Genomic DNA, 125,903 nt, shown 5'->3' with positions numbered 1-125,903 from the left:
GGTCATATACAATATGTACAACAACCAAGAGGGAATAATAAGAGTGGACGATCAAGAACGAAGTGCTCGTATTAAGAAGGGTGTAAGACAAGGCTGTAGCCTTTCGCCCCTACTCTTCAATCTGTACATCGAGGAAGCAATGATGGAAATAAAAGAAAGGTTCAGGAGTGGAATTAAAATACAAGGTGAAAGGATATCAATGATACGATTCGCTGATGACATTGCTATCCTGAGTGAAAGTGAAGAAGAATTAAATGATCTGCTGAACGGAATGAACAGTCTAATGAGTACACAGTATGGTTTGAGAGTAAATCGGAGAAAGACGAAAGTAATGACAAGTAGTAGAAATGAGAACAGCGAGAAACTTAACATCAGGATTGATGGTCACGAAGTCAATGAAGTTAAGGAATTCTGCTACCTAGGCAGTAAAATAACCAATGACGGACGGAGCAAGGAGGACATCAAAAGCAGACTCGCTCTGGCAAAAAAGGCATTTCTGGCCAAGAGAAGTCTACTAATATCAAATACCGGCCTTAATTTGAGGAAGAAATTTCTGAGGATGTACGTCTGGAGTACAGCATTGTATGGTAGTGAAACATGGACTGTGGGAAAACCGGAACAGACGAGAGTCGAAGCATTTGATATGTGGTGCTATAGACTAATGTTGAAAATTAGGTGGACTGATAAGGTAAGGAATGAGGAGGTTCTATGCAGAATCGGAGAGGAAAGGAATATGTGGAAAACACTGATAAGGAGAAGGGACAGGATGATAGGACATCTGCTAAGACATGAGGGAATGACTTCCATGGTACTAGAGGGAGCTGTAGAGGGCAAAAACTGTAGAGGAAGACAGAGATTGGAATACGTCAAGCAAATACTTGAGGACGTAGGTTGCAAGTGCTACTCTGAGACGAAGAGGTTAGCACAGGAAAGGAATTCGTGGCGGGCCGCATCAAACCAGTCAGTAGACTGATGACCAAAAAAAAAAAAAAAACTAGGGTCGAATGAACTTGTCATTTATCTGTTTCAGAACCTCTGGGGTCAAGCGTAATGAAATATCTCGAACAGAATACCGTCATCCATGCCAAGCGTCGTGGTTTCCGAAAACGTCTGTCTTGTGAAACCCAACACATGATTTGCTGAAAGCCATGGATCAAAGCAGTCAGGTAGACACAGTATTTCTTGAATTTCGAGAAGCGTTTTAACGCATACTCTTATTATAGAAAGTGGGACTGTATGGGACAACAAGCGACATTTGGGCAGGATTGAGGATTTATTCGTAGGGGGAATGCAGCGTGTTATCTCGATTGGAGAAGGAAGGGAGTAAGATTGGGGTTTAACGTACTGTCGACAGCGAGGTCATCAGCGACGGAGTCCAAGCTCAAGAGTGTTTCAAGGTTAGAGAAGCAAATCAGCCGTTCCCTGGCAAAGGAAGACTCTCAGCATTTGCCTGATGAGATTTAGGGAAATCAGGTAAAAGCTCTATCTGGATTACCAGACTGGGATTTGAACCGTCGCCCTTCTGAATGCGAGCCCAGTCTGCTGACCAATGCGCGACCTCGCTTGGTTTGAATGGAGGGTCATAAGCATACGTAGAAATTGTATACGAATGCGTGGTGTCTGTTCTTTCGGACATCTCAGAAATATCAGACACCTCGGATTCATATATAAGTGATTTGCCTCAATGGGCAATCAACCGACCACCTTCAGTTACGATGCACAATTAAGTTCGACCGCCTGCCAGCATGGAGAAAATAGACAGGACTGCGGATAGACGGTACTAGATGGGAATGTGGGTTGGCCAGGAGAGGTGCTGAGACAGATGTCCTGATGGCGCAGTACTTAACGCAACTCCCTAATCAGCAGGATACACTGGGTTCAAATCCCGGTTTGGCACACATTTTCATCGTCGCCACTGAGTTCGCATGAAGTCTCGATGCAGCTGACATCAATAGTTCCTCTACAAAATGTGTAGAAATAACTTCGGGAGAACACCAGGGACGTGTGTTGTTGATCGAGCTGTATATTAATGGCTAGCAGAAAATATCAATAGTACCCTCAAGCATTTCGCAGATAATGCTGTTATCTATAATAAAGTACTGTATGAAAACAGCCACACAAATATTCAGTCAGATCTTGATAGTGTTTCAAAGTGGTGTAAAGATTGGAATTTTGCTTCAAATGTTCAGCAATGAGTATTAGGGTGCCTCACGAAACGAGAAATACGTAATATCCTATGACGACAATATCAGTCAGTCACTACCAAAATATGTGAACTGATACAAATACCTGGGTGTAACAATTTCTTTTTGGTTCAAAATGGTTCAAATGGCTGTGAGTGTTGTGTTGGCAAAAGAGCCAACACCGTGTTATGATTGGAAGCCGAAATGCACGCGTTTTAGCTCACGCAGGCTGGCGTGAGGAGGGAAGAACTATACTGACGTGAGGTCTGAAACATGACAAGGAATTAGAAGTCAGAAAGCGCACGGAATTAGTTTAATACTTAACTTTAATCCATTAATGATGAACGTCGCTCTTGACGGTACATGATTCACAATATTATCTGTTCAGAAAGCATTCTTGAAGAATATGGCGCCTTGCTAGGTCGTAGCAAATGACGTAGCTGAAAGCTATGCTTAACTGTCGTCTCTGCAAATGAGAGCGCATGTAGTCAGAGAACCATCGCTAGCAAAGTCGGCTGTACAACTGGGGCGAGTGCTAGGGAGTCTCTCTAGACTAGACCTGGCGTGTGGCGGCGCTCGGTCTACAATCACTGATAGTGGCGACACGCGGGTCCGACGTATAGTAACGGACCGCGGCCGATTTAAAGGCTACCACCTAGCAAGTGTGGTGTCTGGCGGTGACACCACACTGAGCACTATGGGACTTAACATCTAAGGTCATCAGTCCCCTAGAACTTAGAACTACTTGAACCTAACTAACTTAAGGACATCACAAACATCCATGACAGAGGCAGGATTCGAACCTGCGACCGTAGCGGTCGCGGGGTTCCAGACTGAAGCGCCTCGGCTACGGCTACGGCGGCCAGCAATTTGGTTTTAAGACTGTGAAATGGAACGACCTCATATGCCGTCTCATAAGAAAGGCAGACTGCAGAAATCAGTTCTTTTGTAGGATAGTAGGCAAATTCGGTCTACAATCTACAAAGGAGATTGTTTACAAAACACTTCTTGCGATCCATCCCGTCATGTGTGGGAATCGTACAAAATAGGATTAACAAGGGGTATGAAACTTATACAAAGAAGGACATCACGAATGGTGACAGTTTTACTCTACCAATGGGATAGCCTAACGGAACTGACTGGGAAACGCTTGATGATAGACGCTAACTTTGCCGTGTAAACCTACTTGTAAGATTTCATGATACAGCTGTAACTGAGGAATCTAGAAATGTACCACAATCCCCTACGTAATTCTCTCGTACCCATAACGAAAATAAGATCAGACTAATTAGAGAGAGCACAGAAGTGTTTAAGCAATCATTCTTTCCACACTCCATTAATGAATGCTACGGGAACAAGCCCTAATTACTGGTACAATGGAAAGTACCCACTGGCATGCACCTCACAGAGGCTTTCAGATGCTGATGTGGATGTATGATATAATCATTGCAGCAATAGTAAAGTCATCCGTTGGTTAATCTTGTAACTACTTTTTCTACGTAATATTCAAGTGCAAAACGCGGGAAGAAATGTCACTATTGTATAAATACGCTTTATTCAAATTGTTTGTCATCAAATCAGCAATAAATTGTGTACATCATAGGCAAAATTTTTTTCTCAAATATGATAGCTTAATTTGAGCGGACAGGTACGCATTTTCGTTGTGAAACTTCAACACTGCGCTGTCAATAAGGTTAGGCCACCATACATTGCACAGTACAGTCCTCTTCCAGCTTTTAAAACTTTGGTGGGGTGCTGGATAGCAATAAATGTTTTAAAACTAAATTTATCCAGACAACGAACAGCGCTTCAATAAGCACGAAGCACTGTGCAAATTACATGTTGTTTTGCTCGTGTAAAGGCACGAGGGGACGAATACTGCAGCTGTGACAGCGCATATTATATCACATCGATTTAGCTACCAGCATATCTAGGATAGCTTTCAAGTTGACCATATCTGCGGTAATCTCCGATGTGACGTTCCATTTCATTCATTGACAAGCAACTAACCTTTGTTTATTTGAACTGATATGTTAATGAACCATGAACTCAGACACTATAGTATGAAGCACGTTAATTAGAAGATAGCACCACCTAGAAATTTATATTACTGGAAAAGTGTTACATTCAGGTTTATATAACGACGTCATGATCTGACATAATGGTGGCATCCTCTATATGTTAATGAACCATGAACTCAGACACTATAGTATGAAGCACGTTAATTAGAAGATAGCACCACCTAGAAATTTATATTACTGGAAAAGTGTTACATTCAGGTTTATATAACGACGTCATGATCTGACATAATGGTGGCATCCTCTAGCGGTGGCATTGTGTACTAAGTCAGTTGGAGTCCAGACCTAGTGGTGAATACACTGAGTGTCGCCGTCTTGGATTATGTCACAGATGAGAGCGCCCTCTGGTGGTGGCAATGTGTACTAAGTCAGTTGGAGTCCTGACCTTGTGGTGAACAGCCCTCCAAGGAATTGTTTAAATATAGTGTTGTGTCCAAGTCCTTTTCCCATGATTCCTTAGGAGGTAGGGGCAGTCTGGTGACAGGTTAGTTTAAGTGTCTCTTCTTTCCTGCAATTTTGTTAGCTTAGTAGAGATATGGGAATTGAATTTTGTTTACCTTAAAATTAAAAGTTGGTGCCAGTTCGTAGGGAGTGGTGGCCGTCGGGTGACATAGGTTAGTGTAGGTAGGCCAAGTGAGCTATTTTAATGCTATTTTCTTTACTTAGTAGAGATAAGAGCAGTGTGATGCATTATCCTGTTGGAATTCAAACTTGGCGCTAGTTTGTAGGAGGAAGTGGGGGTCGGGTGAGTTAGTGGAGGTAGCCCAATTGACCATCTTCCCGCGATTTTCTTAGGATAACAGCGAAACATCAAGTGACTTATCTTCCAGCGATTTTCTTATGAGTGACACATTATCCTGTTGGAAATTGAACTTCCCGCCATTATCTAGGGGGTCGGTGGTTAGGTTAGTGGAGGTAGCACAATTGGCCTTCTTCCCGCCAAAATTCAAACTGCCCGCCAAAATCCGCCATCTTGGATGATGTCACAGTGGTGCTCTCTGGTGGTGACGATATCTACTAAGCCATTTGGACTCGTGGAGAGCACACATACTTGAATCTGGTTAAATAATATAGACAAGTCCCTTTTCCCACCATTTTTCTAAGGGTCACGCATTATCCTGTTGGAATTTGAACTTCCAGCCATTTTTTCTGGGGGAGGGGGGGCGTGGCAATTTCCCGCCAAAATCCGCCTTCTTGACTGACGTCATCGCCGCCATCTTGGATAACGGTACTTTGTGTTAGATCGCAGGTAGTCCCAATACTGATGCATTTCGTTACGGCATAAAGTCAGTGCCGGCAGGCCAGTCTGGAATGACAGAGAAGAGAAGGCCGTGAGAAGAGGTCAGCCAGTCGCTCTCTGAACGACCTCCATACAGGACGACAACGCGACAGTAGTGGCCCCTAGGTGAAGACGACATGAGCGCCGCGTCCGACTGGTGGCAGCCCTCTTCGATAGCAGCTTCAACGTTATCCACTTCATTAGCCGACGCATCATGGCCTCTTCATTAGCAATCCCTACGTAGCATAGTAAGAGATCAGCAGTCACTGTAGTTCAGTTGACAGACCGTTGTTAGAAGCGGTCGCTAGGACCAGAAGTGTTTCTTGTGTTTGTCTATTCAGAAGAATACTGATAATTTTGTATGTTGCCCTTTGCTGTGTAGTTGCACTTGTGGATGATCATGTGTAAAGGACTACAAGAATTCTCAGATTAAAGTTAAGTATTTGTACTTGTCTTGTTGTAATAAAACTCATTAACACGAGTTGCTTGATTATTTGTCTAGCGAACCGGGTATGCAGGATTCCTAGACACAACACAGTTAATTTAGTCTTTCTGTCTCCACTTGTGTGAAATCTAAATGGCGTTTTATGATACGCTAGCGTTGTGATAGCGCCGTAATCGCAGTGCTCTGTTTTTGTGCCTGTTCCTCTGTTGATGATTACCTGACACTCTCAGTTATGTTGGAGGCAATCTCTGAATCTAAACACGCTTGTTCTTCTTATTATAGACGTTTATTCGCCCAGATCGCATAAAATACACAATAATTAATAGTTTCAGCGATATTAAATCACCGTCTTCAGATCATTTGTAGAGAAATTGTTACCAGGGTTAATCCCTTTCGTCGTCTGCTTATAGACGACAGCTTATAGAGATGATATTCCGTAGTACGGTCTCTCATCATAGAGTGACAGAGTAGCTAAGTGAACAAACTTCTCTAATAAGAAGAACAAAGAAGAACAACCACCTTTTGTACCTATGTTGTTTCGTCAGTGTTTGTACACTTTTACATGCAATTCTGAGAACAAAAATTGTAACCTTTAGAAAATTGCAAGGTGGCAATGGTCTTGCCCCTTACATGAGTCCATTTAACGTGACTATAATCAAGAATGAAATTTTCACTCTACAGCGGAGTGTGCGCTGATATGAAACTTCCTGGCAGAATAAAACTGTGTGCCGGACGGAGACTCGAACTCGTGATCTTGCCTTTCGCGTGCAAGTGCTCTACCAACTGAGCTACCCAAGCACGACTCAGGCCCACTCCTCGCACCTTCACTTGCGCCAGTCCCGAGTTCGAGTCTCGGTCCGGCACACAGTTTTAATCTGCCAGGAAGTTTCGTGACTATAATCACTTTGCGAGCACTTTAAGTCAATAAAAGAGACTGACAGCGGCGCATTCGCTTTGTAGATAATTAGTTGTTGTTTGCTGGAGTAATAATCTCGATCACGGTGTATGAAATGTCTGTGGAAACGCATCGGCACGCTGGCTATGCAATACAGGGAGAATTAAGCGATTTTGTAATTATCAGATTTTGCGTCAATGCATTATATGAGAGGTACTGGGGACAGCGCTCGGCCAGCAACCTGACAGCGCATCTACAGGTGTGTAACCTCAAGTGTTTACAAAACAGAGCAGTGGCTTGCTGGGTGTGCTCTCGCCTACGTTCCACTAATTTTACGCCTTCGAGTAATTCAAGTGGGGCAGGCCAGTAGTCCCATAGGAAGTAAAAATTCTAGAAAAATTGTTGTTGCTCACAGCTGTGGATGTTCTCAGGTTCCTTGGGCGGGGTTTACTCGTGACACTTGGTAGAAAGGGAAGAATTGTGGAAAATACACTACTGGCCATTATAATTGCTACACCAAGAAGAAATGCAGATGATAAACGAGAATTCACTGGACAAATATATTATACTAAAACTGACATGTGACTACATTTTCACACAATTTTGATACATAGATCCTGAGATATCAGTACCCAGAACAACCACCTCTGGCCGTAATAACGGCCTTGATACGCCTGGGCATTGAGTCAAACAGAGCTTGGATGGCGTGTACAGGTACAGCTGCCCATGCAGCTTCAACACGATACCACAGTTCATCAAGAGTAGTGACTGGCGTATTGTGACGAGCCAGTTGCTCGGCCACCATCGACCAGACGTTTTCAATTGGTGAGAGATCTGGAGAATGTGCTGGCCAGGGCAGCAGTCGAACACTTTCTGTATGCTATCAGTAATTGGATCTCGACCAACGCGAGCAGCAATGTCGCGATACGATACACCGCAATCGCGATATGCTACAATCCGACCTTTATCAAAGACGGAAACGTGATGGTACGCATTTCTCCTCCGTACACGAGACATCACAACAACGTTTCACCAGGCAACGCCGGTCAACTGCTGTTTGTGAATGAGAAAGCTGTTGGAAACTTTCCTCATGTCAGCACGTTGTAGGTGTCGCCACCGGCGTCAACCTTGTGTGAATGCTCTGGAAAACTAATCATTTGCATATCACAGCATCTTCTTCTGTCGGTTAAATTTCGCATCTGTAGCACGTCATCTTCGTGGTGTAGCAATTTTAATGGCCAATAGTGTAGTTAGATTCCCAGGCCGTACATTGGTCGGTACTGAGAAACTGGGTATTTTGAGCGAGCGTTTCTAGGGATGTGATTCACTCGGTAAATTTTTGATGGGGAAAACAGAGGCGAAGAGCTATCTTGCTCGACTCTCTGTCTACGTCTTCCGTCTTGGGCTTTCGTTCTGAGAGGACGTGAGCCGTGTCAGCACTTTGCTGATGGGAAGACTGTCGCAATTTTCAGAAGTTTACGGACAGCGTTTGTTGTTCAATTATTGTAGGGGTGTAATTTCCGAGGCGCCACACCCGTGTTCTCACAGCCGCGCCGTCGGCTGCCGGAGACCGCAGCCACAGCAGCAGCAGTACGGTGAGATGGCTCCCACTTCGGCCTGAGTTAGGAGAAGCGTTAAATAGCTGGATCACGTGCAATTGCTTTTTCCACTGAGGTTTCACGATACTTTGGGGTGTAATGATTCTTCTTATTTTTTGTTTTGTGTCGATGTCTGTCGGTCAGCCAATTTATAAGAGATCACGTTTTGTACCGATTTTGGCACGGTTCACTGCGAATCCCTACTAGGAAGTTAATTTGTTAATGGTTCATTTGTGTTTTTATTCAGCATTGGTCTGAAGTTGATAATAAATTTATTGATTCAGTAGAGCTTTTACTTTCAGTAACTTGATCCTGAGTTCACCCCTTGCTTTATTTTATTTCTGTGTAATTGTCTGATTTCATTCAATCCCCTAAGTGTTCGTTATGGTTCATGTTTGGAATTAAAAATGAGTGTGATTTATCGTCAACACTACCACTGCAGTTTAATTAGGGGTGACAGGGCGACATTTAAATCTAGCGTTATCCATTCTTGCATACATTTCCACTCCCAATTTCTCTGTAAGTTGTTTGACAGGGACGAACACATGCAAAATCCAGACAAACAACGGGTGGGGTGTTACAAAATATCCTTCCCACAAGAACATAGCGATCTTAGTCGCACTTTGTCTGAAGGTACAAGTATCTTTTAATAGACCTAATAAACAGTGGGATCAAAAATGTGTGTCGTTGGTGTGTAGTGACAGTGGCTTCCACGGGCCTACAGTTTAGTTGCAGGAGGCAGCAAATACATTTTCTTGTCATAAACTACATGCTGTTATTTGCTGTGTTCCGCTTTTACGTGAATATTTGCGGAAGGATAACTAAACAGGTAGGCCACCGTCACCGCATCCTTCGGTAGGATAGCAGAGCTGTTGTCTGCTCTCTTCATAGTCAACAAATATAATTGATTTGGCTTACCTGCCCACGCTATTATCTCCATTGTAATTGGTATTTTCCTGGTAAATACGTTTCGAAGTGGCTTCAGTATGACATCGCCAGGTACCAACACTGTGGTTAAAATTCAAGTTTTAAACCAACATTTCTTCATCTGTGACATCGGATATGTAAATATAGAGTATTAAATGTTTGGTGACGGCACAGTAGAATCAGAACTGTTGAAATGTTAGTTGTTGTATAACTCAGAACATAATGAAGTGCTCATCTGCATTATTCGATGAAATTCGTGCTCCTCATTCCGAAAGTTCTTATGGGAGCAATTATTCTCCAAGTCCAGATTTTGGATGTTTTCATAAAGCTATAAATGTGTTCAAAATAAATTGCCATTGTATATTTGCCACTTCACCATAGTCATGCGTCTCCTTCTCATTATTGACATACAGTAAGTTGTAGATCGCATATAAAACGTCCCTTTCAAAATAAACACTAGCTTCGTGACTGAATTTGTACTTCCTCTCAAAAATGATATGTACAGGATGGGCGGTTGGGAAGGCGGTGGGCGTTATGGAATGAATAGGATAATATTTAGACAAAGGCCATCTATTGGCGAAAGCATGTTAAAAAGGGGTCACATAGCCAGGCCTATGGAGGCGAGGGTGAGCCAGTTCGCGAAGCTAACGAAAGTTAGCATCTGCCAATTGGACCAGTCCGAGCAGCATGCCGGCTGCGAAAGCTAAGTCCCTGACGCCGCAGCACCGGGAGAAGCGGGAGATGTCCACTGCTACAGGGCGCGCGTCCAAGAGAGCGAGAAGACAAGTGAGCAGGCAAGGCGACGGGCGGCTGGGTATATTCGAGGCACCATGCGGCTTCCTTCGCCCTGATTGGTCAGGACTGAGAAACACGTGGGGGCGTCAATGGAACTTTCCAGAGCGTTGCCTGCTAAGCGATGCCTAGGGCGGCGTTACCTCGTCAGCACATTAGGGAGGTGCATGACCAAGGTCCCCTTCCTCGATGCTGACTTCCTGTTACTAGACCGTGGGACTAAAGAATTTACAGGCAGCTACCACTACCGGCCGTGGATTGGCTGCAATGCAAAAATGAAGTTACCTTTTGGAAGGTTATATAATAAAGTGAAAACCCCTACTGTCTGGCTCATCCTTTACAGATATTTGCAAAAGTTGACTTCAGCGTTACATACGATCTTCATAACAGTCGGTACACAAGATAGATTTACTTTGTCTTACATAAAGGCATATCCCAGACCCTCCTTCCCACGTCCGTTCACAGCGATTCTACAAGGACTGCCTCTAACCAAGTAAAACAACATGCCTGAGTTGTCATTTACCAAGAAAGCTTACAAATATAAAATTCATATGTAACAAACTCAGGGCACATATTCCTTACTGTCAGGCAACAATCACTATTGTAGTTCAGGAGATATCATGTCATAAACAATGAGATGCATGGAAAACTGCCGCAGCATCGACGACGTTTAAATGAATTACTTCTGTGCCACTAATAGCATTCGCAGTAAAATTTGCAGGCAGTGTCCACATATGACGCTAAATGCACCTACAGATCATGGTACCACACATACTTCAGATGTATGATGTCATAAACACTGAGATGAGTGAAAAAGTTCCATATTGTGCCTTATGTTCAAATTTAAAACTTAGTTTCCACTAACTAATTTCGCCACACATTTTCGAAACCGTATCCACACATACTGCCGAATGTACTTACAAAATTATAGCACTGTACGACACATAGTTAAAGAGGTAGGGCGTAATAAACACTGAGATACACGAAAACACCATATCATCTTTACTACTAACAGACGCCTTCAGTCGAGTCAAGGAAATCCTGGACATCTGGCACCGCTTTTGACAGCTTCCACTGCGAAGTGAAAACGGGTGTAGGCGGAAAAAATAGGCGTCTACAGAGCTATGAATAAGCACTGTAGAGAAGTTTACAAACTTGCGTTGTAAACATGCGAAGCAGCTGCGCTGAGTGTACAGGGACTGTACAGGACCATGTTTCTTAATTTGGATGCTGCGCTTATACATTTATATATTATGCATATTTCTTTGTACGGATGATTCATAATTTCATATATGTTTTCACGAATACATGGAATTGACTTTTTTCGATACTACACTACAAACACAGTTAATTTTTTGTTTTCATTTTTAATACAAAATGGGAAAAATGAACACCTGAAGAATACCGGGTTTGTCAGCTAGTAATTAAATGTTCATTCTTGAACATAATTTTGTTGTGAAGTTTTGGTCTCTAAATAATGTTAACTGTTTAAATATCTGCCAGTTACTGACGTCCGAAAATGTTGAAAAATTATAGGATAATTAACGGTATTAAAAGTTGAAAAAATGAAAGAAATTATTCTTCAGAATATAATAGAACAAATGTAAAAAGAAGAGAATAAATTTCATCTAAATGTTTCCAGACAACAAATAGATCCTGAAAGCACCCTTCAGGAACGTAAGTACGCTAATTTCGAAGAAACACTTAAAAAGAAAAAAAGAGCACCGTTTGGTATCGGAGGGTTCATTAATCTGGAGATGTATCCTTATCTGCAACAGAACAGAATTCCCTTTGGTACAGATCCATTATACAGGTCAGGCGAATGTGCAGGTTGAAATACGGCGTATGGAGGTGCACTATCTTGGGGTTTATAACCTCTACGTCAGAACGTAAGTGAGAGTTGCTTGGAGTAACTCTAACATTTTTTATGAAGAGTGAAATCCACATCAAGATTGGTACCGAAATCTCCTGGCGGTGTTATGATGGATGGAATATTACTGTAACGAAAGTTATTTAATGAATTCTGTGACATGCAGACAACGCTGACATTAGCAGAATGTTGACGAGGTGATGTAGAGCAGCCGTCCTCCTAGTAAGGGGGCGGGGGCCCCCCACCCCTGGTGAGGGGAGGGGAGGGAGAGAACGCATAGAATAGTATAGAGGTGCGTCGACTTTCATTGAAAATCTTATATTTCATTTTACGCAAGAAAATGACATCCGGTGAATAAATATTGCAAGCGTCAGAGTCTCATTCCCATGAACCAAGTTAGAGAGGTCCTCTATCGTTCATCTGTGATTTCACAAAAACCAAAAGCCTTGCCGCAGTGGGAACAGCGGTGTCCACTGCATCACCGAACTAAGCGCCATCGGGTGTGGCTAGCACTGGGATGGGTGACCGTCCGGTATGCCGAGCAAGAGAGGTGCACTCAGCCCTTGTGAGGCCGATTGAAGAGTTACTTGATGGGGATGTAGCGGCTCCGCTCGCGAAAACTGACAACGGCCGGGTGAGCGGTGTGCCGACCACACGCCCCTCCATATCCGCATCCAGTGACGCCTGTGGCCTGAGGATGACACGGCGTTCGGTCGGTACGTTGGGCCTCCAAGGCCTGTTCGGAAGGAGTTAAGTTTATTTCACAAGAACTGACGAGTAGGTCTTGTCAGTAAGAATGCTGAGAAAAGTCGCGAAAAATATTTCATCAGCTCCTGTCACCAGTCACCCACAGGATTAGCTACATACCAAATACTTAACAACTACATATCACAACAAGCCGCTTGGCAATGTTACTGCCATTTCCTTGCAACACTTACTACAAGAATAGGTTGTTAATCATAACCACTGTGACTGTTTCAGCCAGGTTTCCGGAGTCAGCTGCCGGCCGGAGTGGCCGTGCTGTTGTAGGCGCTACAGTCTGGAGCCGAGCGACCGCTATGGTCGCAGGTTCGAATTCTGCCTTGGGCATGGATGTGTGTGATGTCCTTAGGTTAGTTAGGTTTAATTAGTTCTAAGTTCTAGGCGACAGATGACCTCAGAAGTTAAGTCACATAGTGCTCAGAGCCATTTGAACCATTTTTGAACCGGAGTCAGATCAAAGGTAGTGAGTTACTTAGATTTTGAATTCTACTAGATATTCACTGGGAGCAATTTACCACATTTAAAATAACGTGACAGAAGTTCACCACTCCCATGAGTAAGTGATTGATTCGTGGTGGTAATAAGAGATCCCATGGAAGTGATTCACCGATTATTCCTTCTCCTTCGAAAGTATGCTTCCCCTTCGAAAGTATACAGCTGACATTAGGCTTTATCACCGATCTTTTGAATAACTGTTCTTTGTCTGCATATATGAGCGAACTTTATCTTGAAGCCTATAAAAGAAATGAGATTCCCGCAGAAGAACATCCAGACCATGTAAGTAACCCCATCCTATATTTTAAGCGTCTTGAGCAACAACTAATAGGATATGTCAGTTTCCTCAAAAGAGAGGTATCTGTTTCTAAGAGAGCCTTAGAACATCCATAGACAAATCACATTTAATTGCAAAATTCATATTACCACACATTATGGGTGAGAAACAAGTTTTTCACGCAGCTATCAAAATTGCGAAATCATGCATGGAGAAATGTTTGGCGAGAGTCAGTTGTCGATATTGCTCTCAAATGATACCGTAACTCGTCGTGCTGAATAACCACTGACACGATCAATCAGTTGCTGCCACGTCTTCACTGTAGCTCAAAATTCACCATGCATCTGATGAAAATACTGATAATACTGTCAATAAAGTGCTGAACGATGAAGTCAGTGTAAATTTTGTGAAAGCACGAGCTTTAAACAGAAGGCTATTTTGAATTCTTAGCGAGGAGATGAGTTCACTCATGATTCGTTTCTAGTGCACACGGAACTACGTTAGTTGTCCCGCGATAAAGTTCTTCGTCCTGTTGTGGATATGAAGGATGAACTTCATTCTTTTCCTACAGCCCTACACTCGTGGCTTCTAATACTGTGCTACTTGACTGACGTTTCTAAGAAACTGAACGATCTTAGCGATTCACTTCAAGGTCAAAATAGTGATATCATCTTTCCAAGTGCTTTCGTTTAAGAGAAAGATTAGTTGAATATAAGTAAAATTAGTAGAATGCATTTAGTACATCTCTAAACACATCGTCAGAAATTTGAGGATAAATTTCCAGAAGCTTCATCTGAATATGACTGGACCGACTACCCATTCGATACCATCGTAACAGACGGCTTGTCATCAGCAGAACAGGAGGAGTTAATAGAATGAATTTAAATCGTAGTCTCTTGGAACGTTTTGGTTGCATACGCGAAATTTATATCGCGTTTTAGAGAAAATGTGGACCTATTATTACATATCGTATCGTTTTCCGCAATAGTATTAACCAAGTCAAGCGACTTCAGTTGAAAGGAGGCCTTTGAGTTGCTGTTACAATGGGCCGACCAAGAATGGATCTGCTTTCTTCAAAAATTCGAGCATACACGACACACTAAATAGTCAAATGCCAGAACATTTTCGAATTTTAAACTATGTGCATTTTCCTCTAGCTTACTTCCTTTTTTGATTATCAGTTTGGATATATGCGTTTTCAAACTGCCATTTAAATGCTGACTGTTGTTCTGTTGTCATTTTCAAGTCGTGATCTATCAAATCCTAAAACATCTTTTATAAACTAAAAGCAGTATGGATGGAAAAAGTTAAACCTGAGCTAACCATTTTGTGAACTAATTTGTGAAAATATATGTAATGAAATACACATATTTTACAAATTACAGTAACGGCAGACGCTGCCGTGGTTATTTATGAGCTAGTTATAAATTACTAATTTTAACCACCTTTGAATAATAAAATTGTACGACAATTTAAAAAAATAACTCTGATGTGCTCTAAGGACACTCATTATTATTGTTATTGTAAATTATACCTGCAGTAAATAGACAGAAGTAAATAGATATCGTGAGCAATTTTTGTGTCAAGAAAGAGAAGTGCTAACAAAGAAAAGAAAAATATGGTGGAGGGGGCGGGGGCAAAATAATTTATGTTTCAGAAGGGGGACACTACGGAAAAACTTTATGAATTCCTACTCCATGACGTAGAGAACGTCTAACCCCGTTAATTTCGTGATCGCCATTTGATCCTATCGGCAGTTAAAACTGTATGCCTACCCTTTGTAATTTACCTGCCTTCTTCTGACGTTTAGTGCAGTCAAGTCGTACAACCCCCATCGACAACGAATTCAGCTTTTTTTGTGTTAACTATACTACACTGCCTGGCCGCCTCTACTCACTAAGATATTGAAATATAATTTGTGCTACGATAGCGCAGAAATACTTCTTTTATTTTACTTTTTGGGTAATTCCATTCAGAGGGTATGCATCCTGTAGCATCACTTCAACAAATACCGCTAATCGACACAAAGCATCATGTGACGTACACAGGAACAACTGACTTTTTTTTAATTAGAAAAAAATCGAAAAAAGACGTTGCGCTATTTCATTCTTTACAAGATACATCTGAAAAGAAGTCTGATTGGAAACATGATAGCACACTTAAAGGGTTAAAGGTGGACATTACGTGAAATACTCTATAAGAGGATGGAGCGAATGCAGTCAATGAAGAAACACTTATTGAGTAGGTGGATATACGTAATTGGCAATACCAAGGAGGAAGCGTTAATCCACTAGGAAAACAAGGAAAGACGAGATTCTCTGTTCTCGAACCAAATATCAGCGACAACATCTGCAGGAAGCCTATGATGGTCGGCAACTACCAGATCGTGACAAGAAATGTTATGATGCAAGATACAGCAGCTGTAAGGTACCACAAAAATAAACAGTAAGCATACTAATATCTTCTATAAACGATTTTTCATCATAGTTTTCTAAGTGTGAATTAAGTTACACCCTCCAAAGCAGTAATTTATGTGGCAATGAGATAGCCAGCGAGTGTTTCAGCTACAGATGATCAGAACGAAATAGAAAATTAGTGACTTTAAGGTACCACAGGGCTGTTCCGTCTATTGGGCTTTACCGGCTTACCTTATGGAGCTTCTTGGGAGCTTAGGGAGCGTTTTGGAAGCAAGGCCTGCCCTGAAAATCGGTTTAAAAGTCAGGGTTCATTGCAGAAGGTCTGACTGAGGCTATCAAATGAAACAAGTTCTTGTCGAAAACGTCTGTGCTATATTAGTTTTAACGTTAAACGATGCCAAAGTCGGCCATTCCACAAGATTCTTGGCGTAAAAAGCGTATACTTGCTCGTGGTTTGTATCATCAATGTCATATAGACAGCACATTTTGTCCACAGTAGACAAGGTAAGTACAGAACTTGCGGTCAGTTGTTCAAACAACCGCAACGTTTTCCAGTCAGTAAACGGTTGGAAAGTTCGGACAATGTCAGTTTTGTATGCACGCTCAATAATACACTGCTCACCAAGGTTCAGTAATCGTAAATTTCGGAACTGCGACAGCACAGAATGCCACACGGAATTATTTAGCCTGTGTGAAGGAAATCTAAAATTGTCTGAACTACACAGATCTCATCATTTTCCGAACCTCTCAGATTCTTAACGAAAACTCATTGGAATGGTACTTGAACTGAATTACGAACCAATAAGACGAGTGCAGGAAAATCTATCTGTTTTCAAAACACGCCATCGTTCCCTGATCTGATTGGCAGGAACACACTGTAGCAAATAAGCTCAATAGCTTTTCGTAGACATAATGGTGATTTTCCTCCTTGGGCGACCTCAGTTCCAAATTTATTATAATAATTTTTCGAATTTAGTAATTTCCGAAAAGAACATAAACTGAAATAACTCCACCTTCACTTTTCTTAAAGGCAGAAATAAAGTTTTAGCTTCCAGAATCCTTAAACCGGCTACTTTAAATTAAGTATAGTGGACCATACATGTGAGTCACACAGTGTCATTCACGGGCTCATTCATTATTAATCGGTAATAAATTTCAAGATCCATACGTCACATACATACGGAATTCGCCCCTAACTCTTTCTGACAGCATAACAAATAGTAATAATGTCAGGCAAATGAATACAATGATTATTTACGAACTTTCAGCATGCTGCAGGTGAAAAACGGGTCCGCAACTTGTCTTATAATTGAAATAAATGGTTGTAGCTCCGTCATAAGCTGCACTGAGGATATTTTTTTGTTTCTTGATGGTAAATTCGGACACCTGCGTCCATTTTCAAACCATCCATATCGCAAGTGTGACAAATACAGGGATAGCCAATGTACGAAAAGTGCCCCTGCAGTGATGATCAAAGCGGCACTACGGCCGACTCAACAACAGTAAATACACTATATGGGACGGATATTAGAGAACTCAGGGGCAGTTTTTGTACATACGCTATATCTGTATTTATCACGCTTACGATAAGAATGGTTTGGAAATGGACACATATGTCCGAAACTAGTCGGCGTCTAGAGAAAAAAGTCGATACTTCTCAGTGAAATTCATGACGGAGCTACAACAGTGATTATTGCTTCAAAAGTAAAAAGTTACGTAAATTTTACTGTTATACACAAAACACTAGTTAAGTATGCATTAATAGCAACGAAGTGTTTAGTTTAAGCCATCCCCTGATGTATTTACAAAAATATATTAATGTTTCACGAAGTTTTCCATGAGAACTTTAAATATTTAGGTATCAGGTAATTTTGAATGTCTACGAAAATATTTCAAGTACAGAACTGAAACGTGTACAGTAGTTAAGTATTGTTACTCTGCAACATTATATAACATTTCATTTCGATTGCACTACGGTAAATGACCTTATTAAATCACAGGTCTGTGTGTGATTTAAACGATCTGTAAGTGTACCAGCTCGTGGCTGGGCCTGCTAGTAACGGACACAGATACGACAGATTGCAACTTCACAGCGTGGGAACTCATTCTGTACGGGAACTGGTCACTGAACAGCAGCAAGAGTCTTACACATTCCTAACGGTCAGTTATATCGCTTCGCCACAATGTGTTGCAGACAAACTCTCCTTCTCCTTCTTCTTCTTCTTCTGCTTTCCTCTTTTGCCTTTCCCCACATCATCCACGGGACCGGCCGTGTTATATGAGTTGATGCAGTGTTGTGGTTGGTGGCCGGATGCCCATCCTAACACCAAAGAGAAAAAAACTCTACTTGAAAGGCAGTAATTCGATTTAACAGAGGTTTGACGTCGCAGTTTTTTGGACTACCTCAGCTCAGTGATTAGGTGTCCTCTGGTTTCTTGTCATCACTTCTTCATAGAAAATATCGCAAACATGCCTTAGTGTTGCATAATGGTCTATTTTACGTAGTCCAACAGTAACTTGAACGGAAATGACGCGATTATCTGTCGGTTGACCTTTTGACGGATCAGCCTGTAATTTACGATTTACGATATCAGTACATGGCGTAACGCATCATAATGGAAGATAAAATGCCCCGAGAGACATCCATAACAATGAATGAGCCATTTAATTACTAATAAAGCGTATAAGTCCCAGCCAAATAATCAAATTTTGCAAAATGAATTCTGTTTATAAGAACTGAGAACCACGATTAGAGAATTTCTTTGCCCCTGGTATGAAATATCAGATAGAAAAAAAAGACATATAAATTTTGGAAATATGAAGTTATAGGGAAAATTTTCATGAACGTCACAACGGAATCGAGACAACTCCACAGTTTAAGAATCATTCAACGACAAGAGACTCAAAGAAATTTATGACGCGAGAGCTACGGAACAGTTGTCACTCAGTAGGTTTTACCATGATCTAGCATATGCAATGATAACTCATAAAACCATCTTATTTTCCTGAGACAAAAATTAAATGTCGATTAATGGTTTGCTTTAGGAGGTTCAGTCGAGTTTTTGATCCCATATTTTGGCACCATATTTCCACCAAGGACCTACCGCTCTGTTTCGGGTGCGGAAAGCTGCTGTCTTATGCGTTCTCCCTGCCTGTGATCCAATAGCTTTTGTTTTCCTTTTCAAGGTTCCATACCTAAATCGCTAAAAATAGAACTCTTCCAGAATCACTTTGTTGTTCATTCGTCTGTCTTTCTGTCTATCAGAATGTCAAAAATCATTTTCATATTCACAAACTGACAAATAAAAACCTTTAAGGTGCTTCCCGTTGAAGTAGAATGGTGAAATTTGGCAAGAAGCAAGTTTTCACAGCACAACTACAAGGAAAAAAATCAGACAATTTTTAGTTTCTGATTATATCACACGAAAAAAAAATTGTCATTTGTTATCTTTCTGTTAAGATACCTTTAGTCAGGAACGATATCAAGTTGAAATTTGTGTCGCATCCTGAATTTATTGCCCTTTACCAATGTAATGAATTTAAACTTCTCAGTCAATGTTATCCAAAGACACGGCCATTTGTGTCACATATTTCCATACTCGCAAACTGAGTCACTGAAGCCCATAGGATACTTACTGACGCCCTATAAAGATGAAATTTGGTAAGAAGCAAGGATTCACAATACAGTGAAGGAAAATATCCGAAATTTGTTAATTTGTAACAATGTCAGACGATCTTTTTATCAGAATGTCCGTTTGTTCTTACGAGGGTTAAAAGCTTTTTTTCTCCCGAACGGCTAGATGTATCGAGTTGAAATTTATGTGAGAAACTAAGGTCAACCGTTCCTTAGCGGTGTAAAGAAGTTAAGCTTCTAAGTAAATGAAATCATAAATTAAAGCAATTTATGTCACATGTTATGATACTTGAAAACTGACTCATTGGAAGCTACAGAATACTTCCTGTTGACCTAAAATCATGAAATTTGGCAGGAAGCAAGATTTCAAAGTAAAAAACAGAAAATTGTTAATTTGTAATTCTAGTACATGAAAAAAATGTTTATTCTGTTCTTTGCTGTCAGAGTTGAAACAAACTTCTCGAAAGTCTTGGAATTTCCGGGACCGATATCTTTCCAGCATCAATAACAAGCAAAAATCGTAAAAATTCCCGATCCCTGGGATGGATGAACTGTCTGTATACGTATTACGTTTTTATGGAACCGTCACACCGTGAGTCCTGTTTGCACATGGCCAATCTTTTAATTTATGCCCAGTTAATTATTTAATTTTTGTTTTTCGTCCCCTACTCATAGAGAACTTGGCGGACTGTTCTAGAATATTATTATTTTCAGCCAAATAACACAGTAGGTCAAATACATAGCTTGTCGTTACACAGAGAATGTTCATATTATTTCTCGGGACGTTTCGTCATCTCAGGTGTGTATTCCAGGAACACTTTCTTACTTTATGTTTTTCAGAGATTTGCTTCACTCACTGGGGTTGATACCTATCGCGTATCCCCATAAGTTATTTTTGTCTCTCTTTTCTTTTCCCCAAACCAACTGCATTGAGATGTTGTCTAATATACCGTAAACAATGAGTACGATGCAACTTTTTTGTTATTGTGTCTGCAGTACAGTAAGCTAACAGCCCTGCTACTGTAATGTAGACGCAGAATGAACCTTTGTTGCAATTTTACAACACGTAGTTCGGATACTGCCTTACAGTGCTTTTGCAAACTGAAAAAAGTTAAAACTGCATCTTTATGGCTGGCGTAATTGATGATTTTTCTCATGTAAACATGGACATGATCCTTTATTGAAAATCAGATAAATACAGAAACTGTGTGTTGGTTTGCCATAAGCAGCTTATGAAACGAGGAGTCTGCTCTGTTCCAAACGTCTGCGAAGATAATATCATGAATGTAGGATAGGGTAAGCACACTATCCGATCAAAAGTATCTGGACACATACCAGTGGGCATTGCGAGTATACGGGATGGGTCTACGCTTGGTCTTAATGATTTCTTGAACCCTTCTGCCAACACTTCCTATGTGGCGTCAGAATGTCTGCGGAGGAATTACAGCCCCGTCCCCATAAGCTGAAACCAGAGATGATAGTTATGTGAACGCTGGGATCTGGAGCGAAGTCATGTTCTAACTCAACTGAAAGGTGTTATATATATATATATATATATATATATATATATGTGTGTGTGTGTGTGTGTGTGTGTGTGGGTCTGTGGGTGGGTGGGTGGGTTTGTGTAGTCTAATGTTTGTGTTGCATGATGACGATGATGATGAGAGAAGGGAGAGAGTGAAACCCAGTGCCAGCACATAGCCTACTCCTCACAAACAGCAGCGAGAGGGGCCTTGAAGCCTAATGTCCCCATCCAACAGACAGATTACCATCAACAGTGTCACATGCCCTTACTTGATGAGACACTGTGAGAGTTATGGTATTTAAACCAGGACATTGGCGTAACTTCTGGTGATCAAGAACTTGACCCCACCACTTCTCCTCCCCTTGCCAGCCAAATACAGGCAGTGAAAATCTTTTGCACCACTAGGATTTGAATTTGCTTACCCTGGCTTGAGTGCCACGCCACAAGCATGCGTTAGTGACCTCGTCCATGGAGGCAGGTAGATTTAGGGGTCATTTGAAGGTAGTTTGGTTGGTAGTATAGATGCACTGACTGCTTAACTCTATGAACTAATACTTCATGTGTCTTAGTTTGGTGGGCCTTCTCCCACAGAGAATCCACAGTTATGGTAGGGCGAAAGTACTTTCGTCTCATCACACAAACTACGACCTAAAGAGACTGAAGTTTTACACCTCTGGTTTTGTATAGATTTCCCAGTGACTCACAACTGAATGTTGGAGGAATCAAACTTTTTCCAACATACAACAATTCCATTATCAGTCTCGAGTGTATTGAGAAGAACAAAATATTTTTAATATATTGTCTAGGAAGAAATGCAATAAAATCAAGTTTTAGTCATACAGATATACACTTCTGCTGCTTATGGCTTCTAAAAACCTGAATAATTTTACTTGTTTTTGTTTTATGAACGAGTACCAAGTAAGGAATTTTCTGTTTTTATGTAAATGTAAACTAATAAACTTTTTCAAGTTTGTGTTATATCTTTTATAAACCAGTGATACAACCTTTCACCTAATCTTTTTCAACTGGCATAATTTCATGTTCTATTTGTATAGCAGAGAAATCTCATTCATTGTTATCACTTTGTCTGAAAGTTATTCTTGTGTTTTATTGTGTTAAAAAATTCTTGCTCACAGACTTCATGATATTCATACAATTAACAAAGTTTGAAACTCCTTACCTTCAGTTTGGAACCTGGAAAATAATCATATTTTCTACAACAGAAAATTTTAATGTTGAATCATATATCTGCAGGATGCTGTCTAGTGTAGTTTGTATGGTGTATTTCGGTTGTCTGTCGGTACTTCTTTTTAAAGAACTCTTTCCTATAAGTGGATCTGTCCACAAATCCATTGCCAACCCGTCTGTTCCTATTCCACAATAGTATTCCACATTACGGTTATCGGTCAACATCAACAAATTGCTGCGGAGTAATGATGATCAAAAATCCATAAATAAACAAACTAAATAAAAGTATAGTTGTGAAGCAAGTAAGGAATCAGGAATGATGGCAGTTTTGATCTTTTACAGATCTTCCACTGTTAGGAGCATGCAGTATCATTTAGACGTCATAATATCATTTTAATTCAAGTTTGACTCGAATATTTAAGTAATCAGTCAATGATATAATTTACTATACACATCCTGAGATTCAAAGAGGATATAATCAGCATTAAGACTGCTGCTGCGTAATATTTTTAAATTGTTTCTCAATGAACATAAACAGGCTTGTATTGAAACACAGAATAAAATAAAAATCCACACACACACACACATATTATGCAAATGAACTAAAATGGCTGCCAGAGGTATTATGAATGATTACGTTAGTACAGTAGGTAGTTTCTGGTAATGCATCTTTTCATAGCGAAATAACTATTAAATAATAGTGAAACTTAATTTTTTATGTTTATTTTTTCTGTTGGATCTCATTGGGGCAAGAACAGTATTTTTATTGCTCTACAATGCAAGTAACTTACACATAATTTCTTGCAATACTTCTTCCCTGTGGAGAAGAACCATTAGAGGAGGTTAAATGAACATCATTGTTTTACAGTACAAGTAATTCATATACAATTTTTCGTAATATTTCTCGGCTGTGGAGAAGAACTGTTACATGTGGGCAAATAAAATTTATAACTTATGCAAAGTCAATCCGTCCTGAAGTATCTGTTCATACAATGTCGTTGAGACTTAAACTTCCTGGCAGATTAAAACTGTGTGACGGACCGAGACTCGAACTCGGGACCTTTGCCTTTTGTGGGCAAGTGCTTTACCATCAGAACTAGCACCCCTGGAAGAAAGGATACTGCTGAGACATGGCTTAGCCAGAGTCTAGGGGATGTTTCCAAAATGAGATTTTCACTCTGCAGCGGAATGTACGCTAATATGAAACTTGCCCATGAAAGGCAAAGGACCCGATTTCGACTCTCGGTCCGGCACACAGTTTTAATCTGCCAGGAAGTCTCATATCAGCTCACATTCGGCTGCAGAGTGAAAATCTCATGCTGGAAACGTTATTGAGACTTAAAATAATAATTGCTTCTCACAGATAATAGATCAAACAGAGAATATTAGCTTGAAAGTCAAGTATCTCCGTTTAAATGTTATACTGTGAGGCACAACCAGTGTTTTAGCTTGATGGATTGCACCAATCACACATTCGAATTATATTCAATAAGACGTTTTCATGGTCTAAAATAAAATAAAATCGGCTAGCATGAATGTAACTGTGCAGTTTGCTGTGAGACAGCTAATCAATTGTTATAGAGAAGTGCCATTTGCTTTAGCAATTATGCATTCCTCTAACTATGTGGATTTCAGCCAATTTCCTTTACTTCTTCTCTGTCCAAAGAAAGGGATCTTAGTTCTTCCAGCGACCTTGCTATGTTCACTTCACTTCAAAACTTTTAATCTTTTTGTTGATTTTTGAGTTGTACACCCATTAACATTACTGGTATATTTTGTACAAAAAGTTGTTACATGTTTGTATCACTGAAACTTTAGTAATGTTTTGACTTATAAGCACTTATTCAGGATGTTTTACAGTAGTTTTTAAAGTGTTCTGCTTTCTTTAAAGTAATATAGGAACGACAGAATAGAGTGGAATGAAGATATCTTTTTATGTTGTGTGTATTCGCCAGCACATCTCACTATATACACACTGAAGAAGGAAATCCTCACACAGCTAACTACTTCAGTTGCTAACACTCTTTTTAGCTGCAGAAATCATGTCTTTTACCAGATATTCCACAGATTGTGGATGGGTGTGACCCCAACAACAATTAATAAATATCTGACTGTAAGTTTGCAATAAGCTGCCTTGTAATCGTAAATAATAGTAATCTGAGTTGATGTCGCAGCATGGTTTTTTGTATTCTAGTTACCAACTAAGAATTCTATATTAGAAAACTGCCATAATGATGTATCATTTGATCTCTTACCTCATGTCATTAAAATGCAGCAAAAAATATGACAAAACGTTACTAGATTTAGTGAATAACAAAAGTACATTAACAAAGGAAAGTATTATTAAACTTAATAAAAGTTAAATTCTTACAGAATTTGTTTCTCCATGCAATAAAACAAATCAAATTGTTAGACAGATGTACATATGTTTTCACATATGTCCAAATAAAGGGATATTAGTTCTTACTACTAGCCTGCTATGTCAACTTCAGCTCGAAACTTGTTATATTTTTGTTGATTTTTGTGTTTTACGCCCAGTAGTGTTTGTCAGTACTGACACCCATATCTCCAGTTCAACAGCTTGCTTGTGTACTGACATATGTGGTAGGTAACAGGTGTAGTGGACTGTGCCACAAGTGCTTAGTCAGAACGAGAGCCATAATCATGTAAACGATTTTAGGGAATACGTCCCACCCAATGATATATGTACACGTCCTTGATTCTCAGTACCAGTGTATGTGGACAACAAGGTCACCTTAAAGTGTACTTCTCGCTGCATGTGAGTACACATTAATGTTTCTTCTGCTTCATCTTACTGCTTCTCAGCGTGACAAATAATCGGCGAACCAGATACAAGATGGCGCCACCAGTCACAATCACTACGAGCAGTATGAAGGCTATGACGTCGAGCAGCAGCTGCTGCCACCAGTGCAGATCGAGGGCTGCACTGCGCATGTGCGGGGCCCCCTTGTGACGTATCACGTACTCCACCCACCACACGGCGCGCTCCACAGAGTCCGCTTGGTGCTCGCAAAATATCGATGACAAAGTCTTCATGTTCTCTCTGTACCTGTGACAGAAATAAGAATACCAGTATGGCGCGCTGATGCAAAAGTCTCTTGAATTGAAATTTGAACTACATGACAATAAGAAACAAACAAGTAAGGTAAAGTGTCTAAAATCCGTCCCCTTTCCCAAAATCGCCTTCCACTTTGATTTCTACACATGATGCAGCTGTCTTGTAGGTAGTGTACAGAGCTCTTGAGCACAATTCAGTTGACCCTTGACAGTGATGCAATAGATTTACACACTGTGACTTTCAAAACCAGTATTCATGGTAGATGCTGTAGTGTGTACTCAGTATTAAAGAGTTCTATTGATACGTATGGCATGTTTTTCATTGGTTAACTAGTGATAATTAAAGACTAGCATTTGAATATTGCATTTTAATTGTGGCAGCGATTCGGCTGCATTCGTTTCGTTTGGAGTAGGCACAACTAGAGCTCTAAATCCAACACCTTACAGATCCTTCAGTCCATCCCAGGTACGAATTTATGACAACCTATGTACAGTGCATTTTGTACAATGCATACCTTACAGCTAAAAATAAGATCAGATCTCTCTAAGAGTATCCAAGAAAATGGAAGAATGCCAAACAACGACAGAAGGAGAAAGAATAGCGTCATTAGTGAAGGTCAGCTAGGGCTGACAAACTGAAGATACAGGGACATAACTCAAGTTCAGATGCAATCAGATATGAAATATAAGCTCCACTGATGGCGAGGATAATACAGTTGACGAAGATCCACTATTTAGTGAAAGTTTTTCTCCCAAAATAAGATAGGGAAAAATGAACAGTGTTCGAAATGCTTCAAGTGGTCTTATGGAATGTTATTCAAAAGAAAAGCAAAAATCTTTGTTTCCAAATTTTGAATATCTGCATAAATTGATGTAATTAGTGTAAAATCACGTGTAAACAGGTTTTCATCTCAATAAATTTATCCTAAGAGGCCTTAGCATTGTTTTGCTAGTGTTCCTATCAAAATAAATGAGGTGTTAATAGCTGGAAAGGGTGACAGAAGTGACAGAATTACCACATTTTTATTGAAGAATGAAGATCTGCAGTTCTATTAAATCTTTTTTTTGTTTATATAAGCCTTTATAGTAGAATAACACTAGCTGCACTGCCAAGTATGGAGTTCATTTGTTGAAATCAGTTAATTTACGTTATATACTGTTAACCATAATCAAAATATCAGATTTCGAGATTTTACAGTGTGGGGAAATATATTTACACTTGACCTTATAGTTTTCCTAATAAGTCTGGAAATTCTGGGTACAGTTCACAGGCAATGAGAAGCATTTTTATTGCATATGGAATGTTCTAGACTCATAATGATCTGAAAAGCCAACGTAATGAAATGTTTATTGGCATTCTGCAAGGAAAAAAGGACTTTTGTAGCGTTTATTTGTGTACATATTTCAGTTTTTTTCTGATATTACTTTTTGAAACCCCTATTTATTTTGTATTGATGGCATCCGTATTTCATTCCGCACAGCGCTAGCACCTCTGTTGAAACATACACCGATGGTCATTTAAACTGCAACATAAGGGAAGATATCATACAATATAGTTTTATTTACTGAGTGTTTACGGTTTAGTCGGTAGAATACATGACTGATCTCCGTGGGGTGATTCCATTCCGTGTTAGTCAATCGTAATCGCTGGATGCCAATCTTTGGCAACTCATGACCAGATGATTTAAATGGTGAAAGATCTACAGAACGCTCTGTCCAGTGTAGCAGTTGAATACCCTCCAGATCGAGGTAGGACAGCACAGAGCGGGTAACACGTGGTCTTACATTATACTGTTGTAAGACATCATCACGAAAACCTAGAAGACAGGGCACAGCCATCGGCCTCAACATGGAAGAAATACAAATCCTACTGTCAAAGGCAACGCTCCCCAGTTCGAAGCTCTGTCTGGCACACAGTTTTAATCTGCTAAGAAGTTTCATATCACCGCGCACTCTGTTAAAGCGCGAAACTTTCATTCTCTCAACATATGCAGATGTGAGCATTTGAGAGAGAACGTGTAGTTGGACTCAAAATAAGCCGTTTGGAGCAGTCGACGAATCGCTCGATATTTGAATAGGAGAGATGCTACTTTCCGGCGATTTGGCAGCAGTGGGTAGACCACGACCGAACACAGCGTCAGGATTTCCGTCCCATTTGATGAAATATGTATTAGAATGCGTATATTTGGTCGTGCAGGGTCGTACAGCCAGTTCATGTATCTAGGCTCAGAAAATTCTCTTCCGTGCAACAGCTGTATCGACAGTGCAACCAGTTTTGCGGCTTACTTGACGCTGTATTAGAGAGAGACGCGTCGACATCGGAGCCCCCAATAACAACACCGATCGGAATAGTGCCCCATAGCGTCTTTTCAGTCGAATCGCGTTGCTGCGTATAAAATCACTGTGGATGTATATGCGTGTAGGGCCAGGGCTGATTTTAGTCCCAGTGACACAAGCCGCCGCTACGGGTGGCCATCTGTGAGGGATTCCAGAAGCGCCACAATTGTAAGATTTCTTTACAGGACGTATCACAATTAGTAGCGGCAACTTGAGGCGACAGGTTGTGAGGGATGCCAGGAGCATACAAATGCAAGATCTGACACAGCGTATCACAACTGAGAGTGTAAATTGACTCTGGTGAAATTGTAGGAGAGAAAATGGGGGAGGGAGGGGGCGGTAATGATAAGACTCTTGTAGGGAAGTTTGTTCTCGAACCAGCCCTGTGTGGAGGCATCGAGCAGAACAAACGTCGTCGGACTGCACTCATTAATCTTACGGGCCCATCACCTAGCGTACTGATATGTTGTATCATTGAGTACACAATGTAAGCACTACTGGATCAGGTAACCGCTGTCTCGGGCAAGTGCTCTAGCGATTGAGTTACCCTCGCACGTCCCGCGACATGTCCGCAACAGCCTTACACCCGCCAGTACCTCGTCTCCTTCATCCTGAAAACGTCTCCCAGGCTGTGGCTAAGCCAAGTCTCCGCAATATCCTTTCTTCCAGGACTGCTAGTTTTGTAACTTTCGCAGAAGAGCTTCTGTGAATGTTGGAATGTAGAAGATTAGATAGTGGTGGAAGTAAAGTTGTGAGTAAGGGTCGTGAGTCGTGTTTGGGTAGCTCAGTCGGTAGAGGACCAGCCCGGGGAAGGCAGAGTTCCCAAGTTCGAACCGAGCGAAGTGGCGCAGCGGTTAGCACACTAGACTCGCACTCTGGTTGAAACACGGGCCCGGCCAACCATATTTAGGATTTGCGTGATATCACTAAATTCCTCTAGGCGGTTCCTCTGAAATGGCACGATCGATTTCCTTCCACATGCTTGACACATTCCGAGCGTATGCTCCAACGCGACGTTAAACCCAATCTTCTTTCCTTCCGAGTTCGAGTCTCGGTCCGGCACACAGTTTTAATCTGTCAGGAAGTTCCATCTGTATATATTGTTCACCCGCCTGTCTGTGAGGCATAGTAATGTCCAACTCAGTAGACGGAGTGAAAGTCACCTAATGCCCTGGTATCGACATGTCCTGCATTTTTATCCGTGCCAGCTGCACAGTGAAACTGCATTCCAGCGTCACACATTCGTCCATCGGCCGCCTAAGTTTACAGTTCTGCATTTTCCGTCGGTACTTGCATGAATATCAATTTGTGACCAATTTGCATAGCTCCTTCGTGGTGTGTCAAATTTTGTTTCCCTAGATTGTAGGGCGCTAATAGCGTGGGGCCGTTGGGGTCCTGCACTGCGTTGAGCGGTGTCCTCCTGAACCCATCATTTCCATTGCTGGCAACGTGAGCAGCAGTATCGCGGAACGAGAAACCGCTGTCTCGATAGACCACGATCCTGCCGCTGTCGACTTTCTACACGTGCTGGTAGGAGATTCTCCTTCTTATGCGAGGCATAACACAATTTTCGCACAAATAATCAACATTGAAACATGCCAGAATGAGATCTGCAGCGGAGTGTGCGCTAATATGAAACTTCCTGGCAGATTAAAACTGTGTGCCTGACCGAGATTCGAACTCGGGACCTTTGCCTTTCGCGGGCAAATGTTCTACCAACTGAGCTACCAAAGCACGACTCACGCCCCGTCCTCACAGCTTTACTTCTGCCAGTACCTCGTCTCCTACCTTCCAAACTTTACAGAAGCTCTCCTGCGAAACTTGCAGAACTAGCACTCCGGAAAGAAAGGATACTGCGGAGACGTGGCTTAGCCACAGACTGGGGGATGTTTCCAGAATGAGAATTTCACTCTGCAGCGGAGTGTGCGCTGATATGAAATTTCCTGGCAGATTAAAACTGTGTGCCGGACTGAGACTCGAACTCGGGACCTTTTCCTGCGAAAGGCAAAGGTCCCGAGTTCGAGTCTCGGTCCGGCACACAGTTTTAATCTGCCAGGAAGTTTCATTGAAAATTGATTTCTGAATTAGAAACTTGTTGCGAAATCTTTCCTTACATAAAAAATTTGGATTGGCTTACTCCTACTCTGTGTCGCCACCCTGGAAAGCTCATCACTTACATAAGCAAAGACGTAGTACACTTGGTGCCGATTTGACGTTTATTCTTGCCCCCTACATGGTGCTGCAATTTTAGTAGCCTGCACTGTAATTCTAGTATCAACGCTGTCAATAACCTGTCCTTGTGTGTACACTCAAACTGCGACGTTCTTCAAATAACACTCGTGTGGCCACTGTAAGTCAAATAATTCGGCGTGTCACAGGATGGGATGTCACCAGCCATTTTACTGGCCGTCGGGGGCACAGACGCGGCCAAGACGTGCCATACATTCTGCTGATTTGATTGAAGCAGAAGCAAGGGTGCCCAACGAAGTGAGCAATCCACCTCCGACTGATACATACAGATCATCCTTCTGAAATGACAGGTGTAAATAAATCACCTACTACTCAACTGCTACCGCAACACCAAAGAGCAGGCCAAAATCTGTGAAGACAATCGTCAGACTAAGAATTCCCCTACCCGTAAGCGTGACAAACCATACCCTAAAGCCAAAAATCTTATGTCCAAATCGCATGATATTTTCAAAAGACAATGTAAGCTGCCACTGGCGTTGTGGGAGGGAATACGCGTCCGTATTAAGTCAGTGATCTGTATGAAGCATCCCCTATCGATATGCAGATTCCGCCACTACAATACAGACGTATGATGATGAGGTATGCAGAAGGAAACGGGTAAGGTGGGTGGCACTGACAAATGGACATTAGCTGTGCATCTTGTATTAAATTAATAACTGTAGGTGTGGGGGGGGGGGGGGGGGGAGGGGGAGGTACGTCTGTCTACTGAAATTAAAGAGGAGTCATTGAAATCATGATTTATTGACGAAGTCTGACTATATGTAAAACGACACGAGACGTGAAATTACAAATCTGATTATCTCACAAATTATAGATGAGTAAAGGACATAATCTAAATCCGTACGAATTAGTTCCTTACGATATATTCAAGGGAAGAATGGGAGAATCTCTGGTAATAAAACTGCGACCAACCTGACTAAACAGCAAATAGAGTTTCCTTTAATTTACGTCTATGGTCACAAACTTTTTGTTAACAGATTACCGTTTTCGGTCTTTAATGACCATCATCAGATCTGTTTCATAAAAACAAAGTCCTAATGTACTGCAGCCATAATGGCATCGTCAAATGTTAAATGCGGAATCAGCACCAGCATCGTCAAATACATAGAAATAACATCACATGCACGAGTCATGTTGTCAGTAGTACTACTGTTTAAGACAAACTGCCGTAAAGTAGCCACAAGACGTTTGTGTTGTAAGTTCACCAGATGTCGCTAATGTCGGCATACACTAGCTTTCAATAATTAATTGAAACAGCGAAAATAAAGGGGGATACAAAAAGTTGAAGTCTGTAATAAGCTTATACGTATAAAAGGCATCACAGTAATGAAAACCAATAAAAAGAAGAACACGACAAAAGTAATATTGTTAAAAAGAGGAAGAGTTAAACAGTGGTTGACATGTGCTCTAGTGCCAATATTCTAGATATGACATAAATATTAAACACCGTTGATCACGTACCGGGTAATATTAAACAACCATAAAACAAATCGCTAAAGGAGCCACAAATGAAAGAAAACATAGTGCTGCACATAATCAGCGCCCTCTGTTGGCGCTAACTCTAGAATTCCGCACAGGCGGGAAGTGGTTGGAGGAACGTGACCAGCAGAGGGCCCCTCGTACTCTGCGGTACTCAGTTGCAAGAAAACAATGATAAAATTCCATAACAGTGGATGAACCGCATTATCTGATTAATGTAGGCTATGAAATGAATACAGAAGAAACAAGAACATACTAGAGTCATGCGTAAAACGTATGAAAGCGAAGTAAACATGTGATGCACTCAGTACGATGTCGCAGCTTGTGAAGCAAATAGAGTATCGCATTGGTCATAATGATTGCGTCTATTCGAAAAATGTGAAGAGGTCAAGCATGTATGAAGACCAAATACGTAGGTTGGAACTTAAATAGTGGCAACTATTTATACACAACCGATACAAAAGAGTCACATGTTTGCACCTGTTACTGTCCTTCAAGGTAGTCACCAGTGTAGAGCTCGTTGCCAACGATGTGAAAGGCATAGTATACCGTTAGCAGAGCCTGTTCTGTTGATGGTGCGAATGGAGCGGTCTACTGCCTGTCGAATCTCTGGAACAGTTCATCTTCGGAATCAAATCGAAGTCACAAGGATTTGAGTCCGGGGAGTATGGTGGATGGTACAGTACTTCCCAGTCACATCGACCGAACTGAGCAGCTACAGCTTGCGCCGTATGCGCCCGAGCATTGTCGTGCAAAATTATGGGTGGGATGCGCAGAAAGTGTCGCCGCTTCTTTCGCAAAGCTGGTCGTTTTTGGAGCATCACCTGCAACCAGCTTTGCGAAAGAACGAAATGTTCGAAACTAGTAACTAATAAATTATTTGCAACTCTGAAGGCAACTTTAATTAACAAATAACGAATATGTAAGTTGTAAACATATTAAATAACAATGCAGCTAGCTAAATCCCCCTGCCTGCTAGAAGGCGAATAAATACAATTAAAAACTCACTTATGCTGGTGGAAACTGGGACAAAGTGCGCAGTTTTATATATCTCTATGTAATCTGATTGCTACTCGTGTCAGTCACAGTACCTATTGACGTACTAAGCAGATTAACGCCGTATTTAAGAAAAGCAATAGCACGGTTGCGCAGAGCTATAGAGATTATTCTAATCTGAATCATAATGCGTATTCTAAAGAGAAAAGCTTGAGTCCATAAATCAGCAGGACTTAGGAAATAGTCCGTCGTAAGAAATGCTGGCCGACTTATCATACACAATGTCCAGCGAACAATGCGTGTAGTCTCATTCATGTTCTGTATTTCAGTAGTTTCGTGAAGCATTCGACGCTACACCACTGTACCAGACTGTTAACATGATATTTCCGAGCATATAGAACAGATTTTGAATGTGTGATGCTGTAAGGCAGCCTTTTGCTATAAAGGTTTTATATTGTTTCTGTCTGTTAAAATTCTGGGACGGAAAGTCTAGTACAACGTGTCTGCTACTGGATTTTTACTGTTTTCGAGCTTTTAAGTGGTAGTTTTTAACAGTGTATTGTGGAACGGATGTTTATATCCGTTCATAAGACGTAATTTGACTGCTGTACAATGTTCGTGAAAGAACCTGCAACACGTAAATTTTAATCTGGATCACTGAAATTCCCGAGTCCTTATTTTAAAACTGTGTTTTTCTATACATGCCCATGATCTACTTTTTGTCACCGTTAAGGTGATTGCAATCTCAGATTGAGGGTGTCGATCTTTTCTAGATACGTGATTAAATGAAATAATAGACATACAGTTATTCCTTTTGAGTTATTACTTATTATTCCCAGTTCGTTTTCGACGCCGCTTGTTATCGTATAACCTTACTAGAGATTGCACCACATTTTTTCGCTCTGTTCGTCACTTTTTAAAAAATAAAACTTCTTCGATAATTTTGCTGTTCAGGTGTCACAACTATCTTGTGTCCTCAGTACTCTGTTTCCATTACAGGGTGTCCCATAATTGTGTATATGATGTTTCAAGCACTGCGGCAAGGAAACTAGCAACATAAATTGAAAATAAACACGGTACCTCACATGCAGCATGTAATCAAATTGTGTGCCTGTGGAATACCGTCTCAGTTACGTGACTGGATTTGGGATTTCCTGTCAGAGAGGTCACAGTTCGTAGTAACTGACGGAAAGTCATCGAGTAAAACAGAGTGATTTCTGGCGTTCCCCAAGGTAATGTTATAGCCCCTCTGCTGTTCCTTATCTACATAAAAGATTTAGAAGACAATCTGAGCAGTCGTCTTAGGCTGTTTGCTGTCGTTCATCGTCTAGTAATCATAAGCTCAAAACAAATTGCAAAACGATTTAGAGAAGATATCTGTATGGTGCGAAATTTGGTAATTGATCTTAAATAATGAACAGTGTGAGGTCATTCACATGAGTGCTAAAAGGAATCCGTTAAACTTCGGTTACACGATAAAGCAATCAAATCTGAAGGCCGTGAATCCAACTAAATTCCTAAGAATCATAATTAAGAGCAACATAAATTGGAAAGAACACATAGCAAATGTTGTAGGAAGGTGATCTAAAGACTGGGTTTTATTGGCAGAAAACTTAGACGTTGCAGCAGGTCTACTAAAGAAACCGCCTGCACTATACTTGCCTGTCTTCTTACGGAATATTGCACTGTGTGGGATTCTTACCAGATAGGATTAACTGAGTACATCGAGAAAGTTCAAAGAAGAGCAGCGCGTTTTGTATTATTGAGAAATAATGGAGAGAGTGTCATGGATATGATACCCATGATACGGGATTTGGGGTGGAGATCATTAAAACAAAGGGACCTTCTATCACCAACTGTTTCCTCCGCATGCGATTATCATAATAAAATAAGGGAAATCAAATGTCACACGGAAAAATTAGGTGTTCGTTTTTTCTCGTGCTGTTCGAGAGTGGAATAATAAAGATTTATTGTGAAGCTGGTTCGCTGAACCCTTTGCCATGCACTGAAGTGTGATATGCAGAGTATCGATGTAGATGTAGGTTCTTTTCCTTACAAGTATTTTAATCTAATACGTTCTGCTCTCCGTGGTGTAGTCCACCAGAGCACCATCCAAATCGATCCATGTCTGGAGAAGGAGAGGAACGTTGACACGAGCACCTTGCATGGACCGGTACCCAGTGGACTCTACTGTCAAAACATCCCGTAGTTTGGCCAAATTGTGTATTTGACGTCGATACACTTTGTCATTTCAAACACCTCGATGCCTTCTTCCAAACCTCGATTAACCTTCATAATTCCCAACCATTTCTCTGTACACTCCAAGTTCTATCCTATCATTTATCAGACGAGTGTGAAATGGCTTTATTTCAGATCCTTCATTATTCCGTACAATGTTGTGCGTGAAATGCTCAGATCACTGGATGTAGACCATTGAGATTTAACGGCTTCTAACAAGCGACTGTACTATCATCCCTTCTCAACCCCTCGCTTGCAAAACACTACCGCCGGCCGCGGTGGTCTAGCGGTTCTAGGCGCTCAGTCCGGAACCGCGCGACTGCTACGGTCGCGGGTTCGAATCCTGCCTCGGCCATGGGTGTGTGTGTGATGTCCTTAGGTTAGTTAGGTTTAAGTAGTTCTAAGTTCTAGGGGACTGATGCCCACAGATGTTCAGTCCCATAGTGCTCAGAGCCATTTGAACCTTTTGAAAACACTACCAGTAGCGTCAGATTTATTGTTTATTTTGGCGATTGTTAACCCAGAGACACCATTTCCTTCAAATTCGACTGGCGTCCCCTGTCTCATCCCCCCTTAAATGTTTTTTGTAGAGTACAAACGCACGCAACACACGCGCTGTCCCAGAGACAACGTTTCGTCATATTTTCTGTCGTACACTAATCATTTTTAAGTCCAGTGGCCGTTATCGCCACTCTCAGGCTGCATCGTAACTCTTCTCCAAAATTAAAAATACTACAGTAAATCAAACAGTTGATACATAACTGTGGGCCACCCTGTTAACTACATGACTCCCACATCTTTCGCCCTCGTCACTCTTACGTCGAACGCTCTGGACGCCCTAAGTCTCTCCTTTCTGTTCTGGCGCTCCTGATGCTGCTCTCGTGTCTCCTTTCCGTGGTTTAGCGTCCTGGTGTCACATGATACACGTTTCAGAGACTTTGATGACTAGGCTTTATATGATTTACTGATGCTGCAATGTTGTAACAAACGATTTGTTTCCCTTACAAGTGTTTTATCTTATTAAACTTCTACATACACTACTGGCCATTAAAATTGCTACACCAATAAGAAATGCAGATGATAAACGGATATTCATTGGACAAATGTATTATACTAGAACTGACATGTGATTACATTTTCACGCAATTTGGGTGCATAGATCCTGAAAAATCAGCACGCAGAACAACCACCCGTGGCCGTAATAACGGCCTTGATACGCCTGGGCATCGAGTCAAACAGAGCTTGGATGGAGTGTACAGGTACAGCGGCCCATGCAGCTTCAACACGATACCGCAGTTCATCAAGAGTAGTGACTGGCGTATTGTGACGAGCCAGTTGCTCGGCCACCATTGACCAGACGTTTTCAATTGGTGAGAGATCTGTAGAATGTGCTGGCCAGGGCAGCAGTCGAACATTTTCTGTATCCAGAAAGGCCCGTACAGGACCTGCAACATGCGATCGTACATTATCCTGCTGAAATGAAGGGTTTCGCAGGGATCGAATGAAGGGTAGAGGCACGGGTCGTAACAAATCTCAAATGTAACGTCCACTGTTCAAAGTGCCGTCAATGCGAAGAAGAGGTGACCGAGACGTGTAACCAATGGCACCGCATACCATCATGCCAGGTGATACACCAGTATGGCGATGACGAATACACGCTTCCAATGTGCGTTCAACAGCGATGACGCCAAACACGGATGCGACCATCATGATGCTGTAAACAGAACCTGGATTCATCCGAAAAAATGACGTTTTGCCATTCGTGCACCCAAGTTTGTCTTCCAGTACACCATCACAGGCGCTTCTGTCTGCGATGCAGCGTCAAGAGTAACCGCAGCTGATAGTCCATGCTGCTGCAAACGTCGTAGAACTGTTCGTGCAGGTGGTTGTTCTCTTGCAAACGTCCCCATCTGTTGACTCAAGGATCGAGACGTGGCTGCACGATCCGTTACAGCCATGCGGATAAGATGCCTGTCATCTCGACTGCTAGTGATACGAGGCCCTTGGGACCCAGTACGGCGTTCCGTATTACCCTCCTGAACCCACCGATTCCATATTCTGCTAACAGTCATTGGATCTCGACCAACGCGAGCAGCAATGTCGCGATACGATAAACCGCAATCGTGACAGGCTACAATCCGACCTTTATCAAAGTCTTAAACCTCATGGTACGCATTTCTGCACCTTACACGAGGCATCACAACAACGTTTCACCAGGTAACGCTGGTCAACTGCTGTTTGTGTATGAGAAATCGGCTGAAGAAGTGAGCAGGTGCGATCTGGTCACGTAGGCACACAGCGTAACAACAGCCGGTCCAGAGACGGTGCTTTGGTGTGCGAAACGCAGAAAACAAGTCGTCTTAGAAATAAAACGCCCGCAGCAAATAAGATCGAAATGTGCAGTGAGAACCATTCAGGCTACCTGTGTGAGTGTGAGAACTGCTAGGACCCAAGCTCTGCGGAAAACCGAATGTTCAACACAATGTAAGTGATGCCAGGTCTGGCAAACGCAAATATCTTAGCAGTTACAAACAGACGGTTACGCTGTCGAGGACGATCTCATTCGCTGTAGAAAAAGATAGAAAGAGCAGGGCGCTATTTTTCAGCACCAAATACTAGGAAACGCTTTACTAGTCAACCACCTGAAATCAGAGACAGACCAGTTTCCTGAAAGGCACCTTTTGGATGGTCAGTGCTGAGAATATCGGTAGCTCAGCCAACTAAAACGACGTAAAGAACGAAAACGTGAAACTCAGAGACGTCCTTTCCGGCAGTAGACGAACAAAATCACTTCATCGCCAGGGCCCTACGCTGCCAGACTACTTCTCCGCCCCTCATCAGCCAAGCACATGAGCGCCTGTTCGAGCAGATAAGCTGGCGACCTAGAAATGCTTCTGGCTGAGTTTCTCAGCAGAATTGTTGGTGCGAAACCAATAACTGATTTTTTTAGCCGCTTCAGCATCCGCCGGCATTTCTAGCCGCTACAGCAAGGCGAATCGTAGGGACAAATTATTTCCACTAAGTAATTTTCAAGCTTAACTCTGAAGATTTAATTGCGGATTTTTATGCTTTCCGTTCTGGCCACAGACGGAAATGCCTATCCATCTATTGCTTTATTTATTACTATTTCAGGAATCACGGTACGACCTATCGAACATTATTGTTTTATACTGGAACACGCCTGTTAGAACCTGAGCGCCGACACTTTATCCAAATATGCTAACGTAATAGTTCGATATTTCCAATGTTTGTAAGATGTTTTATTGCACATCTTAATGTAATAAACTCAGTTAATTACCATTCTTGTTTAGCATCGTAAGTTACTAATTGGCTGTTCATAATTTTGGAGGGGCTACGATATGCTTTTGTCAGATGACAAGGCCAATTTATATGGGATATTAGGGGCATTGGTACAGATATTATATCTTACTATGTACCAACTTCAGTGAGTATTGCTTTTTGTATTTTTTATTTTTATTTATTTATTTATTTATTCTTTTGAATTCAACAGTCCTCCCGCCAACACGTCGCTTGATTTACTGTCTGATGTTGTCCGTGCGGTCGCAACTTCATGGCAATGCGGACTACGACTGCCTCCATGCATCCATACTTCAGTACCTGCCCTGCAACTCAGGGTAAAATAAACTTTAATGGCTTAGGCCCACATACGAATCAACCTAAAACGCGCTACTAGTAACAGCCGTAATTATTAGTCTGCGCCGGCCAGTGTGGCCGTGCGGTTGTAGGCACTTCAGTCTGAAACCGCGCGACTGCTACGGTCGCAGGTTCGAATCCTGCCTCGGGCATGGATGTGTGTGATGTCCTTAGGTTAGTTAGGTTTAAGTAGTTCTGAGTTCTAGGGAACTGATAACCTCAGCTGTTAAGTACCATAGTGCTCAGAACCATTTGAATCATTTTATTGGTCTGCAAACGAACTAAATACTGATGTAGTGTTGTTCAGTACACTGTCCTCAGTCATCACTAGAAATATCTCGACTAAGACCCCTAAAACCATTTGTGGTATACAAGCTCTATGATAGCACTTCTGTATACAAATATTTTAGCACAAGTATACTCATTTGTAAAAGAAGAAAGAGCAGAAAGTAGTTCACGAAATAACTTTATCTGACTTATGTTAGAGCATAAAATTTTCGTTGATATGAAGCTTTGTTACTGTAACTGTTATACTATGACGAAAATATATTCTCATTTAACACGCCTTTTTTGTCTGTTAAAGACTTACTTTGAATCCTGCAAAACAGCACGTATACTGCGTAACACAGTATCCTTTGTGACGTCATGGAACTCCAACCTGAGGCCAAGCTCCGCCTGCTGTATCTTGGCGGCATTGTGCGCCTGGTCAGAGAAGAATGGGATCACGAGGAACGGGACACCGTGGTAAGTGGCCTCGTTCATACTCTGGAGCCCTCCCTGCATGACGAACAGGACCACCTTAGGGTGAGCTAAGGACAGAACAAGTAACATTCACAACATTTTTTCCACAGCATTTCCAACAATTCCTACCAATATTAATCAAATAGAAATGTTTATTTGTGAATAATTCTGTATGGAGGAAAATTATATGAAATAGGTTACACAGCTGGTCATTAAAATTTCAACACTGGGCTGGACAGCAAATATTGAAACTTGCAAATTATGGGGGAAAAATACAAAATTTAAGTGTTTAGTTGATTTTAGGTATTTGGGTTATTACACAGAAGTGAAAATGGTTCTGATGGGCCTAAGCATCCAACTGAACTTGGATCACCGGTATGGAAATATTGTTCCATGTTGCTTCAGCTCTATGATACAGTTCTTAAATCGTAATGCATGGAAGTCCCACCCTATGTCTTGGGTTTTAGCCAGCACAGTAGATCAACGTTTCCAATCAGAGTGCTGGCTGCCCTCTGTAATATTATGAATTGAAAAATTCCTTGTGATACTGTGAGAGATTGGAGGGCACTATCACTTCTGACTTGCTGTCATGCCACTTCATGTTCTTAGGGAAAATGATCTTTACTGCAATCTGTCTTCACAAATCACAATGAAATGGTGGGCAGTAGTTAACGCTCTTGCTTGTGTACTCTAGTGAAGGAGTAGCGGTAAGCTTTAAATGCATTCGAAGGAATAGGGCGCCAATTTAAATGACTCCAGTAAAGGCATACGACGACTGAGGGCCGAGGGGAGCGATTTTTCTGCGGAACCTGGATGAAAACATTTCAGGACGGCCGAGTTCTGCATCCTCATTGTGCAGACACGTTGGATGGCACCAATCAGTCAGGGGCCACATCCAGGTAGGCTGACCAGCGCTGAGGAGACGCCACTGCAATGGGCAAAGCATTTAAGACCAGCAATATGGCAGAGCATGGGCCCTTGTTAGGCAGGAAGCCGACGAGAAAACTGTGACCTTTCTGCGAATTTCTGTGGCACAGGTCACAGACGTCCAGACTCTGTTACAAAACATATTTGTGAAGGTACGAGGCTTTTAGCGAGTTTATGGCCGTGCTTTGGAAACTTCGAAATGGACGCAACATGGGAGATAACGATCTTTTTATAGAGGGCTGTGGTTCCATCCTGGTCATGTCGTTAGCAAAGGACGTGTCATGAACACATGGGAAAGAGGCTGCAAAGCTGAATCTTTTCTCCCAATTATCTTTAAAGTGTCTGATTGGTCAAATCTGTGAATGCAGAGCAAGGGGCAGTCTCCCATCTTCGAATGTGGCACTAGAGCTCATGATTGGCATGTGCTAAAGTGGGAGTGGTCTAAGATGTAAATGGGCTTTGCTACCAAACTGGTGAGCAAAGCAGAGAGAAAGAGAAGTGGTGTCTTGTACTGACACTTCACTAGTAAAGAACTGAAGGTCTCTACCTAAATGGTGAGACTTGTGCCCTTGCTAGTTTGCCACTTATAGCCTGTGCCAGTCACCTTCTGAACCATGCTTCTAGCATAAAGCACACAACAAATAATGCGTGGGTGTATTTATTTGTCTTGAGTCAGCCGTCTAAACATTTGACTTATTCCGTCATGCATAGTCGAGGGACGGAGTGAGGTTGGTTTGGCAGACCATTAAACAGGTCCACCTGCACACTGGAATCCACCGGGCTTTCAGAGGCTCGTAGGGAAGTACCTTCATTCCGAATTAGCCGAACACGAGACCGCGTACTTCCATTTTTCGGGCACGTGCCATTAATAACAGATTGCTGCCGTGAATGACTTCAGTCGCCGAACGCATCGTGGTGTCCCGCCTGGACCAGGAGAAGGGTAAAGTATTCGCTGCTATGGCGTAGGGCTCCTGTATGTGTTTCTCAGCACCCTGTTCTTTCGAACCATATTTTTCTTTTTGGAGTAGTATAGATGCTTGATGATGGTGTTGTTTTTGTGCCATACCCCGGATTCACGTGTATGAAGTCAGATAAACCGATTATTGTTCTGGTTAGTGTCGTGTATCTATCCCCAGCTGATCACTTTGTCCACCATAGACCCCATATTAGTGAAAGCGTTTGTCAAAAATGTTTGTGTCACGTTTCATTAACTTTTCTTTTGTCTTGTGATGTTAAGAGTGAATAAATCTATTTTTATTTAGATCACTACTCCTCCCTGTGTTCTGATTAACAATACCTTTGGCATTTTTAATAAAGTCCTGATTACAAAAGTAAGTAGGAAGTTTGCAACTGAACAGCATCTTCATTAGTGACTATAGTATCGATTGATTGGTATTCCATATGTTGTTCTATTACGTTTTCCTAAATTCCCTGCTATTGTACTTAAACTGACTTTTATCCTACTAAATCACATGCCTTTGTACGGTTTTTTAACTAGTACACTCGTTCATATATGAAGTGTTACAGAACTTAATTTTACTTGCTGCCTATAGTGAGTAAATGTTCACGTACGACTAAATTCCATAGTTTAAACTTGCACATAAAAATGGCCCTCGATAGGCACAAAAAGGTCACCACACTTGATACTCGATGCTGGGTTCTACATTTTTCTTTAACACCACTTACAACACATCTGATTTTAACTAACACTGAGTACTTTATTGGAGAAACAGAAAGGTACCCATCACAATTGTCCTGAAGCTTTTTCCTCTGACTCATTCTCTGCTAGCACAACAATGATCATTGGCTACTGAAACATTGTTTTTTTTTTTCTTCTATTTCCTGATCTATGTCACTGTCATCTTTCTCCATCCACCGAATACTAACTTCTTCAAATTTGGGAACGTTCCTGTGACACATTTTGTGCTATACGGAAGAGAATAGGTAAACAGTTCAAGAGGTGCGGTCTAGGAGATCACAACACATGTTAGTAACGCGTGTTAGCGAGAAACAAAGAAGGCGATAACGCAACCGACGACAAAACTTTGTACGGTTGATGGTTTAAGGAGGTTAGGAGGTACTGTACAAGCATTCCGCTGGTACAGACCTTGGAGGGCAAGTTCCAAAATTTTCGCGCGGCCTGAGAGACCACATCTTGTTACGTTAAGAGTTTATTAAAGTAAATTGTAAGAATTTGAAGTCAATCGGCCAAGGACTTTTTAAGTGTTTTGATAATAACGTGTTCCCCTTATATACTAGTACAGACAATGCTGCAAACTCAATTTGTATATAACTGCGCTAACGTGTATAAAAGTCATTAGTGCTATGATTAATGTCAATAATTTACCTTTATTTCAGAAAGTCCTATTTCCGGCGTTATTACCCATTTGCTTAGCCGTACATCAGTGTGACTGAGATTGTTCTGTTAGCGTCTATGTTTTAGTTCTTTTTAGGAGTTGGAAATTCATCACAACATCCAGTTCGTTTGCTGAATTGTACAACGTGCATTACTTGTTTGTTTTGCATCGTCTAGTGGTCTCAACATGCAAATGGAAACATGTTTCGTTGTTTTACCTGTTTCAATTTTATGTACCGCATATTACATTGCCTAACACGTCCAGAGAAGATAAGATTATGGAGATGAGTTGCTTAAAACTTTCCACAGTACAATTACTGACTTATCTGTTGATAGGCATCTGCTTTGGATTTAATACATTCTACGCTTTACTCCCTGATAGCTATTTGGTCAGTTTTCTGTTTCGCCGGGGCACGAGAAGATAATCAAAATCATCGGGCCAGTTACATTTAAATAATTCTGGCAGTTTAAACCAAGAATCATCTTCTTATGGTCACTGTCTGAAATGATCGTAACGGAGATTTTATAACTGTTTATGTTATTTAATCTGACTGTTTTAGATTAAATCTGACTCATTTTCTGATCTGAATTTAACTGTAAATGAGAGGTACGTATAGCTTCTGCGCCGTACAAACAATATTGATATAATCAAAGATTGTGGGGTTGTGGTAACTCCTCTAAAATTACAGTCCGTTCATTAGTTACTTTTCACTGGGAGCTGTGATACGTTGCGTGAATTGTGTCTGTAAATTTCTTGTAAAAAGATTTCATTGAAATAAGAAATCTCTTCTATTTATTATTCTCATTCACATTTCACTGTTGTAGTGACGCTAATTAATTAGCAAACACCCCTTTCCTGATTGCACCATGTTTCGTCATGCAGACAAAATAACCTTGTTCACGCAATTGTAATCAGACATCAGTTCTTTATTATGTTCATCTTGTGCTGCCTCCCCTCCATTAACTAAAGCATTTGTACAAATCAGCCTACCCACTATTAATCCGCTGCTACAGTCTCTGCTAGTGTCTGCCGCCGTCCATCACTTTTACATACCCTGTCGAGTCTGCGAAACCTTCTGTCCGTGACTGCTAGTATCCGGACACCTTTTCGTCGTCCCTGGGTGTCTACAGCATCTATCGAATGACGCAGCTGGGTACCGTCCTGACGCTAGCCATGCCGCTTACGAGGTTTTTCACAATACTTGTTACGTGTTGTAACGACATTTTCAGTCCCCAACAATTGTCCTTTCAAATTCGTACATTATTATAGATCAACTTTTACCTGGTCTGGGGTTTGATTTCAAATTGTTTCACATCGAACTATGCATAAGCAAATTTCTATTGGTTTTCAGTGAGTAAAAGTGTAACGAGACATCGGAGTTGAGCATAGAATCGTTGCACAATTGAGACAAAGGACAGATACAAAGTTTTGGAAAAAAAGTCTGAAAATCATATTTGTTGGCAAAACACTACTGTCATACGTTTGCCTAACTTTTTAACCAAGTCTCAACATCTTACATTTCCTATGAAAGAATCATGCACCCACCTTGTGCCATGAAATTTTATTTAATGTTTAGCGTAATTAGTGTTAATGTCAATCTACAAATCACACTTTTGTAGGTTAGTGGCAATACTGTCTCTTTCAGCGTTAAGTCCTTTTTAATTAACGTGAAGCTAAAGTCAGAATATAAAGAACAGATACTAAACGCAGTACACAAACTGCTATTATCTATTCCACCATATTCATTAAGGATACTCTCTGGCTTGAGATTCACATAAAAGTATTCTTTTTAAGTACAAAATATAGCAGTTTTGTTAAGTCTATGTGTTTTGAGTTTGATACAGTAGTTTTCTTAAGTCTTTGTGTTTCAAGGTCGATGTTTGCTTTCCATCTGCTTGTTTGGGCACTAGACTGTGCAAGACATCCACACACTGTGGGAAAATAGCAAGCTGTGGTCGCCCATTATTCCACTTGAAGAAACTGGTGATCTGCCATGACTCCAACGAAGAATGTGTTACTTTAAACATCAGTTCACGGCAATCTGTAGAAAACACCGTCATCGTAATATTTTTGAAGTGTACTCTTACATTGTTACCACGAACATCAACTTTTAGTTTTGTAGTGAGGTCAGTAACACTCTTAAGTTTCCTGAAATCCTCAGCGTCCATTTTAGAGACTAGAATGCTGAAGCCGTGGAATGTGAGGTGATGGTGGGGCAATATTTCAAGAACTTTTAGCTTTAATGAAGAAATGGGCGTCATTGTAGCCAATGAGCGTTCCTAGAGCAGTGAAAATTTGTGCTTTGGGTGCTTATGGATGTGAACATCAGAGAAATCGGCGAGAGAGCTTTTCGCAAATGTTCATGTATAAAATGCTGGTTAACCGTAAGATCAGCAGATGTCAGCAACATACAAACGTGCTTCAGTATCAAAATCTACGAAGGTGTGTTTTAGGCCCTTGTGGCTCTCAGCACCTCATTTACTTACGTCTGAGTAGAATTGTGGATCAAACGTGGTACGCAGAGGTTAACACACTGGACACTACTTCTGGAGGATACCGCGTCAAATCCCATTTAGGTCATCCCGATAACCGTTATTCGTGGCTTCCCTAGATCACTTATGGAAAGTAACTGACCAGTTGCTTTGAAAAGGGTACGGCCGATTTCGTTTCTCTTCGTTTCTCAGTATGGCCTGTGCCTTTTCTGTAATGGCCTCATCACTGACGGGACATTAACTTCTAATTTTTGTTCCTTCTACTCAGGAGATAAGTCTTCGACTTGAAACGGTACAGTAGTTTCCGCTCCATAAGCAGCAGGTTTCACTGCTCGCTCGTACCGGGAAATACAAACAGAGGCAGCTCCACCGCCAATTTTATTGCACGACGCGGCTGGCCGCGGGTGCAACAGAACCCATGTGGACGGGTGGAAAGAAATGTGTCAGGCTTCATAATACGTATTTATATGTGACGCGTATTATGCATTTCTTGTACGTGAATGTGAATCTGCACCTGAACTTTCTTAATCCTCCTCACACCTTTCCGTAATGCGTGGCCAAATCTTAGTTGGGAAGTAGTTCTGTAGAATAGTATTGCCAACCTCACTCCTGGGTAGCGGATCAGAGAGACATCACAGGCAGGTAAAAGTCAAAGACGTCCCAGTGTCACAAGATTTTGAGTGGAGAGTTTGGTCACGGTCAAGCGGTTCGACCATCTCCTCCACCGGGGCCCAGGAAGACCTCTGGGTGCCCGCGATATTCTGGGAGTGTTACAGAAGACAGGTAAGTGAACAGACGTGCCCTCTGTGCGTCTGTCTCAATGTTCACGCATGGATAGAGGTATTTGAATATTTGTACTAATTCTTTTATTTCCAGCTTTGGATTGTGTAAGGAAATGATGTTCTCGTTTAATTTCGGAAATTTGACCCCCCTGTGTTAATGTATCTAGTCCCCAGTTTGCGCGTTATACTCCTCACATGGTGGATGTCCTATGTAAAATATTGGGAGACTTTGGTGGTATACATTTGGCCAACGCAATACCGTCTTGCCCGTAGAAATGTGCGTGCAGATTAGTATATAATATACCCGAGCTATAAGTTGCAAAATTGTAATATCTGGAAACTGGAACAATTGCTGCAATCGCTGTAAAATCGAGTGATAATGTTTAAAATAAATAGGTAATCAGTTGTCATCAATCTTTAACATACCTTAAAAATCACAAAGAAGTCAAGTTAAAGGAATTCATGTAAATAAAATATATAGAATGCAGGGACCCACACATCAGCGTGTGAGCCCTCCAGCCCCTTGCCTAGTATCGTACAGAAATGGCACGCTCTCTAGGTAGCGCTCTCAAGCTCCCCTCCCCAGTTATCCGTTGCGCAATTTTCATTCAGGGCTTGACGACATCAACTTTCATCTGGCGTCCCTAGGCAAGGAGGTTAGACGGGAATCTTTCAGACTGTACCAGCCATATTGAATTCTAGGATGTTAAACAATCATCGGCCTGAGATAAGCTCCATTAACGTAACTTCAAGAAGCCTCCACGAAAGTGTCAGATACTCGTATTGCATAAGAGGGACTTGTTTGCCTGTAATACATGGTACTTACTGAGACGTGATAAATTCTTTATGTGGAAAAAGAAGAAATGCGGTGGTTGGGAGCTTACCGAGAACATCCTGCTGCGGCAGCCACTTGCTGACCATCACGTTATCTGGCTGTCCAGGCAGCGATTCATTCTCCCACTTCCAGAGGACTCGCTGTGGCAGCTGACGAAAGACATCCAGGAAGGCCTTGGCCTTCTCCCACGGCAAAGCGCTGCTTTTGACATTGGAGCCGAGACTGAAGTAGATCACTCCATGTTCTGCCCCGTCCATAAACTCCCGGATGCGCTGCAACAATGGACGTAGTGAAAACCAGATTTTATTTGTGGAAGATTTTTTTCAGTATCCTCCCTGTTATCCGAATTTTGCATCAAGCTACTTCTATCCTGTGCCAGTATTAAGGCCTGCTTGGCTATTAACGATCGACAATCAGATTAAGGGTGCTGTCAACAACTGGCTAAGGCGTCTGGAGGCACCACTATTTGATGAAGCGTTAAAGAAGCTCATGTCGCCATATGTTAAATGTTTAAATTTGTACGGCAACTATGTGAAGAAATAAAACAAACATGTAAGTACAGATGGTATGTAATAAAAATATCTGCTTTTGTAATAGCCAATTACAGGTTAATGTATGAATAGGACTTGCATGGCCGGCCGGAGTGGCCGAGAGGTTCTAGGCGCTACAGTCTGGAACCGCGTGACCGCTACGGTCACAGGTTCGAATCCTGCCGCGGGTATGGATGTGTGTGATGTCCTTAGGTTAGTTAGGTTTAAGTAGTTCTAACTTCTAGGGGACTAATGACCACAGAAGTTAAGTCCCGTAGTGCTGAGAGCCATTTGAGCCAAGGACTTGCATGAATACGTCAGTATCAGTCACTTGAGTCTGTATTTTATAAAGAGATTACTGTTCTATCACACCCTATGAATGGAAAACCTTCCTCAAATCTAAGAATTCAATGTATGTTTCCTTGTTTTTCATAAACCGCCCTCTGTTATTAACTGTTATAATAAAATAGTTTCTCGAATACCTCTGGTCCTCTCAAGTTCCAACTGTTCCCCTTCTAATCTGCTTTCGATACTCCCCACCCTCTTTTCAGTTCCTTCACAAAGTGCTCTCGTGAATGTTTTCGATGTATGTAATATTAGATTGCTTACGCAGTAACCTATCTGCTTTTGTTTTCTTCGGAAAAGCAGTAAAGTACAACATTTCAAAAATCTGTGTAGTTCCAACAGTTACATACATTTCATCCACGAGCCTATACAAAGTGTCCCATGCTCTGTAACTTAAAAAATACGAGTTACATGTGAAAGGAATATTTATTAAGACTCCCGCCGGACAACATCCCTTTGTACAGTGTGGTGTCACTGGTTGCATAGTCAGCAGGTGTGGTCGTTGGAAAAGGCTGGCAGCGACGGCTGCCTACAAAAATACTTTGGAATTCGTTCTGCAGACGCCAATCAGCTGCCGTGTAACATCACGTTACTTGGAGAGCCAACGTGTAAACAGCTCGTCATCCTGGCCGACGGCAGCCAATAACGCGGACTGAGTGCTGTGGCCTTCTCCACCAGACATCACGGCGCCTAGAGTATCAGCAACCAAACTGACAGCCTGCAGCCGACAGGCAATATTGATGAACGGCCACAACAGCAACAACAACAACAACACTGCAAAGACACCAGCGGCCACCAGGGGCCACTACCGGCCTACATAAACATAAGGAAGAGGTCGCTGCAGATCCCGGAACTATTTTCACACGTCAAACCACGTGATGGAAAATAGTTTCTAGGTACTCATCCGCCGAAGCGCTATAAAGGCCGGCGCACATAGGTAGTTCATCGACCGCCAGCAGACGTGGATAGCTGCTCCCCCGGCAGCCCGGCTTGGATCTTCTTGCTGATTTCTGGATTAGGCTTGGTATATCGGAGACGTCTCTGGCGGAGACTAGTAGGAAATTATTTCTGTTGTTTTCTGTGTTATTCATGTATGTAGTTGTGATTCGAAGACGGATCTCTATTTTGCGTTGGTGTTATACTTAGAGAATTTGTTTTGGTTAATTGAACAGTCCAATAAATTGTTTTCGGACTTTGATCGTTAGTTTCTTCTGCTTACACAGACATAGCACTGAGTGCATTCATTTACATAATAACATAAGCAACTCTGCGTAGCCTCTACAGTCAATTCACAGTAGCTCACGGCACAGTCAGACCACTATTGGTGTCCATCCTAAGAGGCCAGCTACGGCAATATTCAGTCAGCGGTATCGCCGCCAATACAGTGGACCCACAGGAAGTCATCTTGGAAGATAACTTTGTAGATATGGACTTGCTAGAGAAACTACCAGACTTTTGTATGTCAAGTTGCGGTCTCCGTTATTGGAAGTTACCTTTCTCACAAGGTGCTGCTCTATAAAGTTATACGTAGGTTCTACATTCCTTTTCAGTGTTCTAACTGCAGTTATTGTAACTGGATTACTTATTTGTGTAAATGTCTCTGACATTATAGTAGTGCAGTCGTTAACAGACGTTCCTAATCAACGTAAGCGTGCCGAGAATAAGACTGGCGGGTTATATCGGTGCCATTGTCAAGGAACATAGAGCTGTGGCACAGTAGACACATACAGAAAATCTGACTGAAGTTTCGTAAAACGAGATATGAGAGAGAACGATTTGTATGTACTTTAAAGAAATTTTATTAGCCAAGATCGTGTTCAAAATTACTTTACCCGTGTATATTTTACGTGTGATAAGTTGACCAACCTCTGTGGAAATATACAGTATACTCTCCACTAAGATGTTAACGTAGCATGAGTAACGAACGCACATTAGAGCATGACTTCCACAAAAAAAGATTTGAAGATCTGAAGATACCAGTCTTAGCTGTTGAAACTGGTCAATAAAAAATTATTTTGAACGCGATGTTGGCTATAAAAATTTTCTTCTAAGTACGTACAGAACAACAGAAAAACGTAACAAAGGTTACACTTTCTTCGTAATTATATTTTATTTATATTCCAGGGAGTTACAGCAACGAGTTGTAATTTTTTTAAATACAACTTCGCTTTTTATCATGCAGCTCATGTATATAATCCAACTGTGTAAAAATGTATTTAAATCACATTTTTATGAATTTTAGTTAGGGAACTAGAATTGGTGAATCGTTTAGAGATCGATGCAACATGCTGTACATAATTATCTATTTTCAGATGGCGGCAGATCACGGTCCAGCTCAGTGTGGTCGGTCAGGGGATGGCCCCCCTCCGTCATAAAAAAACTGAGTGAAGTTCTCATCGATGGAAGTGAGAGATGTCAAGTGGCGATTGCACAGAACTGCAGAAGAAAATCGACGAGGAAACAGACAGACAAAAAGAATAATAAAAAAATAGTGGTAAGCGTCGCAATCTCTAGATCGCGAGGTCTGCGGTTCGATTCCCGATCGGGTCGGAGATTTTCTGCGCTCTGGGACTGGGTGATTGTGCTGCCCCAATCGTTTTCTCTCATCTTCATCGATTCGCTGAGGTGGCGTCAAATAGAAAGATTTGCACGAGCTTCAACGATGCACAGTTTGAATCATGTTCAGTTAAATTGTAGAATGCACCCTTACACATCCTTGCACAAGTTAGTTCGGAATGCTCAGTCACACGAGGTTTAGTCTGCGACGGATGTTGACGTGGAATAAACATGACATACGTATCCAACGAGTAAGTTGAAAAATCTCTGACGCTCGGCGTCTGCCGTAGATCGTGGCGTGAGATATTCTGGTCGAAAAAGGTCTGTCAGGCATTACGTTCTGAACATCGACTTCAAGGAGCAAGCAGTTTGAGAAGGAGCGGCGGTAAAAGACGGAGTCTAGCAAGAACTGAGGATGTGGAAGTTTCTGTCGTAGCAACAGTACACCACGATCCTTACGTCAGCTTACGAGACACTGCCCCTCTCACTAGTATCAAGTTAACATCTGTGAAGCCAATAGTACACTGTTACAGTTTTCACCTTTACCAGCTGTCTTTGACACAGCAGCTCCATGGGAACAATTAGAATCGGAGAGTTACTTCCTGCGAATAAGCACTGAATAACCTCACTCTGGACGCTTTAAAAAGTGTAACGTTCTCTGACGAATAAACGTTTACAGATCATGGTGCAATTAATGAGTCACTGAGCCACAGAAAATCCTACACGGATACGCGACGTTTGTTGTTAAAGTAGTTAGTCCTTTAATGTGTGGTGCGGAATCCTTGGAGCTGAAACCATGGGTCCACACTACATCGCACGTACTCTCACAGCTGAGATGTATCGAACTTTTATCGTCAACAACTTAGATGAAAAAGTCACTCTAGACTCTAAACGGCGTATGTGCACGATGGACACGCAAAACATTCTGCTCCTGGTGTACAACAACATGTTTTTTAGAAGATGGTTCAAAATGGCTCTGAGCACTGAGACTTAACCTGAGGTCATCAGTCCCCTAGAACTTAGAACTACTTAAACCTAACTAACCTGTGGGCATCACACACATCCATGCCCGAAGCAGGATTCGAACCTGTGACTGTAGCGGTCACGCGGTTCCAGACTGTAGCGCCTAGAACCGCTCGGCCATCCCGGCCGGCTTAGAAGATGGTTAGAATACCGTGGTTCTCAGCAATGGCCCGCACAGTCGTTCGACTAAGCCTTGTAGATTTCTCTTTCTAGGGGTACGGATGATGATGAGGTTTGTTTTCTGGTGCGCTCAACTGCGCGGTTATCAGCCTCCCTACAAATTACCAGTCTTTACACAGTCCAATCTCGCTACTTTCATGAATGATGATAAAATGGTGAAAATACAAATACCCAGTCCCCTAGCCGGGAATCGAACCCGGGACCCCGTGAGCCAGAGGCAGCAACGCTAGCCACTAGATCACAAGCTGCGGATTAGGGGTACGGGGTGTTTAGAATCTGAGCCTGGCGACATCAGACTTCCCAAAAAATATCATCCACACAATTCTAAAGATAGTATGGGCAGATAGGTGTGAAAACTATTGCACAGTCAACTTAATATCTTACGCAGCCAAGCTGTTGACAAAAACAATACACAAAAGATTCGAAAAGGAAATTGAGGGTTCGTTAGATGACGATCAGTTTGGTTTTAGGAAAGGGAAAGGCACCAGAGACGCAGTTCTGACTTCGCTCTTGGTAACAGAAGCCGGACTGGAAACATATGTAGATATGCTCATACGATTTGTCGTTGTAGGAAAAGTACTCGACAATTTAAAATGATTCAAAATGTTCGAAATTCTCAGAAAAACTGCAGTAAGCTGTAGAGAAAAACGGGTAATATACAATATGAGCAAGAACCAAGTGGTAATAGTAAGACTGGAAGACAAAGAACGAAGTTCTCGGACTAAGAAGGTTGTAAGACATGGTTATAGTCTTTGGCCCCTACTGTTCAATCTACACATCGAAGAAGCCACGACAGAAATAAATGAAATGTTCAAGAGTGGGATTAAAATTCAAGGTGAAGGATACCAACGATAAGATTCGCTAATGACAGTGCTATCCTCAGTGAAAGTGAAGCAGGACTACAGGATCTGTTGAATGGAATGAACAATCTAATGAGAACAGAACATGGAGTGAGAGTAAACCGGAAAAAGACGAAAGTAACGAGATGTAGCACAAACGACAGTAGCGAGAAACTTATCAAAAATTGCCGTCACGAAATAGTCGAAGGAATGAAGAAATCGTACTACCTTCGAAACAAAACAACCAATGACGAACGACCCGAGGACGACACGTCTAGTACAGGCAAAGAGGGCACTCCAGGAAAAGAGAAGTCTACCGCTACCTTAGGCCGTCATTTGAGGAAGAAATTTCTGAGAATGTTCGTTCGAAGTACAACACTGTATGGTACTGAATCTTGAATAGTTTAAAAATCGGAACAGAGGAGAATCGAAGCGTTGGAGATACGGTGTTGCACAAATACAGGGTGGCGCATGAAATGTTTTTGAATATAAACTTTGTCAATACAATCTGAAAGGAACATATACTACAATGAAGAGCTGTCCATGGAGATTTGTTGTAACTCAGCACATGCTCAATATGTCCGTTTCGTTTCCTAGCTTCCTTCAAACGAACACTGAAGTTAGTGATTACCCTACGGAACATGTCTTCCGTAATTTCACTGCAAGATTGAAGAATAAATCTTCTGTGCTCCATTAAATCACGTGGACGTTTCGGGAAAATGTTTTCCTTTAGGTACCCCCAAAGAAAAAGTGACGTGGGTTGAGGTCTGGACTATTGGGGGGGGGGGGGGGGAGGGGGAGATTTTGTCCGTCATTCAAGCGACCATCTTGCATGAACCACTGCGTGTTGAAGGGCAAGGCAGTAGCAAGAAGCCGTGGAATGAAGGTATTGCGAAGCATGTTCAACTAACGGTCGCTGTTCAGTCAGTTCAGTTTCACAGGGTGCAACAAGTCCGTGACTGGAAACTGCTGCCCACGCTGTAATCCTCGGAGCATGATGTTGTCGTTTATGAAGCACTTGTGGGTTTTCAGTGACCCAAAAGCGTAAATTTTGTTTGTTAACCACACCGTATAAATGAAAATGCACCTCGTCTGAAAACCAAACGTTGTTGAGAGTTTCTTCCCTATCCTCCACCCGCTGAGTAAACAGTGGTCTCTGCTGCTTGTGTTCTTCGCTTCGGTGAGCTTCTGTGCACACATCATCTTGTATGTGCACATGTGGAGGTCACTTTTAAGAATGCGTTGAACGGAGCCTCTGGATCTTCCCAGTTGCACTGCTGCCTTTCTACACAATTTCCCGGGACTTCTCTGTACAGCAACTCGTACCGCTTCAATATTCTCCGGCGAACAAACAGGCTTAGGCCGAGGTCGCTTCGCTTCCAATACTGTTCCTTCCTGTACAAATTTATCGTACAACCAGTGGATGGTCTTCTTGCAAGGCACCCATCGTGTGTTAAACTGTTGTCGAAAACGCCTCTGAGTCACAACAAGACTTTTCGTTTCATGAAAAAGTAACACAATTGCCGATCGTTGCTGTGTCGTCAGTCTTCCATTGTCAGCCATTACTGCTTACTAGTCTCCTAGCTGCAGTATCGTGAATTACACGTCATTTCGTGACTCATTTGTGTTTCCAAACTCGGCTGGTACTACTGTAGAGATCCCAGCGGGATATCTAATGTGCGTCGTAAATTGTGAAAGAAACAATTGTTAACATTTCGTGCGCCGCCTTGTAGATGTCTGAATTTCTAAGGGACCAAACTGCTAAGGTCATCGGTCCCTAGACTTACACACTACTTAACTAACTGTTGCTAAGAACGATAAACACACCCATGCCCGAGGGAGGACTCGAACTTACGGCGGAAGGGGACACGCAGTCCGCGACATGGCGCCTAAAACCGCGCGGCCACTCCGCGCGGCGGACTGATAAGGTAAGAAATGAGGTTCTTCCCAGAATCGGCGAAGAAATGGGCGTATGGGAAACAACGACAAGAAGTGACAGAATGATAAGACACGTGTTCAGATATCAGGGAGCAACCTTCATGGGTCTAGAGGGTACTGCAGACCAAAAGAAAAATTGGACCACATCTAGTAAATAATTTAGGCCGTAGGGTCGTGTGCCTGCTCGCCGTCCGGTGTAAGTCGTTTTACGTGATGCCATTTAGGGAACTTTCACGTCGATGATAATGAAACGATGATGAAGACAACACAACACCCAGTCCCCGATCGGAGAACACCTCCGACCCGGCCGGGAATCAAACGCGGACCCCTTCGGTTGGCATTCGACCACGCTGCTCAGAAAGCTACTGGGGCGACAGCACGTGTGGTGCCAACCGCTACTCTGATATGAAGAAATAGGCACAGGAGAGGAATTCGTTTGCCGGCTGGTGTGGCCGAGCGCTTCTAGGCGCTTCAGTCTGTAACCGCGCGACAGCTAAGGTCGCAGGTTCGAATTCTGCCTCGGGTATGGATGTGCGTGATAGCCTTAGGTTAGTTAGGTTTAAGTTCTAGGGGACTGATGACCTCAGATGTTAAGTCTCATAGAGCTCAGAGCCTTTTGAACCATTTGAGGAATTCGTTTATTTTTATTTTATTTACACGTCAAGTTCCGTAGGACCAAATTGAGGAGCAAATCTCCAAGGTCATGGAACGTGTGAGTACATGAAATTACAACATCAAAGTAATAACAGATAAATATAAATGTTCATGAACCTGAAAAAAGTCAGTCCATAAGTTTAAGTAAACGCTATCAGCAATACAATAAGAATCAGCTTAATTTTTCAAGGAACTCCTCGACAGAATAAACCATGAGGAAACTCTTCAGTTTTGATTTGAAAGCGCGTGGATTACTGCTCAGATTTGTGAACTCAAGTGGCAGCTTATTGAAAATGGATACAGCAGTATACTGCACACCTTTTTGCACGAGAGTTAAGGAACTCCGATCCAAATGCAGGTTTGATTTCTGCCGAGTATTAACCGAGTGAAAGCTGCTTATTCTTGGGAATAAACTAATATTGGTAACAAGAAATGACAATAAGGAATATACATATTGAGAGACCAATGTCAAAATACCCAGACTGGTGAACAGAGGTCGACAAGAGGTTCGTGAACTCAAACCACCTATTGACCGAACCGCCCGTTTCTGAGCCAAAAATGCCCTTGTAGAATGGGAAGAGTTCCCCCAAAATACCATTCGACATAAGAGAATGAAAATAAGCCAAGTAGACTAATTTTCGTGTCAAAGTATCACTCACTTTTGATACCGTTCGAATAGTAAAAATGGCAGTATTAAGTCTTTGAACAAGATCTTGAACGTGGGCTTTCCACTACAGCTTACTATCTATCTGGACACCTAGAGATTTGAACTGTTCGGATTCACTAATCATATGCCCGTTCTGTGAAATTAAAACATCAGGGTTTGTTGAATTGTGTGTTAGAAACTGTAAAAACTGAGTCTTACTGTGATTAGTTTATTTTCTATGAGCCATGAACTGAGGTCATGTACAGCACTGTTTGAAACCGAGGCAATGTTGCACACAACATCCTTTACCACCAAGCTAGTGTCATCAGCAAACATAAATATTTTGGAGCTGCCCGTAATACTAGAGGGTATATCATTCATATAAATAAGGAACGGGAGCGGCCCCAACACTGATCGCTGGGGCACTCCCCACTTGACATTACCCCACTCAGATCCCACTTCACAGCCGTTATCAATATTATGAATAATGACCTTTTGCTGTCTGTTGCTAAAGTAAGAGGTGAACCAATTGTGAGCTACTCCCCGTATTCCGCAATGGTCCAACATCTGGAGCAGTATTTTGTGATCAACACAATGAAATGCCTTAGTTAAATCAAAAAATACGCCAACCGTTCAAAACTTTGACTGTTCAGAGATGCCACTAAACCCGTCCAAAGATATAAACCATGCATGAGCAGCGCCTATTAGACGGAGGGGGTCCGACAGCCGATCAGTTCCAGTCATTCCACCAGGAAGGAGGTACACAGCTCGTGTTGTCTGTAGTTCAACCATGCCTAGACGGTCAATACCGCGGTTCGATCGCGACCGCATTGTTACTTTGTGCCAGGAAGGGCTCTCAACAAGGGAAGTGTCCAGGCATCTCCGACTGAACCAAAGCGATGTTGTTCAGACATGGAGGAGATACAGAGAGACAGGAACTGTCGATGATATGCCTCGCTATGGTCACCCAAGGACTACTACTGCAGTAGATGACCTACCTACCTACGGATGATGGCTCGGAGGAACCCCGACAGCAACGCCGTGTTGGATAATGCTTTTCGTGCAGCCACAGGACATCCTGTTAAGACTCCAACTGAGCGATGGGCACATCATACGCAACTTCACTCACGACGTCCATGCCTAGGTTCATCTTTGCAACCACGACACCATGCAGCGCGGTAAAATTGGGCCCAGCAACATGCCGAATGGACCGCTCAGGACTGGCATCATATTCCCTTCACCGATGAGCGTCGCATATGCCTTTAAGCAGACAATCGTCGGTGACAGGTTTGGAGGCAACCTGGTCAGGCTGAACGCCTTAGACACACTGCCCAGAGAGTGCAGCAAGATGGAGGTTCCCTTGCTGTTTTCAGGTGGCATTATGTGGGGCCGACGTACGCCGCTGGTGGTCATGGAAGGCGCTGTAAGGGCTGTACGATATGTGAATACCACCCTCCGACCCGTAGTGCAGCCATATCCGCAACATATTGGCGAGCCATTCGTCTTCATGGACGACAATTCGCGCCCCCATCGTGCACATCTTCTGAATGACTTCCTTCAGGATAACTGCATCGCTCGACTAACCAGCATGTTCTCCAGACATGAACCCTATCTGACATACCTGGGATAGATTCAAAAGGGCTGTTTATGGACGACCTGACCCACCAACTACTCTGAGGGATCTTCGCCGTTGAGGAGTGGGACAATGTGGACCAACAGCGCCTTGATGAACTTGTGGATAGTAAGCCACGACGAATACAGAAATGCATCAATGCAAGAGGACGTGCTTCTGGGTATTAGAGGTACCGGTGTGTGCAGCAATCTCGAACACCAGCTCTGAAGGCCTCTCTGTATGGTGGCACAACATGCAATGTGTGGTTTCCATGAGCATTAAAAAGGGTGTAAATGATGTTTATGATGATATTTATTCCAGTTTTCTGTACAGGTTCCGGAACTCTCGGAACTGAGGTGATGCAATTTTTTTTTTCATTTGTGTATAAAAATACGCAACTGAGGCTGGGAAATAAACGATGGAAAAATGATCCAGGAATATTGAAATTAGTCATAGTATAAAAACGTGCAACAGAGACTAGAAATTAAACAATAGACATATTTTTAAGCATCAGTTTAGTTGCTAAAATATCTCACGATCATATGTCAGCTGGAATGAATACCTATCTGCAGCTCGCTGAGTGTGAGGACGTATTTTACCTCCAGAATATTTTATACAGGAAGGAATCACGAAACTTTTAGCAGACAACTACCTCTACTATGGAGGGGTAATACGGTGGTTTCGTGGTGCCTACCACGACGCAATAATGAATCCGCTTAAGTCTTCCTCACACGTTTGCAAGTTGTATCACAGTTGCAATATCAATCTCCTGAAATTCCTGGAACAATTGCTGTCTTCCTGCTTCCTCCATGTATCACCTGCAACAGAGAGATCTTTCTTCTAGATAAAGGGCCTCGCGAGGCACTACTAGTTGGGTCAGTTAGACCAAGGTTTTTCAAGGAGATGTTACTTCATCACCACTCCCACTTTATAGCGGCTTATGACAGGAAGAGCCCAGCATCCCAAGGAGGAGGTCAGGATGACAGGTTTAGGAATGAATACAAGTTTCTCTACACATACATGGTGTTAGGGGTACAAGTGCGGATATTGTGGTCATTGGTACCCATTTCAGTGTATTAATTTTTCCCTCTCCACGTTTAGCAGTCTTCTCCCAAACGGATAATTACCACCTGATGTTTTCTGCACACACCTAACTGCACTACTAACAATGGACAACTTTGACCTCGAACACTCGGAACAGCACGAAACCATGCTTACACTAACACTTGATCATAGAAACAACAGTGATGTGTCATTTCCATCAAAAACTTCGCACTTGTTTGCAAGCGCCATCGAACGGTGGCATGTTGTAGCAGCACTAACAAGTGCCCGAGTTCCGGTGAATGGTACACATGCAGTGTGAATGTATCTCTTGGAAGGTTCGCTTGTGGACTACTGTGTACAGTGGTATCATTAAAAGAATTACTCCTACGAATGTGGTCCAGATATTAGGGACGAAGTAGTGACGTGTTGAATATGGAAATGAAATCGGGGTCGACATAACAGAGTTCGCAAATATATTATATAATAATTCAGAAATATATTGGGGATGACACAGAAATACTTGATGCTACGTTGAATAGATACACTGGTTTTGAAGGACAGGAAAAACCTGAACCTGAAGATGGCTGTTCAAGCAGTACACGACGTCCATCTCCAGACCAACAGCAACACTCTAGACAAAGTGACTATGAGCTGTCTCCACCCAAACAGTCGAGGGCCAGTGCATTAGCAGATACTAACCGTACTAGAGGACTTTTTTTTTGTCATCAGTCTACTAACTGGTTTGATGCGGCCCGCCACGAATTCCTTTCCTGTGCTAAACTCATCATCTCAGAGTAGCACTTGCAACCTACGTCCTCAATTATTTGCTTGACGTATTCCAATGTCTGTCTTCCTCTACAGTTTTTGCCCTCTGCAGCTCCGTCTAGTACCATGGAAGTCATTCCCTCATGTCTTAGCAGATGTCATATCATACTGTCCCTTCGCCTTATCAGTGTTTTCCACATATTCCGTAGGGCTGTAGTCTCCAGTTTACATAATTCTGTATTTCAATACGTATGCCAATACCAGATTCTTTTGCTCTTCAGTGTAATATGGCAATTTGATGAAGAAAGGTCGTTTGGATCTACAGTTCACTATCTACATGTGCAAATATTAGCACTAGAAGTATCTAAAATGGTTGGCTTAGACAATTTCAGAGCTTCGATTTTTTTATCGAGAATCTTAAGGCTGAACATGGCATTTCATTCAGGCATATTACTGCATAAATCACACATAAGGCATAGAAGACAATAAAGTTCAAGCCATTAGTCAGGAAGAATCACTACGCAAGGAAGTGGGATACGGAAGTACTAAGGAATGACGAGATACGTTTGAAGTTCTCTAACGCTGTAGATACAGCAATAAGGAATAGCGAAGTAGGCAGTACAGTTGAAGAGGAGTAGACATCTCTAAAAAGGGTCATCACAGAAGTTGGGAAGGAAAAATAGGTACAAAGAAGGTAGCTGCGAAGAAACCATGGGTAACAGAAGAAATACTTCAGTTGATTGATGAACGGAGGAAGTACAAACATGTTCCGGGAAAATCAGGAATACAGAAATACAAGTCGCTGAGGAATGAAATAAATAGGAAGTGCAGTGAAGCTAAGACGACATGGCTGCATGAAAAATGTGAAGACATCGAAAAAGATATGATTGTCGGAAGGACAGACTCAGCATACAGGAAAGTCAAAACATCCTTTGGTGACATTAAAAGCAACGGTGGTAACTTTAAGAGTGCAACGGGAATTCCACTGTTAAATGCAGAGGAGAGAGCAGATAGGTGGAAAGAATACATTGAAAGCCTCTATGAGGGTGAAGATTTGTCTGATGTGATAGAAGAAGAAACAGGAGTCGATTTAGAAGAGAGAGGGGATCCAGTATTAGAATCGGAATTTAAAAGAGCTTTGGAGGACTTACGGTCAAATAAGGCAGAAGGGATAGATAACATTCCATCAGAATTTCTAAAATCATTGGGGGAAGTGGAACCAAAACGACTATTCACGTTGGTGTGTAGAATATATGAGTCTGGTGGTATACCATCTGACATTCGGAAAAGCATCATCCACACAATTCCGAAGACGGCAAGAGCTGACAAGTGCGAGAATTATCGCACAATCAGCTTAACAGCTCATGCATCGAAGCTGCTTACAAGAATAATATACAGAAGAATGGAAAAGAAAATTGAGAATGCGCAAGGTGACGATCAGTTTGGGTTTAGGAAAAGTAAAGGGACGAGAGAGGCAATTCTGACGTTACGGCTAATAATGGAAGCAAGGCCATAGAAAAATCAAGACACTTTCATAGGATTTGTCGACCTGGAAAAAGCTTTCGACAATATAAAATGGTGCAAGCTGTTCGAGATTCTGAAAAAAGTAGGGGTAAGCTACAGGGAGAGACAGGGCATATACAATATGTACAACAACCAAGAGGGAATAATAAGAGTGGACGATCAAGAACGAAGTGCTGATATTAAGAAGGGTGTAAGACAAGGCTGTAGCCTTTCGCCCCTACTCTTCAATCTGTACATCGAGGAAGCAATTATGGAAATAAAAGAAAGGTTCAGGAGTGGAATTAAAATACAAGGTGAAAGGATATCAATGATACGGTTCGCTGATGACATTGCTATCCTGAGTGAAAGTGAAGAAGAATTAAATGATCTGCTGAACGGAATGAACAGTCTAATGAGTACACAGTATGGTTTGAGAGTAAATCGGAGAACGACGAAGGTAGTGAGAAGTAGTATAAATGAGAACAGCGAGAATCTTAACATCAGTATTGATGGTCACGAAGTCAATGAAGTTAAGGAATTCTGCTACCTAGGGAGTAAAATAACCAATGGCGCACGGAGCAAGGAGGGCATCAAAAGCAGACTCGCTATGGCAAAAGAGGCATTTCTGGCCAAGAGAAGTCTACTAATATTAAATACCGGCCTTAATTTGAGGAAGAAATTTCTGAGGATGTACGTCTGGAGTACAGCATTGTATGGTAGTGAAACATGGACTGTGGGAAAACCGGAACAGAAGAGAATCGAAGCATTTGAGATGTAGTGCTACAGACGAATGTTTAAAATTAGGTGGACTGATAAGTTAAGGAATGAGGAGGTTCTACGCAGAATCGGAGAGGAAAGGAATATGTGGAAAACACTGATAAGGAGAAGGGACAGTATGATAGGACATCTGCTAAGACATGAGGGAATGACTTCCATGGTACTAGAGGGAGCTGTAGAGGGCAAAAACTGTAGAGGAAGACAGAGATTGGAATACGTCAAGCAAATAATTGAGGACGTAGGTTGCAAGTGCTACTCTGAGATGAAGAGGTTAGCACAGGAAAGGAATTCGTGGTGGGCCGCATCAAACCAGTCAGTAGACTGATGACAAAAAAAATAAATAAATAAAAACGTATTCGGCAGAAGCACAACAGTTTGTGGAGAAAGTGAACAAGTTTATGATGGAACAGGGTGTGGATAAAGAAAATGTTTGGAACTGTGATCAGAGTCAAGTCCTTATTATCAACATTGTCTCACAGAGGAAAGAAGACTACAGCTAGTGAGTTGCAGTCTGAATACAGATCTACCTAAAGCTGCACAATTGATATGACTTTATCAATGACAAATAGATTAGCAAACAAGTTGTACATCTGTTTTCGAGAGGCGAAAGGCACTTTCAGTCCACAAATTTCAAAGGATCTTACAAAACAACCTGCCTACGAAACATTTATATAAAGGCAAACAAAAATGGAAAAATGACTAAAGAACAGATCAAACGTTTTCTGACTTCAGTCTTTCGCAAACTTGTAACAGGTGGAAAGAGCCTACTACTATGTGACTCATGGTCAGGTCATGGAGATCGTACCCTTCTAGACGTAAGTTTTCCAAACAAAGATGTTATGCTGAAGATACTGCCATTGAAAACAATAAAATATTTCCAACCCCTTGATGTTTGCTTCTTTCGGCAATGTAAGCTCTATATCAGAATGACTGTTGCTTTTATACGACTACGATGTGCCAAACCACAAGTGATCATTAGTTCACCATCAGACTTCACTCTGTGATTTAAAATCAATTTTCTGCACCAAAGTATGCGCCTATGTTGCAATACGCTAGGCGAAAAGTAGATTATGTTATTCACATACCCACATCACGATTTGAACATATGATTAGCGTGGCTTTTGGTATTGGATTATTTGAATGCGAAAGTGATTTTGAATGTAAAAACGTAGCTCTAGTGAGGTGTGCACATTGTTCTCGTCCACTTTGTTTTAACCACTTTATCGAAATCCCGCGTCTGCAATATCAAGACTAAAATACGCACTATAAGGTATGTAGGAGATGTGTGTTTTGCGCTATTTGAATTATTTTAGGCAGAGGATTTTTGGCACTGTTGTTTGAATATGTAATGATACACTGACGTCCTTGAATTACTGTTTATTTCCCTACTATCTTATTATCTTGTTTCTTTCTATTAAGATGTAGCTTGTGGTAGAATGCAGCGTTTTGTATAAAAATGACACAGACCTTTGTTTCCTTATGATCATTATTCCACAAGTATGCATGATTTTGTGTAGTTCCGAGCTTCTGAAGTCAAACGTGTACCTTCTAAGTGGACTACGCCTGTCAGTATACACGCATTCCACGCAGTCATACGTCAACAGTTGAACTGCTGCCCAGGGGAAATTAAGCATTGTTAAATTCCAGTTGCTACATTTAATAGCTGTAATTATTAGATTGAAAACGAAGTACACTACAGGCCATTAAAATTGGTACACCACGAAGATGACGTGCTACAGACGCGCAATTTAACCGGCGGGAAGAAGATGCTGTGATATGCAAATGATTAGCTTTTTAGAGCATTCTCACAAGGTTGGCGTCGGTGGCGACACCTACAACGTGCTGACATGAGGAAAGTTCCTAACCGATTTCTCATACACAAACAGCAGTTGACCGGCGTTGCCTGATGAAACGTTGTTGTGATGGCTCGTGGAAGGAGGAGAAATGCGTACCATCACGTTTACGACTTTGATAAAGGTCGGATTGCAGCCTATCGCGATTGCGGTTTATCGTATCGCGACATTGCTGCTCGCGTTGGTCGAGATCCAATGACTGTTAGCAGAATATGGAATCGGTGGCTTCAGGAGGGTAATACGGAACGCGGTGCTGGATCCCAGCTGCCTCGTATCACTAGCAGTCGAGATGACAGGCATCTTATCCGCATGGCTGTAACGGATCGTGCAGCCACGTCTCGATCCCTAAGTCACCACATGGGGACGTTTGCAAGACAACAACCATCTGCACCAACAGTTGGACGACGTTTGCAGCAGCATGGACTATCAGTTCGGAGACCATGGCTGCGGTTACTCTTGAGGCTGCATCACAGACAGGAGTGCCTGCGATGGTGTACTCAACGACGAACCTGGGTGCACGAATGGCAAAACGTCATTTTTTCGGATGAATCCAGGTTCTGTTTACAGCATCATGATGGTCGCATCCGTGTTTGGCGACATCGCGGTGAACGCACATTGGAAGCCTGTATTCGTCATCGCCACATTGGCGTGTCACCCGGCGTGATGGTATGGGGTGCCATTGGTTACACGTCTTGGTCACCTCTTGTTCGCATTGACGGCACTTTGAACAGTGGGCGCTACATTTCAGATGTGTCACAACCCTTGGCTCTACCCTTCATTCGATCCCTGCGAAACCCCACATTTCAGCAGGATAATGCACGACCGCATGTTGCAAGTCCTGTACGGGCCTTTCTAGATACAGAAAATGTTCGACTGCTGCCCTGACCAGCACATTCTCCAGATCTCTCTTCAATTGAAAACGTCTGGTCAATGGTGGCTGAGCAACTGGCTCGTCACAATACGCCTGTCACTACTCTTGATGGACTGTGGTATCGTGTTAATCTGTATGGGCAGCTGTACCTGTACACGCCATCCAAGCTCTGTTTGACTCAATGCCCAGACGTATCAATGCCATTATTACGGCCAGAGGAGGGTTGTTGTGGGTACTAATTTCTCAGGATCTATACACCCAAAATGCGTGAAAATGTAATCACATGACAGTTCTAGTATAATATATTAGTCCAATGAATACATATTATCATCTGCATTTATTCTTGGTGTAGCAATTTTAATGGCCAGTAGTGTAAATACTGTTGTAATGTTGTTAAGTACACTGTCCTTAGTCACTAAAAAAATATCTTTACTTATGCAACTAACACCTTGTATAGGGTGTTGGGTCAGTGTATACATTCCGATTAAAGCGGAACTACTTGTTGTGTGCATGAAGAACTGTAATTTCTGACTCACCTTTGGCAGTGGCTTGGTCTGCGTCTCTACGTGAACACCGGTGATCTCTATGACGTTGGGCAAGTGCGGACGAGGGTACTCCATAGTGAAGTGGTTGTTGATAATGAGGAGGCTGAAGTTGCGTTCCGTCTCGTACACCGGAGGTGGTTCGGGACCGAAGTATTGTCTCATGAAGACCTCCTGCTCTGGAAAGTTTTCCCAGTACCACAGGAAATAGCATCTGAGGTAGAAGAGCGCGTTGTAAGCGCGTTCCCAGAAGGTCATGTGGTCCGAGAATCCCACCCATACATCGGGTATGTATGCAGGGTTCATGGGATTTCCCATTGAGTAGTACACAGGCGAAAACGCCGACAGTGTGATCATGCCTATGAGAGGTGGGGAACCGACTCTGTGTACCAGTCCGTAGTAGCCTTGGTAAGTTATCCATTCCATGATGACCACGTCGAAGGTGTGGTTCCTCCTGCAACAGGTTATCATAGTTCAGTGTACACGGTCACCAATTGTACCCTACGAATGTGTGTAGTGTACGCATCGTATTACAGAAACATAAAACTGTTGTATGTATGCACAAGTTTTCCCCTGGAGTGGTAACTTACTTCAGCATCTCTGACGTACCTCCTTTTTTGACATTCATGAAAACAAGCCCTTATGTGATCCTTGTTGTTGGCTTCGTCTGTAAATGCATTGACTTAGCCAATCAAGTGCGAGTCATACGAATCAGAAACATGTTCTCTCCTACTCAGATATGCGGTTTATTTACAGTGCGGCTGGTACGTGAGAAAGAAATTAATTTATGTGGCCACAATAGACATTGGGTAACATACGGAGGATTGTCATAGTCTTAATTATCACCTAAAAATATAAAAAATAGAAATGCAAAATAAATATATTGCTTGTTTGAATGTACGACCACAGTTCGAATATTTCTTTTTCTGAAGTTTTAATTTACTTGTGCACTCCCTTAGAGCCCATTTTCAGAGTAATGAGGCGTCACTTGGCACGATAATCAAGAGGCTGCAATAATAGCAAGACGAATTCAACAGGCGTGGCTTGCTGCTAATCAAATTTTCGTGCAAGAAGTGGACGTTATCAAAATTTAATTGACGGATAGAGGTGATTAATCTAGCGAGTGTTAACCCTTTTGAATGTAACTTTAGGGAATTTATTGCTAATATGTGGTGCAGCAAAATCTTAAATAATTGAGCAGTTTAAGGATTTAAATGTAATTGTAAATGACTGACAGTGTATTTGTTATGTACACATTCTTTAATGAATAGACACTGGTACACAAAACTACTTTTGGATATGGTATTGTCAGGGCGCTATTTAGAATTTTTTGCGCTAGAAGCATTTTCAATTCCTGTAAAATGATTGACGGGGAAAAGATGTCGACAGTTTTCAATACGTATTTGAGAAAGAAAGAAGAAGAGAAACAAGAAAAGTACGCGCGAAACGAAAAGGAGGAACAAGAGGGGAGAGAAATACTCAAAGAATTATTGGAAGATATGAAAAGCAGACTGTAAGGAAAAATCTCACGGAAACTCGGAGGGAGAATTTGAAGAAGAGCCCAAAACCTTTAAGCATGTCCCTCGGAATAGTCAGCTGCTATCAGCAATAATATAAGGCGTTTACACGGACCTGTTTTGAAATTAGATGTCAAAGAAAGTGACACTGAAGAAGCTGCGAGTTGTGCATCTCCAGCAGGCGCTAGATTCCGTCAAGGAGAGCGAAAAGACATTAGATGCTAAAGTGAAAAGTGAAACTGGTGAAGCGATCAACTGAGCGATCGGGAAACTTAGATATTATGAACCACCTCTGGAAAAAGTGAGTTTACAAATTTTGAATTTTTTTTTGACGGAGCCATATAATGTAAAACGACGTCGTTTGAGGCTGTTGAAATATCACTACTACGAAGTGAAACAGAGGAAAAATATCGACTCCTGGAAGAAGTAATGTAGAGATCTAGGGGGTTGTACTATAGAAAACACAGAATAGAGTTCACGGCGCTTAAACTGTCTTAGAGAGATGCGTTGCACAACCGTAATAAGTATTGGCATTAGAGACCAACCGTGAGAGGAGACGAGGGACGCACCAAGCAGTGACAAATGCTCAGTATGCAAAAGTTTGAAACCTGCGGTTATTTTATAAAGGAACTTAAAGCAAAGAATTGATCAGAGGGAGCACAGAAAATGTCGTGGCTACAATTCCTAGGACCTGCAATGGGTACCGAAATTTTGTGACCTGCCACATAAACGAAGCAAAGTATTTAGACGAAGACATGAATGAAGCCCATTCGATAGAGGTAATTCTTAGTAAATGCCGGCCAGAACTACAGAGTAACTCGAAGGTCAAACGCGAGAAGTTTCCCAGTAACTGCTTGAGTGTCAACACCAGTTGTTATATTTGATTACAGTGTAATAAATGATAATCGAGCTAGGAGAGGTCAGCTGTTCTATCCCAGACGCATAGCAGAGAGAGACAGTGTTAGTAAGATCCACCAAGTGGACTATGGATGCGTTGACAAAATCTTACCCAACTAGAGGCATAAAGTTGCGGGATGCAAAGAAAGATACAGAGCCATGTCAAGCTTGTAAGAAACTTGATAGTAAGAGTTCTTCATAGAGGCGGCAGTAAACTTTGCAGAACAATAGTGAAATAAACAGGACATATAGAACACAAATGCTACAACTGATCTCGTGAGAAGACCGAACAGGAACTCCATCTACATTTACACTACCCGTAGTTTCCCACAGCTGCTCCAGGTGTATTATGGAATTATTCACTTGTAAAAACACCGGGGCACCGCTGCCCTTTCCGTCATAGCCCAGTCCGAGCTTGTGCTTTGGCCAGCCGCTGTGGCCGTGCGGTTCTAGGCGTTTCAGTCTGGAACCGCGCTGCTGTTGCGGTGAGAGGTTCGAATCCTGCCTCGGGCATGGATGTGTGTGATGTCCTTAGGTTACTTAGGTTTAAGTAGTTCTAAGTCTAGAGGACTGATGACCTCAGATGTTAAGTCCCATAGTGCTTAGAGCCTTGTGCTTTGTCTCGTCGACGGTACCCGAACTGTTCCTCCTATTTTTAATACACAACACTATACACTTAAATGTAATCTTTAGCTGAGAGAAAAACACTCACCTGATGAAGTCCTGTACTGCGGGATCGCTGAGCTGCGCTGGAACTATTGTTTTTGCGTAATGTCGAACGAATGGAATATTCTCCAGAGGTGATTGTGACGCCATTGAAACGAAGTCGAACTCGCCATGTGTTTTGTATCCCACAGACACGTCGACTTCCGTAAGGTTCTCGTGAGAAATCTGAAGGTCAAACAAGAATAGGAGATTTAATCGCCGGTTAATGTACGTGCAACGCAACCAGCACCTTACTGGATAAGTGGCACAGGTCGTTATGAAGAAAAAGAGCATATAATATTGTCGATTGGCTTCTATCCTGGTGCAAGTCTTCTAATTTGGCGCCGCTTAAAGAACCTGCATTTCCGTCACAGAATTCCTGGTTTCGATTGCCGGTGCGCCGTGCACCAGCTGTAGCAATGTCTGTGGAGGTGGAGGTTAGTATCGATTTAGAGGCAGCCTGTAACATTTGTGGCGGATGGTCGGAAGCGAGAGGCCAGGACAGTTGGCGGAGAAAGGACCGTTCTGCCATTAATGTAAGTAACTACTATGTACTGGTACGCGTCTATTGTACTGATTGCCTGAAGTGACTTGCGTCACTTTAAAGCTCAGTCCTGTTCAGATTTACACTACATAAGTGAATTCAAGATTAGTCTTAACGATGTTTAGTAATCCTGGAAGATCTTTCTTCTGGTTCTAAAGGGGCCTCTGGCAGTTACAACAGTTAATCATTACTTGAGAGACATGTCTAGAACTTCACATTTTTCTTATTTCATTGTTTTGATACCTTTGATGTGACTACATTGTTTCTGAATATGATTAACTATCTTGATATTGCACTTAAAACTTTTTAAAGGTCAATCAGTATAGAGAGAGAGTTGAATGCTCGTGAGAGCTGGAGAAAAATTATTTCTTGAATTTGTACCTTAACACTGTAATTGAACTTTGGCTTAATGAGTTATGTAATCATTGCTTCCTATATTTCAATGTTGAGACAGGTTAGATAGTAATTTTTTTAAATCTTCCATTTTGATTAATACTTTATTGTTCTGGGTGAAGCGGACTTCAATTAATGTTTTAATAAAGGATGTTAAATGAGGTCTTTTTTGCATTTAATGTGCCCAGCGCCTTACCATTCACCTCACCCACTCTGTATCGCATTAACCAAGGATCGTTATACGGAATAAAGGTCTGGAATTATTCTAAGAGTTGGTGACATTTAACGAAATATTAAAATAAAACTGTTACTGAATTGTATCTACTTTTCAGGCTGCACCCTAATAACTTTTTTATATAGAGGGATTTGCGAATACAAAAATAGCCATGTTAAAGATGTTGTGTTGTTGTTACAATACTTTTCTCCTTCTCGTTAAAATATCAATACTTTAAAATAAATCACTACCATTCGTTTCTTGTCACTGTAACAGGCAGCCTCAGCGTTCCATTTCGCGACCTAGTACGGACAGAGAGCTCCATGCTGGCAGGATATTATTCCTCCTCTCCCGTGCAACGTATTCTTTCCTTGGGTAGCAAATCCTTGTTGTAGCTCGAATAAAATAATGACTTTGTGATTGACAGAGCAGGTCAGTGGCGGAAAGAATCAGTAGGAACCTACAAAATAGCAGACACAGTGAGCATGTGACACACGACAAAGATCTGCGATTGGTTGACGCCTGCCCCCTACCACTCTACTCACTGACACACCAATCACAGGACAGGAAATGAGCTCTGTTACAGCTAATGCAAAAGGAAGGTGATGTGACAAAACCGTCCAATGATGAGGACATATGTCTTTTTCCAGGAGCATACAAAATTGTTTCAAAAGCTCTCTTACGTCGTTTGGAACAACAGGCTGACCACCTGGTTGATAACTACGAAGTAAGTTTCACTAAGGGTCAGCTGTACGCAGAACAGTGTGTCGTGTGAAAATGTTAAGGATCTGCCGATGAGCAAGCAAAGTGTACACCTTTTTGGACTTCAGTGACTTTGACTCTGTCAACAGATAGTGTTTTACGCTCTAGGCGAGCATAGAGTGAACAGAAAGAACAAAGAACCAGTCTGACAGACTTCTATGAAAGCAACATCGTAAGAAAAATTCTCTAGTTCAAGAACGAGACGGTGCCTTTCTCTCTCTCCCCCTCCCCCCCCCTCCCTCTCTCATCCACTGTCGTTCAACTTAGTTCTGTACCAAGTCATAACAAACTGGAAAATATTGCAAAGTTATAAATGTCGGAAGTTTTGGATGAGAAATCAGTGTTAAATGTTTATTCCTTGCTGACGATTTATCAGTGATCACAAAGAATAATAAGAAACAAAACATGCCACAGGAAAGGTACGCGCGATAACAGCAAAGGCACACCTTCAGATATCTTACGAAGAAATCCGTTCCACGAAAAATCTGCATCAAAATAATAGGGAAGTTCCACTAAAAATCGGATGCGGAACGTTTATTTACATATCCTCCCTCAGCTACCTTGGAGACATCCTACTGCCATCAGGGTTGGACAGCAATGCAAACATAGAAAGAGACATGTAATTATAAAGACAATCAAAATCAATTGAAACCATAATAACAAAAAGGTGATATCGTGCAATGCGTAAATGCGACATTACAAGACAGTTCTTTTACCGGTAACACTGTATGCACCAGAAATAATAATAGTTGGAGGAGACTTAACTTGCAGAAGTTAAAAAAAAAAAAAAAAACAGGCGCAGAAATTAATACGAAAATATGTGGACTCACACAAAAAATGGAATTTGGTTGATGAGAGGAACATCTGACGTCCGCGCGCAAATAGAAAAGTTCACAAATATAATGCCCAAGTTCGATGGCCATATTTATAGAATGGACAATAGCATATTCACCAAAAGAGTATTTAATATTAGTAATTGAAATAAGATCAAAATTAGTCGATTATAAGACTCTATGGAACATTTACATCACAGAGGAAACCACAGTAAAAATGAGAAAACTATCAGTAGGAAAAGAAGAAGGGCGAGAAGAACACGAGGAAAATCATTACGAATTCATTAAGAGATTTTGGAAGGATAAGAAGGCAGAAACTATGAAATAAACTATCAGGTTGAAACGCACTCCTAAACTGGGAAACCGACGGAAGAAGGTAATTCGAACTACACCCTGTCAGTCTAAAAGGCTTCGAGACTGGATTTATCCAAAATAGAGAGAAACTGAGATGGTGGTTTTAAGCTTCAGATGTTTTACATAGTCTGCCTCCACTTGAGTACAGCGCACAGAAACTTCTTACTAAGTAAAACTGACAGAGAAGTCGTTTTGAATGTTATTCAAATTGCAAGTCACATTCGCACCTTCTTCAGTCTTGGCGAACCATCAGAGACACATTCTTCACTTCGTCGTAATGTGGTAGGTTCGTATTAATAACACGAACTCTCATTACTCGTGATGAGTTTTTTCAGGAAAGAATTGTCCCCGTTTCTCAAGTTGCGGCAGGCGTTCATGCATCGCCGATTTTTGTTCAGGGATCAAGGTTTCCGGGGCAGGCTTTGCACACACTCCCTTCCTCAAAACATTCTGGAGAGTGAATTAAGCACTTCATTTGGAGATATTCGGTTCGTTGCTCCATTGTGAATTGTGACACGACAACGTTGACACACAACTATCACACGTCCACTACTTAACACTGCCTACTCACAACTGACTAGTCAAATTCACATCTGCTGTTTACAATTGTTACTCCAAGCTACTGCGCTGACGTCGCTTATACGCCAGCAATAAAAGAAGACTCGTAACTTTTGGATTGGTCAGTGTACATCTCATCATTTACGCAGTGCAGCTAAGTCTCCGAAATGCACAAAAAGTCACTTTCGCGAAGCTTGTAATTGTGTCCCATTGCGAAACATAAGTTCAAAATTCGCCTCAAAAGACGTCTATAACGTTCACACTCACATGTGCGCGAATAAAACGCCACAGGGACGCTCTAGGAACCTCCAGTTCAGCAACACCGTCTATCCATCAGAGACTTCGACACCCATTCAAGTGAGTGGTGGTCTGTAGCTGCAGTAGCGCCTGAGGACTGGCAACCCCACCTAATGGGATCTGAAGGAGTTCCCTGCCCTCAGGTGTCGGAGCAGCCACAAGGCACCATTCAGCTGAATGAAGTTTCTGACTGGTACATTTTTAACGTGCTCAAGAAAAACGCATATGTGGTACTGGAGGTGAACTGGGAGGCGTTAGAGGAATCCGTTTCTGACCTCCGTAACAGCGGTATCAAAATAAGAAGTGAAATGTGGGTAAGAGGAGATGTGATGACCTTCCAATCTTGTGACACGTCCACGACGGCTTTGGGCAGAACGGCGGTACAATTCAGTGCCAATGTGACATCGTTAACCAACCTTACAGCTCTCATGAACTTTTGAACTGTGGTCTTCTTTTCGTATGTTTGGACACCATGCTGTTTGAAGTGTCGCCTAGACTGAGGATGACATCCCAGGGCGCCACGCTTCTGCACCATTACAGAGAAGGGTTGTAGGCAGCTTTCAGGTAAGTTTCAAACATATGCTTCGCAATGGGAGGCCATTACAGAATTTTACAAAGGCGTGACTTTTTTTTTTTTATTAGTGTTGTGCGCCTCTGGTCCGAATCCGTTTCTTTGAACTACAAAGTTCATTTTCAAGCCAGGTCTATTAAAGCTTCACTAACAGCGCTATGTTAGATGACAGTCAATATACACATAGGTAATATGCGCATAACACATAGTCATTATTTTGAACGATTAGTTCATGAGCCCACTCGAAGCGTAAATGGTTGCGAAAGCATACTTGACCTTTTAGCAACAAATAATCCTGGACAAATAGTGAGTATTGTGACGAATACGGGGATTAGCGACCACAAGGCAGTTACTGCTAGGCTGAATACCGTAACACCTACAACCATTAAAAAGAAACGCGAAGTATATCTATTTAAAAAAGCTGATGAAAATGCTCTTAACGCCTTTTTACGAGACAGTCTTCACTCCTTCCGATCTGATCATGTAAGTGTAGAAAAGTTGTGGAATGTTTTCAAAGAGATAGTATAGACAGTAATTGAGAGATATATACCACATAAGTTAATAAGTGATGGTACTGATCCCCCATGGTACACAAAACGGGTCAGGTCGTTGTTGCAGAAGCAACGAAAAAAGCATGCAAATTTAAAAGAACGCAAAATCCTCAAGATTGGCAAAGTTATACAGAAGTTCGAAATATAGCGTGTACTGCATTGCGAGATGCTTTTAATGATTTCCACAACGAAATTCTGTCTCGAAATCTGGCAGAAAACCCAAAGAGATTCTGGTCATACATAAAGCACACCAGTGGCAAGACGCAATCAATACCTTCACTGCGCGATAACAACGGTGAAGTCACTGAAGACAGTGCCACTAAAGCAGAGTTATTAAACACGGTTTTCCGAAACTCCTTAACCAAAGAAGACGAAGTAAATATTCCTGAATTCCAATCAAGAACAACTGCCAAGATGAGAAACATAGAAGTAGATATCCTGGGTGTAACAAAGCAGCTTAAATCACTTCATAAAGGCAAGGCCACCGGTCCAGATTGTATACCAGTCAGGTTCCTCTTAGAGTATGCTGATAAAATAGCTCCATTTTTAGCAATTATATACAACCACTCGCTCACAGAAAGATCCGTACCTAAAGACTGAAAAATTGCTCAAGTCACACCAATTCCCAAATAGGGAAGTAGGAGTAATCCGCTGAATTACAGGCCTATATCACAAACGTCGATTTTCAGTAGGGTTTTGGAACATATACTGTATTCGAACATTATGAAAGAAAACGATTTATTGACATATAGCACGGATTCAGAAAATATCGTTCTTGTGAAACACAACTAGCTCTTTATACCCATGAAGTAATAATTGCTATCGACAGGGAATGTCAAATTGATTCCATATTTTTAGATTTCCAGAAAGCTTTCGACACCGTTCCTCACAAGCGTCTTCTAACCAAACTGCGTGCATATGGAATATCGCCTCAGTTGTGCGACTGGATTCGTGATTTCCTGTCAGAAAGGTAACAGTTCGTAGTAATAGATGGAAAGTCATCGAGTAAAACAGAATTAATATCCGGCGTTCCCCAGGGAAGTGTTATAGGCCCTCTATTGTTCCTTACCTATATTAACGACATGGGAGACAATCTGAGTAGCCGTCGTAGATTGTTTGCAGATGATGCTGTCATTTACCGTCTTTTAAAGGCATCAGATGATCAAAAGACTTGCAAAATGATTTAGATAACATATCTGTATGGTCGAGGGGCATGAAAGGGAAGCAGTGATTGGGAAGGGAGTGAGACAGGGTTGTAGCCTATCCCCGATGTTATTCGATCTGTATATTGAGCAAGCAGTAAAGGAAACAAAAGAAAAATTCGGAGTAGGTATTAAAATACATGGAGAAGAAATAAAAACTTCGAGGTTCGCCGATGACATTGTAATTCTGTTAGAGAGAGCAAGGGACCTGCAAGAGCAGCTGAACGGAATGGACAGTGTCTTGAAAGGAGAATGTAAGACGAACATCGACAAAAGCAAAATGAGGACACTGGAATGTAGTCGAATTAAATCGGGTGATGCTGCGGGAATTAAATTAGGAAATGAGACGCTTAAAGTAGTAAATGAGTATTGCTATTTGGGGAGCAAAATAACTGATGATGGTCGAAGTAGAGAGGATATAAAATGTAGACTGGCAATGGCAAGGAAAGCGTTTCTGCAGAAGAGAAATATGTTAACATCGAGTATAGATTTAAGTGTCAGGAAGTCGTTTCTGAAAGTATTTGTATGGAGTGTAGCGATGTCTGGAAGTGAAATGCGGACGATAAATAGTTTAGACACGAAGAGAGTAGAAGCTTTCGAAATGTGGTGCTACAGAAGAATGCTGAAGATTAGATGGGTAGATCACATAACTAATGAGGATGTATTGAATAGAATTGTGGCACAACTAGACTAGAAGAAGGGATCGGTTGGTAGGGCATATTCTGAGGCATCAAGGGATCACCAGTTTGGTATTGGAGGGCAGCGTGGAGGGTAACAATCGTAGAGGGAGACAAAGAGATGAATACACTAAGCGGATTCAGAAGGATGTAGGTTGCAGTAAATACTGGGAGATGAAGAAGCTTGCACAGGATAGAGTAGCATAGAGAGCTGCATCAAACCAGCCTCTGGACTAAACACCACAACAACAACAAGTCTAAAATAAAGATTAATCAATATACAGGTATGACAATAATTGTCTAACAGAGAGTCCAATAATTCGTATATAAATTCCCCGTTTCAACAGACGCCCAATCATAGACGCTCATTATAATATGTAAAAAGCCTACGGTGCTTCTATGAGCTATTGTGTCGTTATGTAGAATGCACTGACAAGAGGAAAAGTGCCACACAATCATTACAGTGTGCCGAGTACTTAATACAAGAAGGTATTTCCCATTCATGAATAACTCACCACATTTTGTCTCGAGTCAAAGTTGAGTATGAGAGTTGCCAAAGTTTACTTGTTGCAGTGGATTCATGCAAAGACCTTGTGCGGACACGAGATTTTGTTTGCTGCAGTGCCGCTGATGCAGGTAATAGTTTATGGGCCTCGATAGCCAACTTAAATTGTATATAATACTTCCAACAACTTCACGTAGTTTCCCTACCGTTGAACGGGAACTTCTTACTCTGAAAGTTAGAATATATGCCAAGCGTGTATGGGTATGTACATTAGCAGCAATTATAAACTACTGCCGTTATTTTCATCATTAGTATCTGTGTGTTAATGGACATCCCCCCCCTACGAGCTATGGACCTTGTCGTTGGCAGGTGGTTCGCGTGCCTCACCGATGCAAATAGGCGTATTGTAGGTGCAGTCACTACGGAGAGATAACTGTTAAGAGGGCAGACAAACGTGTGGTTCCTGAAGAGGGCAGCAGCCTTTTCAGTAGTCGCAGGGGCAACAGTCTAGATGATTCACTGATTTGGCCTTGTAAAATCAACCAAAAATGCCTTGCTGTGTCTGAAAGCCAGGGGAAACTACAGCCGTAATTTTTCCCGAGGGCAACAACAAGCTCTGCTACATAGTTAAATGATGATGACATCCTCTTGGGTAAAATATTCCGGAGGCAAAATAGCCCCCACTCGAATTTCCGGCCGGGCTACGAAGGAGGTTGTTATCAGGAGAAAAAAATCTTGCATTGTACGGATCGGAGCGTGGAAAGCTAGATATCATCAGTCGGGTAGGTAGGACAGAAATTCTAAAAAGGCAACTGGATAGGTTGAAGTTAGTTATAGTGAGAATTAGTGAATTTCGGTGGCGGAAGGAGCAGGACTTCTGCTCAGATCAATACAGGGTTGTAAATACAAAATCAAATAGTGGTAATGCAGAAGTAGATTCAATAATGAATAAGAAAATAGAAATGCCGATAAGATGGTATGAACAGCATAGTGAAAGCATTATCCTAGTAAAAATAGACATGAAGCCCACACCCACCACAGTGGAACCAGTTTATGAGCCAACTAGCCTCACAGATGAGTAAGAGTGAAAAAATACAGTATATAAAGAGATATTTTTCTTTTTCTTTTTGGGTCATCAGTCTTCTGACTGGTTTGATGCAGACCGCTACTAATTCCTCTCCTGTGGCAAACTCTTCATCTTAGAGTAGTATTTGCAACCTACGTCCTCAATTATTTGCAGGATATATCCCAATCTCTGTTTTTGCCCTCTACAGCTCCCTCTAGTATCATAGGAGTCATTCCCTCATGTCTTAACAGAAGTCTTATCATCCTGTCCCTTTTCTTGTCAGTGTTTTTCACATATTCCTTTCCTCTCCGATTCGCTCAGAACCTCCTCTTTCCTTGCCTTATCAGTCCCCTAATATTCATCAATCGCTTGTAGCACCATATCTTGAAAGCTTCGGTTTTCGTCTGTTGGCGTTTGCCTACAATCCATGTTTGATTACCAAACAATGTACTTCAGACGTACATTATCAGAACTTTCTTCCTCAAATTAAGGCCTATGTTTAATACAAGTAGACTTCTCTTGGCCAGGAATGCTCAATTTACCATTGCTAGTCTGTTTGTGATGCCTTCCTTGCTTCGTCCGTCATGGTTATTTTACTGCCTAAGTTGCAGAATTCCTTAGCTTTATCTGCTTCGTGATCACCAATCCCTTTTTTAAGTTTCTAGCTGTTCTCATTTCTTCTACTTCTCATTGCTTTCGTCTTGCCATAATTTACCCTCAATCCATATTCTGTACTGATTAGATTGTTCATTCCATTCAGCAGATCATGTAATTCTTCTTCACTTTCACTCAGGATAGCAATGTCATCAGCAAATCGTACCATTGATATCCTTTCACCTTGAATTTTAATTCCACTCGTGAACCTTTCTTCTATTTTCATCATTGCTTCTTCGATGTACAGATTGCACAGAAGGGGTGACAGACTACAACCCTGTCTTACATACTTTTTAATCCGAGTCCACTCTTATTATTGCCTCTTGACTCTCATACACATTGTATATTACCCGACTCTCCCTATAGCTTTCCCAAACTTTCTCAGAATTTCGAACGTCTTGCACCATTTCACATTGTAGAACGCTTTTTCAGGTCGACAAATCCTATGAACGTGTCTTGATATTTCTTTAGCGTTGCTTCCATTATCAACCGCAACGTCAGAATTGCCTCTCTTGTGCCTTTACCTTTTCTAAAGCCAAACTGATCGTCATCTAGCACCTCCTCAATTTTCTTTCTCATTCTTCTGTGTTCTTGTCAGCAATTTGGATACATGAGCCATTAAACTGATTGTACGATAATTCTCCCACTTGTCAGCTTTTGCAGTCTGCAGAATTATGTGGATGATTTTTTCTGAAAGTCAGATGTCACCAGTCTCATACAATCTACACATCAACGTGAATATTCGTTTAGTTGCCTCTTCTCTCAACGATTTTAGAAATTCTGATGGATGTTATCTATTCCTTCTGTCTTATTTGATCTTAAGTCCTCCAAAGCGCTCTTAAATTCTGATTCTACTATTGGATCCTCTATCTCGTTTAAATCGTCTCCTCTTTCTTCTTCTATCGTATCAGACAAATCTTTCCCCTCATAGAGGCTTTCAATATATTTTTTTCCACTTATCCACTTTCTCCTCTGCATTAAACAATGTAATTGCCATTGCACTCTTAATGTTACCACCCGTGCTTCTAATGTCACCGATGGTTCTTTTTTTTTCCCCTGTACGCTGAGTCTGTCCTTCCAACAATCATTTCTTTTTCGATTTCTTCACATTTTTCTTGCAGCCATTTCGTCTTCAGTTCCCTATTTCCTACTTATTTCATTTCTTAGTGAGTTGTATTTCTCTTTTCCTGAGTTCCCCGAACGCTTTTGTACTTCCTACTTTCATCGATCCACTGAAGTATTTCTGCTGTACCTATGGTTTCTTCGTAGTTATGTTCTTTGTACCTATATTTTTCTTTCAAACTTCTGTGATAGCTCTTTTTAGAGACGTCCATTCCTCTTCAACTGTGGTGCCTACTGAGCTATTTATTATTGGTGTATATATAGCCTTAGAGAACTTCAAGCATATCTCATCATTCCTCAGTATTTCCGTATTCCAGTTCTTTGCGTATTGGTTCTTCCTGACATGTCTTAAACTTCACCCTACTCTTCATCACTACTATATTGTGATGTGAGTCTCTATCTGCTCCTGGGTACGCCTTACAATCCAGTATCTGAGTCCGGTGTCCCTGTCTGACCATGATGTAATCTAACTGAAATCTTCCCGCATCACCCGGCCTTTTCCAAGTATACCTCCTCCCTTTGTGATACTTGAACAGAGTATTCGCTATTATTAGCTGAAATTTATTACAGAACTCAATTATGCTTTCTTCTCTCTCATTCCTTGTCCCAAGCCCATATTCTCCTTCATATCCTCATGTACTTTCTCTGCCTCTTCATCTTCAGCTTGCAACGTCGGCATTTATACCTGAACTATCGTTGTCGGTGTTGATTGGTATTTGATTCTGATAAGAAAAACCCTGTCACTGAACTTATCACAGTAACACACTTCTGCCCTACCTTCCTATTCATAACGAATCCTACTCCCGTTATACGATTTTCTGCTGTTGTTGATATTATCCTGTACTCATCTGACCTTGTCCTCTTTCCATTTCACTTCACTGACCCCTACTATACCTATATTGAGCCTTTGCATTTTCCTTTCCAGGTTTTCTAGTCTCCCTACCACATCCAAGTTTGTGACATTCCACGCCCAGACTCGTATATCGTTATCCATTCGTTGTTTATCCGAATGGAGGACTATTACAGAATCTTTTGCCAAAGGGGATCATCATGGCACTTTCTCAATTACAGGCCACACGTCCTGTGGATACACGTCATGTGTCTTTAATTCAGTGATTTCCCTTGCCTTTTGCATTCCCATGCCGTTGGTCATTGCTGATCCTTCCGCCTTTAGGGGCAGTTTCCCACCACTAGGACAAGAGTGTGCCCTGATCCTCTCTGTCGACTCCTTCGCCCTCTTTGACAAGGCCGTTGGCAGAATGAGAGTGAGATACATAATTCAGATAGTGCAGTGAGACGAAAAATTAATTGCGCTGGGGGACTGGAATTTAGTATTAGGGAAAGGAAGACAAGTAAAAGTAGCAGGTGACTTTGGACTGGCCGGGAGGGGGGGGGGGGGGGGAAGAATTAAACAGGAGGTTGCCTAGTAGACTTTTGAACAGAATGTAATTTAATCATCGCTGAAGCTTGGTTTAAGGATCATGAAAAAAGGGTGCATACATGGAAGAGACCTGGAGTCGCCGAAAGGTTTCATATTGATTATATAATGGTAAGACAGAGACTTCTGAACTACATATTAAATTGAAAGACATTTCCAGTGGCCAATATGGACTCTGACCACAAATTATTCTTCATAAAATGTCGATTAAACTGAAGAAATCGCAAAAATTGGAGTTCTGAAGAAATCGCAAAAAATTGGAGTTTAAGGAGATGGGTCCTGGATGAGATGAAAGAGTCAGACGTAGTTGAGACTCTCAGAGAGAAAATTAGGCAACAATTGACAAGAAAAGAGGAAAGGAATACAATATAAGACGCATGGGTGTCTTTGAGAGACGAAATAGTGAAGGCAGCAGAGGATCAGATAGATAAAAATACAAAGCCTAGTAGATAACCTTGGATAACGTAATAGATATTGAATTTAGTAGATGCAAGGAGAAAATATGAAAATGGAGCAAATGAAACAGGCGAAAGGGATTACAAACGTCTAAAAATGAGATTGACAAGAAGTGCAAAATGGCTAAGCAGGAATGGCTAGAGAACAAATGTGAGGATTTAGAAGCGTATATCGATAGGAGACAGATAGATACTGCCTACAAGAAAATTAAAGAGACCTTTTGAGAAAAGAGAACCTCTTGTATGAACAACAAGAGGTGTTTGGGGAGAAGACAAGCAGATGTATGAACAGAAAACAAAGCTTAAGCGAAAAATGGAAAGCTGAAAGATGTAAGGAATAATACAGAGTCTATGCAAGGGAGATGAATTTGAAGGCAATAGTGTAGAAATGGAAGAGGACGTAGATGAACATGAGCTGGGAGATATGACACTGCGAGAAGAATTTGACAGAACACTGAAAGATCTAAGTCGAAACAATGCCCCGTAAGTAGACGACATTCCATCAGTTCTACTGATACTCTTGGGAGAGCCGGCCATGACAAAACTCTTGCATCAGGTGAGTAAGGCCGCAGACTTAAAGAAGAATACAATAATTCCAATTCCAGAGACAGCCCGTATTGACAACTGTGAATATTACCGAACTATGTGTTTCATAAGTCGTGGTTACAAATTACTGACAAGAATTTCTTAAAGAAGAGTAGAGAAACTGGTAGAAGCCGCCTTCTGGGAAGATCAGTTTGGATTCCGGAGAAATGTAGAAACACATGAGGCAATTCTGACCTACTACTTACCTTAGAAGATAGGTTATGGAAGGGGAAACCTGCCTTAGTAGCATTTTTAGCCTTAGAGAAAGCTTTTAACGATATTGACTGTAATACTCTATTTGATATTCTAAAGGTAGCTGGGGTAAAATATAAGAAGCAAAGGGCTATTCACAACTTGTACTGAAACCAAACGGCAGTTACGAGAGTCGAAGGCCATGAAAGGGAAGCAGTGATAGAAAAGGGGGTGACACTGAGTTGTAGCTTATCCCAGATGTTATTCGTTCTGTACATTGAACAAAGAAAAATTTGGAGTGGTGATGAAGGTTCAGGGAGAATAAATAAAAACATTGAGTTTTCCCGATGGCGTTGTAATTCTGCCAGAGGCAGCAAAGAACTTGGAAGGGCAGTTGAACAGAATGGACAGAGTCTTCAAAGGAGAATATAAGATGAATATTGACAAAATCAAAGCGAGGATAACGGAATGTAGTCTAATTAAATCAGATGATAGAGTGAATTAGGTCGGGAAATGAGGCACTGAAAGTACTATATGAGTTTTTCTATTTGGAGAGCAAAATAACGGACGGTGGTCGAAGCAGGGAGGGTGTAATAAATAGAATGGCAATACCAACTAAAGCATTTCTGAAGAAGAGACATTTTTTAAGACTGACTCCTAAGTGTTAGAAAGTCTTTTCTGAAAGTACTTGTATGGAGTGTAGCTATGTGTGAAACTTGATCAGCAAACAGCTTAAGCAAGAAGAGAATAGAAGCTTTTGAAATATGGTGCTACAGAAGAATGCTGAACATTAGATTGGTAGATCATATAACTAATGACGACGTACTGATTCAAAAAGTAAGGACATCGCTTCCAGCTATTCTCGTACGTTCTGCGTTGTGTCTGTGCGTCATCCACAAAGTGTTCTTGGGGCTTCATTTACTCGGCGAGTATCTGAGTACACAGTATAATATAGTGTTTGGATATGACTCAGTTCAATAGGAAACAATTACAATCTTGCAGCATCTGCCACAGGAGTTCGCTGATTATCTCCGTGACTTAACGCTTACCAAATGAAACTGTCATGAAACGCGCTACTCTGGATCTTCTCTATTTGCTATACATATCCTTTCTAATACTGATCCCTTACTACGGAGCATTATTCAAGTATTGGTGGAATGATGGTTTTGTAAGCTACCACTTTTGTTGACGGACTACATTTCCTGAGGATTTCTCCACTGAATCTCAGTTTGGCATCTGCCTTACCCAAGATTAATTTGATGTGATGGTTCCACATTAGATTGCTCCGTACGCATACTTCTGAATATTTTATGGAAGCAACTGCTTCCACTTAGTATTCTACAAGTTTGTAATCGTAAAGTAATGGGTTTTGTGACTGTGGATAGGAAATACGTTACATTTGCTTATGTTGAGGGTGAACTGCCAATCCCTGCACAAGAGTAGATATGCTGCAGCTTTTCCTTCAATAAATACAACACATCGATAGAAGTCAGCAACCAGAGTAGAGCATACTAAATTTTTGGTTGTACATATAGATGAGAATCTTAGTTGAAAAATTCATATTTTGGATCTCCTAAAGCGACTAGGTTCAGAAACTTCGCAATCAGAATAATTGCCAATTTTGAGGATACAGAAATTAGCAAACTAACATACCTTGCATTTGGAATAATATTTTGGGGCAACTCAGCACTTAGTCAAAAAGTATTCACTGTTCAAAAGAAAGTGATTAGAGTAATGTGTGAGGCTCATAGTCGCACATATAGTAGGCATCTCTTTAAAAGGTTAAGAATTCTTACAAAGCCTCACAGTACACTTAGTCAATAACGAAATTTGCTCTCAACAACATGGACTAGTTTAAAAACAACCTTGGCATTCATGATTATTATACCAGAAGAAAGAAGGATTTACACTATCCTCCACTTAACCCATCTTTGGCACAGAAGGGGGCAAAATATACTGCTGTAAAACTTTTAGAATAAATTACCAGATGAAATAAAATGTCTGACAGACAGCAGTAATAGTTTCAAAAATATATTTATAGGTATAATGCATGCATTTGTGCCATTTAAAGGAATGGGATAGATTATAAAAACCTTAAGGTAAAAAAAACCTCGATTCATGGGTGCATTTTTATGCACTTGACACATTCCTCATCATAACGGTTACCGTGAGATTGATCAATGGAACACTTATCTAACTAAATTCCGACGTTTCTCTATAATTCTCTACCATTGCGACGTCTCTGTGTACAAGGTCATCAACCTCGAAAAGCCTCGTGGGATTTCTTAATGATCCTATGACACTACCTTGAGTACATCCGAAGTTACTTTAACGCCTGAAGATTTCTCCCCGTTGACAATGACATGCTGTATTCTGTTTCCTATAACTTATTCAATCTCATCAGACAGCTGTATTCCCTCCATCAGGCGGCAGTGCGGAACCGTGTCGAAACCCATAGAACTGTACCAAACGCCTCCCGGATGTCAAGGAACACAGCATCTACCTGGGCGCCTGTATCCAATGCTTTCTGGGCCTCGTGGACGAACATCACGAGCTGTGTTTCACGTGATAGTTGTTTTCGGAACCCATGATGATTCCTGCAGAGGACATTTTCGATCTTAAGAAATGTCATAATTCGCGAGCATATGTTCCAGATATCTACAACAGACAAATGTCAAAGATATAGGCGTATAGTTTTGTGCGTCTATTCGATGACCCCTCTCGAAAACGGGTATCACCTGTGCTATCTTCTAAAGACTTGGAAACGTTCAACCGTCCATGGACCTACAGCACATTGTACTAGAAGAGGAGCAAGTTTTTTCGTATAATCTGTGTAGAGACGTAATGGTACACCACCACGTCCGTTGAGTGATTTTAGTTGTTTTCTATCACATGACCACTTATTTCGGTTTGTCGTTTTGTCTTTCGTTCGACGATTTAACAAACAGTGTGATCTTCTCCTGTGGAACAATTCTGGAAAAAGACGTTTAGCTTTAGTAAATCCATTTGTAGGACGAAATAAAGCGCTCAAAATGTAGACGATATAACGTAATAAACATATGTGACATATATAAACCGAACAGTACAGTGGAAGAATTCAAAATAAAGAAATTCAGTGAAATGCTCACAATGGACGTCTCTCGGCTCCAACGGCAATTTTTATTTAAACGTTCGTACACAGACCCATCCCACATTTCTAAGCACCCCTGCGACAGCATGTCATTGTGTTGCTCTTGGTTTATACACATCAGCGCTTGGGGGAGGGAAGTTAATACGCCACTCAATCGGTTACCTCAGCAAGCAGTTAACGTTTTCGAATACGTGTGTCAGCATTGTCCTGCATATAAAGCAAAACCATTAATGTCTGGAATGTTTTAAATATTGTGGCATCCAAGTTAAGAAGGCGTTATCCGACGGAAAATGATGTACGACGGGATGATGACACTTTCGCAAAGTTTTTGGGGGTTCTGATTATTCAGAAACATGAATATTCTTTCGACTGCTCAACTGAAGTTACACTGGATAGAATAGTGGGTGAAGAAAACGACTTTATAAACGATAAAACAATTAATAGTGTTCGAGATTGCAGTGTTGCAGTGGTGGAAACAGTACTCCTTAAAGAGAAGCTAACAGTTCTGTGATTATGAATCTTCACCAGAAAAGAAACTCGTACTGTCAGCGTTAAAAAAATTCTGAAAAACGCCTTGAACGTATTTATTATCATTATAACAATCACATCAAAGCAATACTGGATTATGCGGAGAAACGAAGACGTGCTGAACATTCATTTCGAGATAAAACAACACATTCTATCCCAGTCTGTCATAGCAAGGAGTGAAGGAAGATATGTCCATTACTGGCACCTGAAATTTTGGGTACTGCGTAAAGTAAGGGAAATTGGGCACATAAAGTTTGTTTCCAGCTTTCATAGCTCTTCTCAAGAAAGAATACAGAATGTGCCGTAGACACTTTTTGTGCTTCTTGGTGTCCTCAAAAGGACGTAACAATAGTAAATGATTCAATGATTCATTTGAGGGTAAAGACACTGAATGCGTGATCATTCCGCCAAAAACAACAAAATATGTACAGCCTTTGGATGTATATCTCTTTCAACAATATAAAATATATCAAGAAGGATAACAGGCTCTATAAGGTCACTCGGCAGTGCCTTCGACACTAAATTAGGAAACAGAATTTTGATCAAGAAAATTTGTTCTGTTATTCATAACCACCTGTCTGATGCAGTGTATCACCCTGTGCTTCAATATTCCTGGCAAGTGGCTGAGCTAAACACCCCCGCAGGTTTTGTTGAAAGCAAAACGTGATTCAAGTGGCGTTTAATTTTTGCACCTCAAGATTGTGATTCTGAGGATTGTGCACATACTGCGTTCACTAAATGTGCATTATGTGTTTTTGCATGTTGTTTTATTCATTTTGTTGAGGAACCTCATGTACATTTTTAAAGTTCGATCGTGGGCAAACTAAGAGTAGCACAAACAAATGTTTTCACCATCGTAATCACAGTGACACGTAAAGCTTATAAATCACAGTTGAAACACTGAATTCCTGCCCCTTGCAGTAACATAAAAAATTGTTATACAAGTTCACTCTCCCACACTTTAAATATTTGGAGTGTGATACGAAATCCGAAAGTGAAACATACATTATCGGAAAAGTGAGTCCATTCCTGAACAATAAAAAAATAGGTAAAACACACAGAAAACGACTTAAATTTAATGAAAATGTTATAATTTCTACATAGCTGTAGAATTTTGAAAAGTGTATCATTCGTCAAATTGATGAAAGCAAAATAGAGGCTGCAGGAACGAGAATATTAACAATTCTCCAAAATGCGTTACTCACATCCCAAACAATGACATAATCTAAGTAGTAAATAAGAAAGCAATATCAAACCATACCACAGCAAATATGTCGTGCTAGCTAAAAAAATATGTTAAGGGTGGAGGCAGGCAGGCTTAAGTACCAAGAACATATCGACCTAATGGATGTTACCGAGATGAAATCTACAGACGTAAAAGTAAATTCAAGAGTACCCCAACGGATTTAGGGTTTTTAATATTTGTTGTTGTTTATTCTGCTGCTGCTGTCGTCGCTATCGTCAGTCCGAAGACTGGTTTGATTCAACTCTCGATGCTACTTTATTCTGTAAAAACCTCTTCATCTCCGAATAACTTCTACAACCTACATCCTTCTGAATCTGCTTTATTCGTTCTTGCTGTACCTCTATTATTTTCACCCCGCCCTACCCCTCCCCCACCCCAGATATCACTCCAGTACTAAACTGGTGATCCCATGATGCTTCAGAATGCGTCCTAACAACCGATCCCCTCTTTTGCTCAAGTTCCGCCACAAATTTGTTTTCTACCCAATTCTCTTCATTACCTCCTCCTTAGTTACATGATACATCTAACGTTCAGCATTCTTCCCTAGCACCACATTTCAAAAGCCTTTATTCCCTTCTTGTCTAAATTGTTTATCGTCCACGTTTCACTTCCATACGTGGCAACACTCCAGACAAATACCTTCAGGGAACACTTCCTAACACTTAAATCTATATTCTATGTTAACAAATTTCTCTTCTTTACTTGCCATTGCTAGTCTACATTTTATATCCTCTCTACATCGGCCAACATCAGTTAAGTTGCTACCCAGATAGCAAAAATCATCTACTATTTTCAGAGTCTTGTTTCCTAATCTGGTTCCCTCAGCGTCACCTGATTTAACTCGAATACATTCTGTCATCCTTGTTTCGCTTTTGTTGATGTTCGACTTATATCCTCGTTTCAAACGCTGCCCATTCTGTTCAATTGCTCTTCCAAGCACTTTGCTGTCTCTGACGGAATTACAATGTCATCGGCAAACCTCAAAGTTTTTATTTTTTTATTGTTTAGAATAGATGTAAACTACGGACTGCACATTGCAGGATGTTGTTTTTATTCTCTGCATGAAAAATACAACGTCAGAAAACCGCACTGAAATGCTAAAAGGTCTGCATTATATCGACACATGCTGCAAGCACTGACAATGTAACCTTAGCCGGCCGCGGTGGCCGTGCGGTGCTAGGCGCTGCAGTCCGGAACCGCGGGACTGCTACGGTCGCAGGTTCGAATCCTGCCTCGGACATGGATGTGTGTGATGTCCTTAGGTTAGATAGGTTTAAGTAGTTCTAAGTTCTAGGGGACTGATGACCTAAGATGTTAAGTCCCATAGTGCTCAGAGCCATTTTGTAACCTTATGATATACCGGTCTCCTAAATAAAAGCAACAAACGGTACTTTGCAAGACAGCGTTTATTTTGCCACAAAACAAGAGAAACAGATGATGGTGAAGTAGAAACAATATATAGAACACAGAACGTAAACAACTGCAACATGCATAACGGTAGACTAAAATGTTCTTCGTTTTTTCCAACTTGACGGATTTGCACACACATTCCAACAATTGGTTAATGTGCTCAGCATGGGGTGTTACCAACAGTGGCAGCAGCAGTGGCCTGTCAACGACGGGGCGTGCTGTGAATGACGTCATCAGTCTCATGTTGAGGCAATAAAGCCCATTCTTCCTGCAGACCTGCTCGCAAGTCTTGGAGAGCGGTTGATGGATGCTGACATGATGCAGCCTGTCTCCCTAGCGCATCCCATACCTTCTCTATGGGATTCAAAACAGAAGAGCGAGTAGCCCAAGCCATGCATGCAGTATGTTCTGTTTCCAAGAAAACGTCAACCACCCGCGTTCTATGAGGTCGAGCGTTATCGTCCATCAATACGAAGTCTGGGCCCACACCACCTCGAAACAACCGCACACGTTGGTCCAAGATCTCGCCCCGATACCTGACAGCAGTTAAACCTTGCCGGTTCACCCTTACAGTTTCATGAAGAGGTCTTCAAGTGGTCAACATAACCCTGCACACATCACTAAGGATACTCCTTGATACCGGTCTCTTCCCTCAGTGTTTGAATTCCGAAATTCACGTTCCCTTCAAATGCAAATGAGACGAGAATCACTCTCTCCACAAAATCGGGACTCTTCTGCGAAAAGAACATTGGGCCACTACTCGACCGTCCAGTTGGCGTGTTGATAACTCCACTCTACTCGTTATCTTCTGTGAAGACGCATCAGAGATACACATACAAAAGGTCTCCGACAATAAAGGCTACTCTGCCGAAGCCTTCTGTACACCGTCTGACTCGATACAACGCGTCCAGTGGAAACTGCGAGGTCAGATACCAGTTGACGTGAAATACCAAAGGGTATGGTCGTGGCCTTACGGCCAAATAACGATCCTCTCTTTTTGATGTCACACGTGATCGGCCGTGCCCTGGTCTTCGTGATACTGTTTTGGTCTCTGCCGGCCGGAGTGGCCGTGCGGTTCTAGGCGCTACAGTCTGGAGCCGAGCGACCGCTACGGTCGCAGGTTCGAATTCTGCATCGGGCATGGATGTGTGTGATGTCCTTAGGTTAGTTAGGTTTAATTAGTTCTAGGCGACCGATGACCTCAGAAGTTAAGTCGCATAGTGCTGAGAGCCATTTGAACCATTTTTGGTCTCTATAAACTGTCTGCACATCCGAGAAACAACGGAACGATTCACATTAAGCCTTCGGGTGAAACCAGTTTGCTTCCAATCTTCTTATGGCCATCCACCGCAGAGAATCTGGTAGGACTCTTCTTTGTGCCATATTGCACCGTCTGTGACTGTATACACAGCGTTCGTGGATGTGGGGCTACCCGGCAAACACCAACCCGTTTGATAAGTTTGATAGTGCTTGTCCATTCACCGGAATGCCATCTTCCCTGCAAAACACGACTGTACGGCCATCTGTTGACATTTTATATGATTATACCGTGAATTAGACACATCACGGGGAAATAGTGGTTTGTCGCTTTCATTTTGGACGCCTGTGTAAATGTGTGTAACGTATTGTAAATAAACAGGGGGACAGATTATCTACTGTGTGATTACACTGTAGGTAATAAATCACAGGGAACAGTAGCAACTGCACAATACCCTACGACTAACAGTTCTAGAGGTACCAAATGTAATCAGTAATATGTAAGGATGAAACCAGACCAAGACGTTTTAGTTCAGATGAATTCTAAGGAAATGCAACCTCTCCACAAATGAAGTGGCTTACAAAACACTCGTTCAGTTGATTTTTGAGTATTTCCCGTCTGTGTGGGATCTCTGCCGTCTACGTCTACATCTACATCTAACATCTATATCTACATCATACTCCGCAAGCCACATAATGGTGTATGGCGGAGGGTACCTTTTGTACCGCTAACTGAGCCCTCCAACCCTGTTCAACTCGCGAATAGCGCGCGGGAAGAATGGTCGTCGGTAAGCCTCATCATTGGCTCTAATTTCTCTAATTTTCTCCTAGTGATCATTACGCGAGACGTATCTAGGGGGAGAGTGCTCTATCGAAATTTCAGTACTAAATCTTCCCATAACGCCTCTCTTGTAACGTCTGCCAATGGCATTTGTTGAGCATCTCCATAACGCTCTCGTGCCGACTAATCGATCCCGTGGTGAAACATGCCGCCCTTCGATGGATCTTCTCTATCTCTTCTGTCAGTCCTATCTGGTGGGGATCCCAGACAGATGAACAATATTCTAGAATATGTCGAACAAGGCCCTTATAAGCCACTTCCTTCGTGGATGAGTTCCATTTCCTTAAGACTCTTCCTATGAATCTGAGTCTGGCATCTGCTTTTCCCACTGTTTGTTTTACGTGGTCATTCCATCGCTTCGGAAAGTTACTCCTAGATATTTTACGGCAGATAGTGTTTCCAGCGGTTTGTCATCAATACTATAGCTATGCAGTTCAAAAATGGTTCAAATGGCTCTACGCACTATGGGACTTAACATCTCAGGTCATCAGTCCCCTAGACTTAGAACTACTTAAACCTAACTAACCTGAGGACATCACACACATCCGTGCCCGAGGCAGAATTCGAACCAGCGGCCGGCAGCTCTTTAGTAATGGATTTCTTTTCCTGTGTATGCGCAATATGTTACATTTATTTACGTTCAGGGTCAACTACAGAGCATGTACCATTAATCAATTCTCTGGAGGTCGTTCTGCAAATTCGTACTATCTTCTGGCATTGCTACTTTGTTATAAACAACCGCATCATCTGTGAACAGCTTTAGAGAACACCCGTCGCTTTCTACTAGACTATTATATGTATTATAAACAGTACCGGTCCTATCACACTTGCTTGGGTTTCGCTGGGAATTACCCTTACATCTGTCAATTAATAGAAGAGATTGAGAAGATCCAAAAAAGTATGGTGCGTTTAGTCACAGAACCGTTTAGGAAGCTAGAAAACGTTACGCAGATACTAGTCAAAGTCCAGTGGCACGCGCTAGAAGAGGGCTGTTGTGCAACACGGAGAGATTTAATGTTACCATTTAGAGAGAGTACGACCCAAGAAGGGCCGGGAAACATATTATTTGCATTTACATACATCTCGTGAAATAAGCACCAGAGAAATTAAAGTTCATTGGAAGGGCTACCGGCAGTCGCTCGTTCCACGGACCATTGGCGCATGGTGCGAGGAGAGAGTGAAGTGATAGTGGCACCGAAAGTGCCTTCCGACAAACACGAAAGGTGGAGATGTAGATGTGGACGCAGACCAGGCAGGTGGTGCTGCGCCTCGGGATGCCATAACAGGCTAAAAGCCTAATACTGGTCGATGATGTTGATGTACAGTTTCCTATGAAGAGGTTTTCAGCTTCATAAGACCAGAAGGAAGTTGTGTGATTACAAGGTGTGACGGTGCGCTCTTATGCTGAGTGCCCGTGATAAATTCTCAATGGTTTTGTTCTCAGTCATCGTTGTGTTTCCTGTTATGACGGTCTGCAGAGTCCAAGTTATCAGGTAGGTGGAAGTTTGATCGGAAAAGTTTTGTAACAAAGGGTGTGACAATAATTAATATACAGCAGTATTCTAAAGATAAATCAATAAATAAAGAACTGCAATAATGAAACTTCCTGGCAGATTTAAACTGTGTGCCGGAACGAAATTGGAACTCGGGACCTTTGCCTTTCGCGGGCAAGTGCTCTACCAACTCCGCTGCAGAGTGAAAATCTCACTCTGGAAACATCCCCTAGGCTGTGGCCATGTATCCGCAATATCCTTTCTTTCAGGAGTGGTAGTTCTGCATGGTTCGCAGGAGAGCTTCTGTAAAGTTTGGAAGGTAGGAGACGAGGTACTGGCAGAAGTAAAGCTGTGAGGACAGGGCGTGAGTCGTGCTTGGGTAACTCAATTGGTAGAGCACTGGCCCGCGAAAGGCAAAGGTCCAGAGTTCGAGTCTCGGTCCGACACACAGTTTTAATCCGCCAGGAAGTTTCATATCAGCGCACACTCCGCTGCAGAGTGAAAATCTCATTCTGTGAACTACAATAATGTAGCAAATTTTATCGTATTGACGCTGTTGCAGTATGGAATGAGTTTCGGAAATGTCAACAGTGTATTCTAGAACGATGCAAACTGTGTTAACTATCACTTTCAGATCAAGCCCAGATTTTGTTTTGTTAGTACCTCCTCATACGAGCGACTTATAGCTGGCGATACTGCTAACGACATCGCTGCACTCAGTCGCTAGCTTCGATCCCAATACACACAAGTGGTTCGTCGCAGTATTTTCCATCAGTATTCCGAACACCGCTGAGTCACAAATTAGTATACTGCTATGGAAATGAGCTGCTATATTCAGCGGCAGTTGAACTCCGTATGGCAACTAAGACTTGCGAAAAATGTAAAAATAATAATTAACGGATTTGGCACCAACTAAAACTTTTTTGGAAGGCCTTTCTCAGGAACTGTAGGTTACCTAGCAGAATGCATCTTCTAATTCCGTATTCCGCAATTTTAAAGTCTTCAATTCCTTTTTCATTAATTTGTCTTGCAAGTACACAGTGCCTTCGCAACATCTAATCGTCTATAGAAATGTTATCAGTAACAGTACTGCTGGTTTCCACAACTCTTGTAATTTGTGTGAGGGTGAGTTAGATTACTTGAATTGATAAGGGGCTTGAGAATAGCAATATAGCAGATTTGCCCTAAATGTTTAAATAAAAATGTCCACTTACTATTACCTCATACCATTATAAAATTTAGATCTTTAACAATGAGTTTAGTCGTTTCATAAATAATTCAGAATCACCAGATGGAGCCCAGGAGTACCTCAATTATGGCATGGTCCCTAGTGGTCCCAGTATGTATACCAGAGCAAAAATTGTGGTCGCACTCCACTCCATCCCACTAATATAACGTTCAGTGGCGTCGCAGCCCCACGACGCCCATACAGTAGAGTCGAAACGCCCAGGGAGCGGTAGCAGTGTCAAATATTGTCAACAACATCGTCCTGTTGGTAACTGCGTTTCTAAACATCGTTTCGATTGCGAAATGTGTGGGAATCTACGCTCCAAGGGTAGGGGTTATCCTCATTGAGTTCCTCTATGCCACCTCCTGGGGCTCTTTTCGTATCGATTCTGAGCGTCGGTCTGTCTGAAATGTTTTCCTTGGCCACACATAAAAAAGAAGTGTAATTTCGATGCTGGTTACATTCTAGACCTCCTTCACAGGGAAGTTTGGCAGAACTGTATTGAAATTTGGTGCCAATGTGTCATCATTAAGCCACCTTCAATGCTACCCTGGAGTGTAATGTGATATACTGTTAGCAAACGGTAAGTTTACGTGTGATGGCTGTCAATATTATGTTCGCAATGGAGTGGTCATGCCTAAAAGTCAATTAAATTAGCACTGACATCGACATCCTGTAACTGGGGGTAACATATGTTTAGTTCCCCAAGTTGTGATGATACTCTAACTTAATCAGGATCAGTATTGGGCATCCAAACGTAGGAAAAGTGGAACAACTGGGTACTCACGAGATATTTATTGTAAAAACAACACTCAAAGAAAACTGTGCAACAAGTACTGACCTATAACGTTAATTCCTGTACATTAACCTAAATTTGAGATCGGCAAAACATCTGTGACTCGAACCGAAATCGTGTCCCGTTTATTCGATGGTAATGGTTGAAACTAATTAGCATCGAAGTTACGCAAAGCCTCCACCCTGACTGGCACTGACAGTAGAGAGCTCCGTAATCAAATCGATGGAACGTAACACACTTACTGTTAAATATTCCCTATTTATCGAACCGTGGTGCATGTATCACTGGATTCACTGCTGGGATAGGCAATTATGCGCCGGCTGTCGTCCAGGCGAGGTGCTATCTGTAGCTGTGAATTCTGACTACACAGAGGACGTCCAATGGCGTCCGCAAACTCCTAGGGGCGAAACTATTTCGGTACATTGCTGTACATGAATCAAGAATTATGTTTGCTCATAAGCCAGGAGTAGAAACTTGACTCAAGTCTGCTATCATACAAAAAGCACTTTGCAATGCCTTAGTCTCCACAAAGAAGTAAAGATTCGTTTCTCAGGTGACAGAAACGATTGATGCCGTTCCTAGTGGCGATATCAGAACTTTATCTACTCTAATAGTGAGACTGTTCACTGGGGCCTTGCTAGCAATGTCTCGCAGCGCTATCCAGGGATTTGTGACCTCTCGATACCCGCCACGGAGTGCACAGTTTAGAGCGAACCTCACCGCGTTATCATGTACTCTATATGCAGCTGATCACCGCGCCCATTACAAGCGAAATACCTCCCACTCTACGAGTGAAGAAACTGACAGCCAACCGCCTTCATCTCTTACCCAGTTCGATAAAAACTTCCGGAACAAGTTGTAACTGTTCCTTTGTCTACAGATTCACCCAACCAAATTCGTTTGTCTGTCTTGTAGCGGGAATTCCGCTAGGCGTCTGGCGCGAGAACTTTTTAGCTTGCATCTGCAGCAGGCATTCCTCGCATCTACATCTACATCTACATGGATACTCTGCAAAACACATTCAAGTGCCTGTCAGAGGGTTCATCGAACCACCTTCACAATTCTCTATTATTCCAATCTCGTATAGCGCGCGGAAAGAATGAACACCTATATCTTTCCGTACGAGCTCTGATTTCCCTTATTTTATCGTAGTGATCGTTCCTCCCTATGTAGGTCGGTGTCAACAAAGTACTTTCGCATTCGCAGGAGAAAGTTGGTGATTGAAATTTCTTGAGAAGATTTCTTCGCAACGAAAAACGCCTTTCTTTTAATGATTTCCAGCCCAAATTCTGTACCATTTTTGTGACACTCTCTCCCATATTTCGCGATAATACAAAACGTGCTGCCTTTCTTTGAACTTTTTCGGTGTACTCCATCAGTCCTATCTGGTAAGGATCCCACACCGCGCAGCAGTATTCTAAAAGAGGACGGTCAAGCGTACTGTAAGCAGTCTCCTTAGTAGGTCTGTTACATTTTCTGTGTCCTGCCAATAAAACGCCGTCTTTGGTTAGCCTTCCCCACAACATTTTCTGTGTGTTCCTTCCAATTTAAGTTGTTCGTAATTTAATACCTAGGTATTTAGTTGAATTTACGGCTTTTAGATTAGACTGATTTATCGTGTAACCGAAGTTTAACAAATTCCTTTTAGCACTCATGTGGATGACCTCACACTTTTCGTTATTTGGGGTCAATTGCCACTTTACGTACCATTCATATACCTTTTCTAAATCGTTTTGCAGTTTGTTTTGATCTTCTGATCTCGCACATACCTACCTGCTAAAAACGTTGGTGCTGACGCTTCTAAGCTGCTGTCTCTACGATCTTAAGCTTTCAGCATCACATCGTCCTTGACCCTTTCTTAGCAACTGCACCGCCACCGCGAGGTGTCCATTCCACTGCCTTCTCGATGAGACGGCAATACTAGGCAGTAAACGTCCCCGTCGTCCCATTCTTTCCGGAGCCACAAGAACTGCCCTGCCGCCAGCCCTCGTCCTTTGTTGCTTTTGAATACCGCGGAAGCCCTCGTTCTCCCTGACGCCAGAGCGAGCGATAACTTATCGTCAAAGATGCAACTCTACAGAAATGTTATTAAGAAACTATCCAGTGTCAGTGAACAAATGAGTACTAATTCGATAACATCACCTAAAAACCCGATCCCATACAAGCAATCATAGAATATGAAACGTCACAATTTTTCATGTTTGGTGGCAAAATCTCACCACCATACACAGCCTAAAATTCATACGAAATTCTGAGCTGTGGCCTCTTTTCTCGCATGTGTCGACACGTTGCTGTCTGAAGCGTAGCCGAGCCCAAGGGTGACGTCGTAGCGTGTCACGCTTTATCACCGTTATAGAGGAACGTTGTGCGTGCCTTTGAGCCAAATCACAGTGGGAAACAATAACCTAGTATCTAAAAAGTGACCCTTCAACACAACTGATGTGAAGCCATCATACAACTGTTATTCAAGCAATGTTGAGGATATTCAGCGCGACTGTCAATCGTGTAGTTATTGCCACAAAATGTTTCAGGAGAACATTTTCCCATTTTCAAGTGTTAATGATGTTGCGCAGTATAGTTTAGATGCAAGAAAACCCTATGACCGAATTTCAAATGGACTTCGTTGGACTACAGAAGGGGCTATCAGTAACATCCCTAGGTACGTGAGGCTCTGTAACCAAAGTTTCGGCTTGATGGCATCAGTCATTCATTCATTAATTGAAATCCACAAGAAGGCTGCTAATTAGATGCAGCCATTGCTCGTTTGAACGTGGCTGTCTCGTTGAGGGTTCTTTCTCCCACGCGCAGTAGGTACCAATCAGATTTTGTTCCAATAGTCCCTTCTCGCTCGGGAGGGTGACTGCAGATGCTGGCGTCGTCGATGCTAGAAAGTTGGCAGCATGATGACTTGGGCAGTCTCCTGTGTTTAGAAAACCTAGCTAATAAAACTCTGCGTGCAGCCAGCCTCACCCTGACTCCGTGCCTGTGCTTCAAATTAGAACTTCTTAGAGATGTGTCGTGCTGTAAACGACAAAGAAGATTGACTTTTAGTAGAAAAGCTGTCAGTCTAGGGTGTCTGTCTTGGTCTGTTTTCCTGTCGATACTGAGGCGCACGTTTAACAAGTGTTGGCGAGCAGAGAAAGCCATGTTTTATGGAACATTGATTTTACCAACTGTTTCACAAAACTCTTTCTATTTCAACATCGCAGTAGCTACCGCAAACTCAGATGCTACCGCCTACTCTCCATACTTCGCAGACAAACCAATCCAAGGAAAGAACGTATGCCGGGAGTTCAGTTCTCCAGGATAGTTTTCATCCTCACTATGTATACCCTTGCTCTTTACAACTAGTTATCAACAACTCGGCCACCAAAATTACTGTTACAGAATGTCGAAGTGTTCAAGTCAGAGGTAGACTTTAGTCTGAAACGATGATTGCTGTGCAAACTATCTTACTAGACGCTATTTTCAATTTATGATTAAACTTTCAATTACACTACTGGCCATTAAAATTGCTACGCCACGAATATGACGTACTACAGACGCGAAATTTAATCGACAGGAAGAAGATGCTGTGATATGCAAATGATTAGCTTTTCAGTGCATTCACACAAGATTGGCGCCGGTGGCGACACCTACAACGTGCTGACATGAGGAGAGTTTCCAACCGATTTCTCATACACAAACAGCAGTTGACCGGCGTTGCCTGAGGAAACATTATTGTGATGCCTCGTGTAAGGAGCAGAAATGCGTACAATCACGTTTACGAGTTTGATAAAGGTCGGATTGTTGCCTATCGCGATTGCGGTTAATCGTATCGTGACATTGCTGCTCGCGTTGGTCGAGATCCAATGACTCTTAGCACAATATGGAATCGGTGGGTTCAGGAGGGTAATACGGAACGCCATGTTAGATCCCAACGGCCTCGTATCACTAGCAGTCGAGATGACAGGCATTTTATCAGCATGGCTGTACCGGATCGTGCAGCCACGTGTCGATCCCGGAGTCAACAGATGGGGACGTTTGCAAGACAACAAGCATCTGCACGAACAGTTCGACGACGTTTGTAACAGCATGGACTATCAGCTCGGAGACTATGGCTGCGGTTACCGTTGACGCTGCATCACAGACAGGAGCGCCTGCGATGGTGTACTCAACGACGAACCTGGGTGCACGAATGGCGAAACATCATTTTTTCGGATGAATGCAGGTTCTGTTTACAGCATCATGATGGTCGCATCCGTGTTTGGCGACATCGCGGTGAACGCACATTGGAAGCGTATATTCGTCATCGCCATACTGGCATATCACGCGGCATGATGGTATGCGGTGCCATTGGTTACACGTCTCGGCCACCTCTTTTTCGCATTGACGGCACTTTGAACAATGGACGTTACGTTTCTGGTGTGATACGACCCGTGGCTCTATCCTTCATTCGATCCCTGCGAAACCCTACATTTCAGCAGGATAATGCACGACCATGCTGCAGGTCCTGTTCGACTGCTGCTTTGGCCAGTACATTCTCCAGCTCTCACCAATTGAAAACGTGTGGTCAATGGTGGCCGAGCAACTGGCTCGTCACAATACGCCAGTCACTACTCTTGATGAACTGTGGTATCGTGTTGAAGCTGCATGGGCAGCTGTACCTGTACACGCCATCCAAGCTGTGTTTGACTCAATGCCCAGGCGTATCAAGGCCGTTATTACGGCCAGAGGTGGTTGTTGTGGGTACTGTTTTCTCAGGGTCCGCAGCTCGTGGTCGTGCGGTAGCGTTCCCGCTTCCCACGCCCGGGTTCCCGGGTTCGATTCCCGGCGGGGTCAGGGATTTTCTCTGCCTCGTGATGACTGGGTGTTTGTGTGCTGTCCTTAGGTTAGTTAGGTTTAAGTAGTTCTAAGTTCTAGGGGACTGATGACCATAGATGTTAAGTCCCATAGTGCTCAGAGCCATTTGAACCATTTTTTCTCAGGATCTATGCACCCAAATTGCGTGAAAATGGAATCACATGTCAGTTCTAGTATAATATATTTGTCCAATGAATACCCGTTTATCATCTGCATTTCTTCTTGGTGTAGCAGTTTTAGTGGCCAGTAGGGTATGATTCGCTTGCATTAGTAAGCTGCAGTATTCAGTGAACGCTACTTTTGCTGTATGTCCCTTTCAGGATCAGTCTATTTTTTTATTGAAGAATACAGCCATCCTCTCTATAGGTCTGGCATCTTATTGTGCGTGTGTGTGTGTGTGTGTGTGTGTGTGTGTGTGTGTGAGAGAGAGAGAGAGAGAGAGAGAGAGAGAGAGTTTAGTCAACACGCTATCCTCATGCTTCTTTATTTCCTGCTGTACATTTATCCCATCTAAACCTCCATGCCTGTAACTGATGGTTCTGGTTGCAATTTCCAGCGGTTTTAGGAAATAGCCAGTTTTTTTTTCATTTGCACTTTTTCTAGTTGGCGTTGGTGAACAGAAAGATAACGGGAGCATTTCGCTTGGCTGACATGGTGAGAGTGACCACCTGCTCACCTTCCTTTCCTGGGGCGCAGACCAAGTACATATACAGTGTTTTAGGGGTGTAAGTGCAGATATTGTCATCATTAGGAACACAACATGTGTTAGTTGTTTTTTCTCTACAGTTAACAGTGTTCCCAAAAACACAACCCATAGTTTACTACCAGATGTTTTCTGTATGGTCGTAACTGCACCAGAAAGTGGATTACGCCTGTCAGTATAGACTAATCGTTTTACGTCCAAGTGTCCACACGTCAACATTTGACCTGCTGCCCAAGGTAAACTAAACATTAATGGCTTGCTCTTGCCACATTTCATGTAATAACCAACCTAAAAACATACTACTCTAAATAACTAATATTCTGCAAAAGATGTAAATACGAAAGCAATGTTGGTCAGAACGTTGTCCTCCATTATCAAGAAAAATATTTACACTTACACGCCTAATATACCGTATATTTATACGTAATCATTCATTTCATAATACAGCAGCAAGTTCCCTGCAATTGCTGTAGAAGGGCTACACCAAGGAAATTTTTATACCACGCTAGTAACTAATTTTATATTTTTAAAGAGAGTACTGCACCAAAACAAAATCTGTGTCAGTTTGTAACCTTAGGCTTGACAATAAACACGCTCAGATAATTCATAACAAAAATACTGTTCAGGCAGTTTACGATTGGGAGCTGGGCTCTCTCACCCAGAGTGGACGTGCGCTGCACGTAGTAAACATTAGAATTTCACATAGTAAATTGACCGCATATGTTAACTACAACATGGAAAGCGTAACTCTCAGTAAACATGGCACAAAAACAAAAAAATTATTGGAACAAACATCCTCTAATTGTAATCTTCACGTGTTTAAGCCAAGTATTATGCATATTTATGCGATCGGGAATGCTCAGTAGCAGCCAGACTACATGTGCATTTAACAATTAAGCGTCAGCAAGAAGCATTAGAAATGAAATCATAGGAGGCAATATTGTGCAACCTTAGTAGGGACAAGATCCGACTATTCAGAAGTAGGATCTCACAATCTGAGACAGTGTTCCGAGACAAACTTCCGTCACAATGTCCGCAAACGTGACGTCAGATCCGCCTAGCAACAGCGACCTGAACGCCCATTGGCTGAAAGTTTGTATATATATATATATATATATATATATATATATATATATATATATATGTAGGAAACGCACGGTCGAGTAACCGGGATGGCTCTAAAAGAACGGTCGCGAGGACATATTTCAGCTGTTAAACAAGCTATAAAGCGAAGTTATTAGTTATCAGAACGCCACGTGTCGTGGGCAGTGTCTATCATTATGTAAAGTCAGAAAATTGTGTTAATGTGTTGTAAAGGGTCGAATATAACGGCGTAGCCCAGAGCCGCCATATTGCAAATTCTGATTCTGTGACGTGTGTGACAAAGGAATTTCTGAACTAAAACAAGTATAGTACAAACGTTGTTGGCAATTAACAACTGGCATCCCTATACACTCCACTTCAGCAGGATCACCACCTACATAGAACCTGGCGACTAAGCGCTACTACTGTGCTACGAGGGACTTAACGAAGCAACAAGACAGCAGGTTAGTGATACCGCCCAGAGAAGCACTTCCTTCTCTCTACAACGTCACTGAGGGCGTTGTATAATCTCAGAGAGGATGTCAATCCCACCATTTTCTGAGCTCTGAACAACTATTTTGTTAAAAATTTGATAATATTAAATAAAAGAACTATAAACATTCAAAGTTCGTAATTTTTTGTTATGCATATTTCAAATAATAATTTTGATATACTTGGCTGGGGCGGATATACAGTGTGGTTATAATTAAACTTTCGCTGCTTGAGTCAGTGTAGATGTAAAACTATTTACAATATGGGACACAACTTTATAGGAATGATGTTCGGACTGTGTTCTGCTGGATTTGTTGTTAGTAGTGTTAGAGTCATGACTTGCTAAGGGCGCTAGTACCGGTATGGCGACACAGGCTACAAACACAAGCATCTGTGTGCATTACGGTTGCAGACAGTCAACATGAATGCATACATGGTGAGCAGGGCTTTTGCTCGAAAAGCTCTGTTGTCAAAACGACAACAACGGTGCTGCTGCCTTCACGTGTATCGACGCATTAAATGAATACTGTGAGGTCCTCTTCCCAGACCGAAGTTGAAGAACATGTTTCGGAAGTACGAATTAACCGATGAGTTGAGAACTGCTCCTGGGAGAGACCGACGGCCAACTGGGCCACAAATTGTTGAATAAGTTACTGTTTTCATGGCTGAGAATGCTGGACTCAATGTGCAATCTTCAACCAGTGCATAATTGGTGTCACGGCAGCTAAACGTTCCACGGTTCATCATTCGAAAAGTGCTGAGAACAAAATTGTGAAACGGTATCCAGGCTGTAGTGGATGCACATGGTCATCACGCTGAACATCGTTTGTAACCTGGAACGAAAGCATGGTATGCAATTAAGGGGGGTAGGACGTCAAACGGGCCGACTTGGAGCAGGAGAGGCACCACAGGACATTTTAATTTGCACTGTCTATAATTTTACAAATAAATTCATAAAACTTTGTCAGCATGACCGCGAAGGATTCAGAATTCACACTTACAGCAGTGGAAGTTCGAAAACATAAGGAAGTAATTTTTTTTACATCTGCAATTTCATCATTTTTTTCACTTACTAATGGCAGCATTTGTTGCTATAGGTACACGTTTCTTCATAAGTAAGATACATTCTCCGATGAATTTTGCACAGCATACAAACCATAATTAAAGGTGTATGAAACTCTAGAATTTTCCAAATCTATTAAAAACTGTGGTAAAAATTGAGGTAACTAACTATAAAATTTGTGTTTTTCCTAAACATGAAGTTTAAAATATAACAGCTCATTCGTTTTTTCATAAATTAAATAAATTCTAGAGTTTCATACACCTGTAAGTATGCTATGTATTCTGTGCAAAATTCATCGAAGAATCTCTCTAACTTATGAAGAAAAGTGTACCTATAGTAACAAATGCAGCCATTAGTAAGTGAAAAAATAATGAAATTACGCACGTAAAGAAGAAAATTATTTTGTTATGTTTTCGAACTTCCACTTCAATGAGTGTGAATCATTAATCCTTCCTAGCGATGCTGACAAAGTTATATGAACTTATTTGTGAAAGTATAGACACTGGAAATTAAAATGTCGTGTGATGCCTCTCCCGCTCCAAGTCAGCCCGTTTGACGTCCTACCCCCCTTAACAAACATTGCGCTCTCATGTGGAAATTAAAATGTGTTTCGTCCAGCGGTTTATTCATTATTTCTCTTCTGCGTGATCTTGCAAATATTTCTACGAGGTTTCATTGTCCTACGGTGACTCGTTGTTCGAGGAGGACCTCTCAATTGGCGAAAATTTAATTCTAAGTCCTGTACATGCATCAAACCTTTTGACAGATTTTTATAAATTGAAAGTGGAGACGTAACTAGAGCTAGACAGCTTTGTTCTGACCCAAGGAACCCAATGCAGTTTGACAACTTAAATAAATTCAGGTTAGGTTACTCCAGTCACTGTTTATGGAACACTGAACAGCTGAAAGCAAGTGTTTTTCGCTTTTCCTCACCTAATTAATTGTCTTTATTGGTCCGCTAGTTGTGCAGTGGATGAAGTCGTCAACAGCTAGTCTCTTAAATGCAGCTGGCCTCGGTCTGCCACAAGCCCAACCCTTCAGGCTTTAGCACGTCTTTTCAAATGCCATACCGTGAGTGCGTCTCCACCAAACAGCTGGTGTGGATTTTTCGAGTAAAGAACGATAACGGTCGCGTTTAAGCTCGTTCTGCACACCAGATGTCATTCATTTTCCACCAGCCAGTGAGCGTTCAGGTGTCTTTTTGAACGCTCTGCTACGGAAGTCGTAGCCAGTGCGAGCATTAACCTGATCGTCAGTGAATTATTTACTGAATCCTCATTGCCATGTTCTATAAGCTGTCATGGCTCATGATAGAAGTAAACGAAAATCTGCATAAGCAAGAGAGAGACATAATTCTGAGGATACACGCTTTCTTCACGCACAAAGCCCCTCTATGTAGGTACCGCAAGTGTCGCCTGGCACCGGCAACACCGCAGCCCCCATCTGTGCCTCTAAGTGCGCGGACTGTCACCGTTCGTGAATCAGATTACAATGTTTTGCGTCTCCACTATCAATTGATAAAGAGCAAACCTGCCATTCGGTTTGATGCATGTACAGGATTTAGAATTAAACTTTAACCACTTGAGAGGACCTCCTCGAAAAACGAGTGACCGTAGGGCAATGAAACTTCATAGAAACATTTGCAAGATCTGTAGAAGAGAAATAACGAATAAATCACTGGAAGAAACACATTTTAATTTCCGCATGAGAGGGCAACGGTTTTTGATTGCATACATTGTTTTCGTTCCAGGTTACAAACGATGTTCAACGTGACGACCACCTGCATCTACGACAGCCTGGATACCGTTTCACAACTGTTCTCAGCACTTTTCGAATGATGAACCGTGGAACGTTTTCAGCTGCAGCAAGAAAACTCCAAGACAGACAGAGTGAGCCTCCGCAAACAGCATTCTAAAGGCAGTCGTGCAGTGCAAGTTGTATGTCCTTCTGGGATGACATAGCACTCGTTGATAGGTACAAAAATACAACAGAGAGAACAGCTCCATCGATATGTGCCAATAAATAGCTCATCTACCTCTACAACGCAAGCACCTAAAAGATGTTCAATGCAATATCTAAAAGTATCAGTGTAGTTATATGTGTATTCCTTCTTAACATTAGACCAGTTTCAAAACCGTCTTCTTCACAGGATGTAATGAACCCTATAAATTACATTAGTAGTTACAAAAATATTTTAAACAGAACAAAGTAACAACTGTACCCAAAAGACTATATGGAGAGGGTACTCACTTGTTACTTCATATAGTGATTAGGTACACTGAACAAAGCCAAACAGCTCTTCTCATATGAGACATTTATCTTAAGAACACAAACAATCACACACCATGATTTAGGTTTGTAACAGAATAGTCTTACAGATGTGCAAATCAAATGCCAAGTCCAGTGACCAATTGACATGAGGTTCTTGTCGACGTAAAGGTTGTTTATAATAAAATGCAATGATGGCAGCTGGATTACAGCAGCAAGTATATGACAAATGGCTAAAGTTAACTACCTAAATATGCAGGCTCTAGTACTAAGGAAAGCTAGCCGCATGAGGCCCCAAATCTGTGCACTTTGAGTGCTCAAAGCAGTCTAGGCACATTACTTACATGCACTCATTTACCACCCTCTGCGACTTGTTTTCCTTAACGCTAACGCCTGTGCGTTTAGGCGGCTGACTTTTGGTGTTTGTCATATATATATATATATATATATATATATATATATATATATATATATATATATATATATATATATTGTTTTAATCCAGATCCCATCATTATGTACTGTTGAACACAAGTCAGCTTTTACGTCGACAAGAGCCATATGTTAATTGGCCACTACATTTGGCATGTGATCTGCACAACTGCAGTACTATAGTGCTGCAGTCCTAAGTCACGGTTTGTGATTATTTGTGTTCTTAAGATGTATGTCTCATATGACAAGAGCCGGTTTGCTTTATTCAGTGTACTTTATCAGCATGTGATGAAATAAGCGAATACCCATAGCTTACAAACTTTTAGCTAGAGTTGATACTTCCTTCTGTTTAAAATATTTTTGTAACCACTAATGTAATTTTACAGTCCATTACATCTTGTGAAGACGCCAATTCTAAAATTGCCGAAACCTATGTCAAGGGTTATAATAAACCTTTATTTGCAACTGGTTGGCTGAATTTTTTTCTCTCTCAAAGATTACTGTACGTAGTTGCTGAAGCTACAACCAAGTTTAAAATTTTAATATTTGACAATTTAATATCGCCTTTACTTTCAGGGCGATTCGTATTTCTTCAATAACAAACTCTAAAGTGGGTCTCTACTATATATGCGCAGTGTGAAATTAAACTAAAATACACAGCAACGATTGTAGACTGGATGAACGTTCACAGCCAGGCAGCCATATTGCCAAACATCGCATGATTTTCACCCGATTTTTTGGACTTTTGACTGATCAAATACCGATTCTTGTGTTATGCAATTTGCCCACACATGATAGATCTGGAGACAGATCGAGACCAGGCGATGGATTGTTTTGACTCTGTCTCTTGTGTTTGATGGATAATATGAAATCCAGAGAGCGTCTCATTCGCAGCTAAGACAATCTTTGTGAAAAGTCTGACGTGAGGCGCAGCTTGGTGTGCGTGAACCAGATCTGGCGGTAATTCTGGTGGAATACGTGTACTGTGAGTAGGCAAGTAGTGCAGTCTGACTCTGGCACAGCACATATGCACATTACCTGGTGTGTGTGCACGTGTGAATATGAGAGGACGCCAAATTAATTTTTGAAGACGAGCCTTAGCTAACATCAACGCCTCTGCCGTATCCACTACAATACAGAAGTAAGCCTCATTGCTAAATATTGAAACGGTATCCTACGCGACTAACAGTTTTGATGCAGAGAATATAAGAACTAGTTTTATGTTCAACGAAAAAGTTTTTGCTAAGCTGTGCGTCTTACACAATTCATATTCATAGCAACGTTAATTTGCTTCTTCCAGTTAAAAGTTGCTGTCCACAAGAACAGAGATTTGTATTTCGTTTGTGGCAGCAGGGATATCTGTTTCCGACTGAAAACAAAATTGACAATCTATTGCTTAAGATCAGGCAGGGTTTTGAAAAAGTGATTCTTTAATTGTGTTGCGCAGTGTACTTTCCTGGTCAGTTTTATTTTGCTCACTTTATAGTCCTACCATTCGTTAATACAGCTACATGGCGTGCTCTTAGAGGAGTATGTAACAATACACCAATTGAGTTATTAGACTGTGGGACGAGACTTACCTTGAGTGGATTTGTGGTGAAGAGAGTGACTTCATGTCCTCTCTGAAGCAGAGCTTTTGTTAAGATATGGAAAGGCTTTTGGTGGCTGATGGACGCCGTTGGAACCACCACCAATATCTTTGAGGCATGACACAATTTGGCCAGCATCGATAGTACAACGAACGTGTAAAACAATTGTTCTAGAAGTAAAAAAGTATGAAGATACACACAAATAGTAAATATATAAAGACATTTCAAGCAAACAGTGAATATTTTTTAACTAGGCAGTAAAACAATTTACCGAAATAAGTGTTCATAGAAAGATATTTGTCCAGTTTGCTATCGTACATAATTATAGGGATGTCTCTACACGGAAATTAATACTGTGTACAACAAAACAAAAAAATCACTTGTCTTGTATTTTAAGTAAAAGTCGCTTTATATACGTTGTTTGATAATGAGGATATCTCGTGCTGGGGGAGGTGATTTGCTACTTACTTCCTCTGAAGAGCTAGGAAGTGTGGATTTGTATCGTGTGGTACATTGTCAAGAGTGCTTATTCTGTGTGTGGAGCAAACATCGCTTACGCTTGATTTATAGCATGTAGTCACAATGATCGTCGGTATGCATCAGAAGATATCATGCATTTAGAATTTTATAAGGTTGCGGTATTTTGTTGTTTGGAAGAGTATGGAGATACGTAATGTACACTTGTGGTTCCTCTGATGAGCAAAAGAACTGACCTCAAAACTTACAATAACATGGTTCAAATGGCTCTAAGCTCTATGGGATTTAACATTTGAGGTTATCAGTCCCCTAGACTTAGAACTAACTAATTAAACCTGCCTAACCTAAGGACATCGCACACTTCCATGTCCGAGGCAGGATTCGAACCTGCGACCGTAGTAGCAGGGCGGTTCCGGACTGAAGCGCCTAGAACCGCTCGGCCAGATCGTTACAACAATAAACGCTACATAAATTTGACAAGATGTAAGTCGCAACTCATCACCCAATAACTCAGAAATTATAATGTCTGACTAGAATAACACACTCATTCGTATCTGTATAAATGTGCGAGACAAAGGAAAGCTCACACGTCTCGTTGATGGTACATTTTGTCGAATGAATACATTTAATGAAGGCCATTAACTAGAATACACATCGTCAAACAAGAAAACAATAAGAATTACGAATAAACACATGAATTAGCATTACTTATCACACACGTGAGAATAATCCTCACATTAGAACGCTTCTGGACATTAAAACTACTACACCAAGAAGAAATGCAGGTGATAAACGGGTATTCATTGCACAAATATATTATACGAGAACTGACGTGTAATTACACTGTCATGCAATTTAAGTGTATAGATCCTGAGAAATCAGTACCCAGAACAACCACCTCTGGCCGTAATATCGGCCTTGATACGCCTGGGCATTGAGTCAAACAGAGCTTGGATGGCGTGTACAGGTACAGCTGCCCATGCAGCTTCAACACGATACCACAGTTCATCAAGAGTAGTGACTGGCGTATTGTGACGAGCCAGTTGCTCGGCCATTGACCAAACGTTTTCAGTTGGTGAGAGATCTGGAGAATGCGTTGGCCAGGGCAGCATTCGCACATTTTCTGTATCCAGAAAGGCCCGCACAGGACCTGCAACATGTGGTCGTGCATTATCCTGCTGAAGTGTAGGGTTTCGCAGGTATCGAATGAAAGGTAGAGCCACGAGTCGTAACACATCTGAAATGTAACGTCCACTGTTCAAAGTGCCGTCAATGTGAACAAGAGGTGACCGAGACGTGTAACCAATGGCACCCCATACCATCACGCCGAGTGATACGCCAGTATGGCGATGACGAATACACGTTTCCAATGTGTGTTCACCGCGATGTCGCCAAACACGGATGCGACCATCATGATGCTGTAAACAGAACCTGCATTCATCCGAAAAAATAACGTTTTACCATCCGTGCACCCAGGTTCGTCGTTGAGTACACCATCGCAGGCGTTCCTGTTTGTGATGCAGCATCAAGGGTAACCGCAGCCATGGTCTCCGAGCTGATAGTCCATGCTGCTACAAACGTCGTCGAACTTTTCGTGCAGATGCTTGTTGTCTTGCAAACGTCCCCATCTGTTGACTCCGGGATCGAGACGTGGCTGCACGATCCGTTACAGCGCGTGTTTTAAAAGAGTTTTTCAAAGGGAGATTGTCTCCCCATATGCTCCAGACGATCGCACGATTTCATCGCCAGTAGAAGGAAAGGTGGCCTGTGTATTAGCTATAGGAGCTATTGTTAGGGTATTTCCTAAGTGCCACGGAAGGAACAGTCGGCAGAAAGTCGACCGGTTCTGTGTCTCTTTCAAATGATCTGTTGTGTGTTTTTGATGGCTCTGATCGACACCGACCACCCGGGTAAGGTTAGGAAGTGTCACCACAAGTAGCATTAGACTAACTGACCACCTTTCTGTTTCTAGTCAACCATCGTCTCAAATCAAGACATGAATGACAGTTCCTATCAATGAAATGAGAAAAACATTGGAAGACATGCGCGGAAAAACGGGCTAACCCTCACATGCAAAAGCTCAGAGATAAGTGCTGTCGACTGTTGCTGGATACGGGAACTATCAAGACTGACATTGGTCTCACCCCTAAGTGATATTTAGGGGTGAGACCAATGACAATTTTGATAATTCCCGTAACCAACAACAGATGGCAACACTTATCTCTAAGTTTTTACATTTGAGGGTTGGCCCCTTTTCCCCCGCATGTTTTCATTTGTGTATGAAATTCCATCACAAAGTTAATACACGGTAAAGCAATAATTCAAATTGATGTTTTATGAGAGATTAGAAACAGTAAAATATAATGTCTCTTGTTATTAAGACCAGCATTCAAGTGGGATTTAGAGTACTCTATTTCTTTAATTATACTCGTTATGGTCAGCCAATTGGGTCATAGTTGTATCGTATGGCATGACTAGGAAATGGAATGGCGGGAGATGCACAGAGGTGATCAGCCAATAGTAGACAAAATATAGGTTACGGAAGGGTGAATAAATGTTTAATTGAAAAAAAAATGTTCAAATGTGTGTGAAATCTTATGGGACTTAACTGCTAAGGTCATCAGTCCCTAAGCTTACACACTACTTAACCTAAATTATCCTAAGGGCAAACACACACACACCCAAGCCCGAGGGAGGACTCGAACCTCCGCCGGGACCAGCTGCACAGTCCATGACTGCAGCGCCCTGGACCGCTCGGCTAATCCCGCGCGGCTTTATTTGGGAACTGATGTTAAAAGGATTGGTGGAATTCAGTCTCAGACTCCAGAGAGTCCAAATGTTTATACTTTCGTTTGTAAGTGGACTTGGGTCTGGGACTCCACGGAGTCTGAACTCTTCTTGGCTGTTCCGTTTCGGTTTTATTGGACGACTTCAGTCTGGGACTCAAGAAAGTGCAGATGGTCATTTGTGTCTGTTTCCGTTCGCCTGAGTTGGTAATTTCAGTCTGGGACTCGAGATTCCAAATGTATCCACTTGTAATGAACTTTATCGTGAATGTGTTTAAACTGTTACGCCTTTGAGCATTCACTGGATTTATCTACACTTAGAATACTTATCCCAGCGGCATTATATACTAGCAGTAAAGTTGTGTTGGGAAGTGTAGTCAGACTTGGGAACAGTTACAACAGTCTACCGCAAATTGTAACAGAGACTTTCATTGACTGAGATAATTTATGCAATTGACAGATAGTTACTATTAAATAATTAAGAGCACTATAGAACAATTTTTGGTCGTATAGTTTTATCCAACTACTTAAATTTATTTATAACACGTCCAGTAGACCTGCTACTCATCGTAAACATTAGTTCATCGCAAGGGAAACAGTTTTGCAGCCGCATGTGTTTGAACTCTAAACAAAATCTGACGACTTATTAAAATGACCAGTTTGGGCACGTTTAATCTGCCATCTTCACATTATGAGCACGATTTGGCTGCTGGCGGCGTAGTGAACAACCACAGTTACGGTTGTGATCATGCGCAGCTGTTCACCACGCCGCCAGCAGCCAAATCGTGCTCATAATGTGAAGATGGTCGATTAAACGTGCCGAAACCGGCCATTTTAATAAATGACAGATTTTGCGATCTTGACCATTTATGCTATTTGATCATCACGAACATACCGCTGTTACCTCCTTACCATGTCGGTTAAAATTACAAAAATCTGACGAGCCAAATTTCAGGTAAAATCCGATCACACATTTAAGCTAAACTCCCCTGTAGATAACGTTCACTTCTCACTGATCCTCACTGCAGCATTGAAAAACGAAAATAAAATGGCTTTCACATCTAAGATAGATAGAGCAAACAGGGAGATTGGTTCTTAAACCACTTCGGCTTTTCAGGTGAAAAACCAAACTGTGCAATAAAAACCTAGTGGGACACATATCCCCGAGACCTGAAAAAGAGGCTCAGCGTCAAATGAGCGCGCACTTCAAAACTCGCCCGCTCTCCTATGTTCATTCACGTTACTGTTTTGTTGCAATTCAAGTTTCCATTTTGTTTCTGTGGCACTTCAGTCAGAGCGCTGGTCTTAGTCAAAGATGCTTTTTTCCAGATACTTCCGACATTAAATTACAAGCTTCTGCTACACGCCTACATTTGAGTTTTACTTCATGGCAAGGCTAAAATTAGCAGGCTCTTTACGTACAGAATGTGTTATTCTTTGTGCCTCGCGGAGTAACATGTCGGGCTCCAGCTGAGTGCCATCGCTCCTTGAAAAGATGCATAGATCATCCACGTTGTACTGAGCATACTGGCTATCGCAGCCAGCCCATTCAGAATTCGTATCCATCTTTTTCACACTAAACTACATACCAACTGACCTTATCCTCGTCATCTTTTACTCTGCACCACCTATAATTTGATTGACTCATCACCGATTCCTGCCTTTTCCGTTCTGTTAATGAAAAGTATTTGCGGCAGTGTAACTACACCTACCCATGCCGCCGCCTCTACGGCCGCCGTCGTGCACCTTTGGGTGTGGACCGCATATGAAACGCACACCCCCCTCCGCGACCCCACTCAGAAGCTTAGCTGATCAGCGCATCCCATCTCATGATGATGACATGTCTGTTGCCGAAATATTGTGTCCGTTGGACTCTGTGAACTCGTAATACACCCGTGGGTTTACCATGGGGGGATGGGGGGGGGGGGTTTCATCAACAAATAGTTATCAAGAGGAACTGTACTGCCAAGACTTTATGCAATCCCTAACATCCAGAAAGACAGAGTACCGTTATCACTTTAGGACATGGTGTAGAAAAATATCTGAGGATGGTCATTACTGGCTGAAACCGGTCATCGCCAAAATAAAAACTGAAAAGCAGCTACAATCGCTTAGTAGTGAAAAGGTGTCAGGACCAGATGACATACCTATAAGGTTCTATAAAGATTATGAGAAAGAACTTGCTCCCCTTCTAGCAGTAATTTATCGTAGATCGCTTGAGCAAAGAAAGGTACCTAACGACTGGAGAAAAGCGCAGGTCATTCCTGTTTCTGAGAAAGGCCGTAGGACAGATCCACACAAGTATATACCTATATCGTTGACGTCAATCTGATATAGAATTATGGAACATATTTTATGTTCACGATGTTTTATGCTCAGGAATTATGTCGTTTTGGAAAATGAACGTCACTTCTATAAAAATCGACATGGATTCCGCAAACAGAGATGGTGCGAAACAGCTCGCTGTGTTCCTCCACGAGATCCACAGCGTAGTGCACAACGGCGCTCAGGTTGATGCCGTGTTCCTTGATTTCAGTAAGGCATCTGACACCGTCCCGCATTGCCGTTTAATGAAAAAAATACGAGCTTATGGAGTATCGGAGCAGACCTACGATTGGATTGAAGACTTCCTTGCAGACAGAACTCAGCACGTCGCTCTTAACGGAACAAAATCGACAGACGTAAAGGTAATATCCGGAGTACCACAGGGAAGTGTGATAGGAATATTGGTGTTTACAACATATTCAAATGATCTAGTAGAAAGCGTCGGATGCTCTTTAAAGCTATCCGCAGATGATGCAGTTGTCTATACCAAAGTAGCAACGCCAGAAGATAGTAAGAATTTGCAGAACGATCTGCAGAGAATTGATGAATGGTGCAGACTCTGGCAGTTGACCCTGAACGTAAATAAATGTAACATACTGCGCATACATAGGAAAAGGAGTCCACTACTGTACAGCTACACTATTGATGACAAACAGCTGGAAACAGCGCCTGCCATAAAATATCTAGGTGTAACTATTCAGAGCGACCTTAAATGGAATGACCACATAAAATGGATAGTGGGAAAAGCAGACACCAGACTCAGTTTCATCGGAAGAATCTTAAGGAAATGTTAGTCATCCACAAAAGAAGTGGCTGATAAGGTGCTTGTTAGCCCGATTCCTGAATATTATTCATCTATCTGGGATCCCTATCAGGTGGGACCGATAGAGGAGATAGAGAAGATGAAACGAAGAGCGGCGCGTTTCGTCACGGGGTCGCTTAGCTGGTGAGAGAGCGTTACGGAGATGCTAAGAAAACTCCACTGGCAGACATTACAAGAGAGGCGCTGTGCATCATGGAGAGAGTTAGTGCTGAAATTTCGGGACAGCTGTTTTCAGGAGGAGTCGAACAACATATTACTTCCCCCCGATATATCTCGCGCATTGACCACGACGAGAAAATCCGAGAAATTAGAACCAATACAGAGGCTTACCGGCAATCATTCTTCCCACGCACAATTCGCGAGTGGAACAGAGTTGGAGGGATCAGATGGTGGTACCGAAAGTACCCTCCGCCACACACCATTATGTGGCTTGCAGAGTATGATGTAGATGAAGAGCGTGATTCCAACGCTGGACGTAGCAGTTCTGATTTTCAACGCAGAAGCGCCAAGGTTAGTGATGAAGAGTGGGCAAAGGGGGGGGGGGGGGGGGGTCCTTTCGATCGTGTGACACGTGAACGGTGGCGTTGGCCAGAATTGTGGTGAAATTCGTGCTAGTGTCAAGTCATTAACCCACCTTACACATCACATACACTTCTGAGCTCTGTTTTTTTTCTGTTTTTTTTTACTTTTTTTTCTTTTTTCGCGAGTGTCAACACCTTGCTTGCTGTTTGAAGCATCGCCGAGCCTGAGGATGACGTCACAGGGGCTACGATTTTGCAGTATTACAGAGAAAGGTTGTTGGCTCCTTTGAGCCAAATTTCAAACTTCTGCATTCCAAGGGAAGACAAGGAAAACAAAAACTCTGTTTTAGAAAAGTGACTCTTTAATTGCATTTCGCAGTGTATATCAGTTGAACATGGAAAGAAAGAAATATTACTATTATTACTATTAGTAGTGTTAATTTTTAAATTAATGTTACCAATGCACGCAAAGTGGATAAACCTGTGGAACGATCTAAGACATCAACACAATCATATTACAATATAGATTTCTTCCATTATAATATTACTTAAGTTCCTAAGCCTTGAATTGTTTCCAACGTCCAGTTCCGTGCCAACGTTATAGCACAGCACCCCAGTCTATAAGGGTTAACAGATCCTGTAATTAATTCTCCATAATCTAACGAAGCGAGACATGAGCGTTTCCTAATATATGCCACGTAATGTGACAGAAATAATACTACACTACTGGCCATTAAAATTGCTACACCACGAAGATGACGTGCTACAGACGCGAAATTTAACCGACAGGAAGAAGATTCTGTTATATGCAAATGATTAGCTTTCCAGAGCATTCACACAAGGTTCGCGCCGGTGCCGACACCTACAACGTGCTGACATGAAGAAAGTTTCCAACCGATTTCTCATACACAAACAGCAGTTGACTGGCGTTGCCTCGTGAAACGTTGTTGTAACGCCTCGTGTTAGGAGGAGAAATGCGTACCATCACGTTTCCAACTTTGATAAAAGTCGGACTGTAGCCTATAGCGATTGCGGTCTATCGTATCGCGACAATGCTGCTCGCGTTGGTCGAGACCTAATGACTGTTAGCACAATACGGAATCGGTGGGTTCAGGAGCGTAATACGGAACGCCATGTTAGATCCCAACGGCCTCGTATCACTAGCAGTCGAGATGACAGACATCTTTTCCGCATTGCTGTAACGGATCGTGCAGCCACGTCTCGATCTCTGAGTCAACAAATGGGGACGTTTGCAAGACACCAACCATCTGCACGAACAGTTCGACGACGTTGGCAGCAGCATGGACTATCAGTTCGGAGACCATGGCTGCGGTTACCGTTGACGCTGCATCACAGACAGGAGCGCCTGCGACGGTGTACTCAACGACGAACCTGTGTGCACGAATGGCAAAACGTCATTTTTTCGGATGAATCCAGGTTCTGTTTACAGCATCATGATGGTCGCATCCGTGTTTGGCGGCATCGCGGTGAACGCACATTGGAAGGATATATTGGTCATTGCCATACTGTCGTACCACCCGGCGTGATGGTATGGGGTGCCATTAGTTACACGTCTCAGTCACCTCTTGTTCGCATTGACGGTACTTTGAACAGCTGATATTACATTTCAGATGTGTTACGACTCGTGGCTCTACCCTTCATTCGATCCCTGCGAAACCCTGCATTTCAACGGGATAGTGCACGACCGCATGTTGCAGGTGCTGTACAGGCCTTTCTGGATACAGAAAATGTTCGACTGCTGCCCTGGCCAGGACATTCTCCAGTTGGCTCACCAATTGAAAACGGCTGGTCAATGGTGGCCGGGCAACTGGCTCGTCACAAAACGCCAGTCACTACTCTTGATGAACTGTGGTATCGTGTTGAAGCTGCATGGGCAGCTGTACCTGTACACGCCATCCAAGCTCTGTTTGACTCAATGCCCAGGCGTATAAAGGCCGTTATTACGGCCAGAGGTGGTTGTTCTGGGTACTGATTTCTCAGGATCTATGCACACAAATTGCGTGAAAATGTAATCACGTGTCAGTTCTAGCATAATATATTTGTCCAATGAATACCCGTTAATCATTTGTATTTCTTCTTGGTTTAGCAATTTTAATGGCCATTAGTGTAAATACTGGGGATGTGTGACGCATACTGGTTAAAGCAGTCAACAACATGGCAAATTGTCTTAGAATGACGTACAGTGTGTGAAATTACTGTGAGAACGTGTTTGCACTATCTTTCAGATAATGTAACTTATTTTGGTGGTCGATAATCATGTAATGTGATATTTGATCGTTTTAAATAAATATAGGAGCGGAGAAAACATCGACGCTCGGGGTGGATAATAATCCTGCCAGGGCTATCACTCAGCTTCATCTGAAATGAAACTCATACTTCCACGAATATTGCAGGTGTTATTTTTCTATTTTGCATAAAAACGATTATTCATCAATTTAAGATGGAGAAAAATCAGTAGAAGCATCTTAAGGTTCATGTGCATATAATTGCAAAGCAGATCCGCACTAGGTACAGAGTAGTTCAACAATGTCATATCGATGAAGTTGTAACGTACTAACTACGTCTGCCACATATGCGCATTGTCATCCTCAGGTAAACTATTGCGAGTGCAACATAGTAATGAGAGGTCGCATTACAAATGTTTGCTCAGTGAATGAATTAGGGCTGGGAGTGGGGGCTAATCATTTCGTTAATTGTTTTGGAACTCTCTTTCATGTTGAAATTTCAGCCCGCCAGACGATGGAGTACCTGAACGTAGGCGGCGTGAGGCGCGACGCCAACTTAACAATAAAACGGACAGCATGGAGTGTACATGTATATGTTGCCGACTAAAAAGTTAAAGCTAAGCATCAGTCGTTGGTTTGTGTTCATTCTAGGCTGGTGTTAACCTTTTCTCGTGCCAGGCCAAATTTTTTAAAGCCGACAGTGACATGGCTCGGATCATTTAAAAGATAGTTTCATAGGCCTATTAGAAGGCGCGTTGACTGTAAATGTGGTTTCAGAATATGTACAGCAAGTTTGGTTCAGTGGTAGAGCTTTTTAATTTTTCTGAAGAGTGTGTGTGATTGTCGGATGAACCCAAATTAAGTTTATTGCAGTTCAAGTTAATTTTTAACCAGTGAAAAGTCTGCGCTAAGTGGATGTAGAGAGAACTGTCTATTCTTTTAAGTTAGGCAGAGTGGTCCTTGTATTGTAATACATCCGAAGTAGTGGAAGTTTACTGAAAGTAGGTGCGTGAGAATAAGCAGTAAAGTGCAAAATTAGGATTTTTATTTCAAACTGAAAAACAGTCTGGGTTGCAAAGTTATTTATTTCAGTAACGTTATTCTCCCTTTTGGGCCTTCATTAGATTGTCTACAAAACAAGAAAATAATCCATTGCATACAAATACAGGGGTACGGTACTATCTTGTTCGATTACGGGAACAAATGAACTAAAACATATATTAAACTTTACCCGGAACTAACTGGATGTAAAGTCCATACCTCATAGAACGATAAAAAAATTAAAGGTGGACCTAATCAAACGAAAGGAATTACGACAGTAAGAACCTCCATAAGGTGCGTACGTGAATATAAAACTGTGTAAAACACGTAGACTAATGTTCATGTATCCAAAACATAAGATGTCATAAAAATTACGTAAAATTAAGTATGCAGTATATTAAGATGCTCATACATGGGCATGTACATGTATCATGCTACCATCAATTTATCTTTTTCTTTTGCTCGTATGTGGGCATATTGATATATACTTAGCTTTATGTAATTTGTGTGACTTCTTATGTTTTGCAAAAAATGGTTCAAATGGCTCTGAGCACTATGGGACTCAACTGCTGAGGTCATTAGTCCCCTAGAACTTAGAGCTAATTAAACCTAACTAACCTAAGCACATCACAAACATCCATGCCCGAGGCAGGAGTCGAACCTGCGACCGTAGCGGTCTTGCGGTTCCAGACTGCAGCGCCTTTAACCGCACGGTCACTTCGGCCGGCTATGTTTTGCAAATACAGGGTGATTCAGGAGGGATGTCATGTAATTTGTGAAGTGATTCTACATGTGAAAATAAACCAAAAAAGTCCTTTTAACATGTGCCCGATTTTCGATCGTTACGGAATTCGATCAGTTTGAAGACCACACACATCCGCGAATGATTATGAAGGCAAGTGTGAGTAACACTTACCGAAATGTTACGTAGGCGCTGTGGTGGACAGAATAATGGTAGAACACATGACTGATCCGTATTGATCCATCCTACAGGAGGTGTTCAAAAAGTGTCCCATCCATCTCAATATATTTGTCAATGGGTTGGAGGGTGTGTTGTGTTGGACGTCGAGCATCATCTCGGCGGGCTTTAATGTGGGCAACAACGACGGTGATGCTAGAGACAAGTTATCCACGTGTATCCGCGTTTGTAGTGTACACATCCCCCTTTAACCAGCCTCATTAACAGAAATCTGGTGGGGTTATGTCGAGTGATCTGGCAGACCAGTTAATGGGTCCGCCACAGCCAGCCCACCGCTAAGGAAATGGGTTATTCAGACACTGGGATACATTCATAGAGTGAATCAGTGATCCATTATGTTGCAGGGACATTTGCTGTCGTTGCTCTAATGTCACGTCTTCCAACTGTAGGTAGGTCTTCTATCAGGAAATATACGTATGCTGTGGTTGCCATACGATTTAGCAGGAACACAGGCCCTGTCACCAGATCATCAGTCATGTCACACCAGACGTTCACTGAGAACCTAACTTGGAATTCTCTAGTGCCATTGGGATCTACATCACCCATGTATGAGAATTTCGGGTAATCATGGTACCACTGAAAGTAAATGTAGGCTCATCTGTAAATAAAGTGTGTTGTATGACGTCTCTGTGTACAGCCAAGCATTCACGAAATAGTTATCTGCTTACTGAATCACAAAAAAATGGCTCTGAGCACTATGGGACTCAACATCTTAGGTCATAAGTCCCCTAGAACTTAGAACTACTTAAACCTAACTAACCTAAGGACATCACACACACCCATGCTCGAGGCAGGATTCGAACCTGCGACCGTAGCAGTCCCGCGGTTCCGGACTGCAGCGCCAGAACCGCACGGCCACCGCGGCAGGCTACTGAATCACCTGTATGTAGATGTTGCATGGGCTGCACATGGAATGGGTACGAGCCCTCGGAATGTAATGTACGCTACACTCACCTTTTTGGAATATCGAGCTGACAGCTAATGTGCCATGTACTGGTGGTGCGATTCCACTGTACCATTTCAACAATGCCTTCCCTTTACTCTGCTGACCGGATCCCTCACAGTCTAATGTTACATGTATACCTGGTAGTGTTCTGGATTCACATAATGTTTGAAAACTAGGGAATACGATGACACAGGGGATCCATCGATCAGGGAAACGTCTCTGGCATTCTTTCATAGCCACGCGCCAACTGTCGTTACAGTATCTGTATACAAACAATATGCTTGTGTATTCTGTATGGCAGGCCAGTGTGGCCGTGCTGTTCTAGGCGCTTCAGTCTGGAACCGCGTGACCGCTACGGTCGCAGGTTCGAATCCTGCCTCGGGCATGGATGTGTGTGATGTCCTTAGGTTAGTTAGGTTTAAGTAGTTCTAAGTTCTAGGGGACTGATGACCACAGATGTTAAGCCCCATAGTGCTCAGAGCCATGTGAACCATTTTTATTCCGTATGTGCGAACACAACTGGCACGTTGGTATTCAGGGGCACAATGGACTTGCCCAATTAAACAACACTCAGGCACGACACGCCCGCGGCTTCACGACTGCCCACTAATCCAACACACGATTGCGCACTGTGTATACTTGCAGCTGTTGCCTCGGTTGGAGTATACTCACAGGATGGATCAGTCATCTGTCCCACCAATTTATGTATTCCTGTAGAAGAGCAAGATGGGACCATTCCCGCTATTTATTTGCTACGGATTGTTTTCTTATTTTGAAGACAATCTGATGATGCCCCAAATGGGCGAAACACGTTACGGAAATCAAATAACCTTGCAACCCATACTCCTTTTCAATTCGAAATAATTCACAACGGCCGGCCGCTGTGGCCGAGAGGTTCTAGGCGCTTCATTCCGGAACCACGCAGCTGCTTCGTTCGCAGGTTCGAACCCTGCCTCGAGCATGGATGTCTGTGATGTCCTTAGGTTAGTTAGGTTTAAGTAGTTCTAAGTTCTACGGGACTGATGACCTCAGATGTTAAGTCCCATAGTAGTTAGATCCAATTCAGGACGTTTTCTGTACCAGCCAGCCAGAACGGAATGGAATATATTTTATGGGAATTTTTATGTCAGGACCCTTTTTATAGACGGTTTACCCAATCCACAACAGTAGAATTTACGTTTTATATATTAAACGAGGTCTCAGGAAATGGAGTTTGGAAAAATCGATTTTGCAGCCAGTCTTTGATAGCACTGAATAAGAGAATAGCTACTAGGTCGTTCGATTATGAAATGATATGGACAAAAGTGTAACGCAATTGTAACGAAATCGAGCGCTAATAATAAAATAATGAGTGTGATTTCCTTACTTCTTCCACAGGCTGTCATCTTCGAGCCGGTAGCAAGGTGGTGCAATTGCTGCATACCACGAACCTCGGCAGGCGGCAGCTACTGTTGCGACTGTCGGAGACAAAAGGGTTCTCAGAACGATTCCTACTCGCCAGTGTGGAGTGGGGCGATGTTACGCGGGCAAGTCTGCACGCGTCCTTGATGATAGCAACGTCTTGTCCTGCTGCCCTTGCTTATTTAACCTTCATGCGCTCGCGCTAGGAATAGTCACGCGAGCGTTCCCGCGGGCGGACGGCCGACCGCCCGAGAGTTTTCATCAATTTCTTGAGGTTTTCCGTTTTTAAAGGTCATATTTCCATAAGATATCGACGTAGGATATCTCACACAATATTTCAAACACATTTGTAATCAAAAGTATTTATTTAACAATAAAATATACAATGGAATACAAAAAGGAAGCCAAATACCCAAATGAAATACAAGAACATTTATTTAATTGCAATGTTTTGGGACTATATAATGTAATACTTAAGACTAGAATTATTCACTGTCTTAACTCGTCACAAGAAAAGCTAATTTTGCTTTGAAAAAAGAATTTTTGATTGAAAACGTCACAAACATTTCTGTCAGGTGAAAAATGTTGATCAGTCTGTATGCATTTCATTCTCGTTTTGAGGCTGACAACAATTATTGCACGTAACTGTCGTGGTTGAATGTCGTAGACAGACGATTCTTCCACATTCACTGCATTCTCGATTTGTTTTTATATTCTTTTTTGAGCCACACAAATAACATATTCCTCTCCTTGTAGGGGTTGATACAGCTGGATAAACTGCGTCACTCTCTCTGTAATTTTCCAAAAATACTAACAAATTTTTGGTAAATGCTTCAATTTAGCTCTTTCTTTCAGATTTCGCTCATCAGTTCCAAAGATAACGCATGTAAGAATTGTCTTCTCGTTTTTTCTTTCATATTACCTGTGTTGAATTGAAAAATGCGTAACGAATTTATTCCTGCCAAGTCAAGTAAGCGAAAAAACATACATCCAGGCCACCTTTGTGTTCTTCTTGATGTTGAAATTCTGGAGCACATGCACATTCACTAGAGAATTGGAAGAGTCTATAAAATTGAGGAATTATAGCGGAATTACAAAAAGAAATACTTAAATTCCGAAGTAGACGAGTAGAACAAAGTCTCGTAAGCGCTCGCAAGGCGGTAAACTGACCGCCGAACGTGTTCGGACCTATTTGAACTAGTCCTGAGAGGCAGAAAGGTGCGACGTGGACGAACTTTGAGCAGCATCTGTCGGAAAAAGGTGCAACTAGACAATACATGTCCCTCCCGCCTCCTCGTTACCTTTGTGGAGTAAGTATGGCGCGAAATTGCAAAAAGGCGGTTACTTCACCGCCCGCGCGAGCGCGTGAAGGTTAATGACGTAGTTGCAGCACATGCCGCAGGCAGCCCATTAACCCGAGTGCCAAAGTTTTGCTGAGTCAGTAGCCTCTCGAACAAAGATCAGCGACGCCCATATCATATTACTGAGAGCGCTGTGTTTTCTTGTTGCTTCATAAACGTGACACTGCCTAGCGAAGTTCCACTACCACATTCGATGTGATATGCGGCATCGATGTAAATTCTAAAATTGCACCGATAGCTCGGTAATACCGGATCAAAGGTATTGCTAGCGACAGTCACTGCGTTTGTATGAAGCACCCAAAGTCGGATTTCGTTTCCGGTTGGTCACCCAAATACTCCAATATCAATTCTGGAAATGCGATTCTAGCTGAGGAATTTCCATTTCCGTGATCGATTTTCGCCCCCATGTAGGCGCACAGCAGCTTTAGAAATGGGCTTGGGTTGTGAGATTAGGTTTTAAAAAGATTTACGTAGTGAATTGAAGTAGAAGTACAAATATTAGCCTGAGAATGAATCTGTCTTCTACCGACATCTCATTGAAAAGAAACAGCTACTGTCCTAATTAAATCAGAAAGCAGAACAGTTGATTTCCAGCAGCCGTTTGTGTAAAATAGCTGACTATCAGAATTGTATTATTATTCACTTCGTATATTGTAAAGACCACGCTGATGGCAATGGAACATGCGGCTTTAACGTATTACAAAGGAAGGTTGTATCAAGTCTTTGGCAGGTGCCGGACACATGCTTTCTAACTCAAAGCCTTGCAAAAGCGGCACGCACTATTAGTTACCAGCTGGTTGCTTTCCGACTAAACGGACCTGAAATTCTTGGACGCTGGAGGATGGCAAGGCGCTTCCAAAGATGGTCCCACGATTTCTTGGCCCGTGGGTGGAAAGCTAGTCATGTTAATTAGTTATATAGGCGATTGTTTGCGTATTTGCTAAGCGCCACCGAAGGGAGAGTCGGCAGGAAGTCGGCCTGTCTTGTGTCACTTTCGAAAGATTCATTGCGTGTTTTGATGGTTCTGGTCGACAGCGACCTCCCATTTAAGTGTAAGAAATGTCACCACAAGTAGCATTAGACTGGCTGGTCCCCTTTCTATTTCCAGTCAACAGTTGTATCAAATCAAAACATGAATGACAGGGTCTATCAACGAAATGCGGGGAACGTTTCTGTAAGGAATTCTATGACGAAGTTAATAACCGGTTCTGGAATAATTCAAATTAAAGTTTTGGAGAGATTACAGAAAAAAATAGTGTCTCTTGTCATTGAAAACAAACATATAATTGTGATTTAGAATATAAAGACTATTTAATTATACTCGTAAAGGTCAGATAATTGGGTCATAGTTGTAGAACATCGTATCTTACGGCAAGGCATGACTAGGAAACGGAATGGCGAGAGAGTCACAGAGGTGATCAGCCAATAGCCGACAAACTTTAGCTTATGGAGGGGAGATTAAAAGTTTAATTGGGAAGTGATGTTAAGAGGATTGGTAGAATTCAGTCTCAGACTCCAGATGCCGCTGTTTCATTTTATTAGAGGACTTCGGTCTGAGACTCTTGGAGTTCAGACGTTATCGTGATTGTTCCGTTTCTGCTTTATTTCAGGATTTTTTCTGGGACTCAAGAAGCTATTATTCATGTCGTTTCCGTTGGCGTGAATTAGTGATTTCGGACTCGAAAGTCGAGACGTTTCCATTTGTAATGAGTTGTTTCATGAACTATGCTGGTTTCGTAACTTAGTTTTTATCCAAAGGATACCGTGATTACGAAGATTTTCGTGTGGTTAAACTGTTAAGCCATCGTGCATTCACTAGGTTTATCTACGCTTAGAGTACCTGTCACAGTGGCATTGCATTAGAGCAGTAAAGATGTGTTGGAATTGTAGTCAGCCTTGGGGACAGTTTCAATAGGGTTTCGCAAATTGTGAGCGAGACTTTCTGAGTGTGGGGTAAATTGGCTAACTGCTGAAGTGACTGAGATAATTAATGCAATTGATAGAGTATTACTATCAAATAAATAAGAGCAATAAAAACAATTATTTTTCGTGTAATTTTATTCGTGAAGTCCAACTCCAGCTGCTTAAATTTAATTAGAACACACCAAGTAGATCTCCTACGACATCATAAACTTTATTTCATCGTAAAGGGAACTGTTTTACAGGCGTGTGCGTTTGACCTGTAGATCTGTGACCGGTTTCGGCATGTTTAATTATGATCACTATTTGTCGGAGGCTGGCGGTGTGGTGAATCGCGCCAGCAAAATCGTGCCGAAACCGGTCATTTTAGTATATCATGAAGAACAGATCGCTGTTACATCCTTACCACGTTGTTTAAAACAACGAAAATCTGACGAGCCAAATTTAAGGTTCACAGTTTCATCGTATGGTCTGACTAGAAAACGGAATGGTGGGTAATTCACAGAGGTGAACGGCCAATAGTAGGCAAACTGAACGTCATGGTGGAGAGATTAAATGTTTAATTGGGAACTACTATTAAAAGGTTTGGTGCAATTCAGTCTCAGACTCCAGAGAGTCCAAACGTCTATACTTTCGTTTATTAATGGACTTTGGTCTTGGACTCCACAGAGTCCGGGCTTTTCGTGGCTGTTCCGTTGTGGTTGTATTGGAGGACTTCAGACTGGGACTCAAGAAAATGCAGATGGTTATTGGTGCCTGTTTCCGTTCGCATGAGCTGGTGATTTCTGTCGGGGACTCGTGAATCCAATTGTATCCACTTGTAAAGAGCTGTTTCGTGAATGTGGTTAAACTGCTAGGCCTTTGAGCATTCACTGTATTTATCTTCACTTAGAATACTTATTCCTCTAGCATTATATACGAACAGTAAAGTTACGTAGCGAAGCGTAGTCAGACCTGGGAACAGTAACAACAGTTTTTCGCATACTGTAAGCGAGAATTCCAGTGATTGAGATAATTAATGCGGTTGAGAGATAGTTACTATTAAATAATTAAGAGAACTGTAAAACGATTTTTGATCGTGCAGTTTTATTGGTTAAATCTGACTCCAACTATTTAAATTGATTTGTAACACCTCCAGCAGGTCTGCTACGTCATCTAAACATTAGTTCATCCCTGAGGAAACAGTGTTGCAGCCGTGTGTGTTTGACCACTAACCAAAATATGACGATTTACTGAAATGATCGGTTTCTGCACATTTAATTGGCCATCTTCAGATTAAGACCACGATTTGGCTGGAGGTGGCTGCATGGTGAAATCTGCGTGTGATCACAGCGGTTATGGCACTTACTGATATGACCACACAAAGCTGTTGAACATGCCGCCAGCGCCAGCCAGATCGTGCTCATAATCTGAAGATGGCCGATTAAACGTGGCGAAACAGGGCATCTGAATAAATGAGAGATGTGCGATCTTGATCATTCTTGCTTTTTGATCACCAAGAACAGATCGCTGTTACGTCCTTACCATGTTGGTTAAAATAATGAAAATATCAAGAAGCAAATTTAAGCTAAAATCCAGTCACAGGTTTAAGTTCACCTCCAAAGTGTGTTAAGTCCACTTCACACTAATCCTCATTAAAAAAATGGAAATAAAATGGACTGCACATCTAAAATAGGTAGAGCGCTGATGGATGTGGGCTTCTTAAACCACTTCCGCTTTTTAGGCGAAAAACCCAATTGTGCTATAAAAACTGAGTGCGTCATATGTTTCCAAGACCTCAAAACGAGGCTCAGCATCAAATGAGAGCACACATCAGAACTGGTGCCTTTGCTACTCACTGAACGGCACTGAGCCCTGCTAATTAGAGGTCGCCCGCTCCCCTCCCTACGTTCATTCACATTACTGTTTTGTTCCAATTTCAGCTGTTATCTTATCTCTCTGCACCTCACTCAGGACGCAAGTCTTACTTCAAAGATGCTTCTTTCCAGTTACTTACGACATTAAATTAGAAGCTTCTGCTGCACGCCTGCTTATGATTCGTAGTTCATGAGAGTGTTAAGATTAGCGGGCTGTTAATGTAGAGAAAGTGTCATTCTTTGTGCCTCGTGGCGTAAAATGGCATGCTCCAACTGCGTGCTAGCTCTCCTTACAGAGACACAACGATGATCCACGTTATATTGTTCATACTGGTTATCACAGCCAGCGCATACAAAATTTATATCCATCTTTTTCATATGAAATTATGTACCAAGACAAACTCCCCTTATCCTCGTCGTCTTTAACCCTGCGCCTTCCTTTAACTTCATGGACTATCACCGAGTGCCACTTTTTCCATTCTGTTTCTGAAAGTCTTTGCGGCCATGGCGGGCAATGTAACTACACCTACCACAGATGCCCATGTCATCGCTTCTGTGGCTGCCGTCGTGTGCCCTCGGGTGCGGACCTCAGAGGAAACGCACCTCCCTCCCCCCCACCCCCTTTCAGGAGCTTAGTTCATCAGCGCATGTCATGATGGTGACATGGACTGTGAACTAGCAGTAGACCCGTAGACTGATTGGTCAACAAATAATACGCCAGGAGAACCTGAACAATCACGTTAGATACTTTTATGGAGAGGGGATACATTGCATTATGAAGAAATTCGACAAGCTGAACTATCGAAGATGTCTTTACCTGTGTGCTCTTTCATTTATGAAGGGATGTGTCGAGCATTTTATGTCGCATTTCCTGAGGTCACGCGTCACAGCGATTCAGCGGCAGCCAGGACAATCAAGAAGTGGGGCAGCCTTGCCTTGGTACGCGAGAGGATACTCTTTTCTCGCTGGTGCCTAGAGTACAACTCTCAAGAACCATTTAAACTATTTTTAGAATTGGCCAATATTTTAACGTCTGTACGTGGGTTTGGACTGATGGTGATACCTGGGTAACAGCCATTTCTGCACAAAGGAAGGCTACAGGAAACAAAACGCTAAAATTTTTACGTCTCATTGACAAACCATCATTGGAGGCTCGGTGTAAGATTGTCATCAATGCAAATGAGTGGCGATACAGTTTCAGTTCTGGAGAGGGGATTAAGCTTCGCTCCCAGCCATAACTTCACACATGCCACAGTCCTCCGGTTGAACAGGCTGTGTTGCGACTTCCGCGCGAAGCAGCTGAAAAAGTACGTCGTGATACTTGTTATGCACTGATGAGAACTGAGCCTACAATGTCAAATATTACCGCAGAGAGAGGGCTACTGACGAAGATGACGCTATTCTTGTTTTCTCTCACAAGGACTACAATGAGAAGATGCAGACCCTGCTACAAAACGAATCCCACAGGAAGATCAGTGCTGACGCAACCAAAAGTTTTAGAGCAGGACCTGGGCGCTTCTCAAGGATCCGGATTTATCAGAGGGGGTCATCAAAGAATTGTCATCACAAGGACCAGTACCACCAAGACTCCGTGGACTCTGTAAGGTTTACAAATACGGGGTACAGTAATACACCATTGTCAGAAACATTAGGAGTCCCATACGTGTGCTGCAAAATACCTGACAGAAACACAAATACTGTGGATTTTGTGAATAGCCTCAACAACTTCAGGCTGAAGGTCTCAGATAACATGGTGAGCTTCGACGTCGTTTTGTTATTACATTTGTTGGAACCACTCTTTGGTGCTAATTGCATGACTGTCACTTTATTTATTTATGACTGGAAGACTGATTAGGGCGCTCTATAATGCTTCCATTTAAAGCTACTACTTCTAGTGGTAGTGGCACAGTATGGGTTGCCACACATTAAGATTTGTCGGGGCCACTCACGCCAGGTGCTAACAACTGCAGGCTTCATACCTTGTGAAGGATCTCCTAATGTCCTCTTTACTAGCTGTCGTCCATAGCGCGGTGGCAATATAGTAATTTTTCATAGCCGCAACCTCTCCAGCAGCGGCGAGGTATATTTCCAAATATAGCACTTTTCCTCCAAATTTGTGATGTCGATGGGATGAAAGTAGCATTTACTAGGACTAAAAACAGAGTTGAAACAGTGACGTGTCACAAGATTTAAGCAGGTCATGGGCTAAAATAGAATAAAGTAAGTCACAGGCTAAAAATTGCGTCCATCAGTTTTGGAGAAAGTAGATCAGCCAAAAACAGAGTGACCTACTTTGCCCCAAGAATGGTGGACGCACAGTACTCGTAGCCATTCGTCAATGATGATGCGTTAAGAATTATCATGCTCACCCCCTCCTCCACTCCCCCCCCCCCCCTCCGCCGCCACGCTCCTTCACCATCACCATCCTTTCGTCTGAATTCCGTATCTCATGCCCAACCACGAGCTCCAGTCAGTTACCCCTAACAGTTGATCTCATTTCATTGCATATAACTCTCTAG

General features: G+C 42.0%; 1 protein-coding gene across 1 annotated transcript; it reads right to left on the bottom strand.

The window, feature by feature from the left end:
* Window positions 1-24,991: 24,991 nt before the first annotated feature.
* LOC124595353 (UDP-glucosyltransferase 2-like) lies at window positions 24,992-118,334 on the bottom strand. The gene is made up of 7 exons (XM_047134068.1): window positions 118,213-118,334; window positions 104,694-104,872; window positions 67,336-67,514; window positions 64,204-64,663; window positions 46,581-46,803; window positions 38,987-39,206; window positions 24,992-25,435 (listed from the first exon to the last, which is right to left on the bottom strand). Exons 1-7 carry the CDS (start codon window positions 118,265-118,267, stop codon window positions 25,156-25,158), a joined length of 1,596 nt encoding a protein of 531 aa, XP_046990024.1. The 5' UTR covers window positions 118,268-118,334; the 3' UTR covers window positions 24,992-25,155.
* Between the last annotated feature and the right edge of the window lie 7,569 nt (window positions 118,335-125,903).

The sequence above is a fragment of the Schistocerca americana genome, chromosome 2 (assembly GCF_021461395.2).
Source record: "Schistocerca americana isolate TAMUIC-IGC-003095 chromosome 2, iqSchAmer2.1, whole genome shotgun sequence".
In the NCBI taxonomy this organism is placed as follows: domain Eukaryota; kingdom Metazoa; phylum Arthropoda; class Insecta; order Orthoptera; family Acrididae; genus Schistocerca; species Schistocerca americana.
The sequence above is the reverse complement of the archived record's forward strand: the minus strand, read 5'-3'. Positions and strand labels throughout refer to the sequence as shown.

Excerpts from the sequence above, each read along its gene's own strand:
- LOC124595353 (XM_047134068.1), bottom strand. The coding sequence starts at position 118,267 with ATGCAGCAATTGCACCACCTTGCTACCGGCTCGAAGATGACAGCCTGT. Across the intron at positions 64,664-67,335 it reads GCAGTACAGGACTTCATCAG|GAGGAACCACACCTTCGACG; the intron begins GTGAGTGTTTTT and ends AACCTGTTGCAG. Across the intron at positions 46,804-64,203 it reads AGACCAAGCCACTGCCAAAG|CGCATCCGGGAGTTTATGGA; the intron begins GTGAGTCAGAAA and ends CCATTGTTGCAG.